We start from the raw sequence: 144,179 nt of genomic DNA on the forward strand, positions 1-144,179 counted from the left end.
CCATTTTTTTCCCCAAAAAGATCAGAGCAAATGAGGGCTTCTGATAGTCTTTTTCCTCAGTCTATTTGTTAATGTTTGAAATCAAGCTATAGCATTGCATAATTATTAGATGACATTCCATCCTCATTTTAGGTAAATGTTACAAGAAATGTCCTTGTGATTCTTAAGCTAATAAAGGTGGTTTTTAAACTACTATGTTATCATTACTAATGTTAAATATTACTATTGCTATTATTCATCACATAGAAAAGCAGCATTGCACACGTTACTGTGACCAGAAAGGAACCTGGAGCTGTCCAGGCAGCGTCTGTTTGCCCACATAGGGATGAGCCAGTGTGTCTGGAACAAGGGTAACAGTTTCTTATTGGAGCAGCCAGCTGGATAGGAGGTAATGTTCAGCTGAATATTTGCTTTCAGCCAGTCTGTTTGACCATATTGCAAAGGGTACATTTGCTATCAATGGTGGAAGATGATAGGAACTGTGGAGTAACTTTCCTTGGAACCAGGCAGAAGGCTTTGTATCCCAACTTGGCAACTCACTTAGCTGTGTGATAGCTGAGCAAGTTCTTTCTCCTCTGAGAGCCTCCTTTCCTTTTTTAAAAATGAGGCTGATGAATTCCCACCCAACAGGGATACTGGAAGGGATGTGAGATGTCATGGCAATTGACCGAAGACACGGTCAGGAATGGATGCTGGGTTCCACTTGTCTAGGTGGGGCTGCCTGGGAGTCAGTCCTCAATAGTTCCAACTGTATCTTTAGGTGACAGTTGGAGCCACTTACCGCAGTTGAAATGTTTTCTAGTTACATCTTTGATTTATTTGTTTGTGCATTTATTTATGTCATTGTTTAGTCACTAAGTTGTATCTGACTCTTTTGCAGCCCCATGGACTGTAGCCCATCAGGCTTCTCTGTCCATGGGATTTCCCAGGCAAGAGTACTGGAGTAGGTTGCCATTTCCTTCCCCAGGGGATCTTTACGACCTAGGAATTGAATCTCCTACACATCTCTCCTGCGTTGCAGGCATATTCTTTACCACTGAGCCACCAAGGAAGATTCTTTTTTTTTTTTTACCATTCATTCATTCAAACATTTGTTGGTTGTTCGTCAGGTTCTCTTGGAGCAGACACTGAGGTGGAGTTTGAGCAGCTAAGTATATTAGGGACCAATATTTATTGGATAGAGGGAGGAGCCACACCATGACATGTCTGTTGGGGTTGTCCTGTGAGCACATTTGGTCAGAACGGCTGTGCCTCTGTCCTTTCACCTTGCTCATTCATGGAATGAGGGCTGTCCTGGGAAGACCACGACCTCAGGCAAGAGAAGGCACAGCTGAAGCAGTTTCTGAAGGTGTCAATGACCGAAGGCTGTGTGCAGAGGACAGCAGGTTCTTCCTTGCAGGGGGTCCGGGTGACATGTCCTCTCCACTGCTGGTGACTGCCATGGGCAGACCCTGCACCCAGACCTGGGCTCACAATGCCAAATAGGAAAGACAAGTCCCCTCACCCAACTTAGCTTACAGCATAGGCTGCTTTTGAGAACTTTTCGTTGGCTCCATATTTCAAAGAAACCATCTTCTTTAGATAGATTGCCCATGAAGCTGGAAGCAGAGTCTAATGTTCCTAGGAAGAAAGCAACAGAAGTCTCTAATTATGGTAACACAGACTCTGGGCTACTGGAATCCTTTTCCATTAGTTTTCTGCTGATTTTAACAGTCCCACGAATACTGATTTTCTGTCTTGTGCCAGGCACAGTGTCAGGTGTTAGGGGTACAGTGGTGAACAGTGTACAGTCTTTAAGAGAGACAGGTAAAGATAACCTCAACATAAAACAAGAAGTTATGCGGACTTACCTGGTGGTCCAGTGGTCAGGAATCCACCTTCTAATGAACAGGACGCGAGTTTGTTCCCTGGTCCGAGAGCTAAGATTCTACATGCCTCAGGGCAGCTAAGCCCGTGTGCCACAACTATAGCGCCCATGCACCTCAGTAAAAGATTCCACGTGATGCAACCAAGACCCAATATTTTTAGAAAATAATAATAAACTAAAAAAATAAGAAGTTATAAGGTAGTGATGTGAGGACACTGCTGAAGATAGTCAGAAGTAAGACAACTTCCTCCAGCCAGGTGGAGGGGCGGGTGTGTGTCAGGGAAGCTTCTCCAAAGGATAAAATGCTTGAGCTGAGACTAGAGGAAAGAATATGAGTCAGCCAGATGAATAAGTTCTCGGCTCTTAAGTAATTTTCCTCTATTTCATGGAAAAAGAGGACACATTAGGAGCCTTAAACGTTTATAAAAGGTAATCATTCTAGTAGAGTCAGGGATATTTAATGGGACAAATGAACTTTGATGGTCTCTCTCAAGGAGGTTTCCTTCATTTTAAGCTTTGAAAGCTTAAAAGATTTTCCTGAGGGGTCAGAAAGCTGAACATTGGATGATACTGGTTCTTTGGAACTGATTTCACTCTTTGTGTTAACGGCCATCACTCCTCTAAGAGGCCATCTAAAAAAGAGAAAATCTGTGCGCTTCTAAATGTTGTGGGATGCAGTCACTTGGTTTAATTTGAGTTCTCTCTAGTTTCTCCTGACGGATAGCTCTGTGGAATCCTGCAAGGGTCTGGAAGGAGTCATTAATACGTGCACATGTGTGAGCCTTAAGCTCACACCTCCAGGCTACCCCTGCGCCCACAATCTTCTTCAGTCCCTTGACTCTTGGGTCACACATATTAGGATTCTGAAAATTGGGGGTTTTAATAGAATCATGTTAGATAGAGGCCATGTTTTTTCTTTTATATTTTAGAAATGCTCTTCAAGACCCATGAGCTGAGGCCTCTTTGTAATGTAAAAGCTGGAAATCCTCTAAGGCAAAGGTCTGTTTGCAAACCTGGTGGGCATCAGACTGCCACTTGGCTTCTCTGAAATTTCCCCATTGTTGGTGGGGCTTCCACTCCGAAGGCTCCACCACGGGGGAAGAGTAGACATGTGGTTGGGGTTGAGATGCCAGCCTGTCAGGGCTAATAATAATCTCACCACGTACTGAATGTGCACCCTGAAACCAACTGAGTTCACCTTTGCTCTGAGACTCTGGAGAAAATAGGCCCCCATCCTTATTTCTCATGGGTTAGAAGGGGGTCCCCAATTCCTGGGCCACAAACGGGTACTGTTTTGTGGCCTACTAGGAACTGGACCGCACAGCAGGAGATGAGCGGTGGGCACATGAGCGAAGCTTCATCTGTATTGACAGCTGCTCCCCATCACTGGCATTACCACCCAGGCTCCACCTCCTGTCTGATCAACAGCAGCATTAGATTCTCATAGGAGCCCGAACCCAACTGTGAACGGTGTGTGCGAGGGATCTAGGTTGCAAGCTCCTTCTAAGAATCGAATGCCTGATGATTTGAGGTGGAGCTGAAGTGGTGAGGCTAGCATGGGGAGTGGCTGCAAACACAGATTATGATTAACATAATAAATGCCATGCTTTTGGATCATCCCCAAACCACCCCCTCCCACTATCCATGGAAAAATTCAGCCACCAAACTGGTCCTTGGTGCCAAAAAGACTGGGGACTGCTGGTTTAGGAAGTCCATGTTCTCCCCAAGATTTCTACCATTTCCAACAGCTTTGCATTTCTCCCGGTCATCTCTGATTTTGATTTCTGGCTTTTACTGAATCTTTATTCTCTGCTTATATTCTTTTTCTATCTATATCAGTATCCACCCAAATGAGAGTTGATGGCTCTTTCTCTTTGAGTGTCTTTCTCTCTGTTATTTCCCTAGATATCCCCCATATGAACTGTGTGATTGCTTTAAGCAGAGATTTGTCATGGGATAGACAACACCAATAATACTGAATTTCTGTATTCTTGAATGAGACACCTAATCATTTATGCTGCTTGAGCTTCAGATATTCTACCACAGTGTAAGGTGCTTCTTTCTCTCTCATCAGTCTCCAGATCTCTTTTCTTTCTCTTCTGCTAATCTGCTTTGCCACTCGAGATGATGTATTGCATGGTAGTGGTTTAGTCACTTAGTCGTGTCCGATTCTTGCAACCCCGTGGACTGTAGTCCACCAGGCTCCTCTGTCCCTGGAATTTTCCAGGCAGGAATACTGGAGTGTATTTCCATTTCCTTCTCCAAGGTATCTTCCCAACCCAGGAATCAAACCGAGGTCTCCGGCATTGCAGGCATCCATGGGCAGTTTCTTTATGGACTGAGCTACGAGGAAAGCCCCATCCGTTGCATATGGGGCTGAAAAATACACAGAGGCTGTGTAACTTGGCTAAGATCATATGGTTAGTAAGAGCAGAGCTACAGTGCAAACCTAGATGCGCTAGGCAAGCCCAAATGAGTACAAAAATCACCTGGGAATCTCACCGCAATGCAGATTCAGAGTCTGCTGCTTTGGGCGAGGGACTGGAATGGGGACAAGCCCCCAGGTGACGCCCACACCACACCATGGTCCATACTCTCAATAACAGAACCTAGAGAGTTCTCCTTATGTTTCTGTTTTTCCTATTCAAACCAGCGGGGGCTTTGCCTTGTGGCTCAATGTCTCACAAAATCTCTGAATTTTTCTTCTTGAGCCAAAAGGGCTGGTGGCGAGGGGGCCCTTCCCTTCAAAGATCCAGAACTCCTACCAGGTCAGAGATTCCACCTCACATTAATGAAATTAATTAATTTAAAAGCTACCATTACTCAGATCTAAGAAATAAGGTTCCCTTCAGAACGGGCAGGATTGATATAGGCAAGGTGATTTAGTGTTGAAAGGTAGGACGTTTGATGTTGGATGGTGACAGTGGATGTTTTAAATTCTGCCCTTCTGTCCCTCTGTAGTCAACTTGGTGAGAAATCGACTTTGCCCATCCTCAAGCTTCTGTGAAATGCAAACTGCTAGGGGAGCTTGAAAGAGCTTCTAACAGTTACACATCATTCCACAGATGTTCTGTTACTGAAGGCAATTTCTTCCATGATGCTTTTTATTTTTTTAATTTTTGAATTTTTTTAAAAAAATTGCTGTTCTTCATTTTGATGTTGAAATTTGCGGAGGCCCTGTGACTGAAGCGAAGGGTGATTAGTGACTGGGAAAGCCACTGTCACTGAAGCCTGCTACTGCTGGGGAAGAGGGAAATGGCACAGTCGGACAGGGTGGGCACGAGTGTTTCCCTAGCCATGGCAACGCTCTCATTACAGGAATGGCCAGGGTTGTGATCGCCTCATGAAAGCAACCAGTATTGAGTGTGTCATACACTACCATGGAATACTTAATTACAGAGGAAAGTTATGGGTTCCAGTTGACAGAACCGTCTAATCAATATGGCTTACTCCAAACTCTAATTTACTTGTCTTACAACTCATTAAATTTGAAATATTATTGATTTTCAAGTAGATGGCTTAGAGGATAAATAAGTACATTTTATCTTGGGGACCTTCATTTGAGTTTGATCAGTGGACCTGCAGAAGAGAAAGCTCAAATGCCTTCATTAGGCAGTATCTGTAAAATCATCACCCCAGACATACTCCACTGATGCAGGTAATTTGCCAGGACCCCATATTTCCCAATAGCTGGTGGCGGATGAGCTACTTCCCTGTTTCTGAGGGGGGCATCCCTTAACAGCAGGGAACAGTGCATTGTATGTCTTGGAGACACCCTTCTTAGGAGCATGGATATATCTGAAATGTAATTTCTCTGGATTCTACAAATCAAAGGATGCTATGAATCTTCTTTTTCTTTTGTGCTAGAAACCATCTTCTTGGTTTTCAGCAACGTATTTTGCCTTTTAACCTCAACTCTCTGGAGCAGATTCTGTTCCCATGGTAGACAAGCCATCCTCCAGTGAAAAGTCTCTGCATACCCTGGACTATTTAAAAAAAAACAACATTTTTTTATTTCGCTGCGCCAGTTCTTAGCTGATGCACATAAGATGTTCGATCTTCATTGTGGCATGCTGGATGTTTTAGTTGTGGCATTCAAACTCTCCACTGTGGCATGTGGGATCTAGTTCTCTGACCCAGGATGGAACTCTGGCCCCCTGCATCGGGAGTGAGAAGTCTTAGCTACTGGACCACCAGGGGAAGTCACTAACTGGAATCTGACAAGCCCACAGGCACTGTTTACCAGTGTGCTTCGTCCACATGCTGAGGGTGACGGGTGGGCTGGTGTGAAGGCAGGGACAGTCAAATGAGTCCTTTGTCTGCTGAATTTCACTCTCTGGGGTGGCCTTTTTAAAAGTAGCTTTTTGAATAGATGCCTATTGACATGACTAAAAGCTTAACATTATAAAAAGGCACCCAGTGAAAAATATCCAACCCCCCCACCCTGTTTTGTTTTCATATTTGCCTCCCTCCCCTCCCAATAGGAAACTACTGTTTTTAGTTTCTTTTGTTTTCTTCTGGAGTTTCCTTATGTGTATGGAAGCAAGAACAAATATAGATTCTTATTTTTTCCCTACTATTATAAAAGATATCATATTATGTACACTGTTATGAATCTTTTTTTAACTTACTGGCTTATTAGGGGGATTTTTCATATCAGCTCATAAAAAATATCCCATTAAAAAAAGAGCTGGGCAGCTTTCCATCCTGTGTATATACCATCATTTATCTAATCAGTCTGCTAGAAATGGACCTCCAGGTTCTTTCAAATATTTTGCTATTACAAATGCTACCACAGTGACTAATCCCGCTCACAGGTACACAAGTGCAAAACAACTTCGTAAGTAGCTTTGCAATTGTGTAAGTACTCATGCAGACTCCCCACTGGTTCAGTGGATAAGGAATCTGCCTGCAGTGCAGGAGGCACGGGAGATGCAGGTTCAGTTCCTGAGTTGGGAAGATCCTCTGGAGGAGGAAACGACAACTCACTCCAGTATTCTCGCCTGAAAAATTCCGTGAACGTGACTAAGCTTGCGCACACACAAGTTGGATAAATTCTCCAAGGTGGAGAGCTGGGTCAAGGAATCTGTGACAGCTTTGCCAAGTTGCCCTCCCTGGTATTATTGCCCATTGGTCCTTCCACCAGCAATGTATGGGATCTGCAACTGGCAGTTCTCATACACTTGGCAAGCGCTTACATTTCCAGGTGAAAAACTATAGCCAGGGTTTCAAATAACAGAAAGAGGGTCCAGTTAACTTGAGGCAGGAAAGTCTATTGGAATTGATTGGAAAATGAGCACAGGCTTTGGGAAGATGAGGGAGGTGAAACATGGCCCTGCTCTGCAAAGACTTGCCCTGGGGACAGTCTCATGAGGCCTGTCACCACCAGGCACCTCTGCGGAGTCAGGGCCCCCAGCCCCCAGCTTTGCTCTCCCAGTATTACACACTGGCTCTAATTAAGCTTCTTTTGGGCTTCCCAGGTGTAAGTAATAGTAAAGAACCCTCCTGCCAATGCAGGAGACAGACGTAAGAGACCCCGGCTCGATCCCTTGGTTGGGAAGATCTCCTGAAGGAGGGCATGGCAACCCACTCCAGTATTCTTGCCTGGAGAATCCCATGGACAGAGGAGCCTGGTGGCTACAGTTCATAGGGTTGCAAAGAACCGGACAAGACTGAGGTGACAGCCTGCACATGCTGGGGTACGGTAGCCTGGGGAGGTGGGGAAAGGAGGGAGCCCTGCCAACCTCTCTTGGCCTCTGAACAAGAAGCTATTCAGATGTTAGGCAGTCAAAACGATGTCCACTCTGAGGACACACCTACCTCTTTGTCTTCCAAACGAAGCAGTGCATTTGAAGGTATTTTCTTGGATTATTCAGGTTTTAGGATCTGTGTTTAAAAGCTCTCCCAGCTTTGGGATCTAAATTGAACCTAGCATCTGCCACTGCATGCGGGAGGTGGTTCATGCATCATTTTAGAGCGCAGTCATTGTAAGTCTCCTTCATTTACTGATCAGCTCACTGAAGAAGCACACACTTGGCCAAGGACTTGGAGTCAGGAACTCCTCCATCTAATGCTGCATCAGCTCTTCTGATGGATGACTTAGCCTTGGGCGAGCCATTCTTTTGAAGCCTGCTTTCTCATCCACAAAGCAGGGATAATAATTATTGACCTACTTTCCAGGTTGTTGCCGGGGCTCTTTAATTGACAGCTGCAAAGAACTCTGAAAATATCAGTCCTTTAGACCCCGGCCCCCTGTACCTTTGTCCCCTTCAGCACTGCAGCCGTGTAGTTTGGGAACAGATGACGGACTGGGAGACAGACATGACTTGCTTGACATATTAAGAGACAGTGAGACTGAGCCAAAGGAAGTTCGTTAGCAGTTAGCAGCCTCTGTGAAGGTTTCTGCAGCACCACTGCTTCAGCTCCCTCCAGCCATCAGGATCCCCAAAGGGCAGATGCCCAAGTCCTAATTGCTTTCCCTGGTTGTCATCCTCAGATGAAAGTAAATTAGCAGCCCAGTCCTCGACACGGATGATCTGAATGGCTCACCCCAAGCAGCTGTTACAGACTCTGATATTAATCATACGGTCCTCTCATGGCATTGCCCTTAATATGAAATGCCTGCTCTGGTCCTAGCAGGGTGCATTTGTGCCCCTGATGATGAGGGAGAAGGTTGGATCCTTATCATGAACATCATCACCACAACAACATTATTATATGCATTGGGATTCACAGAGCATCCTTACATCTGGGAACTCTGTGGAGTCTTGGCAGTATTTCGAGCTGGGCAAACGTGATGATCTCTATTAATGATAGAAAAATCTGAATTTGGAGAGGGTCCTAGACCTAAGATTATACAGCAGGGAAATGAAATCTTTTGCCTGGCCAGCCCAGTACTCTCTGTATTACGTTACGCTCTGTCCTTAAATGATAAATAACTGTCTCTGTTTCTCCACTTTGATAGTGAATTGAAACAACTCAAAATACACTCTTGCCCTTCCATCCTTGATGAAACGCTCCCTACACACGACATACTGTGCCGGGTGAGGGCCAGGCCGGGTAACATCTCAGCCTCACTCTGCTCCACTGCGCAGGCATTCGTGTCCTTCTCTTGAGATGAAACAAACCGAGGTCCAGAGAAGTTAATAACTTGCCCAAAGACACAGAGAAGGTCCAAGCACTCCACTGCAGTTCTCCACAGCCAGACACCACGAGCCCAGTGACAGACCTGCCCAGGGCAGAGGGCTGGCTTTTCACGGGTGGAATAGAGTAAAGGAGATGCTGCCTCTGACCTCTTGCATCATGGGCTGTTCCACTCCAGTTTACCTTATCCATCAACTGAGAATTTGTTTCTATCGTTGCAGCGGGAGAGCTGTGAGCTCCAGGTGAGGGAGGTGGCTGGGGAAGCATGGAAAGTTTTGCAGGTGTTCGGTGGGTCACACAGGGTGCGGGCGCTCAGTCGCTTGTCTGGGTCCTGCTGATTGCTGTCTGAAGTGTTCCCTCCCACCTCCTGTGCCCTGGAAGGCAAGCACACCTGGGACCTGGACTCACATCCTCATGGCATCACCTGGGATTTTATTGTGATAAGATAGCTGTGACCAGACAGCTCAGAACCTGTTTTCTGTTCACTTGTGCCCATGGAATCTGCATTCACCCACGTCTTCTGTCTTCTGTCTGTACTTTCTGCCCCTGGGCTCCCCTGGGGTTGCGACCGTGGCTGAGGGCACCCAGCAGGCCCACACACCTAGGACAGGGAGCAGGGGCAGGTTTCTCCCTCCCTCGAAGAGGAAAAGTTAAAATTTTCCTTAACCTCCTGCTCTTTCTGCCTCTGTAACTCAGCTTGCTCCTTGGCAAAGTCTGGATCACGTAGGTCACGTAGTCTCAGAAAGTGGGGACTCAACAATACTAGGAACTGGAGCTTATCTCATTCAACTTTGTCCTGCTCTTTCTGCAAACCTGCTTAATTCTGCCTGTCCCTGTAAAGGTCAGGCATCTCCCTCCCCACCTTGACTGCAGTTCCCGTGTGTGTGAAACCCCTTAGTTTAAACCAGCCTATTAACAGTGTTGCCCACTATAGTCTGTCTATAAAACTCTGTAACCCCTTTGTTCAGGGCTTAGAGCTTAGAGTGTTAACTCCTCTGGGCCCACCAGTGTGATAAACCTGAGTTCTCCAACTCTCTGAGTGTGGTGCTTGGTTTCTTGATTACTGGCTTCTGCAACACCCTTCCCAGGGGAGCTCTGGAAGTAATCTCCAGAAATTCTGTGTACTTGAGCCCTGCTGTCCACAGCCAATTAGAAACCTTTTTTTTTTTTTTTTGCTTCTACAAGCACAAGCTGGAATCAAGATTGCTGGGAGAAATATCAATAATCTCAGATATGCAGATGACACTACCTTTATGGCAGAAAGTGAAGAGGAACTCAAAAGCCTCTTGTTGAAAGTGAACGAGGAGAGTGAAAAGGTTGGCTTGAAGCTCAACATTCAGAAAACAAAGATCATGGCATCTGGTCCCATCACTTCATGGGAAATAGATGGAAAAACAGTGGAAACAGTGTCAGACTTTAATTTTTTGGGCTCCAAAATCACTGCAGATGCTGATTGCAGCCATGAAATTAAAAGACGCTTACTCCTTGGAAGGAAAGTTATGACCAACCTTGATAATATATTGAAAAGCAGAGACATTACTTTGCCAACAAAGGTCCATCTAGTCAAGGGTATGGTTTTTCCCGTGGTCATGTATGGATGTGAGAGTTGGACTGTGAAGAAAGCTGATCGCCGAAGAATCGATGCTTTTGAACTGTGGTGTTGGAGAAGACTCTTGAGAGTCCCTTGTACCGCCAGGAGATACAACCAGTCCATTCTAAGGGAGATCAATCCTGGGTGTTCATTGGAAGGACTGATGCTAAAGCTGAAGCCTCAATACTTTGGCCACCTCATGCGACGAGTTGACTCACTGGAAAAGACTCTGATGCTGGGAAAGGTTGGGGGCGGGAGGAGAAGGGGACGACCGAGAGTGAGATGGCTGGATGGCATCACCGACTCGATGGTTTGAGTGAACTCTGGGATTTGGTGATGGACAGGGAGGCCTGGCGTGCTGTGATTCATGGGGTCGCGGAGAGTCGGACACGACTGAACGACTGAACTGAACTGAACTGAACCTCTTTTCCCATACAACCCTCCTCTGTTCCTGGGGATCACCTTAGAAAGAAACCTACCTACACCCACCTTCCTGTCTTAGGTTATATATTTGGGAAGAACCCATACTAGGAAAATCTATTCCCTTTCTAACAGCCTTGAGGGCATTATTCACCTTTTTTTTCTTCCAAAATCATTCCTTGATGTCGAGGAGCCTTCATCAAGGTCCTCTTACCTTTGTCCACCTTGGTCTCCCTGTGTACACAGCAAGGCTAAGAAGACTGCCTACCTCCTGAGTGGTAAGAGTTAATAATTATGGGAGAGCCAGGTGTGTATAATTTCAGTGAAATAGAGCCCGATTGCTGAATGCTCCTGGTCACCAGCTGGGTTTATTGACATCTCCCTCTGAATTCTTTTGATCCCTCCATGGACACTCTCTCATGGGAGAACTGTGCACGTCTCTGGCCTCTCTCCCAAGGCTACATCCTTCTTGTGCATGCTAAGTTGCTTCCATCGTGTCCGACTCTTTGAGACCCCATAGACTGTAGCTCACCAGGCTCCTGCCCATGGAATTCTCCAGGCAAGAATCCTGGAGTGGGTTGCCATGTCCTCTCCAGGGGACCTTCCCGACCCAGGGATGGAACCCGGGTCTCTCACATCTCCTGCATTGGCAGGTGGTTCTTTACCACTAGCGCTACCTGGGAAGCCCACGTTCTTCTTAAGAAGCTTAAAAGGAGTCATTCCTCCCGAATCATCTGCTCGTGAACCATCACATTCAGGCGAGGTCATCAGAGAGGGTCCCTTATGAGAGGCAGAAGGACTTCGGGAAGCAAACTGGTTCAGCCTCCTCAATGGACAGGGGAAGCGTGGCCCCCATGCTCAGCAGATGTTCACTGAAGACTGTCCACTGGAAACTGACAGAGCAGGAGGAGGGCTTCTGGGAAGCAGGAACAGGGCCTCAGTGAAAACAGCTTTTCTTGGAGAGAGTCACAGGGTTGAATGGTGGAAGCTTTATCCAGCAGTTTTGGTGAAAGTCAGGTGCTCCTTCTAGGAGGCACTACTTGGCGGTGGGACTGTCAGTCCAGCCATGGCTTTCCCTGAAAACAATTCGGGGCCTGCTGGGGGACAGGATGGGGGCCTCCCTGTGGCACCTGGATAGGGGATCATCCTGGCTTGGCCTTCTTTCCCTTTAACTCTACGTGTCACTATATCCTCAACATCAAGTCAGTGAGGATGAGCATGCCCGGCAGAGAAGGTCTGGGGGGGTGACCATTGCTGGACAAAGAGCGAAGGGAGGTCTGGAGAAGAGTGGAGGCATCTCCTCGGGGCTGGTGGGGGAGCTGGCTGCTTCACTTGGAGGACCTTCCTGAGTCAGAGATGCATATTCAGCCTGTGCACCTTTTCATCCCTGTCTCTGATGTGTCAGGTGGCAAAACTTTCCCTACTGGCAACAAACACGCTTTGTCTTGTTACATCCATTGTTGGTCTCACAGGCTGGCATTTTCAAAGAGGAAGCTTGTTAAACTAAGCTGTTATGCTTGTGGTTTCAGAGGTTGGCAACTGTAGACAGTTCTAGGGAAGGAAGATGTGCACATGAATGGATAGAAAAGCATTTCTACCAACAACATACACACTTCTAGGAAAAAAAAAAAATCCCCACTAGCACTAAGTCTCTCTGAGTGCCTTCTGCAATAGCAAAGCCCTGGTCTTGCCAGTGCTCTGGCTGGCAATGGAAGGTTTGAAATTATTTCTTTGCCTGGGAGAAGGGGGTTTGGTGCAGGTTCTTGGCTCATCTCCATGGTGTATTTGGGACCCCCAGATGTGGTCTAATTTCATTCTATTCCCCACAATTTTGGGACAAGTCAAGTCAATTATGGTCCTATTTCCTGTCTACACCTGCATACTCAGCTTGGATAACTGAAAACAGGAATCCAAGTGTAAAAGAAAAGTTAAAAATAGTGATAATGAGGATAATACTAGCTATGCTGAAGCTAAAGTTCCAATACTTTGGCCACCTGATGCAAAGATGTGACTTACTGGAAAAGACCCTGATGCTGAGAAAAATTGAGGGTGAGAGGAGAAGGGGATGACAGAGGATGAGATGGTTGGATGGCATCACCAACTCAATGGATATAAGTTTGACAAGCTCTGCGAGATGGTGAAGGACAGGGAAGCCTGGCGTGCTGCAGTCCACAGGATCGCGAAGAGTCGGACAAGACCGAGTGACTGAGCAACAACAGCTGCCAGGCATAGGACATCCTCAGCTCTAATGGCTAATACGCAAGCCAGGCGCCACGCTCACTTTCCAGGGGAGCTGCTCATGTGCTTGTTAGCTCTCATACCCACATCCTGACCTTTCCTTCTCTTCCTTGGCTTTCAGGGAACTACATTTCCCAAGACCCTGAGTTAACAGCCCTGCAGGTAGCTTTAGGCAGCCGAAAGTACTGCTGTGAAATGACAAGTAGAATCCAAGTCTTCTCCCTCACCCTCTGCCCTACCTTGGGCAGCACCCTTGGCGCAGCTGTGTCCCCTCGGGCCCTTCGGGGACGCCTCCAGCTCCCGGCTCCTCCCTGGCCCCGCCCCCGGTCCCGCCCCTGCAGAGTATGGCCGCTTCTGGCTGTTGGGAATCTCTGCATCGCTTCACTGTGTCCTTGTCCCCTCAGCTCTTACAGCTTCTTCAACAACCATTTCTCTGCATTAATCCCCCTTCTCCTATACCTCTTCCATCATTTGAATGGCCTAGGCTAGTTTCTGGTTTCCTGACTGGCAGAAACTAGCAAACTTTTTCTATAAAGGGCCAGATAGTAACTATTTTAGGCCTTGTGAGACAAGAGACAACAATCAAGGTACTTGTATGTAGGTATTTATGTAATAACAAAAAACAAATTTCTGCAGATGAATGCCATACAAAAGCAGGTGCTGGGAGGATTCAGCCAGAGACACATAGGTTGCCAACCCTGCAGTGTGGTGAGGAGACGGAAACTTATTTTAAGTGATGTGGAAAACCACTGAGCAATTCTCAGGAAGAGAGTGACAGGATGGGGTAACTTTTAAGAAAATTACTCTGGGACCTCCCCGATGGTCCAGCGGTTAAGAATATGCCTGCCAATGCAAGGGACATGGGTTCAATCCCTGATCAGGGAACTGGATCCCACATGCTGCAGGGCAGCTCAGCTTGTGTACCACAGCTGCTGAGCCCGCCCACCCTAAAGCCTGTGCTCAACAAGAAGAGAAGCCCCTGCAATGAGAAGCCCGTGCACCACAGCTGGAGAGGAGCCCTTGCTCACCCCAACGTGAGAAAGCCCAAATGCAGCAATGAAGACACAGAGCAGCCAAAATATAAATTAAACAAAGAAAACACTCGGGCTACTGCGCTGAGAATAACAGCTGGAGGGAGCAAGAAAAGACGGAGCAGGTGGTGGCCTGGGCAAGGGCGGTGGCTGTGGCAAGAGCACAGCAGGTGGACGGAAGCGGTGGTCTCAGTTCTGAAGGCCAAGTTACTACCGTGAAATACCAATCTGACCACATCTCGGAGAGAAGCCGTGCCAAAGCCACAGGGTGTCCACAGTCCAGCTGGGGAGCCCCATGGACTTAGTGACCATCTCTTTCCGACCCCTAAATGGGGACATTGCTAGAAAGCTCAGGAATCGAAGGTAGAAAGTCGTGTGGTCTGGGTTTCTGTGCAGCATCCGGCAAAGGGTGAATGACCATTGTTTGGATGGATTTTTGGATGGCGGTTGTTGTTGTCACTACCTGATGCCTTTCCTGTAACTTCATTCCAGATAGGGCCAGGGTCTAGGGGGTTTTTATAGGACATTTAAATTAGAAGATGAATGCACGCTTTCTTTTAGCACTCACAGTGACTGGAGAGGGTCATGGTCATTTTAAATTCTCACTTACAGCAGCAGTTCTTAACCTAAGGCACATGGAGAGAATGCAGCCATCTATAAACTTGGGTGAAAAAAACATTATTTTCACTAACATAGAAATGAAGCTTTGCTCTTCTTTTGGTGATAAATGTAGGTCAGAAAACCACAATAGAATTAACCATGCCACTAGATAGTACATTTTCATATCATCTAGATATTGTTGTAGACATCTTAAAATATTCATTACTTCCATAACTCTAAGTTCTCACACCCACCACTGGATCTTATTTAATGTTTAATAAAGATGAACTACTGTTACTACTCTGTCACCAATTTGTTTCTTTAAAAAAATATGTTGGTAATGGTATTTCAGCATAACTGGCTTCTTCTGTAATCCTGCATATTTATTTTCTGCCCTTAAAAACATTCTTTGGAGGAGGGGTTGTAAGTTTCAGCAGCCTGCCAAAGCCAAAAGCAGAGCCCCGCTCACCCAGTCGGGACTTCTGCTTACAAGCAGCATGAATGGATGGTGCTGGTCCTGGTTTGGGGTCAGGTACAGAGCAGACTTCCCGAAACTTCTCTTTTCTTCCGCACTTTTATACTTAACAGCGAGCCGCTGCCTGCCTTCCCAGGCTTCTCCACACTTCTAGAATCACTTAGCTAATTGTGCTGAACTCGGGGCCAGACATCAGGGGGAAAGAAGCAGCCTGTCTGGTCCCCTATGGCAATCACTTATTCCCCGAAGCAGAAAGATTGATGGCCTCGGCACATGTTGATGCAGCTAATAATACTGCCGATGCTGTTTTCCAAAGCACATTCCAAAGCACGGAGCCATCCCCAGTCTTCCTTTTCAGCCTCTTTGCCTCAAATGGTGGTTAGAGTTCCTGGAGACAAAGCAAAGGTGCTTTAAGGAAGTGATTTGAACCCTAATGCATCCTGTCTGTTTCCACAGCTCATCTGCTTTCTGGCCACCAATCAGCATTTCCTCTCATCCTCTGATTCCCACATTTCCTTTTTGGGTCACACGTGTAATCTCCTTCCCTGCATGTTCTCTATATTTTATTTTTAATGGGAGTATAATTGCTTTACAATGTTATGTTAGCTTCTTTTGTACAACAATGTGAATCAGCTGTATGTATACATATATTTCTTCCCTCTTGAGTCTCCCTCTCCCTGCATGTTCTGAAATGACCTTTTCTCCTACTAAAACCCCCTTGAAATCCCTTGTCCTTCTCAGGACCTCAGCAGTGTTTGATGGGGCCCCAGTTGAAGACCTGGGACTCTGAGGAATGAATTGGGAGTGGGAACACAGGAGTTGTTGACCGTCAATCCCCCAGCGAGTTGTTCAGAGACCCTGCATCGACTCCAGGGCCCTGGGAATACCTTTCAAAAAAGTAACGTTTCTCCCATGACATTGCCAATAACTCATTCCTGAGACTGCAACCAGTTTTCAGCCCAACCTGAAAGCTCAGGAGTTGAAATAACAGTTTCTATTGGGTTATCTTGTGATTTAAAAATGTTGAACTCTCAGCATTTACCTGGTGGTCCAGTGGTCAAGCTTTCCTTGTAACTCAGTTGGTAAAGAATCTGCCAGAAATGCAGGAGACCTGGGTTTGGTTCCTGGGTCGGAAAGATCCCCTGGAGAAGGAAATGAAAACTCACTCCAGTATTCTTGCCTGGAGAATCCCATGGACAGAGGAGCTATAGTCCATGGGGTCGCAGGAGTCGGATACGACTTAGCAACTAAACCACCACCAGTGGTTAAGTGTCATGGAGCCACTAAGCCCGCGTGCCACAACTGCTGAGCCCCTCGTGCCCTGGAGCCTATGCAACCCAACTGGAGTCTGGGTGCCGGAATGAAGACCCTGTGTGACTCAACAAAGATCCTGCGTGCTGCAGCTAAGACCGTTCCGTTCCGTTCTGTTCGTCGCTCAGTCGTGTCCGACTCTTTGCGACCCCATGGACTGTAGCCTACCAGGCTTCTCCGTCCATGGGATTCTCCAGGCAAGAATACTGGAGTGGGTTACCCACCAGATGCAGCCAAATACAAATATGTTAAAAATGAATAAAGTGTTGAAATTTCCCACTATGCTTGCTGAGAGTGGAGTTGCCTTCCCTTCGCTCATCACTGACTTATTCCCTACCTCTGCCTTCAGTACCTTCAGGATCTGCCCTCCCATCATGGATCAGAGAATACTGTTCAAGTCCTTTGCCTGTTTTTCCGGGGAAGGAAGGGTTTCACTGTTTCATTTTTCTTAATTCTTAATATAAAGGAAAATCAGCCAACATTAGGGTCAGAACTCTACCCTTTTGGCAATGGAAGGGGTGGGGGGCGGTGGTAAGCAACTTCTTGGCCAAAGGGGATAGAAATGAAGCATTTATCTGTGGTATGACTTTGTGACACTACCGTGATAGAATGATCAAAACCCATACTGAATTTTGCAAGGCGCACCGAGGGTACAGCTGCATGAAATTTACAATGAACAGCTGTGAGCCGTCGTCCCTACACACACACACGTCACTGGGCGGGCTGCTGAGCCAGGTCTTGGGTACCTGTGGACCTCGGTCTGAGCAGGGCGAGAACTGACGGCGGGGAGCCCCCATTCCCAGAGCCGCCGCCAGGGGGCGCGCGCGGGAGCGTCGCGGTTTGGGCCCGGCGCCCGGCAGCGAGGCGGGAAAAGCCGACCCGAGCCTCGCGGCCCTCACGCGCCTGCCGGGGTCTGCCTGCCGCGAGGCGCGGGGAGAGGAGGACGAGGCGGCCCGGGAGCAGCCGCGAGCCTCTCGCCATGTAAAAGGACTCGGGCCGGCCGCGCTGGGGGCGACGGCGCTGTTTCTGGGGAGAAAAGGCCTCGCCTCGGCCCGGCTGCCCTTCCTGCGCCGCGCCCACCGGGCCCCTTTGCCCCTTGATGAGACCGAGCTGTCTCCTTGTCTGGGGCTTGCGGGGTTTCCTTTCGTATTCTGGCCGTCAGCCTCTTGTCAGACAACTTGCAAATATTCTCTTATTCCGTAGATCGGCTTTTCACTTTGTCGATTTTTCGAGGACAGTTAACAGGTTTGGTCTCACTTTCCCAAGCCTGAGAATCGTTGGACTTTTGTTGAAAGTACATATTCCCAAGTCCTTACTGAAAATTCTCATTCAGGAGATAATGAATCTGTGTGTGTGTGTGTTTTTGCCTAGTGGTGCTGCTTGCGGGATCTTAGTTCCCCCCGCTCCACCCGCTTACAGTGGAAGCTCAGCATCTTAATCACTGGACTGCCAAGGAAGTCCCCGAATCTGTATTTTTACTGGGAACCTCAGGGGATTCTCGAATCTAGCAAGTTTGGAACATTCTAGATTCTGCTCTAATAGTGTTTTTCAGCTGGGGCTGAACAGGAGAATCAGAGCTTTAGCAAGACTAAGGCCTCCTTCCTATTTGCAGAGTTTTGGAATTAATTGGCAATAATTAGCTCTCGACAGAGACCTGCTGGGATATGCCGAGACCTGGGAGGACCTCGTCCATCTGCGCCTGGCCAAGGGACCCCAACTCCTGGCACAGAGACTGGCTCAGGGTGGGTCTCCTGTAGCCTCACTGCCTTATTTTGAAAGTGATGCTTCCGTTTCTGATACTGGACAGTGGTTCTTTTCCAGGGAGGTCGAGAGCTTTACAGAGAAATCTGACATTTGTGGTCAGAATTCCCCGTGATCGCATGGGGAAGTTGGAAAAAACCGGATTGTAGGTTTACTTCGCAGGGGATCCAGTCAAGATCTGCCTTTACTAGCCAGCTCTGAATGCTTCCTTCTGCAGAGAAAAGTGGCGCCACAGATGGGAGTATTTGCTGCCATAATTGCTCCGAAGAAGGAGACTTTATCACTGTGTGGTCTTTTGTCTATGGTGGTCCTAACACAGCCTCACTTGCCATTGCCCTGGGCCCTGGGAAGCAGACTCTATTCACAAGGAATTTTCTCAAAGGTCATTAAACCAATATTTATGTATTTATTTATTTTTAACCTTGCTGGGTGGCTTGCAGGGTCTTAGTTCCCCAACCAGAAATTGAACCTGAGCCCCGACAGTGAAAGGGCCGAGTCCTAACCACTGGACCACCAGGGAATTCCCTAGACACTGTTGTTTTTAAGCTCTTTCTACAGCACCCTGTTTGTGATTTGGATGTGTGTGCTTGTTGGTCTAAAAGCCAATACAGGGCAAGAAAAGCTAACTGGAGAATTTATAAATTAGTTTCCATTTATCCCTCAAACAAGCTAATAGAGGGAAGCTGGTAAGAGACAAGAATGTGAGGTTAAGAGTTTGGATCTGATTCTATCACTTGTTATTCATGGGCTTCTTGGGCATGACATCTAACCTGTCTGGGTCTCAGTTGGCTCATCTGTGGAATGGAGTTAATGGTACCCGCTCAGGCTGTAAGAAGGTCAAAGGAGGTAAGGCAGAAAAGCTATTTGGTAACCTTGGTATGCGAGTAAATGTTAGCCCTTAAGAAGTGGTAGTTATTACTGTTGCTGTTGTGGTTATGAGCTGTTGTGTGTATCAGTGGGCGTTAGTACTTCAGAGCAGTAAACTTTTTGCCTTCACCATGCCTGCCAAAGGGCAGGAGAGCATACAACCGTAAGGATGTGGAATGTTTTTGTGGACACTTTCCAACCATATGTATTAGCTAAATTATTCCAAAACACTACCAGCCTCTCAGTTCAGTTCAGTTCAGTCGCTCAGTCGTGTCCGACTCCTTGCGACCCCATGAACCGCAGCACGCCAGGCCTCCCTGTCCATCACCAACTCCTGGAGTCCACCCAAACCCATGTCCATCGAGTTGATGATACCATCCAACCATCTCATCCTCTGTCGTCCCTCTTCTCCCGCCCTCAATCTTTCCCAGCATCAGGATCTTTTCCATTGAGTCAGTTCTTCACATCAGGTGGCCAAAGGATTGGGGTTTCAGCTTCAACATCAATCCTTCCAATGAACACCCAGGACTGATTTTTAGGATGGACTGATTGGATCTCCTTGCTGTCCAAGGGACTACCACGAGTCTTCTCCAACACCACAGTTCAAAAGGATCAATTCTTCGTCGTTCAGCTGTCTTTATAGTCCAACTCTCACATACGTACATGACCACTGGAAAAACCATAGCCTTGACTAGACGGACCTTTGTTGGCAAAGTAATGACTCTGCTTTTTAATATGCTGTCCTGGTTGGTCATAACTTTCCTTCCAAGGAGTAAGCATCTTTTAATTTCATGGCTGCAATCACCATCTGCAGTGATTTTGGAGCCCAAAAAAATAAAGTCAGCCACTGTTTCCACTGTTTCCCCATCTATCTGCCGTGAAGTATGGGGTGCATATTGGGTTCCACGTGTTGTTTATTTTTTTTCCTTTAGGTCTTTCAGTTGACTTACTACCTTCCGGTTTCTCACCAGCTATACCCAAACCAAATAGAGACCTTACCATCATTTGTCTGTAAGTAGAAATTATTCATGCTGAAGTGCTGACACTCTTGCTCCTAGCTAAATTTTAAACCTGTCTATTTCTATTAATGATCTCAAAGCCAATTTTCCTGATTACTTTGGTAGTATTCCTTCAGTAAATAGGAAGTCTTTTGGGGAATTTTAGTGTGAAACCATGTGACTTGGAGATTGAAGGCAGGTGCTTTGGGGAATGGGATCCAGGGAAGAAGAAAATAAGTCATGGGGAGAAGACTGAGAACCTCTGACATTAATGTATGAGGCAGTAATGTTGATATAAGAGACAGGAAGAAGACTTTATTGAGTGGCTACTGCATATTAACACTGTGCTAGAAGCGTCATTCAGTTTCTCAATTGATTCTCCTATCTGTCCTGAGGGAGGGGCCTCATTTCCATCTTATACAGAAGTCCAGAGACATAAGGCACCTTTATCAAGGTCACCCAGCCTGCATGACTGGTTTGGTTCCAAGGCCCACATGGGTTCTCTTCTGTCATTTAGGCTCAGTGTTGCAGTGACACCATGTAGAGCTAGGGTATTGGAAAACTAATAGAAAAAAAAAAACACAGGGGTTATTGTTTAATAGAAAAATGGTGCTATCAAGAGTCATTTGTGTCCCATTTATGCCTAATTATCACATAGCGCAATAATGATTATGATTAAATGTCTGACAGCTGAAGTTGGCTGTACATTTTATTTGATCAGAACAGAAAGCATAGCACATATAGGTTTCCTCTTCATTGTTTCTTGCCCACGCAGCATGTCACTTGTTCATGACTTCAGTAAATCACAAGTAACGTTGGTCAGCAGTTTTAGACCAGCCCTGTATCTCAGACGTAAGAACAGAGAGAGTCATATCCAGCCTTTGCATCAGTCTCAACAAAGAACAGCCCATTAATTTGCTAATTATTTCTCCGGGCCATGTATAGGTAACATTAGGAGAAATAAATACACTGAAACTTCAGTGACTCGAAGTTCCTGCTTTTGTTGTTGAATTTGCTTAGTTTTTTTTTTTTTTTTTTACATTTTGTGATTATGGTGGGTGCTTTTGTCCACAGTGAATGAGAAAATTAACTTATTGTTCTTGGGGTGGAAGGAGAGATTGCTTAACAGCAAAGAGGATTGGGGTTGGAGGGGTACAGCTTTGAAGAAGGAGAGGGAGGTGAATTAGGATTCAGGGAATCTCATTCTGTCACTGCCTGCTGTGTACCTCTAACCTTTGTGTGTTTTCTCGTCCTTAAAATGAGGATAATAATAATATTTGCCTTATAAGGGATGTCTGAGACACCAGAGGCAAACGTGAAGACAGGTATTCTGAGTACAGGTCGTTGAATTTGGAGGTGATATAAGGGAGCACAGTGAGGGAGTTGGTGAGTAGGTTACAGCTGTGGGCACTGGCGTCAATGCCGCTAGGACTGCTGTGTAACAAATTAGTCCAAAATTTAATGGCCTAAACAAGAACTACTTATTATACTTACATTTCCTGTAGATGAGGGAATCAGAACTGGCTTATCTGGACAGCTCTGGCTCAAGACCGCTCGTAAGATTATAGTCAAGATGGTGGTTGGAGCAGCAGCATCTGAAGGCTGGAGTGGGCTGCAGGATCCCTCTCCAGGGTGGCTCCACCACGTGGCTGGTGAGCAGGTGCTGGTGGTTGGTGGGATGCCTCAGCCCCTCGCTGTGCGGACCTCCCAGTGAGCTGCTTGGGTGTTCTCACAACATGGCTCTGGCTTTCCCTAGAGGCTGCATTTTCACCGCCTCAGCTTGGAAGCCACAGAGCGTCAGTCTCATCATATTCTAGTCATTAGAAGTGTCACTTAATGTCGCTTGCATTTGAGGGCAGGGGAATTAGGCTTCACCTTTTTAAGGACTGAAGTTTACAGAATTTGTTGACATATTTTAGGACTGCCACTTACTCCGTGTGACTCTTATGGAATACACTTTAGAATTTTCCTTTTTCCCGAGAATGGAAGAAGCTGGGCTGTTTATCTTCCAACTCCCACCCCGATGGGTTGAAGATCTGGTTGGTGATCTGAGGGCAGGATTGGGTGAGAATAGGGAGGAAGGTAGTTCTCCTGTTCTGAATGGTGCTTGATAAGACATTCCCTGGGGCTCCAGGGGGTGCTGAGGGGTACCACTGACAAGATGTACCACCCCAGACTGCTGCCCCCAGGCAGAGCCCCTGGTGCCCCCTTAGCACAGTCCAGTGCAAGGCCCTGAGCTCAGTGTAAAGCTCAGTCAGAACCTAGCCCCTACCCAATTATTTCCACTTATCATGGCTAGAAAAACCTGCCTTTTTTGCCTTTGTCGTTTTCAACTGAAAACGAGACTGAAGTTCTTATTCTTTTTCTTAAGCTGCCCTTGCTTGGACTAGCAAAGGATTTCCAAATACCACGTGTATTGGAGTGTTTTCATAAACTATGCACCTGCATTTGCATCCACAGAGACAAATAGCACCCCTCTCTGCTCTGCTATTTCCAGCACTAACCTTCATTTGTGATGCTGTATTTATGTAATTACAGTGCTGCAGTGGTAGATCATGATTTCACAACACAATCATAATCACCATCAGAAGAAATGGGGAAGATGAAAAACACGCACAAAGCAATTAACAAGTCCTTGTGAGTGAACTTTCCCAGGGCCTCCTATTCTCGGGTCATGGGATGCTCTGCCTCCAGATGCATAGGTGTGTATGTGTACATGTTTACATTTTCTATGTGTGTATGTTTACATTTCTGCTCTTAGTATATACCTGGGCCAGGGACTAGAGTGTGAATACCCAGTGAAATGGTTTATCCCTTGGAGATTGCCATCTGTCTGCTTGATTAGATTTTTCTGTTCATTTATCTGTGGTCTTTAAAAAAAATTATTTATTTGGCTGTGCCAGGTCTTAGTTGTGGCAAGCGAGATCTAGTTCCTTGACCAGGGATCGAACCCTGCCCCCTGCGTCGGGAGTGCGATGTCTTAGCCACTGGACCACCAGATACATCCCAGTCATCTGTGGTCTTAATGGTTAGGGGATCTTGGTCATGGTGTATTTTTTATGACACAGGTATCCCTGCTTCCCCAGTGGCTCAGTGGTAAAGAATCTGCCTGCCAATGCAGGAGACGGGGGTTTGATCCTTGGGTCAGGAAGATCCTCTGGAGAAGGAAATGGCAATCCACTCCAGTGTTCTTGCCTGGGGGATCCCATGGACAGAGGAGCCTGGCGGACTACAGTCTATAGGGTTGCAAAAAGTTGGACACAACTGAGCAATTAAACAACAATCCCTGCTTTATACTCCTTCCTGCTGATGACACTTTTTATATGTTCAGTTCAGTTGCTCAGTTGTGTCTGACTCTTTGCAACCCAGTGGACTTCAGCACTCTAGGCTTCCCTGTCCATCACCAACTCCCAGAGCTTGCTCAGACTCATGTCCCTCAAGTCGGTGATGCCATTCAACCATCTCATACGTTAATTCCTTAGTGATATTTTAAAGTTGTTTCTCTATGCTTGAAAAATAATTTCCCACTTCCAGAATCCACGTGTCCCTCTATGCCTGTTTTCCCAGTCCCCCTCCCCACTTTATCCTTCTACCACAGCCCTCCATCCGCATCGGTGCTGCTGCTGCTAAGTTGCTTCAGTCGTGTCCGACTCTGTGCGACCCCATAGATGGCAGCCCACCAGGCTCTGCCGTCCTTGGGATTCTCTAGGCAAGAACACTGGAGTGGGTTGCCATTTCCTTCTCCAATGTGTGAAAGTGAAGTTTCTCAGTCATGTCCAACTCTTCACGACCCCATGGACTGCGGCCTACCAGGCTCCTCCATCCATGGGATTCTCTAGGCAAGAGTACTGGAGTGGGGTGCCATTACCTTCTCCAGGCCCTATCGGTGAGATGCCAGCTAATTCAAAAGCATCCTCTTTTCTCTGCGGGGGCCCCTTGCCAGCTGGAAGCTCAGGGCTCCGTGTTGCTTTGTGTTGAGGACACTGCCTGTCCGGCTTGCTGTGTTCTGTGAACCCTACTGAAACACTAGGCAAGTCCCTTTGCAGTGCCTAGAAAACCCAGTTCTTTTCTCTGCCATTTCTGGCTTATGTGTAGCGAAAGCACAGTATGCTCTGCCAAATCTTAAAACCTTAAAGCAGTTTATATATCCCATTCAGGGACTGCCTTTTCCTTCTATGGCTATATCACACGAAATCTCACCCTGAATTATGTATTTGGACACATAAATGAAAGTGTTCCTTTAGTACATTACAACATGCAGGATTGGGGAAGAAGAGTTTGGGGGAAAGTGACTATTTAAATTATTATTAATTTTTTATGGCTGGGACTTCAAACAGTAGTTACTCATTACTTTGAATCAAAAGCTCTCACCGACTCCATAAGATGAAGTGTTTTTTCCATCTGTCTACCTTCAACACCCCCGGCTTGTTTGTCCCTGACGACTGTATTCTTTTGTGAGGGATAAGGAGGAGACTTTAGGAAGGAGTGGTGGTGGGAGAGTAAACCTGTGTGTCCAGTCCTTTCTGTTTCTTCATTAAAATGCTGCCTGAGCAAGTCCACAGGCATCACAGCAGAAGTGTCTCCTACAGCCAGCACTTCCTTTGGGTCAGCACGGAGGGAGGAGGGTATGTCACCTTTAGCCAGCTTTCATTCTGCCACCTTTAACATTTCATTCTTGATAGCTACTTTATAGCTCTAGGATGCCTTTTAATGGTCACTGGAGGGAGATCTGTTGTTTAAAAGACGGGTTGGGAGAGGGAGTGTCTGGGTGTACCTTTTGGTCTGCCTCATTCATGACTGATTTCAAAGCCAGAAAACAAATTAATTCTAGGAAATTAATTCAGTCTCTTAATTGAAGCAATAGCCTATTTTCAAGTAATTTAAAAAATGAGATATGATTTTTTTTTATGTAATGGCTTTTACTGACCTAAGGCAAGGAGACCTGCTTTCCTAGGAATTCCTTTCCTCCTGCTGTACCTTCGTTGGCTTCTGAAACCTTCCTCTTGTTTAACTGCTGGCTGTCTCCTGTTTCCTCCGTCATTGATAGAATTTTCTCTCATCTGTGACTGACTGCGCACACTCTAATAAATTAAGTACACCGATTGCTGTGTTAAAGGTATGGGGGTGGGATCCAGCGAAGTGTAGCAAATTATTTTTATCTCCTGCTCCCTGTTGAGCAGCGGTTGTTACTCTATTATCTATGTTTTGAATCTAGTTGTTTGATCCTCAAAGCCTAAAAGTAGCTTCTGTGCACAGTTTTCTGGTCTTGGGGATGCCAGCAACAGCTATAAATTCTTTGGTTGAGCCATATCTACTTTCCACATCCTGAAGTGCGTTCAGCTTTGTATCCCCCTCCCCGCACACGTATATATCGTGACCGATAGTGACTTTCTTCCACATCCTTTTCTGTTTCCCTTCTTTACAAACCCACTGCGGAACTGACAGCCTGAACGAACAGCAAAGGAAGCATTGCCTCGCGCCCACACTGTGCCGACCTTCTTTCTTCTTTAGCTGGTGATGGCTTAGTGTTGGCATCCTGGGAGGTCTGCAAGAGCCAGTCTCTCTTTTTCTGAGGCTACAGATAGATTCTATGGGGAAAGAGTGCCATGGTGGAAATCTTAAGTGTTCAGGTGTTCTTTCTGGGTACTTTGAGACCACAAGGAAAGGCCTTGGTGTCTATGATTTCGTTCTGGAGTGGGAGAAACCAGGGAACTGGAACCATGCATTTCCATCAGCCATAATGGCCGCTCTAACCATTCGACTTTGGTGGGTTTACGCGCAGAAGGGAGGAGATGGGAGGAGAAAGGGAATTGGCGGAGGTGGGTGAAGGTGCGGCTTGCGCTCAGAACAGGCGGGCAAATACGAAGCAGCTGCTTTTCTTCCGTCTGCTTCCTTCTCCTACCGTTGGCTTGCTTTTTCTTCATTCTGGTTCTGTCTGATTCCTCGGGCCTCTAGAGCGATCTCATGACCTCTCTTGACCTACACTTTCTGCATTGTCTTACCCACATCCCGTTTCAAACTCCCAAGGAAGAGAGCCCAGTGGGCCGAGCTTGTCTTTTTGCCTGTGTCCACCCCAGCGGCAGGGATTTGGCTGCTCTGGTGTTTGGTCTGCAGCCCTGGCCGTGGCTGGAATGGAATGGCCACGAGCTGGAGGACAGACTCAAGTTCTGCAGAGGCTGTGGTTATGGGCTGGAGGCCTTCCACATGGCAGGCACACCCTGCTCATGTCTGTGACGGATTGTGTACCCTGCAAAGTTTGTGACCAAACAGCCCACAGATAAAGCATTGCAGCAAATGGCCATAAAAGGATGATGGTTTTCCATACTTTTGGCTCAAAAGATAAAGGCTTCCATGTGAAAATCTGCATGCAGCAGGAAGCCACCACACCCACGACAAACAAAAAGGCCTGGAGAGTGATTTTTATATGGAAACATGTATCAGTTCAGTTCAGTTGCTCAGTCGTGTCCAACTCTTTGTGACCCCATGGAGTGCAGGAGGCCAGGTCTCCCTGTCCATCACCAACTCCCGGAGTTTACCCAAACCCACGTCCATTGAGTTGGTGATGCCATCCAACCATCTCATCCTCTGTTGTCCCCTTCTCCTGCCTTCAATCTTTCCCAGCATCAGGGTCTTTTCCAATGAGTCAGTTCTTCACATTAGGTGGCCAAAGGATTGGGGTTTCAGCTTCAACATCAATCCTTCCAATGAACACCCAGGACTGATCTCCTTTAGGATGGACTGGTTGGATCTCCTTACAGTCCAAGGAACTCTCAAGAGTCTTCTCCAACACCACAGTTCAAAAGCATCAATTCTTCGGTGATCATCTTTCTTTCCTTTTTTTTCTTCTGGGTTTTTTTTTTTATTGGAGGGTAACTATTTTACAATATTATATTGGTTGGTTTTGCCATACATTGACATGAATCCGCCCCGGGTGTACATGAGTTCCCCTTCCTGAACCTCCCTCCCACCTCCCTCCTCCCCTTATCCTCCAACTGGGTCATCCCTGTGCAACAGCCCCGAGCATCCTGTATCATGCGTCAAACCTGGACTGGTGATATGTTTCACATATGATAATATACATGTTTCAATGCCATTCTCCCAAATCGTCACACCCATGCCCTCTCCCACAGAGTCCCAAAGACTGTTCTATACATCTGTGTCTCTTTTGCTGTCTCGTATACAGGGTTATCATTTGCTTCTCTCTAAATTCCATATATATGCGTTAGTATACTGTATTGGTGTTTTTCTTTCTGGCTTACTTCACTCTGTATAATAGGCTCCAGTTTCATCCACCTTATTAGAACTGATTCAAATGCATTCTTTATAATGGCTGAGTAATACTCCATTGGGTATATGTACCAAAGCTTTCTTATCCATTCGTCTGCTGATGGACATCTAGGTTGCTTCCATGTCCTCGCTATTATAAACAGTGCTGCAATGAACATTGGAGTACATGTGTCTCTTTCAATTCTAGTTTCCTCTGTGTGTATGCCCAAGAGTGTGATTGCTGGATCATATGGCAGTTCTATTTCCAGTTTTTTGAGGAATCTCCACACTGTTCTCCATAGTGGCTGTACTAGTTTGCATTCCCACCAACAGTGTAAGAGGATTCCCTTCTCTCCACACCCTCTCCAGCATTTATTGCATGTAGACTTTTGGATAGCAGCCATTCTGACTGGTGTGAAATGGTATCTCATTGTGGTTTTGATTTGCATTTCTCTGATTATGAGGATGTTGAGCATTTTTTCATGTGTTTGTTAGCCATCTGTATGTCTTCTTTGGAGAAATGTCTGTTTAGTTCTTTGGCCCATTTTTTGATTGGGTCATTTATTTTTCTGGAATTGAGCTGAAGGAGCTGCTTGTATATTTTGGAGATTAATTCTTTGTCAGTTGTTTCATTTGCTATTATTTTCTCCCATTCTGAAGGCTGTCTTTTCACCTTGCGTATAGTTTCCTTTGCTGTGCAGAAGCTTTTGATTTTAATTAGGTCCCATTTGTTTATTTTTGCTTTTATTTCCAATATTCTGGGAGGTGGGTCTTGGAGGAGTCTGCTGTGATTTATGTCGGAGAGTGTTTTGCCTATGTTCTCCTCTAGGAGCTTTATAGTTTCTGGTCTTACATTTAGATCTTTAATCCATTTTGAGTTTATTTTGGTGTATGGTGTTAGGAAGTGTTCTAGTTTCATTCTTTTACAAGTGGCTGACCAGTTTTCACAGCACCACTTGCTAAAGAGACTGTCTTTTCTCCATTTTATATTCTTGCCTCCTTTGTCAAAGATAAGGTGTCCATAGGTGCGTGGATTTATCTCTGGGCTTTCTATTTTGTTTCATTGATCTATATTTCTGTCTTTATGCCAGTACCATACTGTCTTGATGACTGTGGCTTTGTAGTAAAGCCTGAAGTCCGGCAGGTTGATTCTTCTTTCTCAAGATTGCTTTGGCTGTTCGAGGTTTTTTGTATTTCCATATAAATTGTGAGAGTATTTGTTCTAGCTCTGTGAAAAATATAGTTGGTAGCTTGATAGGGATTGCATTGAATGTATAAATTACTTTGGGTAGTATACTCATTTTGACAATATTTATTCTTCCAATCCACGAACACGGTATATTTCTCCACCTATTAGTGTCCTCTTTCATTACTTTCACCAGTGTTTTATAGTTTTCTATGTACAAGTCTTTTGTTTCCTTAGGTAGATATATTCCTAAGTATTTTATTCTTTTCGTTGCAATGGTGAATGGAATAGTTTCCTTAATTTCTTTCTATTTTCTAATTATTAGTGTATAGGAATGCAAGTGTGTTGATTTTACATCCTGCAACTTTACTGTATTCATTGATTAGCTCTAGTAGTTTTCTGGTAGAGTCTTTAGGGTTTTCTGTGTATAGGATCATGTCATCAGCAAACAGTGAAAGTTTTACTTCTTCTTATCCAATTTATATTCCTTTTATGTCTTTTTCTGCTCTGACTGCTGTGGCTAAAACTTCCAGAACTATGTTGAATAGTAGTGGTGAGAGTGGGCACCCTTGTCTTGTTCCTGACTTTAGGGGGAATGCTTTCAGTTTTTCACCATTGGGGATAATGTTTGCTGTGGGTTTGTCATATATAGCTTTTATTATGTTGAGGTATGTCCCTTCTATTCTCACCTTCTGGAGGGTTTTATCATAAATGAATGTTGAATTTTGTCGAAGGCTTTCTCTGCATCTATTGAGATAATCATATGATTTTTATTTTTCAGTTTGTAAATGTGGTGTATTACGTTGATTGTTTTGCGGATATTGAAGAATCCTTGCATTCCTGGGATAAAACCCACTTGGTCATGATGTATGATCTTCTTAATGTGTTGTTGGATTCTGATTGCTACGATTTTGTTAAGGATTTTTGCATCTATGTTCATCAGTGATATTGGCCTATAGTTTTCTTTTTTTGTGGGGTCTTTACCAGGTTTTGGGATTAGGGTGAGGGTGGCCTCATAGAATGAGTTTGGAAGTTTCCCTTCCTCAGCAATTTTCTGGAAGAGTTTGAGTAGAATAGGTGTTAGCTCTTCTCTAAATTTTTGGTAGAATTCAGCTGTGAAGCTGTCTGGACCTGGGCTTTTGTTTGCTGGAAGATTTCTGATTACAGCTTCTATTTCTGTGCTTGTGATGGGTCTGTTAGATTTTCTATTTCTTCCTGGTTCAGTTTTGGAAAGTTGTACTTTTCTAAGAATTTGTCCATTTCTTCCAAATTGTCCATTTTATTGCCATATAATTGCTGATAGTATTCTCTAATGATCCTTTGTATTTCTGTGTTGTTAGTTGTGATCTCTCCATTTTCATTTCTAATTTTATTGATTTGGTTCTTCTCCCTTTGTTTTTTGATGAGTCTGGCTAGTGGTTTGTCAATTTTATTTACCCTCTCAAAGAACCAGCTTTTGGCTTTGTTGATTTTTGCTATGGTCTCTTTTGTTTCTTTTGCATTTATTTCTGCCCTAATTTTTACGATTTCTTTCCTTCTACTAACCCTGGGGTTCTTCATTTCTTCCTTTTCTAGTTTCTTTAGGTGTAGAGTTAGGTTATTTAGTTGACTTTTTTCTTGTTTCTTGAGGTGTGCCTTTATTGCTATGAACCTTCCCCTTAGCACTGCTTTTACAGTGTCCCAGAGGTTTTGGGTTGTCGTGTTTTCATTTTCACTCATTTCTATGCATATTTTGATTTCTCTTTTGATTTCTTCTATGATTTGTTCGTTATTCAGCAGTGTGTTGTTCAGCCTCCATTTGTTGGCATTTTTAATAGTTTTTCTCCTGTAATTGAGATCTAATCTTACTGCATTGTGGTCAGAAAAGATGCTTGGAATGATTTCAATTTTTTTGAATTTACCAAGGCTAGATTTATGGCCCAGGATGTGATCTATCCTGGAAAATGTTCCATGTGTGCTTGAGAAAAAGGTGAAATTCATTGTTTTAGGGTGAAATGTCCTATAGAGATCTATTAGATCTAACTGGTCTATTGTATCTTTAAACTTTGTGTTTCCTTGTTAGTCTTCTGTTTAGTTGATCTTTCCATAGGTGTGAGTGGGGTATTAAAGTCTCCCACTATTACTGCGTTGTTGTTAATTTCCCCTTTCATACTTGTTAGTAATTGTCTTACATATTGCAGTGCTCCTATGTTGGGTGCATAAATATTTATAATTGTTATATCTTCTTCTTGGATTGATCCTTTGATCATTATGTAGTTTCCTTGTCTCTTTTCACAACCTTTGTTTTAAAGTCTATTTTATCTGATATGAGTATTGCTACTCCTGCTTTCTTTTGGTCTCTGTTTGCATGGAATATCTTTTTCCAACCCTTCACTTTCAGTCTGTATGTGTCCCTCGTTTTGAGGTGGGTCTCTTGTAGACAACATATATGGGGGTCTTGTTTTTGTATCCATTCAGCCAGCCTTTGTCTTTTGGTTGGGGGATTCAACCCATTTACGTTTAAGGTAATTATTGATAAGTATGATCTTTTTGCCATTTTCTTTATTGTTTTGGGTTTGAGTTTATATACTCTTTCTGTGTTTCCTGTCTAGAGAAGATCCTTTAGCATTTGTTGGAGAGCTGGTTTGGTGATGCTGAATTCTTTCAGCTTTTGCTTGTTTGTAAAGCTTTTGATTTCTCCTTCATATTTGAATGAGATCCTTGCTGGGTACAGTAATCTGGGCTGTAGGTTATTTTCTTTCATCACTTTAAGTATGTCTTGCCATTCCCTCCTGGCCTGAAGAGTTTCTGTTGAAAGTTCGGCTGTTATCATTATGGGAATCCCCTTGTGTGTTATTTGTTGCTTTTCCCTTGCTGCTTTTAATATTTGTTCTTTGTGTTCGATCTTTGTTAATTTGATAACATGTGCCTTGGAGTATTTCGCCTTGGGTTTATCCTGTTGGGGACTCTCTGGGTTTCTTGGACTTGGGTGATTATTTCCTTCCCCATTCTAGGGAAGTTTTCAACTGTTATCTCCTCAAGTATTCTCTCATGGTCTTTCTTTTTGTCTTCTTCTTCTGGGACTCCTATGATTTGAATGTTGGAGCGTTTAACATTGTCCCAGAGGTCTCTAATATTGTCCTCTTTTCTTTTAATTTGTTTTTCTTTTTTCCTCTCTGTTTCATTTATTTCTACAATTCTATCTTCCAGCTTGCTTATCCTGTCTTCTGCCTCCATTATTCTACTGTTTGTTCCCTCCAGAGTGTTTCTGATCTCATCTATTGCATTATTCATTGTATATTGACTCTTTTTTATTTCCTCTAAATCCTTAGTAAACCTTTCTTGCATCATCTCAATCCTTTTCTCCAGTTTTTTAACTGTAACTCCATTTTGCTTTCCAGATTTTGAATCATTTTCACCATCAAAATTCAAAATTCTTTATCAGGTATATTCCCTATATCTTCCTCTTTTGTTTGGATTGATGGGCATTTATCTTGTTCCTTTACTTGCTGGGTATTTCTCTGCCTCTTCATCTTGCTTATATTGCTTTGCTTGGGGTGGCCTTTCCCTCTTCTGGCAGTTTGTGGAGTTCTCTTTATTATGTAGTTTCCTCCCTGTGTGTGGGGTTGGACGGGTGACTTGTCAAGTTTCCCTGGTTAGGGAAGCTTGTGTCGGTGTTCTGGTGGGTGGAGCTGGATTTCTTCTCTCTGGAGTGCAATGAAGTGTCCAGTAATGAGTTATGAGATGTCAATGGGTTTGGAGTGACTTTGGGCAGCCTATATATTGAAGCTCAGGGCTATTTTCCTGTGTTGCTGGAGAATTTGCATGGTATGTGTTGCTCTGGAACTTGTTGACCCTTGGGTGGTGCTTGGTTTTAGTGTAGGTATGGAGATGTTTGATGAGCTCCTATCGATTAATGTTCCCTGGAGTCAGGAGTTCTCTGGTGTTCTCAGCATTTGGGTTTAAGCCTCTTACCTCTGGTTTTTGGTCTTATTCTTGGAGTAACCTCTAGTCTCCTCTATCTGTCATTTCCAAGGTGGTACCCTCTGTTTTAGCTTCTATTTACTAGTCTCTTGAGTGTCTAATTTCTGCCCTGAGAGTAGGGGGTGGTGGTGGACACTTTTTAAGGCTCACTTGTTCAGTCCTGTTCTGGGAAGGGAGGAACGCTGCAGACAAGTATCACTGGCATCTGTGGGGAGTGCTCGCAGTGTCTCGGCCACACTGGGTTTGCCCCCACTCACGGTGCATGTGCTGTCCCAGTCTACACTGCACAGGCTCTAGGTTGCTCTGCCGGGAATTGTCCAAGGCCGGCGCTGGGTTGCATGCACTTCCCAGGTCTGAGCGGATCAGGTTCAGGTACTCGGGTACTCCACAAAGGCGCAGACTCTGTTGGGCCTGCGTTTTGTGCCTTCCCCGGTCCGAGCAGTTCAGGTGACCAGGTGTTTGGCGAGCAGGGTCGCTGCAACTTATCACCTCCCTGGTCCCTCCCACTCGGTTTTCTGGGTGTACAGCCAGCGCACCTTCTCAGGTGGATGTTGACCGGTCAGAAACCCATGAAGTCTTGGTTAGCAATGAAGCCTGCCTGCAGTTTGGTATTGGATGCCTCTCTGGGGCCGTGGTTGCCCCCTTCCAGCTCTGGCTGCCCTCCCCTGCCTGTCTCGGTGGAGGATGGGGGATGGGCTGACTGCAGCTGACTCGCCCTGCTCAGTCCTTTGTTCTGTGAACGGGGCTGGCAGAGTCTTAGGTTAGGGCTTTTTGCCTTTTTGCGGGGTAGCTATCCCACAGTCTGCTTTGCTATCCCCAGTAATTTCTCTCAGATTGCCCTCGCAGCATTCAGGCCCAGTCCTTTCTCTAAGCAGTTCAGCTGGCTCCCGGCGATCAGCTTTCTTCACAGTCCAACTCTCACATCCATACATGACCACTGGAAAAACTATAGCCTTGACTGGATGGACCTTTGTTGGCAAAGTAATGTCTCTGCTTTTTAATATGCTGTCTAGGTTGGTCATAGCTTTTCTTCCAAGGAGCAAATGTCTTTTAATTTCATGCATGCAGTCACTATCTGCAGTGATTTTGGAGCCCCCAAAATTAAAGTCTGACACTATTTCCACTGTTTACCCATCTATTTGCCATGAAGTGATGGGACTGAATGCCATGATCTTAGTTTTCTGAATGTTGAGCTTTAAGCCAAATTTTTCACTTTCCTCTTTCACTTTCATCAAAAGACTCTTTAATTCTTCTTAACTTTCTGCCATAAGGGTGGTGTCATCTGCATATCTGAGGTTATTGATATTTCTCCTGGTAATCTTGATTCTAGCTTGTGCTTCCTCCAGCCCAGCATTTCGCATGATGTACTCTGCATATAAGTTAAATAAGCAGGGTGACAATATACAGCCTTGACGGACTTCTTTTCCTATTTGGATCCAGTCTGTTGTTCCATGTCCAGTTCTAACTGTTGCTTCCTGACCTGCATACAGATTTCTCAGGAGGCAGGTCAGGTGGTCTGGTATTCCCATCTCTTTCAGAATTTTCCACAGTTTATTGTGATCCAGAAAGTCAAAGGCTTTGGCATAGTCAATAAAGCAGAAATAGATGTTTTTCTGGAACTCTCTTGCTTTTTTAATGATCCAGCAGATGTTGGCAGTTTGATCTCTGGTGCCTCTGCCTTTTCTAAAACCAGCTTGAACATCTGGAAGTTCATGGTTCATGTATTGCTACAGCCTGGCTTAGAGAATTTTGAGCCTTACTTTACTAGCGTGTGAGATGAGTGCAATTGTGCAATAGTTTGAGCATTCTTCAGCATTTTCTTTCTTTGGGATTGTAATGAAAACTGAACTTTTCCAGTCCTGTGGCCATTGCTGAGTTTTCCAAATTTGCCAGCATATTGAGTGCAGCACTTTCACAGCATCATCTTTTAGGATTTGAAATAGCTCAACTGGAATTCCATCACCTCCACTAGCTTTGTTCATAGTGAGGCTTCCTAAGGCCAACTTTACTTCACATTCCAGGATGTATGGCTCAAGGTGAGTGATCACACCATTGTGATTATCTGGGTTGTGAAGATCTTTTTTGTACAGTTCTTCTGTGTATTCTTGCCACCTCTTCTTAATATCTTCTGCTTCTGTTAGGTCCATACCATTTCTGTCCTTTATTGTGCCCATCTTTGCATGAAATTTTCCCTTGGTATCTCTAATTTTCTTGAAGAGATATCTAGTCTTTCCCATTCTATTGTTTTCCTCTATTTCTTTACACTGATCATTGAGGAAGACTATCTTAACTAACTCCTTGCTGTTCTTTGGAACTCTGAATTCAAATGGGTATATCTTTCCTTTTCTCCTTTGTTTTTTGCTTCTCTTCTTTTCACAGCTATTTGTAAGGCCTCCTCAGACAGCCATTTTGCTTTTTTGCATTTCTTTTCCATGGGGATGGTCTTGATCCCTGTCTCCTGTACAATGTCGTGAACCTCTGTCCATAGTTTGTCAGTCACTCCATCAGATCTAATCCCTTAAATCTATTTCTCACTTCCACTGTATAATCATAAGGGATTTGATTTAGGTCATACCTGAATGGTCTAATGGTTTTCCCTACTTTCTTCAATTTAAATCTGAATTTGGCAATAAAGAATTCATGATCTGAGCCAGTCAGCTCCTGGTCTTGTTTTTGGTGACTATATAGAGCTTCTCCATCTTTGGCTGCAAGGAATATAATCAGTCTGATTTTGGTGTTGACCATCTGGTGATGTCCATGTGTAGGGTCTTCTCTTGTGTTGTTGGAAGAGGGTGTCTGCTCTGATCAGTGTGTTCTCTTGGCAAAACTCTATGAGTCTTTGCCCTGCTTCATTCTGTACTCCAAGGCCAAATTTGCCTGTTACTTCATGTATTTCTTGACTTCTTGCTTTTGCATTCCAGTCCCATATAATGAAAAGGACATCTTTTTTGAGTGTTAGTTCTAAAAGGTCTTGTAGGTCTTCATATAACTATTCAACTTTAGCTTCTTCAGCATTACTGGTTGGGGCATAGCCTTGGATTACCGTGATATTGAATGGTTTGCCTTGGAAACGAACAGAGATCATTCTGTCGTTTTTGAGATTGCATCGAAGTACTGCATTTCAGACTCTTGTTGACTATGATGGCTATTCATAGTATAATTTTTATATGGAAACATATATGAACAGTCATTTATGCCCTTAGAGAATGGAGGGAAGATCAAAGATGGAATAAAGGTGCAAAGAACCCTTCTTTTCCTTTCTCTGCCTGAGAAAACTCACCCAAGGGTTAGGGATTTTAATTTTCTGTTTGTTCTGAGATATGAAGGCCAATGTATGTAATCCAGAAGGTGACTCTGGAGGTCCCTGTGTGTTTGTTTTTAGCCCCTAAATTCCATGTTGCATGGCACTTTAAATCCCAGATTTCTGCTACTTCATAGGGTGGGGATCCAAGTGGGATGGATTTTCTTTGCTACATAGGTTCTAATTCCTCGCAACTTCCCTTACCCTGTAGGATGTCCACTGGAACATGAAACTGCCTGTTTGGGGAGGGTTTCCAGGGGGCCATGGAAGGGGTATCACTGTAAAGCATGATGTCATTGCCATTGCCACCTCTTGGGCCTTCCTCCCTTTCTCCCCGCCCTGCTCCTCACCGCTCCCTCCCAGATTTCCTCAAATGGCAGGAGGTCTTCCATTTCTCTTTTTTCCTGTCTTGCAGAATAAGTCAACAGTCTGTTGGTATTTCCTCTCTCTGGTTTGTTTCCTCAATCCTATTTTAAAAATCTAAACAAAATTGAGGGATCTCCACCTGGTGGTCTCTGCTTATAAAAAAGGCATTTGGGGTTATAACTACCATACAGGTAACAATAAGGTATATTGTACTTTGTAGTTTAATAAACCCCAACGAAGTGTGAGATTAGAACCATTATCTCTCTTTTGTCAATGAGAAAACTTGAGCACTGAGGTTAAGAGACTTGAGTTCACTCCAGAGTCAGCTTGGCAGCTTCAATTCCAACATGAGGGCTGTAAATCCAGTAGATTCATGAAATGTCCTAGGCTTCACACACCTGCTTTTCAGCAAGACTGTCTATTTTTTAACACATCCTTGGTGGAGCAGGTGGATCTATATTCCTGCACAACTGGGGGGATCTCTTTCTGGATGAATAGTCATTGCCAGACACTGCTAATTAGTGAATCATGATCCAATGAAAAAATTTCATATAAACTTTTGACATTTTGTGGTATGTAAGTTTTCACATCCCCTCCTGAGAGTACCGTGACTCCATCTGGGACATAGCCTGTCCTCCACTGTGAGCAGCTTGGGTGGGATCTTTCTGTGACAGATGCTGAAGGGGCTTGTCAGCCAGGTCCTTCCTCCTCCATTCTGGTCCAGCCAGGAGCCAGTCACAGTGCCTGAGCTCAGCCAAGAGGACCTTTCATTAGTTCTTCACATCTTGAGTAGAGTGACATAAAGAAATGATGGTTAGAGCCTCCTGGGCAAGACAGCCATGTTCCTGACTTTGGCACTGCCTGCTTCCATTGCTCCCAGACATGACTCTCCGGTTTCCTTTCAGCCCATGGTGGTGATGGTTGAGTTACCACGTTGTGTCTGACTCTTGCGGCCCCATCAGGCTCCTCTGTCCATAGGGTTTCCCTGGAAGAAATAAAGAACACTGGAGTGGACTGCCATTTCCTTCTCCAGGGTGTCTTCCCAACCCAGGAATTGAACCCAGGTCTCCTGCATTGCAGGCGGTCTCTTTACAAACTGAGCCACTGGGGAACCCATTTTAAAATCCATCTCTTTTGCCTTATTTCCAAGAATGTCTTTCTGTTCACTGAGCCAAACGACCCACACCAGAACAGATTTCTCTAGTGTGTGTCACACTCCGTCCATGTCTCTTTGCCTTCTTTTTATTATTTTTCAATGATGAAGATAAAAATACAGATAATACTAGGGTCCAGAATGATCACAACAAATAGAAATGACAAATTAATAGGTGAAGTTTTACTAATAAGGATGCTTGCAATTTGGCATTTTAGATGCTAAAATCTAGTTACACACCAGCTTAGGTAAGTGGGAGGTTCATGTGTTAGAGAAATAATAAGAATCTGTTTTTAAGACCTAGCTATTGAGATGCTCCAAGGCAGGTATTGTTATCCCATAGCGAAGGAAATCAAGGCTGTGGTTTCTCAGCTGACATGTGATGGCTGTAGAATTCAAGTTCAAATTCTGACTTTTCCTGTAGTGTTACAGTTAGTAGCCAAAGCTGTAATCAGAGGGGATTGTGCCAGAGACCAGGACCAGTGAGGGCAGCTCTGGGTCCAAAGGCTGTGGTAGTTTCAGCAGATGTGGGCCCCAGGGATGTTTTAACCCAGGAGCTGAGGCAGAGAAGCCTATAGGGGACAATTAAAATCAAGATGGTGTTCATGCATTGCAAGACTAAACATAGCAAAGATGTCAGTTTTCCCAGAATTGATTTATAGGTTGAATGCAAATCTTATCAAAATCCCAGCATGGTTTTTAATAGACACAGATAGGCTTATTTAAAAATTTACATGGAAATGCACAGGACTTAGAATAACTAAAATATTTTGGAAAAAAAGAATACAGTGGGAGCAGTCATGCTACCCCCTTCATGGATCCCAACTTTGTCATGGCAAAGGGGCTTGTGTAACTCAATGAAGTTATCAGCCATGCTGTCAGGGCCACCCTAGATGGATGGGTCATAGTGGAGAGTTCTGACAGAATGTGGTCCACCAGAGGAGGGAACGGCAACCCGCTACAGTATTCTTACCTTGAGACCCCCATGAATGTACGAAAAGGCGAAAAGATATGACACAAGAAGACGAGCCCCCCAGGTCGGAAGGTGTCTGGTATGCTAGTGGGGAAGAGCAGAGGGCAATTACTGATAGCTCCAGAAAGTGACTGGGCCAAAGCAGAAATGATGCTCAGTTGTGGATGTGACTGGTAGTGAAAGTAACGTCTGATGCTGTGAAGAACCATATTGCATAGGAACCTGGAATGTCAGGTCCATGAGTCAAGATTAATTGGAAGTGGTCAAGCAGGAGATGGCAAGAGTGAAGGTCAATATCTTAGGAATCAGTGAACTAAAATGGACAGGATTGGGCGAATTTAATTCAGATGACTATTATATCCACCACTGAGGGCAAGAATCCCTTAGAAGAGATGGAGTAGCCATCATAGTCAATGAGGGTCCAAAATACAGTGCTGGGGTGCAACCTCCAAAACGACAAAATGATCTCAGTTTCTGTCCAAGGCAAACCACTCATCATCACAGTAATCCAAGTCTGTGTCCCAACCACTGATGCCAAAGAAGCTGAAGTTGAATGGTTCTATGAAGACCTACAACACCTTCTTACTAACACCAAAAAAAAAAAAAAGATATCCTTTTCATCATGGGGGATTGGAATGCAAAATTAGGAAGTCAACAGGCAAGGTTGGCCTTGGAGTACAAGATAAAGCAGCAAAGTTTTGTCAAGCAAACATATTGGTCATAGCAAACACCCTTTTCCAACATTGCAAGAGGTGACTTTACATATGAATATCACCAAATAGTCAGTATAGAAATCAGATTGATTATAGTCTTTGTCCTCGAAGATGGAGAAGCTCTGTACAGACAGCAAAAACAAGACCGGGAGCTGACTGTGGCTCAGATCATCAGCTCCTTATTGCAAAATTCAGGCTTAAATTGAAGAAAGTAGGGAAAACCACTAGGCCGTTCAGGTATGACCTAAATAAAATCCCTTATGATTATTCAGTGGAGGTGATGGGTAGATTCAAGGGATTAGGTCTGGTAGACAAAGTGCCTGAAGAACTATGCACAGAGATTTGTACCACTGTACAAGAGGCAGTGACCAAAACCATCTCAAATGAAAAGGAAACACAAGAAGTCAAAGTGGTTGTCTGACGAGGTGTTACAAATAGCTGAGGAAAGAAGAGAAGCAACAGGCAAGGGGAAAAGGCAGATACACCCAACTGAATGCAGAGTTCCAGAGAACAGCAAGGAGAGATAAGGCCTTCTTAAATGAACAATGCAAAGAAATAGAGGAAAATAATAGAATGGGAAAGACTAGAGATCTCTTAAAGAAAGTTGAAGATATCAAGGGAGAATTTCATGCAAGGAAGGGCATGATAAAGGACAGAAACAGTCAGGACCTAACAGAAGCAGAAGATATTAAGAAGAGGTGGCAAGAATACACAGAAGAACTATACAAAAAAGAGCTTCACGACCCAGATAATCAGGATGGTGTGATCACTCACCTAGAGCCAGACACCCTGGAAAGCGAAGTCAAGTGGGCCTTAGGAAGCATTACTATGAACAAAACTAGTTTAGGTGATGGAATTCTCGTTGAGCTATTTCAAATCCTAAAAGATGATGCTGTGAAAGTGCTGTACTCAATATGCCGGCAAATTTGGAAAACTCAGCAGTGGCCACAGGACTAGAAAAGGTCAGTTCTAATCCCAAAGAAGGACAATGCCAAAGAATGTTCAAACTACTGTACTTTTGCACTCATTTCACACACTAGCAAGGTTGTCCTCAAAATTCTTTAAGCTAGGCTTCAGAACTATGTGAATTGAGAACTTCCAGATGTACAAGGTGGGTTTTGAAGAGGCAGAAGAACCAGGGATCAAATTGCCAACATTTGTTGGATCATGGACAAAGCAAGGAAGTTATAGAAATACATCTACTTCTGCTTCATTGACTATGCTAAAGCCTTTGACTGTGTGGATCACAGCAAAGTGGAAAATTCTTCAAGAGATGGGAGTACTAGATCACCTTACCTGACTCCTGAGAAACCTGTATCTGGGTTAAGAAGCAACAGTTAGATCTGGACATGAAACAACTGACTGGTTCCAAATTGGGAAAGGAGTATGACAAGGCTGTATATTGTCTCTGTGTTTATCTAATTTATATGTAGAGTACATCATATGAAATGCCTGGCTGGATGAATCACAAGCTGAAACAAGATTGCCAGGAAACATGTCAACAACCTCATATATGCAGATGATACCACCCTAATGGCAGAAAGTTAAAAGGACCTTCTTTAGGTCTCTTGATGAGGGTGAAAAAGCTGGCTTGAAATTCAACATTCAGAAAACTAAAATCATGGCATCTTGTCCCATCACTTCATGGCAAATAAAGGGGGAAAGTAGAAGCAGTGACAGATTCTTTTTTCTTGGGCTCCAAAATCACTGCGGTCAGTGACTGCGGCCATGAAATTAAAAAAGACTCTTGCTCCTTGGAAGGAATGCTGTGACAAACCCAGATAGCATATTCGAAAGCAGAGGCATCACTTTGCCAACAAAAGTCTGTATAGTCAAAGCTATGGTTTTTCCAGTAGTCATGTGGAGATGTGAGAATTGGACCCTAAAGAAGACTGAGCGCCGAAGGATTGATGCTTTCAAATTGTGGTGCTGGAGAAGACTCTTGGTAGTCTCTTTTACTGCAAGATCAAGCCAGTCAATCCTAAATGAAATTAGACCTGAATGTTCACTGGAAGGACTGATGCTGAAGCTGAAACTCAAATCATTTGGCCATCTGATGGGAAGAGCCAAGTCATTGGAAAAGACCCTGATGCTGGGAGAGATAGAAGGCAAAAGGTAAAGGGGGCGGCAAAGGATGACATGGTTAGAGATTAATAGTGTCACTGACTCAATGGACGTGAATTTGAGCAATCTCCGGGAGACAGTGGAAGACAGGGGTGCCTGAGGTGTTGCAGTCTATGGGGCCGCCAAGGGTTGGACATGACTTAGTGACTCATCAACAACAATCTTGCTACCTGATGTTAAAGCTTGTTGTTTAGTTGCTAAGTCGTGTCCGATTCTTTTGAGATCTCATGGACTATAGCCCGCCAGACTCCCTTTTGTATGGGGTTTTCCAGGCAAGAATACTGGAGTGGGTTGCCATTTCCTTTTCTAGGGGATCTTCTTATACAGGGATTGAACCTGCATCTCCTAGTTAGTAGGCAGATTGTTTACCACTGAGCCACCTGGGAAGCTGATGTTAAAACTTACTGTGTAGCTATAGTAGTCATCATACAGTGTGGTGTCTGATGGACAGGATTGAATGGACAGTTTAATCAATTGAGCAGAACAGAGAAATCCTAGTTATAGGCCCACACAATTATGCCCAGCTGATTTTTGACAAAGTTGCAAAAGCAATCCAATGGGGAAAAATGGTCTTTTCAACAAATGATGCTATAACAGTTGGACATCCATAGGCAGAATAAACAAAGCTCCAAATTAAATCTCATATCTGCTACAAAAATTAACTCAAAGTATGCATACTTATTTGCTCAGTTGTGTCCAACTCTTTGCAACCCCATGAACTGTAGCCCACCAGGCTCCTCTGTCCTTGGGGATTCTCCAGGCAAGAATACTGGAGTGGGTTGCCATGCCCTCCTCCAGGGGATCTTCCCAACCCAGGGACTGAACCCAGGTCTCCCACATTGCAGGCAGATTCTTTACCACCTGAGCCATCAGGAAAGCAACTCAAAGTGTGTCATGATTTAAATGTAAAACTACAAAATCTTTATGAAGAGAACATAAAAAGCATTCAGGACATGGGGCTAGTGAAGAGTTCTCTTGCTGTCATGAGGGGATTGACACCAAAAGTGTGATCCATAAAAGTTGATAAACTGGGTATCATTAAAATAAAAAACTTTTGCTTTGCTCAGCTGTTCAGGATAAAAACACAAGCTACTGACTGAGAGAAAATATTTGCAAGCACATGTTTAGCAAAGACCTTATATCTAAAATATATAAAGAACTCTTAAAAACTCCACAGTAAAAATTAAACAAACAGTCCGGTTAGAAAACGAACAGCAGATGTGAACAGACATTTCACTGAGAAGAGTATGCAGATGGAAAATGAGCATATGAAAAGATAGTAAATATCATTAGCTACTGGGGAAGTGCAAATTAAATCTTCCATGAGATACAACTGCACACCTATCAGAATGAGAAAAACAATAGCGATAACATCGAACGCTGGCAAGGGTGTGGAGAAACTGGATCACTCGTGTATTGCTGTGGAAATGTATAATGGTATAGCCATTCTAGAAAAACACTTGGAAATTTCTTGTAAAACTATAGTACAACCCAGAAGTGCACTCCTGGGTATTTATCACAGAGAAGGAAAAACTAATACTCACACAGAACCTATTGGTGAACGTTCATAGCAACTTTATTGGCTATAAAGCTGAAAACAACCCAAATGTATTTCAGTGGGTACCTGGTTAAACTAATGGTGGCCCATCTACACCATGATGCTGCTCAGTAATAAAAAGGAACCCATTGTTTATACAACAATGTGGTTGTTTTGTACGTTATGCTGAGTGAAAAGAGCCAGTCTCAGAATGTTGTGCTCTCTGATTCCATCTATCTCAATCCTGGAGATGGAGATTGGGTTAGTGGCTGCCAGAGGGTTGGAGGGAGGGAGTTGACTGTGGCTATAAAAGGGTAGCATGAGGGGTCCTCTGTACCTTGACTGCTTTTGGCGGCACAGATCCACATATGTGACAAACTGTACAAAAATACAGGTATATATGCACCCACACTGAGTGTGTGTAAAACTGGTAAAAGCTGCATGGTGGGTAGATCGTATCAATGTCACTTTCCTAGTTGTGATATTTACTATAGTTATGTAGGATGTTCCAGCTGGGGAAACTGAGTTAAGGCTGTACAGGTTATCTCTTTATTTTTTCTCATGTATGTAGTATTAAGTACCTCAAAAGATAACGTTAAAAATTCAGGTGAGTAAACTCTGTAATTCAGAGAGAACCAGTCAGAGGCTGGTAGAAAGCTGACTATTTCCTCTTCCCCCAGGATAGGCCCAGGCCAGCTCCACCTGCCTGCAAGTCTCAGGTTCTCACCATGTGATTCTGGCTCCAGCTCACCTCCAGCTCCTCTGTGCTCAGGACTGGGCCTCACAGTGTCTGGCACACAGGGTCCATGAAGGCTTCCCAAATGAATGAGAGCTTTTTCTGATGTCCATTTTCTCTAAAGTCTCTCCAGTGGATGGCTTTACTCTGTTTCAAGTCTTTTTCACTGCTATTATTTTAGTATCACTATTACTTTATCATATCACATGACTCAGTTACAAAGACGGATCACAAATGGAGGGAAAAAAGGGAGTGCGGTTTGCTAGTGAATTAACAGCTGAATTCCACACTTTTAATTACTGGTTAAAAGGTGCAGACTCAGAGTTGATAGTATGCACAGACAAGAATAATGGTGAAGAAAGCAATTAACGTATAACATGAATTAATATTGTCCTCAAGCAGAATTCTGAGTATCTCTTCAGAGGAGAAGAAAAAAGTTTTGTTTTGGTTTATTTACTTTCTGAAACAGAATGGAGACTTCTGAGGTCAGGACAATATAATTCTCTGAGTCACTACAGTAAAACAAAGCTTGGCAATTGTTTGGTGTAAAAGTTTAAGAATTTCTTTTCCCATTTGTCATTCGGAATAGAAGTTAATCATAAAAATAACTTTTTGAGAATAGCACACCCACACAATCAAGGATTCTTTGCTGTCCTTCCAAGGTCTTAGAGTGGTTCCTAGGTAGTAGGCTAGATTTTCTTACCCAGCATCCAAGAGAACAGATCAGTTTATTTTGTCAGCCTTTCCTCATTGTGTGTTGCAAGGGCACAGAGTTTGGAAGTCTTCACTCCTAGTGTTAATCTGCCCTCTTAGATGGCTACATAGATATACACCAAGACCAAACAAAAAGAACTAGTGGAGGGAAAATTAAACCAAAGATTGTGTTCACACTGTGCGTTGCACATGAGGCTAGAGAGTTGAATGCTGCTTCTATAACACGGCAAGGGTTTTGCATCCTGAGGAAGTTCTGGAGGAGAAAGATCTCCAGGGAGATTAGGCCAAGCCATGAGTAATTTCCTTAATGACCCACCCTACGTTATGGGGTTGTGTTAGTATTACAGCACAGTCCCCAGCATAGAGAAGGTACTTATTCATTGGTAACTCTGGTTTTTGGTATTATAACCATGATTATTACTGTGACCATCTGTGTTTGGGAATGAGGAATGCATCTTTGGCTAGCCTCATCCCCCCTGTGTATTCTGCTTCTAGGACAGTGGGGCTGGAATGAGGTCCCATGGTGTGGAGTTTTGTCATCATCCCCTGCCCTTTTCTCTTGCTGTGGGAAGAACAAACGTAGCTTTGATGACCTCTGACCTGGGGGCAGATAAAGCATAATCACTTGCCCTTGCAGAGTCTGGGTCTTCAGCAGTCTGTGGCTATAGCGTTAGGACCCCCATGTCTGGCTGTATCAGCAGGCGTGCCAGCCTGTACTTGCGTCCTTGATATATTCTGTTGTAGTAAAGTGGCTAACGGCATATCCTGACCCTTTGGCATCTCTCAGAATTTTACATAGCTAATATGATGGCTGTTTGACTTACAACAACATGGCTCACTTTGCTTAACAGTGAACTGTATGTCAACGTTTCTGACTCTCCAATCTGCAGTGGGTAATGCTGACTTTGGCCCAGTAGCCAAAGAAATTGCTCTAAACGATTTATGCCCAGGCAGAGCAGATGCTACGATTCCATTATTTTGGACCACTCTCAGCTCTACCCAGAACCCAGTGCAGCTACCATCGCTTGCCAGCAATGTCTCCATCTCACAGTGTCAAATTGGAGGCCAGGCACAGCTTTATTGACAGTGCCTTCTGGAAAGTTCCCACTTAACAATATGTTTGATTCTTGGAAACATGATTTAGTGTATCCCAACAAAAACCTACAGCATCAAATGTGAGCTGAGGGCTTAAGATTACATTATAAATGGCTTATTTCTATTGCTAAATGGTAATTCTGAAAAACTATTGAAATCCACATAATTTTTTGACAAGACACTTGGGTTGTTATAACTACCACACTCCCTTGTCTGTCTTATCCAAAACCATTATTTCAAGGACTACACCCAGGCTACAAGTTCCCAAGACTATATCTCAAGCTCAGATTTCAAACTAAACCCAAACCAGAATATTCAGTGTATGAACTGGTCAGTAAAAAAAGAAGAAGTGTAAATGTCTGATAAATATGAAGATATTCAGCATCTAGTGGTCAGAGAAATACACGTGAAAATGAGATGTGATTTAAAAGAATTCATGCGGTGATGAAAATCTGTGAATGGGCCAAGACTGAAGTCTTGTGTTCCTTAGTTGCTCTGTGGGGTTTGTCCACATGGCAGCACTGTGCTTGGCGGGGTTGGGGGGGGCGGGGTACAAGGGACATTTATTGCAATCTTTGACTTTCAGGGCCTTGGAACTGAGACAACTGAACCAACACCCAAACAGCAGACATTGAAAATGAAATCTGTGTTAAGCTCTAACTTGTAAAATGAGAGTTTGGAACAGGGGTAACGTCAGATAAAATAATCAAAGAAATCTTCTCAAGAAGTAGACAACTTGACTTAGATCTTACGTAATATTTGTGTAAAATTCCAGAAGCGGCGGTGAAGCACTGTTGAATGGGTTCCTGCATTAGCTCGAGGAGAGGGGCAGACTGAGCAAAGTACGTTGGGAAACCATGAGAACAAAAAACTTAATAAACGTGGAGGTTCTTGAGAGGAAATGGAAAATGAGGTTATTCAGCTGGGGCTTGGTTATGAAAGCTCACAAAAGCCAAGAGAATTCTGGAATCAATGTAGAAGGCCATGGGCAAACATTTGATTTCGATGAACATTTATTGAAGGTCTTCTGTGTGTTCTCAGGACTCAGGGGAAGCAGATATAAATAGGAAAACCTAGTCCCACCCTGAAGGAGTTTGCAGGTTATAAGTGACGATAAATGTGAAAGGGGAGGGGGTCATAGATGAGGTGGGCCAGAGTGTCCAGAAGAGGAGAAATAAAGAACTTCAAGCACAAAGGCTGAGGCAGAGTCAACTCAAAGGCAGGGGACTATTTAGCAGCTCATTTTAGGGATACTGATGTGTTTTTAACCCAGCGGTTTCAGCTTTGACACTTCAGTTGAATATTTGAGACAAGAAATATTGAAGTTGCTACATTTAGCAAATAAATTTTTTCAATATAAATATGTCCTATACAGAATTCATTGTTTACCTGAAATTCAGTTCAACCGGGCATCCTGTGTTTTGTCTGGCCACCCTAGGAAAAGTTCGATTTAACATCCTGTTACAGCTTTAATGGCTCACTTCCTATGGAAAAGTAAGAACCAGTTGGGAATTGCAGCTGAGGCTTCTTCAAGGGACATGGCCACCTTGGGTTTCGTGTATGTGTATAAGTCCTTGAAAAAGGCCCTCCATACCACAAGAACCCGTCTGCCAATGCAGGAGACATAAGAGATGTGGTCTCTAGGTTGGGAAGACCCCTGGAGGAGGGCATGGCAACCCATTCCAGTACTCTTGCCTGGAGAATCCCATGGACAGAGGAACCTGGCTGGCTACAGTCCATGGGGTCACAAAGAGTCGGACATGACTGAAGTGACTTAGCATGCATGCATACCACAACAGTTGACTGTCACATGAGAAAAAAATCGGCAAATACCCTTACATAGAAGAACACTGTACAATGAAACTTTTGAGTTCTAAATCTTAGGGTTCTTAGCAGTCGGGTTATTTTTTTGAACCAAACATCAAGAACTAAGCATAGTAAAAATAATCTTTGCCACCTTTGCTTACTGTTGTCATTGTTCAGAAGTGTCATTTATCTTCGACAGTTGGGGTACTTGATTGTGTACTGTTCTCAGGAAAGCAGTTGAGGGAAGTGAGTTCTTCACAATTTTATTGTTCTGGCATCAGAGATTCCAGCTGATTACTGTATCCTGTCTCCAACATCTAGCTACATCTACATAGCTCCCCAACCGCTTACCAAAGCAAAACAAAATAAAACAAAGTCATTAGAAATTCCAGAAGATTAAGAAAGCTGTGGATGATAAAGATTACAGGGTAGCTGTGAGAGGCCTTTGACATCAATTTCATTCTCCCAGTGGGTTCAAGGTTTATTTTTCTGCTTCTTTTACTACAAAGACTTTAGGTCTATTTTGTTACTAACTCTTAAAATCTGAGGATATAATTTCTAGCTTGGTAATTTATATAATAAAATTCCATAATTTTATTTGGAATAAAAAGCCATTTTGATCCTGGGGCATTTTAAGAACTTTTGTTTGAAATACATAAGTGCCCAAAGACATAGTTTAACTCAGGAAAAAGCAAATCATAATACAAGGACGCTTGGAGGATATGTGGCATGGACAGGTATCTCCTGGTGGCAAGCAACAGAAATCCTTTAAGAAAGCTCAAGGGAAAGGGGGATTTCGGGGGTGTTTTGCAGAAGGTTATCTTTGAGATGCTCCTCTTCCTCCTTCTCTCCCTACCCTCTTCTCTGTCACTGGGAAGTGGACACGTACACACACATACATGAGCACGTACCCTGTATGACTGCTATTTGTTGCTGTATAGTCGCTAAGTCCGGAGAAGGCAATGGCAACCCACTCCAGTGCTCTTGCCTGGAGAATCCCAGGGACGGGGGAGCCTGGTGGGCTGCCGTCTATGGGGTCACACAGAGTCAGACATGACTGAAGCGACTTAGCAGCAGCAGCAGCAGTGACTAAGTCGTGCCTGGTTCTTTGGCCACCCCATGGACTGTAACCTGCCAGGCTTATCTGTCAATGAAATTCTCTAGGCAAGAATACTGGAGTGGGTTACCATTTCCTTCTCCAGGGGATCTTGCTAATCCAGCAAACAAACCTGCATCTCCTGCTTGGCAGGTGAATTCTTTACCACTGAGCCACCTGGGAAGTCCAGCCATTTCAAAATGAAGTCAACACCTTAGTTTGTTTACATGACCTTCTGAGTCTGCACTTACAGCTAAATGTTGGTGTCTAACTAGAATGTTGGTATCTGAGTTTAACCTTCTGTGAAGGAGACTTCAGGTGCTTGCTTTTAATGAAATGTCTGTCACTGGGGTGTGGGTAGAGTCCTCTGGCTCCCTGTCTCTTCAGCAGAGTTCTGGACAGAGATTTGGACAGAACAGCCAAATCAAGTGACATGATGATTTAGGTATTTTTTGTCTCTCTCCTTTTCTCTGTTTGCTCCTAACCTGAATAAGGGGCTAATGTTGTGGCCTGATTTTTATGAACTTTCATATATTTTTTTCAGGATCTAAATTCACTGAAAAAATCCTTCAGAACATTGGGCTTTGTATGATGGATTTTATAGTTTAGATTCCTGCTGCAGCGGATTCATACTGCAGATAATACTGGGATGGAAATATTGTCCCTAAACCGTGACTAAGTCTGTCTTGGATTTTCAAATTCATTTGTTCCATCTAAACTGAAGACCCAAATTTTCTGCAGCTGACCACTTGCTGAAGGCAGGGAAGGAGGGAAATACATATTCTTTGATTATTCCTGCTCTGCCCCAGCCACAAAGGACAGTGTCATTGTTATGAAGGTGATGGGGGAACCTTCAGGGGGACCTTAGACCAGGCATGGGACAGTCATTCTGATTGCCTCTCGTTTTTTTTTAAAGCAGATCTGACTTAGCAGCAATTCCATTACACATCCGAGACCTGCTTTCGCCTATAAATGCTCCGTATCACCATGATAAGGATCCGTGCAGCTCAGCCTTAGATGGGAGAAGGAGGAATCCCTTTAAATTAAACTTACTAATCAGAGGCTTGAGGCTTAATAAAGGGCATTTCGCTCGGTAATTGGTTATAGCAATTGCATTTTCCAGAAGTAATGTTTTGGGCCTTCTCTCCAGTTGTGGGTTGTGTGAGGAGGGGAGTAGGCAGGAGGGAGTGGAGATGGCCTCTAATGGGCTCCCACTTAAGCTCTTAATTTACATTGGTTGTCTCTGCCTCTGGACGCTCCCACGTCGTCATCTGTGAGAGAGTGGAGAGAAAAAAATGGCCCTCTATTTTCTACATCCTGTTCTCCTTGAGATCTTGAATCTTCATTTAAAAGCAATCAGGCTGGCAGGTGAAGGAATTGGATAAAAGGATGGCTTTTAATGGTTTTTCAGAACAAGATTCCAACTTCCTCCTCAAGGCTAGCCAGCACTTCTGTGATACTCAGTTTGGTATTTTTGGTTGCATCTCGTGTGTTTTAAGAATTTTGGCACTTTTCAGATTAAAAATGCCTTCACGAAAGTCAGCAGAGTATCTGAAGGTGGCATAAAGAGGATGGAACATTCTTCAAGACCCACGCAGGTCACGCTGTCTGTTGTAAGAAGGCGCCTCCGACACCAGTCCTGGGTCTCTGTCCTCAGAGTCTCTGTAAGTAGCGTTTGTACAAAGTGTGCTGCTCCCTGGGAAATGCTGGGTGGCTATTTGTTTGACTCTGACCATCCCTCCCCTACTTCCCCTTCCAGAAGACCTTGGGTCAGGAAGATCCCCTGGAGGGACGACATGAACCCACTCCAGTATTCCTGCCTGCAGAATCCCATAGACAGAGGAGCCTGATGGGCTACAGTCCATGGGGTCACAAAGAGTCAGACACAACTGAAGCGATGGATCACAGCAGCTGTCCCTCAGAAGACCTCAGTTTGGGGGATGCCTTGGTGCTGGAATCTTAGTCTGGAGGGGAGTCACTTGGAGTGGAAGGCAGCTAAATGTTTTCCCCTGGGAAGTCTGTGTAGACTCCACATCCGGAGGGGCAGAGGGTGGCGCCTAGAAAGGTAGGTGGCAGGGGCCTCAGCAGCTGGTGTCAGGACTCAGCATTTGAGTGCTGTGTGAGAACGAGCTAGGCTGGTGGTGCTCGGTGGCCGTGTCCTGGGTGTGTTAACCTGTCACTCCGGGCTGGGGCCAGGTGGTGGGTGGGGCTGTCACACCTGCCCTGCAGAGTGTTGGGAGGCTGCTGGGGTCCCCTCTGCAGGGAGAGCACAGCGCTTCTCCATGTTGTTCTGCAGTGGCTGGTTTATAGGACCAATGCCCCAGGATTGTGGAGAAGGCAATGACATCCTGCTCTGGTACTCTCGCCTGGAAAATCCCACAGACGGAGAAGCCTGGTGGGCTGCAGTCCGTGGGGTCGCTAACAGTTGGACATGACTGAACGACTTCACTTTCACTTTTCACTTTCATGCATTGGAGAAGGAAATGGCAACCCACTCCAGTGTTCTTGCCTGGAGAATCCCAGGGACGTGGGGGCCTGGTGGGCTGCCGTCTATGGGGTCGCACAGAGTCAGACACGACTGATGCGACTTAGCAGCAGCGGCAGCCCCAGGGTTGTCAGCGCTGGGTGTCAGTGAATTTCTGCAGCTCTGTGATGAATCCATAGAACTGGCTGATGATGTGTGAAGGGCTACTCGAGCAGCTGTGGTGGGAAAGTGAGTGAGTCTCTGTCTTGACCACCATTTCTTTATTTTAATGTAAATTTATTTAATTGGAGGGTAATCACTTTATTGTGTTGGTTTCTGCCATACATCAACATGAATCAGCCTAGATACACATATGTCCCCTCCCTGGTGAACCTACTTCCCACTCCATCCCACCCCTCTAGGTTGTCACAGAGCCTCGAATTTGAGCTCCCTGATTGACCACCGTTTCTTGCCCTAACAAAGCGCATGTCCCACCAGGCTGTGTGTCCTGCCGCTACATCATAGTCATGATTTAAGGGGACAAAAATAGTATGATTTCACTTGAGACTCCAGGAACAGTGGGTGTGTATTAAAATGACTTGACTCCTCACTTTGTGGGTGAGTCGGGGTGGGGGGTAGTGACTGGCCCAGATATAAGCCAGCTGAGTGACTGGGACTATAAATTAGATTCTGTGAGGCTGGTCCTACCCACTGGGAGATGGGGAGCAAACGATGCCATGGGAATGCCAGGGGTCAGACAGACAGCAGGGACATCACATGTACACACCCATCTGAGGTCTGAGGATGGACTGACTAGGTTGGTCAGAGAGGGATCAAATCAGCGCATGTATCAGAGACAAGGAAGAGGGTGGGGAAGGGTAGTGGGAAGCAAAAGGTGTGGTACCAGCTGTTCAAATAATCAAGAGAATAGCTTATTAATCTGGGCTTCACTGGTGGCTCAGTGGTAAAGAATCTGCCTGCCCATGCAGGAGACCCAGGTTTGATCCCTGGGTTGGGAAGATCCTCTGGAGAAGGAAACCTGTTCCAATATTCTTGCTTAGGAAATCTCATGGACAGCGGAGTCTGGCTGGCTACAGTCCATGGGTTGGCAAAAGAGTCAGACATGACTTAGCAATTAAACAGCAACAGTTTATTAATTCAGTGATCACTCAGTCACTCAGGAAGTGCTCATTCATTCTGAAAGGAGGGTTGGGATTTGGAGGGTGAACAGTGGGTTCAGGTGTGGGTGCGCTGGGGTTGGGGTGCAGTGCTGTCCAGTTGCATGGGTCTGGGTGCTCACGGGATCAAGCAAAGGCTCACTGTTATTCACAGATTTATTTTTCTCCCTATTGGAAATGGGGATCTGCATTGGGAAAATAAGGAATTCGAGCTGAAATATACCAGAGGGATAAACCTCAAGTTAGAATCTAGATGTACCGTAACAAGATTTAGCTTCTGAGAGATGAAAAACAAAACAAAAAAACCCAAGGCCTATATCTCTCAGCGTTTTAAAAATTTGAGTCATGTGAATTTATTTGCACCAATGGTTCTTGTTTTATAAATTCCTTGACACGGTTCTGTAATAAGGCAATTGCTCTATGCTGTGTTTCAGGGAAACCCCTGCAGGGCATGCCCAGAGAATGGTGTGCTTCCAAAGATGCGCCATCCCCCCCGTGCCTCCAACTTTCTCCTTTTCGGGTCAGCAGCTCACTGTTATCAGGATGCTGCCTGACGCCTGCCTGTCTTAAACCCCAGAAGAGAGCCATCTGTTGAGCTGTGGAATGTTCTCAGCCGTGAGTTGTGCATCGTTATTCTAGCCAGGGCGTGCTGTTGCTTGTAGAATTTTTTATAGGTGGGAGCCCAGCTTATGTTCTGAATTAAAGGCTCTCATCTGCCTGTGGCGAATTGCAGCATATGCTGGTGGAAGTTCCCTCCTGGGTGAGACTTGAACTGTTTGGGATGTTATCTGTTCAGACATCCAACCATCCCTTTCAAACCTCTCTCTTTCTGTCGCCACTCAGTCTTCAGATGCAGAAACGTAGGCATGCGTATCTATCTCTTTCTTTTGCATTGTCTTATTCCAAAAGCATTTTCCACTTTCTCATTAGGAATTGTCTGTCCAGAAGGAGAAAAAAAATCTGTGGAAGATACACTTTGTATTTAAGGTTTATTAAAAATGAGTGTTAATTATGCTGAGAAGGTTGTATTCTGGCATAATATATCTGTAATTTAAAATTTTTAAAGAGAGAATAGTTTGGAATTTAACCCAACATCAGTCATAGAGGTGGCTATCACTGGTGGCTCAGATGGTAAAGAAACCGCCTGCGATGTGGGAGACTTGGGTTCGGTCCCCGGGTTGGGAAGATCACCTGGAGAAGGGCACGGCTACCCACTCCAGTATTCTTGCCTGGAAAATTCCATGGACAGAGGAGCTTCCCTCACAGCTCAGTTGGTAAAGAATCTGCCTGGAATGCAGGAGACCTGGGTTCGATTCCTGGATTGGGAAGACCCCCTGGAGGAGGAAGTGGCAAACCAATCCAGTGTTCTTGCCTGTAGAGTCCCATGGACAGAGGAGCCTGGCAAACCCCAGTTCATGGGGTCGCAAGAGTCAGACACTACTTAGCAACTAAACCACCACCATCAATGATAGCTGCTGCTAAGGAAGAGTCCCATTTAATGGCTTCAAGCCACATAAAAGTTCTAGCATCAAGAGAAAAGTAGCTAAAGGTAAGGTGGATGGTAGGTGTAGGAGACAAATGCATCGCAGGAGGCAAATGAGTTACGTGGGTTCCTGCTGTAGGTGTGAGCAGTTAACGCCTTTCCTTCTACCCCTGCATGGAACAGAAGGACCTCTGTTCTTTGAGCCGGGAGACATGGAACATTGTAACAGTGAACAAGTGGGGAGGGCTGAGCATGCTGACTTGGATGGGAAAGTCCTAGACCATAGGAGCTTCTTTTTCTGCAGTAATTAAAGCCCACTGCAGAAGAAAAGTCACTTTCACTTTTTACTTTCACACATTGGAGAGGGAAATGGCAACCCACTCCAGTGTTCTTGCCTGGAGAATCCCAGGGATGGGGGAGCCTGGTGGGCTTCCGTCTATGGGGTCACACAGAGTCGGACACAACTGAAGTGACTTAGCAGCAGCAGAAGAAGAAGAAGAAAAACTTTAAATAATTTATCACGTGGTGAGGCTAAACATTCTGGGGGGGTTTTGCCATAGGATAATGGGTGGAGCTGTACTCTGTCCTAGAGACAGGAGTGGAGTTGAAACAGTAGCTACTGATAAAAGTCCTTCAGAGCTGCCCCATCACACTTTGGATTGAACCCAGCCTCCTTAAAATGGCACATGAAGCTATCACGGTTTGTCTCAGGACTTTGTTTGTTTGTGTTTGTCATCCTTGCCCACCCCTTTCTCTGACCGCTTGCACTGTCTTCCTCGCCCCCGTCCCCAGCTCTGTGCTCCCACCACATCATGGCACTTGTTTTAAGAGTGACTTGAACATATGGTGTTCTCAAACTGCGGACCTGACAGAAGTGTTATCTTCCCATGGCCAACTCTGCCTCAGCGTCTACATCTCAGCACAGATGTCATTTTCCTCTCAGAATCCTTCTTTACCTTTGTAGATGCTCCTGTGATCTCTGGATTCTCTCCTTCTGTAGCACTTGTAACACTGTATTGAAATTTATTGTTTAATCATCTGTTTCCTCAAGTGTATGACACTATTGGAAGTTCTGTGAGAGTCAAGGGCAGTGTCTTCCAACTTGATATTATATTTCCTATATCTGGCACATAGTGAGTACTAGGGTAATAGTAACTCATTTCAGACACTCAGTGGTGTCCAACTCTTTGTGACCCCATGGACTGCAGCACACCAGGCTTCCCTGTCCATCACCAACTTCCAAAGTTTGCTCAAACTCATGTCCATCAAGTTGGTGATGCCATCCAACCATCTCATCCTCTGTCGTCCCCTTCTCCTCCTTCCTTCAGTCTTTCCCAGCATCAGGGTCTTTTCCAATAAGTCAGCTCTTCTCATCAGGTGGCCAGAGGATTGGAGCTTCAGCTTCAGCATCAGTCCTTCCAGTGAATAATCAGGGCTGATTTCCTTTGGGATGGACTGGTTGGATCTCCTTGCAGTCCAAGGGACTCTCAAGAGTCTTCTCCAGCACCACAGTTCAAAAGCACCAATTCTTCTGTGCTCAGCTTTCTTTATAGTCCAGCTCTCACTGGAAAAACCAAAGCTTTGACTAGTTGGACCTTTGTTGGCAAAGTAATGTCTCTGCTTTTTAATATGCTGTCTAGGCTGGTCATAACTTTTTTTCCAAGGAGAAAGCATCTTTTAACTTCATGACTGCAGTCACCATCTGCAGTGATTTTGGAGTCCAAAAAAATAAAGTCTGTCACTGTTTCCATTGTTTCCCCATCTATTTGCCATGAAATGATGGGACTGGATGCCATGATCTTCGTTTTTTGAGTGTTGAGTTTTAAGCTTGGTTTTTCACTCTGCTCTTTATTTATGTGTATTTTTTGGTGGCAGCGGTGTGATATACACCCCTATGTATCAGCTGTTGGATTGATGAACCTGAGAGAGGGGGGCTAGTTGTATAGAAGCATTGGTATTTCTTCAGTACTTGCTCTGTGTATTCTATTAAAATAAACTTTCCTCAGAATATTAGGCAATATGCTTCCGTCTATGGGGTCACACAGAGTCGGACACGACTGAAGTGACTTAGCAGCAGCAGCAGCAGCAGCAGCTTTTTAATTAATTTTTATTGGAGTAGAGTTGCTTTACATATCCTTAGCTTTTAAAGTAAAATATACTGTTACAAAAGAAAGAATATAATTAAATAAAAATGTTATTTTCTATGTTTCGATCATAAATTCCTTGGAATAAATTAACAAATCTAATGTAAACCCAAATTTGATTCCTACTGGCATTGGGAAGCTTGCCTTTAAGAAACAAGTGTGATGTGGAAATAAATGACCTTGCTGCCTTTTTCAAGGTCATGTGGTAGTCTGGTGATAAAACATACCTCTGTTTCCTTATCTGTAAAATGGTACTGTAACTTACTGAATATGGTTGTCGGAAGAATAAAATGAGATCATGATTGTGAGGGACTGGCTGTGACAGCCGGCACATAGTCAACAGGGAACGGACAGTGACTGCTGCCCTGGTGGCCGTGACTAGCTCTCGGGGACTGGCTGATCCCTTCGAGCAGGTGATGTTTCCAGAGACTAGCATGAGTTCACGTGACTGCCTGCTGTGCCTCTGAAACAGTCCTCTGTGTGCATGCCTGAGTGCATGCACGTGTCTGTGCGTGTGCACGTGTATGTCTGTGTGTGTAATGCTCACACACGAGCTCTCGCTGCCTGGTCCATGTGTCATGGAGTTTTTGAATTTTCCAAAAACTTTTCCCATGTAATCTGCATTTTCATCAACGTTCTCTTGAGTCTACCTTGTAGTTCAAAGCATCACTTAGGTGTTACCACACATCAGCTCAGAAGTGTGCTTGGAAGATTGACAGTTTTGAGGGTGTATGCATAATGATATAAAGTTCTAAATAATACATTAAAAGATAGTTTAGAGCTCTTGTTACAAGTTGACTTCCCATTACAAATTAAAATATCCATCTTGACACATGTTTAATTTTTCCAAAATACTTGTTCCAAAAGGCGATGTACCTTTTACAGTTGCAAAGGCAACACTTTGAAAATATTTTTACTTTACTGGAAAGTCAGTTATGTTCCAGAATAAATTCTCTTTATGGACAGGGGAGGTTGGTTTCTTGTATGTAAAATCAATACCCAGGTAACTTATACACAGATCACACACAGATTTCCTTTCCTTTCCCTTTCATAATTATTTTTTAAAAAATTTAGCAATGAGTCCCTTTGGTTTTCTTCTGACATTTTACAGAAGTCATTGTAGAAGCAGTGTGATCAGTTAACAACTGTTGAATTATGAAAAAAATAACAGCAAAGCTACTGTCTTCAGTCATCCACAGAAATCAGAGCAATTTCCATCGCAACCCTGAGGATTTAGGCAGCTTATTTGTTCAATTCATTTTCCTCCCCACTGGCTGCTCCTTTCATAAGTAATTCTGATAGTGTGGTTGCACGTATTAGTATTTCACTAATTTTTCTACCAAGTCAAATGGCATCAGGCATTTAATGATGTAGATGTGTTTGAAGACAGACTTCAGGGCAGACTAAAAAAAGAATTTCAGTTTACAATGCCTGTGCCATTTTCCAGGCATCATTTACTGTAACTGGGGAGGACAAGAAATAGCAGTGTTTCCTTAAAGTAAGAATATTTCAAGGCCTGTCACAGAAGTGGAAAGATTTCTCTTCCTTCCTGGTTTCCTTTTAACTATCTTCATAAAACAAAGGAATTGCCCCAAACCTTTGGACATTTCCTCTCTCTTCATGAAAAGAACTGCCTAGTAGAAGTTACTGACCTTCTTTCCTTTTTCATTCAAAGATCACCTCTGCCCCCTGGGAAGGGTGTCAGGGGAAAGATGTCTGCCTTCCAGGAGCCTTGGAGAATTATATACATATGTCTCCATGTATTATGTACTGTCCGTTAAGTTCATTAAAAAGCCATAAGATGCAAAGCAAAGTATATGTACTTTATTGCCTTTCCAATAGAGGTTCTTTGAAGGCATGATGGGTATGGCAGGGGAGGCTGGATTTAGCTAAATTTCCAAGCAACTCTTTAAGATTCTGTGATGCTGTCACTTTTACCATTTAAGATATTTGTCTGAATATCGCTTTCTTGGGCTGACTGCCAAATACCTCCCAATGTTTGTTTCTGCTTCTGTCCCATACTCAAGCAGTTTGTCATCCTTTCATGCCTTCCTCCTCAAAGATGGAAAGACCTGGAGGGCAGGAGGAGTTTGGCATTTTGGAGCAACCAAAAATAGTTTTCTGTGGTCTGGGTTTCAGATCGGTAACAGGGGAGGTGTGGGTGAGAAGAGGCTGGGAGTCATGGAGAGTCATTTCAACCTTGCAACTGCGTTTGAATTTGCTCCTAAGGCTAAGTAGACGCCATTGAGCATTTTATGAACTAGTGATGTGGTAAGATTTTCATTGTAAAAATATTATAGTTAATTCTGGGTAATGTGAATGTGGTGTTCGTTGTACAACTTCATTCTTTGTACTTCTGTATGTTTCTGAAAGTCTAGCTCGGATGATGTATATCATGTATAATAGATATTCACTTTGGCTGTAGTGTAGAGAAGATATCAGAAGAGATGCAGTGCCTGTGTCAGTTGGAAATCTGTGATAATGACACTGTCAGGGGACAGTGGTGTGTTATCAGTGACAGAGCCTCAGTAGGAGTAAAGGTGCAGGGACGGAGTGAGGCGTATGTAGGAGGCGGAACTGGAGCTGGAAGTGAAGGGGCGTGAGGGAAGCAGCTGTCATTAATTAGAGCTGATGGACGTGTTAACTGGGTGAGTGGTGGTCCACACGGGAAGATGGGTGGGCAATACTATGTCCCCTGGGAACCGATTGAAGTGTCTAGGAGTCGTCTTAGTTGAGATATCTTATAAGCAGTTGGATTTTTGAGTCTGGAGCTTGGGAGAAGGTTCTAGGTTACTGACATCACTTTGGGATTTACTACTAATAACTACAATTTTGAGAACATACTCTGCCCGAAACTCTTTACCAGTATTGCCATAGTTTATATTAACAACACCTTAATAAGTAGAACTAATGTTAATTCCTTTTTGCTGAGGAAACTGAGACAGAGAGAGGTTAACTACTATGCCCACGATCACACAGATGGGAGACAGCTGGACTCAGTGTGCTTTAATCCAAAGCTCCTAAGTTTGTTGGGAAGAGAGAGTCTAGGCACTGAGTGGGGGCTTTGCTTTCAGCAAGCTGAGCTGTGACGTGGAGGAGAGAGAGAAGAGAAAGGGTCATTCCACGGAGAAGGGGGGTTTGTATGCCTGTTTGCTTTCACGATGGGATAACTTGCGGTCTCCTTAGACCCTGATGGGGAAGAAACTGGTAGAAAGGGATCGGGTGACGATCTGGAGAGAAGGGGCTTGCTCTGCAGGCGGGTGTCTCAAGAGGCGGTAGGCCAGGGGCATCCAGAGTGTTCCACCATCACTGCCACTTCTGGAGTGGGCGGGACCCCAGGCGGAGAGCTTGGGAGTAGACGGCTGAAGTGGGTTTTGCCTGATGGCTCTGTTTTCTCTGAGAAGGAAGAGGTGAGGGGCTTTCCTGAGTGAGGAGGTTGGTGATTGGGCAGAACCTTGAGGATTGTGACATTTGCTAGCGTGGACAGTGGGAGAGAGTGCGGACCAAAGAGCTGTAGAAAGACTGTGAGCAGCACGGAGGCCCCGTGGAGTCTGCAGGCCGTGGGTTTGTGGTTAAACTGTGGGCAGAGAAGAGGAGAGAGGGTGTAGTCCTCACTGGTACATAGGAAGTATTTGTCGAATTACACAAACTGAATAGAGAGACAGATAGATGATGTCAAATTTACGTTGACTTTGTGTCTTACCTGATAGTAACATATTCAGAAGTTTAAGCTTCGTATCAGTTAGCCATTTTCTCATAAAAGGAAAGAAAACAAATCCACGCATGTGAATTTTGTGGAAGTACAGATGTCAGATAAACAGACTAAAAAGTTTATGTTCTGTATTGTTTTTCTCTGTACATCTCTCAGAACTAGGGAAGGAGATGAAAGGTGATAGGAAGGAGCGGAACGTGGGAGGCAGGGGGAGAGGGGCCCTGACGTGGCTTTGGAGCCCTGGTATGAAGAAGTATTCCAGCATTCCTTGAGCTCAGTGGTGTTTTTTAGATCTGGCTTTTCACTTTGTGGAAATCCTCCTGGGTCCTGGCCGGTTCATGCGGTGACTTTGTAGTTCATGGTGGTGACTGATAGCCTCACAAACCAGGGCTGACATGTGACAGACAACTGTGTCTCTGCTAAGTGCCTAATATGAACTTATGCAGAGCTTCGCAAACCCCAGTGCAAGAACACCTTTCAGGCCCTTCAATTTTGGCCCAACTCTCTCTTCCTGCTCTTATCTGAGTTCTGTGTGGCATTTTCTGCATCATTTCCTTGACAGAAAGCAGTGGAGCGCTGTTGAAAATCCAGGCTTAGTGAGTGGCTTTGATTTGAACGAACTGTGCTCTGAAATCAGGGCCAGATTGCTTTGAGGATGGCCACCTCAAACATACCTTCTGTCGATATGTGCCTGCTCGTCTCCTGGGGGAAACAGTCACTTTGGTGACTGTGGAGATGTTACTTTTGGGATTTTTGATCTAACACCTAGTGGACCATGTCACCACTCACAGTTGGCCTTAATTTATGGGCTCTTTAAGTTGAGAAGGAGCTATAGGATGAGCAAAAATTTTAGCCTTGATTTAGTTCCTGGTGAATTTTATGGATTAGGGTTAATGTCATGAATTGAAATTCTGAGATAACAAGCCAGATTTCAGGATACAAACCTTTTCCCTCTTGATTAGTTGCAGACAAATACCCATTTTATTCATTCACCTAGTAGTTATTGAGTGCCTACTATGTTCCAGGAAGTTTTGTAAAGGGACATTTCATCTTTCAAGCTTTTATGAAAATTCAAATCTTGAATTTTCTCCCAGATATGCCTGATTCAAAAGTCTTTGCTTTTACCCTTCTTCTCCAGTAATAAAACTGGGATTTAGAGCATTGTTAGGGTTAGATGTCACTGGAGGTTGACGCTCCCGGGCTCTGCTCTTTTCTCTTTAATATCAAAAGGATGCTTATGTGAACCTCAGAAGCTGACCATAGTGTCATCCAACCTGCGTGAATTTCCTTATTGGATGTTAAAGCCTCTTCAGGCTTTTCCCCAGAAATGGCAACATCCCGGCAGTGGTACAGGGTGGAAGGAGCTGCATCTGGAGGCGGGAGGCTCACTTGGAGACCAGGGTCTCCTGAGGAACTGTGCATCCTTGGACAAGACCCTCAGTTTCTTTTGGGAAAAGTCCTGAAACTCTTTATTTTCTTTTCATTTTAAGTGGAAACAGGAGCACCTACTGTGTTCATTCACTAGTTTAATCATTCACTCACTCATTCACTTGTTCCTCGGCCGGCAACGTCCTAGCTTAGGGAGTTCTCAGAGCGAATAAGACACTCCTGTTCTTAAAGAGCTTACCTTCTAGGGGGGAAACTGACCATGAACAATACACCAATACATGAAAAGTTTGGATTGTTAAACCATGGCCATGGAGAGAGGGGGATGGCCTGGGGTCAGAGAGGAGAACATTCTAGATTGGGTGGCCAGGAAGGCCCCCTGAGGGAATCACACGTAAACTGTGGTCATAATAGGGGAAGTGCACGCAGGGGAAGGGGACAGAGGAAAGAGGGCATGTGCTGGGAGTGTTTGTGGAGGAAGACCTTGGGTCAGTGAGGTTAGGGCCCAGTGATGTAACGTGTGCGGAAATACTTTGTGTATTGTAAATAATCATACAGAGACTGTTTTAAATTCCCTCCTTCCTACTCACCTTTTCTTTCTTCCCTGCCCCCCCCCTCTAGTGTGTCTCTTATCCCAGTGCATCCCAAACACTGATTTAAAAAAGAAGTAGTTTTACTTTTTCGTCTCCTTCTGTCATGCTCTGGCCCTTTGGTAAAATGTCCCAGCACCTGTCAAGTAACTGCAGAGTTTCCCAAATGCCAAGGTTGACTTCGGCAGGCTGGCAATGCTGAGTTCATGAACCACACCTTGAAGAGCACTTTTCTACACCACAGGGCCCACCCCCAACTCCCAGGCTTGTTTCTTGGGGGTCACCAGCTCGTCATTCCCCATGCTGTAATGACCAGTGTCAATGTGGTGATGTTGCAAAGAGCACAGAGGGAGCATGGTGCCAGCCAAGTCAGGCTCAGGGAAGGCCTCCCGAGGGAGGGGTGGCTTCAGAATGGAGCAGGTTTGAAGGCTGGACTCGAGTTTGCCATGTAGACAGCGCGGAGAGCAGAGCAAGGGGATCTGTAACCTTCTGCATCTATTTAGTTTTGCCGTTAGTCAGTGTATCATGTGAATAGCAGCACTTTATTTCAATGGGACCTGGGGTTCAAAAGCACACCCCATGTACCTGTGCACGAAAATAACACTCTGGGCCTCGGTGTGTTCTCTGTTTTCCACAGACCCTCCAGACTCCCAGAGATGGGGGCCCGGAGACTGGTGTAAAAAGTCACCCTTAGTTTTTCCTGGTACTGTTGTAGAATCAAAACAGACCAATTAGCCCAGGGCCAGGGCAGCTCTGTGGGAGATTTCATACAGACTCTAGACAGGCAAGCATTTCCCACTTGGTCTCAATTCCTTTCACAGAATTTGAAAAGCCAGGGGGAAGCGTCCAAGAAGGGCAGGGTCCTTGCCAAGGTGAATTTCAAGCTGACTCGAAGAGGTTTGAGCAGTAATGGCCACCTCCTGAGTGGGGAATGGACAAGCTTATTAAAACCATCAAAGCCAACCTGGGGGTATTGTGACAGTCTGGGGCCTGTTCTCCTGCCCTGTGACTCTTACATGCTGGAGAGTGGGGGGCCTGCACTGTCTGGGTGTGGGATCAATAAATCCGAATGTCGTGTTTCCAAGGGCAGTCATGTCTGTTAAGGATGACCCAGGTGTTTTCCTGACACCCCAGAGAAATTTCAGCATCTTGGGAGGTCTCAGTTCTGCTGAAAAGCAAAGACAAAAGTCGTAGACTCTTGGCTTTCCAACACCAGAAAACAAGAGTTCTCTCATTTTATCTTTATTTTTTTAAACAGCTGAAAATGAAGCAGAAATTGTTTGGAAGATTTAACCGCTGGAGTGTTCCTCTAGGCAGGGAGATGGAATCGCTCTGGGCTCTCTTTTGAATAGGTACTTTCGGTTTGGCAGACATAAGCTCATTATCCTTCTCTTGGATACTTTTCCTGCCCTGTGATAGAAAACAACAACAACAACAACTTGGGAAAGTAAAGATTTGAAAAGAGCCCAACAGTCAATGAAGGGGATTATATCTTATCATTCAGTTTCAGGCTCCATGGGCACCATTAGTGTTTCCACCAGCTAGAACTGTTTACAGCAGAGGGTTGCCATGTTCATGGCAGTTTGAAGCAGAGTGACTCAAGGCTTTGGACTCTGGAGTCACCGAGACCCAGCGTTGAGTTTTGACCCGGCCACTTCCCCGCTGGCATAAGTCATCTCATCTCTCTGAATCTCTGCTCCTCATGTGTAAAATTCGGTGTCGATGGCACCTATGAAACAGCTTCACCAGGACTCCCTCAGCACAGTGCCTGGTCCACAGGATACTTGCAGTCAATGCTGGATGCTAACATCGTGCCGTTTATTATTACTTTCTCCGCCGACTCAACATCTGGGCGAACCACTACTAAATCTGTCCTCTGTGGACACCGTTGCTGCTTGTGATCATTGGGTCACTTCTCTGCCATCGGTTGCCCCGCCAATGTATGGATTTTTTTTCTTGTTTGTTTGATTCGAGGCAGCAATGAGCTTATAGCACAGTTGTGCCAGCTGCTCTGGTGGACGCAGACAATAGACTAAACATGGCAGAAGGGAATTGATACTCGGTGAGGCTTCCCAGAGAGCGTTATCTGCTGCATCCAGTTTAATCATCGCAGCAGCTCTGCATGGTAGGGGTGTGATTGCCCCGTCATGAATGAGTCCTGCGAGTTTAAGTGACGTGCCTGTGCTCACGCAGCATACAGGGGAATGCCCGGGACTCCATCCGTGTCTTTGCCCCATGGGATAGTGCTGTGTCCCTGCAGCAGACCGCCCTTTGATGGGCTCAGCAGTGGGTTAGGCGAGAGGAAACGCACACACCGTAAGGCAGGTCTGGACAGATAGACTGCTGCACCATCTGAGTGGGAAGGGCAGTAGCGGAACATGGCAGGCAGGTTGCCAGCCTCATCCACATCCTCTTGCCCGAGACTCTTTGTCCACAGCTGCCGCTGTGGGGGGAAACACGCCCAGCCCTGGTGCCACAGTGGTCTTGTCCAGTGGTGGACGGTGACCCAGCTGGGAACGAGCTGATTCTCTCTACTCTGTTAGGACGTGTAGACTATATAGTTGGTTAGAGCTGGGTGTTCGAGTCAGGAGGTAGTGCAGTGCCAGGGATGGTGTGCTCCTGTCCTGTGACTGCGTAACCAGTGATGGAACGTTTACCAGACTAAAACAGCTCCGACTCAGTAGCCTGCAGCTCTGGGGTCAGAGGCCCAGGCCCTAGCGGCGGGGTTCTTCCACAGCTCATAGTCTCACAGGCTGGAGTTGCTGGAATGTACTCCTAGCTCTTTTGGGGCGGTCGGCCACGTTCAGTATTTTCTGTAGTTGTAGAGTTCTTGTTTCCTTGCTGACTGGGGACTGGGTCTCTTCTTCGTCCCTCAGTGCTGCCTGCAGTCTGTGCCCTGTGGCCCGCTTCGTCCCCGAGGCCAACACTGGAGACCCGCCCTCATACTTAATTCTTCTCCTTCTTGTTGTTTAGTCATTAAGTCATGTCTGACTCCTTGCGACCCCATGGACTATAGCCTGCCAGCCTCCTCTGTCTGTGGGATTTCCCAGGCAAGAATACTGGAGTGGGTTCCATTTCCTTTTCCAGGGCATCTTCCCAACTCAGGGATCTAACCCATGTCTCCTTCATTGGCAGGTGGATTCTTTGCCACTGAGCCACCAGGGAAACAATCCCTTTCCTGCTTCTCTTTTTCTCAGGAAGAGCTCAGACAGTCAGGCTCGCTCAATACCCCTTTTTCCTTAAACTCCACTGTGCCATTTAATGTCACCTAATCATAAAGAGCAGGGACATTACCTTGCCAACCAAGGTCTAGTCAAGGCTATGGTTTTTCCTGTGGTCATGTATGGATGTGAGAGTTGGACTGTGAGGAAGGCTGATCGCCGAAGAATTGATGCTTTTGAACTGTGGTGCTGGAGAAGACTCTTGAGAGTCCCTTGGACTGCAAGGAGATCCAACCAGTCCATTCTAGAGGAGATCAATCCTGGGTGTTCATTGGAAGGACTTATGCTAAAGCTGAAGCTCCAATACTTTGGCCACCTCATGTGACGAGTTGACTCACTGTAAAAGACTCTGATGCTGGGAGCGATTGGGGGTAGGAGGAGATGCGGAAGACAGAGAATGAGATGGCTGGATGGCATCACTGACTCGATGGACATGAGTTTGTGAACTCCGGGAGTTGGTGATGGACAGGGAGGCCTGGCGTGCTGTGGTTCATGGAGTCGCTAAGAGTCGGACGCGACTGAGCGACTGAACTGAACTGAACTGAACTGAATCGTGGGAGTGAAATCCATCACACTCAGGATCCTGCAGGTTACGTGGGTATGTCCAGCGGGGAGTGGGACCTCGTAGGGGCATCTTAGGATTTTGCCTGATAGAGATGAGGTTGCCCTTTGGGGGCCACACACAAACCAAATGAAGAAGCCTGGAGGGGGACAGAGAGCGGGAGGCAGTGTGAGGGCAGGACTGAGGCTGGGCAGCCCTGGTGGTGGGGTCCACACGTGTCCGTGTGCAGAGAGGTCAGCTGCCCTTTCTTCCTGGGGCACTTCTGGTTTCCATCAGGCCCCGGTGCAGTTCAGCCTCTGGCTCTTGGGTTCCGTGATCTGGGGTGAATTTTCCTTTGTGCTGGGCTATCTTGAGAGGGTGTGTTTTCTGTTACATCCTTGAGTGGATGTGAATCTCTATCCGTAAACTCAGATGCAGGCAGATTTTCTTTTGTCTATAAATCAGACTAATTTCTCTCTTGAGCCACTTTCCACTTAGAAACAGTCTCAATCAATTCAGAACTTCTTCTGGTTTTGCGTATATGCTGTCTGGGCCCCCCGCCCCTTGGGCTTCCCTGTAGCCACGCGCACCCACAGACTTTCACACCGTGTATCCATCTCTTTGCCTGGGCTCTGGGCTCTGCCCTGCCTGCCAGGGCTTCTCTCTGCCCTCCTCGCTCCTTCCTGGGTGGAGGTGTTCATGCTCCCTGGGAGCATCCCTCAACCAGTGGGGCCCTCAATGGGTTTCTTTTGCTGGTGTATTTGCCCCCTCATCTCTGCAGTGGGGAAATCCCGAAGGCCAGGCTCTTCATTTGTTTCCAGAGTGACAGGCACAAGGCGGTCACCCTCCCCTCCGTTGAGTAATTGCCCCCTCTCCCTACTGATGGGCCCATGGATTAGCTCGGCAATAAAGAATCAGCCTGCAATGCAGGAGATGCAGGTTTGATCTCTGGTTTGGGAAGATCCCCTGGAGAAGGGGATGACAACCCACTCCAGTATTCTTGCCCAGAGAATCCCATGAACTGAGGAGCCTGGCGGGCTGCAGTCCAGTGGGTCACAAAGAGTTGGATGCGCCCAAGCACACATGCATAGAAAATGCTTATACCCGCAGGACTTGCTTCCAGAGGAATGCCCCCAAGACACACACACAGCCAAGTCTTTGCAGGGGCAGGGGACTGGGGCTGGTCCTTGATGTCCCCTGGTCAGAGAAGTACAGCTGAGGTGTCCGTCTCCCTGTGGTTCCTTAAGTCAACAGATTGTTTCACAGATTAGATCCCCTGCTTCCATCCAGCCTTGCTCCTTCTGGCTGCCCGCATCTCTAACTTCCTGACCCCATCATACAGCTGAGTCAGTGGGGGTCCTGGCAGGAGACAGATGGTACACTCCAGCTGGATATTTTGAGAAGAGTGTGCAAGGTATGAGAAGGATGTAAGAAAACCGTAAGAGATGGTGCAGGGAAATATCCCACTCCAGTCTTGGGGTGCAGGGAGTGCTGCCCTCTGAGGGCTGAAGGGGCCAGGGAAGGAGCCCTCCCAGGAAGCTGAAAAGGTGCCGTTGTAAGGAGAGCGCTCCTGTGCAGGAGCTGTGGGCTTTGGTCATCGTGGAGCCAGACTTCAGTCAGACCGGAGGCTGAGGGAGTATTTTCTCAAGCATGACTCTCCATCCTGTCCATTTACTGCTGGTGCACCCCTGGGGACCCCAGCTGAAGGCTGCAGGGCGCAGGGACCGCCTTGCACTGCCCACGCACATCAGCCCGCTGAGGAGAGAGGAGGGTGGAGACAGCTCAGCCTGGGCCTGAAGCAGCAGATGGAGGCCATGCCGCTATCGCTGTGTTCTCTCCGCTTCCCTTGGGCTCTCTGCAGGAAATGGACTCGGGCACAGACCTCGGGTACCCTTAGCTCTGGAGCGGTGTTACGGGGGCATGTGTCTGTGTGTGTGTTTGTGTGTATGGAAATGGTTTGGTAACTGCACTAGTTTCCTGTGACTGCTGTAACAAATGACAGCTTCAGTGGCTTAAGGCGAGAGTTTGTTCTCTTACAGCTGGAGGTCAGAAGTGTGTATAGAGTCATACTTGGCCCACTGGGCCAAAGTGAAGAAATCAGTAGAGCTGGCCCCTTTTGGGGGCTTCCCTGGTGGCTCAGAGGTTAAAGCGTCTGCCTCCAATGCGGGAGACCCGGGTTCAATCCCTGGGTCGGGAAGATCCCCTGGAGAAGGAAACGGTAACCCACTCTAGTATTCTTGCCTGGAGAATCCCATGGACGGAGAAGCCTGGTAGGCTACAGTCCACGGGGTCGCAAAGAGTCGGACACGACTGAGCGACAGAACGGAACGGAACGGCCCCTTTTGGAGACTCCAGAGGAGAATGTTCTCTTGCCTTTTCCAGCTACTAGAAGCCACCTGCCCTCTTTGGGTCCTGGCCTCTTCCTTCATTTTCGGAGTGCGTCACTCCAGTCTTTGCTTCCTTCCTCATGTCGCTTTCTCCTCTCTGCAGTCAATCTCCCTCTGTCTCCCTCTTCTAAAGACCATTGTGATTACGTGTTAAGCCCATTAGGGTAATTCAGGGTAGTCTCCCCATCTCAAGATACTTAATCACATCTGTGAAGTCCGTTTTGCCATGAAAAGTGAAAGTCGCTAAGTTATGTCCGACTCTGCGACTCCATGGGTCATAGTCCACCAGGCTCCTCTGTCTATGGGTTTCTCCAGGCAAGAATACTAGAGTGGGTAGCCATTCCCTTCTCCAGGGGAATCTTCCTGACCCAGGGATTGAACCCGGGTCTCCTGCCTTGTAGGCAGATTCCTTACTGTCTGAGCCACCATAGAAGGTAACATGCTCACAAATTGCAGGGATTAGGATCTGGACATCTTTATTCAGTTCACCAGAGTAGGAATGAACTCTTTCTAAAATTAAAAAAATATTTTAATTTTTTTCTGGTATAGTTGATTTATAATGTTTCAGGTATACAGAAAGTGATTCAGTTACACACACACACACACACACACATATATTCTTTTTCAGGTTCTTTTCCCTACAGTTTATTGCAGTATATTAAATATAGTTGCTTGTGCTACACAGTGGGACCTGTGTATCTATTTTATATGTACTAGTGTGTATCTGTTAATCTCAAACTGCTTATTTATCGCTTCCACACCTTGCCCTTTCGGTAACCATAAGTTGGTTTTCTATGTCTGTGAGTCTATTTCTGTTTTGCAAATAAGTTCTTTAGAGTTCCCGAATAAGTGATATCATATGGCATTTGTCTTTCTATTTCTGACTTGCTTCACTTAGTGTGATCATCTGTAGGTCCGTCCATGTTGCTGCAAATGGCATTGTTTCATTCTTTATTATGGCTGGGTGATATCCCATTGTATATATGTACCACATCTTCTTTATCCATGCATCTCTTGACGGGTACTTGCATAGCTCCATGTCTTGGCTGTTGTAAATAGTGCTTCTGTGAACATTGGACTGCATGTATCTTTTCGAGGAATGGACTCTTGAGTCAGTGGCTTGAGTTCACATCTCAACCCTGACATTTATTAGAGTCATGACCTCAGACAAATTACTGAGTCTCTGTGAGTCTCACTTTCATCATCTGTTAAATGGGGAAAGCAATAATACACACATTGTGTCATTATTATAAGGATGGAATGAGGAAGCACAGGAAAAGTGCTTATCCCAGGACACAGTCAACATTCAGTAAATGTTGGTGTCATTATTTCTCTGATGCTATTTAGGGCCTGGGCCATGTATCTGGTGCTTTTGTCTGCAGCATCCATTTTCTTCTTCAGTTAATAGCACTTCGGTTTTTCTTAGGGGACTTCCTCTACCTCATTCTCTGTCCAAAGGGTTTATGTGGGGCTGTATTTATTCCCAGCCCCAGGGATGGGTGTGGGGCCCAGGCCTAAACTCACCAGTATGGTTTCCTTGCTTTGGTCTTGGATTGGTTTAAGGATGAGCATGGGAGCCAAACTGTCCCAAGCAGCATGAATCCCTACTTGTCCAGGAGTGACCAAAGAATAGAGTTGCAGAGGACAGATGTGTGAAGCTGTAACAATGAGCAGAGGTTTTTTTTATTTTTCTCTTTTAAAGTGTTACCACACTGTTAAACCACCTGGAGGGTGGGAGCAAGACTCAAGGTTAAGGAGAGAGAACCCTGAAATCTGTGATGAAGCCTCAAATCCAGCTCATCCTGAAACCATCGCTTCTGTGGTCTTTCCAGTTACATGAGCCAACATAGTCCCCTTCTTGCTTAAGCCAATTTTAATTGGGTTTTTGGTCATTTTGGGGCTTCCCTGGTGGCTCAGATGGTAAAGAATCTGCCTGCAGTGGGGTAGACCCAGGTTTGATCCCCGGGTTGGAAAGATCCCCTGGAGAAGGGAATGGCAACCCATCCAGTATTCTTACCTGGAGAATTCCATGGACAAAGGAGCCTGGTGTGCTACAGTCCATAGGGTCACAAAGAGTTGGACATGACTGAGTGACTTAACACTTTCTCTTGGTCATTTTTAATCTGAAAGATTTCTCAATGAAGCCATGGGGAATGGGGATCCTTTCTTTCTCTTTGAGAGAGAATAGAGATTTCCTGGCCATTCCTGGCCTGAGAAGCCTCAGCCATGTGTCTGAGGCTGTGGAATATTCCTGGGGAACAGGGAGGCCCATGACCTTCCCTATGGTTCACAGTGATAGCGATGACAGTGATAGTAACTTAACTGCTTCTGTGTGCCACCCATGAGGCTAAGTCATTTCTAATTCTTGCAGCAGTGCTTCAAGGAAAGGATTAGTTTACAGACAAGGAAATGCATGAGAGTGCAGGGAGGTAAAGTGAACTTTCCAAGGTCGAATCACTCACAGCGGACAGAAGTAAGAGGCACACCCGGGTCTTTCTAGGTCCTGTCTCTCTGCTGCAGTGAGTCCCAGAGGCCTCCAAGGGCCAGTCCCGTGACCAGGCTTTAGATGAGTCTGTCTGCCGTGGGCGCACCCAGGTGGCTCTCCTGGGGACTGGGGCTCCCCTTCTCTTGGGCTGTGCTCTACTCGTCAGAAGGTGCACTGACCCCTGGACTCCAAGACTCTTCCCACTTTGCCTGCGTCCACCTCCCCTCCCTCCACATTTCCCCGTGTTTTACTGAAATCTCCGTATGTGTTGTGTTTGTACCCAGAGGATTTCCCTCAGTGTTCAAATGAGGCATTGTATGCTGTTGCCACTCATTCATCCACAGATTTATTCCTTTTAAAGGTGTACATCTAAACTGAGACAAGTATACAATGTAAAACCATAGAAAATAGTTACTGCCTTTTGAGCATTTGTATCCTAAGGTAGATAATAATGACTATGGACCAGTGAATAGCAAACATCAAACAAACACATCCACACATGTCAAGATAGACCAGCGCATTGTAATGATAAATCCAGGTATACCTGAATCTCAGCTTTACACCCACCACTTTGTAATCTGGGCAGGTTACTTAATCATCTACCTCTCGGGATACTCAACTAAAAATTGGAAATGGTAGTAATATCTCATAGGGTCGCTGTGGGGATTATAGTTTTTATGTGGGAGGACTGTAAGTGTGGAGTGGCGATTGTAAATGTTAAGCACATAGCCCAGTGCCTGACTCATAATGAGAACTCAATAATATTAACTATTTTTATTAGTATATGTATATATAAGGAAAAATAAAACAGTCATTTTATATATATATATATACACATGCTGTGTAATATGCACAAGTGTGGAATCAGATTTGTAAAAGAATAATGCAGGCTGAAATATAGGCTGAAATGGAGACCAGACAGCTCTTTAGAGAGGATGCTTTTCATGAGAAAAATGGAGTCTTTTATCCATTCAGACTATAGTCAGGGACTAAGAGCCATAGCTTTTGACACACGGTCTCTGATGTAGTCAGACATAGTCTGGATATAGAAGTGTCTCATCGGGACATATCAGGACCAATCACCAACTATCAGGGGCACCCGTGAGACAACGGATCCGTCTTGAAGAGTGATACCCATGATTCAAGAGTCATTGTCAGTTTCCAGGGGCCCCCAGGTCTCAGCAGAGAGAACAAGACAGGAAGTACTGTCAGGTGTTAATAGGGCAAATCTCTCGCGACTCTCACACCCACTCATTTAGCAAATCTTATGTCTTCTCCGTCTTCATGTGCTGTTGGCACAGCTCCGATTCCCCTTTTCTGAGAGCTGCCTCCAAAGTAGCGCACCCTGGAAGCCCTGTCTCTATTGGTCTGACGCCGTCATCTAGCATCACTGATTAAACGGTTAGACCTATCAGTCCCTACTCCAGGAGTCTGGAATTTGCAATGTGTCGTTTCTAGTGAGCTTTCTGAACTGAGGGCTTAACAACTTGGCGCTTGGGAGAGGGAGGGCCAGGCGAAGATGGAGAGGAGTAGGGATTTTGAGAGCGAGAGAGCGAGAGAAAGAGGGAGAAAGAGAGAAGGGACGATGCCGCCGTTCCCGACTGCTCTCCAGGTCTTGGTTCTGCCACCTGCCTCTGCCCACCATCCCCCCAAAACCATCACTCTTGAATATTTTTGAGTCCTAATAAATGCCACTCACTTATTTGGGCTTCCCTGGTTGCTCAGCTGGTAAAGAATCCGCCTGCAATGCGGGAGACCCCGGTTCGATTTCTGGGTCGGGAAGATCCCCTGCAGGAGGGCGTGGCAACCCACTCCAGTATTCTGTTCTGGAGAATTTCATGGACTGTGTAGTCCATGGGGTTGCAAAGCATCGGATGCGACTGAGTGACTTTCACTTCACTTCACTTTTGTGCTAATAGTAGCTTGAGACATGTCCTGTGTTAACTTTAAAAAGTCTGCAAACAGATTATATCCCAGTTTCCCGATGTTTTCTTTTAATCTCTTTTTAAGTTTAAATTTATTAATTTAAGATTTCTTTTTAATTAAGGGTACCATGTATATAGTTAAGTGACACATATCATATTGAGAGAAAACATTTGCAATGTCTAAACGGACAAGTTATAATTTCTAGACTATATGAAAAACTTAAAAAAATTAACAAGAAAAACCCAACACTCCAATAGAAAAACAGACAAAAGATATGAGTGGGTAGAGTATAAAAAGATGGACTCCCAAATGGCTAAGAAGCATACAGAGAATACTCTAACTCATTAATAGTCAAGAATTAATAGTAAAGCAATGATGAGTTACTAATATCATTTGACACCCATTCCCAGGTTGCTCACATGGTAAAGAATCAGCCTGTAATTCAAGAGACCCAGATATGATCCCTGGGTCAGGAAGATCCCCTGGAGAAGGGAATGGCTACCCACTCCAGTATTCTTGCCTGGAGAATTCCATAGACAGAAAAACCTAGTGGGCTACATATTCCACGGGGTCACAAATAGTCGGACACCACTGAGCAACTAACAGTTTCACTTTTCAGGCTGGCAAAATATAGAAACTCTGGACAGGGGAGATATGTGGGGATCATGTAGCTGTGCACAGCCACCCTGGAGAGTTTTGCATTCTTGGTTGTGTGACATCTACTTGTAGTCTGCTCTTGTTTGTATAGCTCAAAAAATACCCACCCTGGTCTACAGGAGGCAGGTAGAGATCTCATCATCCCAGCTTGTTGGTGGAGGTGAGGAGTTGGAAGTGAGTCCGCCATCCGAGGAATGCATAGGCAAAATGTGGTTTTGCATACGTGAGTAGCAGAAATGGACTTGAGCTGTCTATGACAATGAGGACATTTAAGAAATTAGTGCTAATAGCCAAAGTATATGAAAGACTCATACAACTCAAAAGTAGAAAACCCGCAATCTGAATTAAAAAAATGGATAGAAGATCTGAAAAGACATTTTTCCAAGGAAGACTTATAGATGGCCAACAGGCACATGAAAAAATGATCAGCGCAACTAATCATCAGGGAAAAGAAGATCAAAACAACAATGAGGTAGTGTTGCTATTGTGCTGAGGTGAATCATCTCACCCCTTTCAAGATGACTCGTCAAAAAGACGAGAAATTACAAGTGTTGGCAAGGATGTGGAGAAAAGGGAGCCCTCCAACATTGTTGGTGGGACCGGAAATTGGTGCCACCACTACAGAAACAGTATGAAGGTTCCTCAAAAAAACAAACCTAGAACTGCCATATGATTCAGAAGTCCCACTTCTGGGTATTTATCTGAGGAAAACAAAAACACTAATTCGAAAAGATACCTGCACCCCATTCATTGTAGCATGATTTACAACAGCCAAGATACAGACACAACTAAGTGTCCATTGATGGATGAATAAACAAGGAAATTGTGATACACACACACTCACACAAACAATGAAATACTCTTCAGACGTAGAAAAGGGTGAAATCTTGCCGCTCATGATATCATGAAGGCACCTTGAGGGCACTATGCTAAAAAAATAAATCAGAGAAAGACAAATGCTGTATCATCTCTCATGTGTGTAATCTAGAAAAAAACCAATAAATACAAAAAGTAAAACTAAGCTCACAGATACAGCAAACAGAATGATGGTTTAAGGTGGGAAATGGGGCAGGGGTAATGGATGAACTGTATTTTTTTACTTTAAATAAATAAAAAATTTTGAAAAGCCAGTGCTTAGCAGAGGTTGGAAGGAAGCATAATGAGGTGTGTCACATTACATCTATGAGAAATGCTGCAGAGCAAATAGCAGCGTGTATTTATTGCATGGACCTTAAAAACAGGAAAATGGCTGCTGATGGGGAGGGAAACAGGAAAAAGAGAAGTCATAAGAAGTGTGGGTAAATAAAACCTGTATGCAGGTCAGGAAGCAACAGTTAGAACTGGACATGGAACAACAGACTGGTTCCAAATAGGAAAAGGTGTACATCAAGGCTGTATATTGTCACCTTGCTTATTTAACTTATATGCAGAGTACATCATGAGGAACGCTGGGCTGGAAGAAGCACAAGCTGGAATCAAGATTGCCGGGAGAAATATCAATAAACTCAGATATGCAGATGACACCACCCTTATGGCAGAAAGTGAAGAGGAACTCAAAAGCCTCTTGATGAAAGTGAAAGAGGAGAGTGAAAAGGTTGGCTTGAAGTTCAACATTCAGAAAACAAAGATCATGGCATCTGGTCCCATCACTTCATGGGAAATAGATGGAAAAACAGTGGAAACAGTGTCAGACTTTATTGTTTTGGGCTCCAAAATCACTGCAGATGCTGATTGCAGCCAGGAAATTAAAAGACACTTGCTCCTTGGAAGGAAAGTTATGACCAACCTTGATAGTATATTAAAAAGCAGAGACATTGCTTTGCCAACCAAGGTCTGTCTAGTCAAGGCAATGGTTTTTCCCGTGGTCATGTATGGATGTGAGAGTTGGACTGTGAAGAAAGCTGATCACCGAAGAATCGATGCTTTTGAACTGTGGTGTTGGAGAAGACTCCTGAGAGTCCCTTATACTGCAAGGAGATCCAACCAGTCCATTCTAAAGGAGATCAATCCTGGGTGTTCATTGGAAGGACTGATGCTAAAGCTGAAACTCCAATACTTTGGCCACCTCATGCGACGAGTTGACTCACTGGAAAAGACTGTGATGCTGGGAAAGGTTGGGGGCGGGAGGAGAAGGGGACGACGGCGAATGAGATGGCTGGATGGCATCACCGACTCTGTGGACATGAGTTTGAGTGAACTCCGGGAGTTGGTGATGGACAGGGAGGCCTGGCGTGCTGTAATTCATGGGGTCGCGGAGAGTCGGACACGACTGAGCGACTGAACTGAACTGAACTGAGGCTCTTGTCCAGACTGATCATGGTAATGTCCCATGGACCAAGGGATATGATCAGGTCCACGCTTTCCGTGGAGGTCCGCGTTTTGGTCATGTGGGGTGGCTTGCGTAGCCCTGGCTTTCCCTGAAAGCCTCGGGCGGTGGGAGTGGGGAGGCGAGTGGCATAGGGGCCCTGCGGCAGCATCCTCTGTGTTGTTTACAGCCTGTTTCCTACCGGGTGAGTGTGGGTGACTCAGATGCACGTGGAGGTTTTGTTTCCAGCTTCTCCCATCCACTATTTCTTGCCCTTGAATTGGAAGGATTTATTACAGATACAAGGCTTTATCGTCTCCTTTTCTCTGTTCTGTTCAGTTCTGTTTAATTTAAACCTTGCTTTCTCCTTCTCCAGATTGCTTTGGATTCAAACTTGCTGCCAAAGCATTGCCAGATCCCTTCCCATTGCCAATCAGGCTTGGCACAGTCGCAGCCTCCTTGTGTGGAAATGTTTTTCGTGGTAGTGTCTCTCAGCTGACTGTGGTGATGTCATAGGTGGCCTCAGCACACAGGACAGACGTGCCATGTAACAGGGGTCATGAAGCTGCCATGAAAATCAGACCGTGTGCATTGGGCTTAGGATACTGGCAGCAATTGTGTGTAGGGGTCCACGCTTAGGGATTCAGCTGGTCCATAGGACTATTCATCCTTCTCAAGTAGGTTGGGCCATTCCCTTGGTTGATTACACACCCAAAATTCTATTTTATGCAGAGCTTACATGATTCCTTCCATGATTTTATAAAAGGAACAGCCTCCTTAAATTGTGAGCTAGTTTAACCCAATCTCACTGATGGAAGTAATAAGCAACTATATATTTCGTGTCCTTTCTGGACTGCCCGACTGAAATGCTTAATATTTACCAAAGAAACATGTTGAAATCAGTTGTCCTTTTTCTGTTGGCTTCTGTTTGCAAATCATGACTTTGATGATTGAATTTTACAGTCTTCCATGTGGTAGATTTATTTTTTTGGGCTCCAAAATCACTGCAGATGGTGATTGCAGCCGTGAAATTAAAAGACACTTACTCCTTGGAAGGAAAGTTATGACCAACCTAGACAGCATATTAAAAAGCAGAGACATTACTTTGTCAACAAAGGTCCATCTAGTCAAGGCTATGGTTTTTCCAGTGGTCATGTGTGGATGTGAGAGTTGGACTGTGAAGAAAACTGATCGCCGAATAATTGATGCTTTTGAACTATGGTGTTTGAGAAGACTCTTGAGAGTCCCTTGGACTGCAAGGAGATCCAACTGTTCCATCCTAAAGGAGATCAGTCCTGAATATTCATGGGAAGGACTGATGCTGAGGCTGAAACTCCAGTACTTTGGCCACCTTATGCAATGAGTTGACTCACTGGAAGAGACCCTGATGCTGGGAAAGATTGCAGGCAGGAGGAGAAGGGGACGACAGAGAATGAGATGGCTGGATGGCATCACTGACTCGATGGACATGAGTTTGGGTGAACTCCGGGAGTTGGTGATGGACAGGGAGGCCTGGCGTGCTGCAGTTCATGGGGTCGCAAAGAGTCGGACACGACTGAGCAACTGAACTGAAACTGAAATGTGGTAAGATAATTTTTCTGGTCTTGGCCTGTAGTCCTATTTGGATAAGATCCCATCTCACTGAAGTTCCAAAATTCTGAGTGAACAAGTTGGAGAACCAGTAAAGGGGGCGGGACACACACACACACACACTCTCACACTCACTCACACATACTCACACACACACTCACTCTGTTTCTGTTTACACACACACGCATACTCGCACACACACACACTCACTCACACTCACAGTCACGCACACTCAATACACACACTCACACACTCACACTCACACACACACTCACACTCACTCACACTCACACTCACTCACTCACTCACTCTGTGTCTCCGTCTGTTTCCATGAGAGAGTGAGTGAAACAGAGAGAGACGCATACAGGGAGGAAGTCAGCATCAGAGTAGCCCGAGAAGCTCGTCCTCTGTGGTCAGGGAAGTACGTGATGGTCACCATATTCCCAGAGGAGAGGTGATGACTCCGATACGTTCTGTGGTGGCTGGAGGAGTCCATCTTGGCCAGTGTGAGGAGGGATGTGGAAGTGGAGAACAGATCTCCCTTCTACTTCAATCAGTGTGTTCTCCATTTCTTGTAGGCACCAGCCTTCCTGGGCCTGATTGCTGAAGAAACTAAAGTTATAAATATGTGTAATGTTCTAATTCTACTTTTGTTGGGCAGCAGTGAGATTGGAAAAGGAAACTAATTTCCTTAAAAAACAAAATGCATCAATGCATCATGCTAAAACATGGATGAACCTCAGAAACATGCTGAGTGAAAGAACCAAACGCAAAAGACCACATTATTATATGATTCTGTTTATATGAAATTGCCAATAAAGGCCATAGGTTGAGACAGAAAGTGGACTGATAGCGGCCCAAAGCCAGGAATGGGAACCAGAAGTGACTGCAGATGGATAGCGCAGATCTTTATTGGGCTGATGGAAGTGTTCTAGTGTTAAATTCTGGCCCTGGTTGCATAACTGAATTCACAAAACATTGTTGAATTTATATTTAACATAGGTGAAGTTTATGGTGAGTAACGTATATCTCAATATGTATATTTGTTAAAAAAGAAGATAATTATGTAAATGATGTTATAGGTTACTGCTGTTTGGTGCTGTACAAGCTGACAGTGTAAGCCAATTCTTGTTTCCTAGTCTGGAGGAAGTGGATTCCTAGTGTCAGGAGACAGTCACTTCCTGTTGGTTTATATGGAGCTACCCCACATGCCGTCGAGCTGCTGTCTGAGGACTGGAGGGACCTGTCACTGGGCTGCTCACTCTGTGCTGTCGTGGCCCCGTGCCTGCCTCCCGGCCCACCACGGGCTCTGCGCCTCCTCAGCGTGTGGCCTTCTCTCTCTGAAAGCTGGTCTCTCTTGGACAGTGGAGTTATCACTCATCACCCCTGGGCTGGGAAGGCAGTCCAGGTCCCATCTTAGAAGCCTACGATTTTTTAGGTGTGGTTTTTTGGGTGTCCACGTCCCACCCAGGACATGAGCTCTTCCAGGATGAGAGCCTCTGATAGTTGTCCTGGTGTTCCCAGTGCTTGACACATTGTGGCTGCACAGTCATTTTTCACTGGTCTGAGAGGACTCTGTTTGCCCAAGAGTTGCTGCTGACCTTGTGGGAGGGGATGGTAAAGTTGACTTTCACTGGGGGCAGTAGGAGAGCACCAAGTCATAAGGAGACTAATTTTTGCTGTGTCAGTTTTATTTTTCCACTAAACTCCTGACTGAAAAACCACCCAAACTCAGTGGTGGAAAACAGAGTTGGTCTTCTGACTCACGCACCTGTGTGTTGGTTGAGGGTTGAGGTTGACTGGTCCAGGCCTTGCTTGTTGGAGCTTGCCTTGAAGCTGCGGGTTGGGTCCAGGTGTTTTCCATGTCTCTTGTCCTCCTTGCACCAGTGAGCTCCCTGACACGTGCTCTTCTCATGGCTGCACAGTGTGAGCAGGAGAAGAAAAACGCGATGCCTCCTAAGGTCTATGCCTGCAGGTGTTACGATGCCACCCACACCCCGCTGAGTCCCACACCAGTGCTTGAGAAATGGACTCTACCTTTATCAGAAACTGCAGACTCAGTTGCAGTTTCTCTAATGGAGAATTGGAAATAATAATACAAGTACAGTATGCTTACTTGTAAATGCTTTCACCAATAAAGCCATGTGGATCATAGGAAGCAGATGAGTGTTTGTGGAATGCTCTATATGCCCTCTGATTTCCCATCAGACGACTCATACCAGTCATAAAAATCATTGCCTTCTCATTTCAGCTGGATTTGCTGACCCATCCCTTCCACAGGCACAAGTTGTCAAGAAGGCCAGGTCAACAGGCAGTTCTGCTAAGGTGAAGCCATCACACAGCTCTCTGCAGCTTACAAAGGAGGGCTCAGTGAAAGCCACACAAACTCAAGGCATTGTTTCATTTTCAGAAACCTTGCTCTCACCTGCCGAGAACCCTGGAGTCAGAAAGGGACACCCTAGTAGGAAAGGAAAATTGTCCCAGTGCCTGTGGAGGATACAGGGATATTCTACCTGACAAGAGTAATGGTGAGTTTTCTGAAGGGCTTCCATTTCCTGAGGACACCAGCAGAGCACGATCATTTAAGTGCAGTGTTTTGACCAGCGTGTTTGCAGGCAGTGCCTATTACTTTGTCTTTCATTAGGTCTCTTTCCAGGCAGGGAAAAAGCCTGTGGAGAGAGTTACCCACCAATCAACCACAGAAGCAACTTTGAAAGCCTGAGATGCATTGCGAGGTTGCAGCAGTATCTAATCACTCCTAGCAAGCACATCACAGAGGCCCTGCTGGAGACAGGTGCCCTCCAGCCTGACCTCGCTTCCTTTCTTTCTGTGCCAGTTTGGGAAAATCAGTGTTATGTGTCTGCTCCTTTTTTTTGTTCACCTGGACAACACTTTTTTTAAGATTCGTTTGTTCAAAGGTGTGATAGGTGCTGTGAAAGGAGGAGACAGAGGCTTGCGGTAGAAAATAGCAGATGGAGACCTGCTTGTGTGGTCACCAGGAAGAGGAGGCACCCAAGCTTAGGTGCCCGGGAGAACGCGAACCAGCCGGTGAAGGGTGAGGGGAGACCACCCAGTGAGGGAGCAGGATGAACAGGGTCCTGAAGTGGCAATGAGCTGGTGTATTTGAGAGGCTGAAGAGAAGCCCTGGGTGGGAGCTGGTGAAGCTGGGGAGAAGGACTTTGGGGTGAGCTTGGAGACATTCAGAAAACAAAGATCGTGGCATCTGGTCCCATCACTTCATGGGAAATAGATGGAAAAACAGTGGAAACAGTGTCAGACTTTATTTTTTGGGCTCCAAAATCACTGCGGATGCTGATTGCAGCCATGAAATTAAAAGACGCTTGCTCCTTGGAAGGAAAGTTATGACCAACCTTGATAGTATATTAAAAAGCAGAGACATTACTTTGCCAACCAAGGTCCATCTAGTCAAGGCAATGGTTTTTCCCGTGGTCATGTATGGATGTGAGAGTTGGACTGTGAAGAAAGCTGATCGCCGAAGAATCGATGCTTTTGAACTGTGGTGTTGGAGAAGACTCTTGAGAGTCCCTTATACTGCAAGGAAATCCAACCAGTCCATTCTAAAGGAGATCAATCCTGGATGTTCATTGGAGGGACTGATGCTAAAGCTGAAACTGCAATACTTTGGCCACCTCATGCGACAAGTTGACTCACTGGAAAAGACTCTGATGCTGGGAAAGGTTGGGGGCGGGAGGAGAAGGGGACGACGGAGAATGAGATGGCTGGATGGCATCACCAACTCTGTGGACATGAGTTTGAGTGTACTCCGGGAGTTGGTGATGGACAGGGAGGCGTGGCGTGCTGTGATTCATGGGGTCGCGGAGAGTCGGACATGACTGAGCAACTGAACTGAACTGAACTGAACTGGAGACAGGCTTGGGACTTGGGCTGTGATTGGAAATGTGAATTTTTAAAAACTTTTATTAAAGTTTGAGGTCCGTCTAGTCAAGGCTATGGTTTTTCCCGTGGTCATGTATGGATGTGAGAGTTGGACTGTGAAGAAAGCTGATCGCTGAAGAATTGATGCTTTTGAACTGTGGTGCTGGAGAAGACTCTTGAGAGTCCCTTGGACTGCAAGGAGATCCAACCAGGCCATTCTAAAGGAGATCAATCCTGGGTGTTCATTGGAAGGACTGATGCTAAAGCTGAAACTGCAATACTTTGGCCACCTCATGCGACGAGTGGACTCACTGGAAAAGAGTCTGATGCTGGGAGGGATTGGGGGTAGGAGGAGACGGGGACGACAGAGAATGAGATGGCTGGATGGCATTACCGACTCTGTGGACATGAGTTTGAGTGAACTCCGGGAGTTGGTGATGGACAGGGAGGCCTGGCGTGCTGTGGTTCATGGGGTCGCGGAGAGTCGGACACGACTGAGTGACTGAACTGAACTGAACTGAACATGGAGAAAAGTACATAAACCATAGTACAATTTCTATAAATTTTGTCACACAAAGCATAGCTGTGTAACCAACATTCAAATCAGGAAATGGAACTCAGCCCGTGGCCAGAGCAGCCCTTGTCCTCTTTCCAGTCACCATGGACTCCCTTCTGCCCAGAGAAGCACTTACCAGACTTCTGATTGCCCTCGTCAGTTTTGCCTCTTTTGAATGTAGCACAAACAAGTCATGCAGTAAGCACTCTTTTGCTGTCTCTTGTTCAGTATGACCTTGAAATTCAACCATGTATTTCCTGTAATTTAAATCATTTTCATTGCTGTTGAATAACCCATTTTATGACTAAACCAAGATTTATTTATCCATCTACCATTAATGAGCCTTTGGTTAATTTCCATTTGGGGCTTATTTATGAGTAGTGCTGCTGACAGCGGTCTTGTAGGTGACTTCAGGAGTATGTATGTATGCATAGACCTGGCAAGCCTTATATATGTATACACACAGAGGAGTCTGGGGGTTGCAAACAGTTGGACACGACTGAAGCAATTTAGCACGTTCACATGCATACGTAGATTTTCGGGGGTGTGTGTGTATGTATGTACCTGAGGGTAGGATTGATGGAGCATAGGGTATGCATATGCTCAGCTTTAGTAGAAACTTCCAGATAGTTTTCCTGCCATTTTGTACCAAGTTATGCTGTCCCCAGAAGTGGGTGAGCATTCCAGTTGCTCCACACCTGCTCTAATGCTGAATGTTATTCCACACGCCCTGTTCACTTCAGCCATCCTGACGGATGCAGTGGTCTTGCATTGAGACTTGATGAGTGAGCTGAGCCCTTTTCATATGTATGTTGACCATGTGGATGTTCTCTTTTGTCAAATATTCGGCTCATTTTTCTACAGAGTAGTTTCTAATTTTCTTATTTGAGTTCTTTTATATTTAAATGTGAGTCCTTTATCAGGTATATGTTGTGTAAATACCATCTGTCTCTCAGTGGGTTGCCTTTTCAATTAATTCTCTTTGATGATTGAAAGTTGTTAATTTCAACATAATTCAATTTATCTTATTTCCCTTCATTGTGCGTGCCAAGTCACTTTAGTCATGTATGAATCTTTGCAACCCTATGGACTGTAGCTTGCCAGGCTCCTCTGTCTATGGGATTCTCCAGGCAAGAATACTGGAGTGGGTTGCTGTGTCCTCCTCCAGGGGATCTTCCCAACCTAGGGATCGAACCCATGTCTCTTAACGTCTCCTGCACTGGCAGGCAGGTTCTTTACCACTAGCGGTTTTTGTGTCCTGTTTAAGACATCTTTACAGATTCTAAGATAAGTGTTTGGAATTTTATCTTGCAGTAAAGATCCACTGATAGGCATGACCAGGTAAGTGACAAGCCCTGATTTATGTCTGTAGGAATTTGTGTATGTTGCTGCCTAGAGCTTAGAATTTAAGGGAAAGGTGTGGAGGAAGTGAGTGCGTATAGGGTCAGCCGCCTTAACCCTGGGTGAGAGATGACAATGAACTGACAGAATCCCCAGGTGGACTGGTTGAGTGGTATGGAGGAAAAGCGAGGAACCAAGAGTGACCCACAGATGGAGGTTTAGAACTGAATTGTTAGTGATGCCATTCATCAAGATGGGGAAACTGAAGGGACTGTGGATGTGAAATACATATTATAAGTATTATACATATTATAAGTATAAAGTGAAATACATATTATATATGTTATGTTTGAGATGTTCTGAGGCATGCAAGTGGAAATGTCTGGAGGCATTTATATATGCTAATTTGGATCTCACTCTTGGGGGAAGAGCGTGTGTGTGTGTGTGTGTGTGTGTGTGTTGGAGCAGGGGAGAGTCTGAACTCAAAGACCCTTAGAACCTTTTCTTATCTCTCCAGAGGAAAACTGGTCACTCCTTCCCTTACACACTTCCTTGTTCTGTATAGATTTCTCTCGTGGTGTCTGTAATTTTTTAAACACGAGTCTGTCCCACTCAATTAGCCTGGGAGTTCACTGAGGGCATGAAAACGTGCTTGTGCTTTGCATGAGTCATTCATTTTTGTTAGCCAGATGGATGGGTTTTCTTCAAGAAGTAAAACACAACTGAAAAAAAAGAGATCTTTTAAAATCAAAACCCACTAATCAACCAGAATTCACAAAATGTTCTGCAAATCCCAGTAATAAGTCAATAGGATAAAGAAAAACCTCAGTACTTGAGTAAATAGAACAAACTTGGCTTCCAGGATATTCAGATTGCCTCTCGACTGTGAGTAATGAAATGATTTTGAGCTGGTGCCTCAATGCAGAGGGGAGGCTGCTGGCACACCCGATGGCCGCCTTATTGAAATAGACCACTGGGCCGAGCCAGGGCAGCAAGAAGATGCAAATTTCCATGACCCAGTGGAGCTCAAACAAAAGCTGACAAAACTGGGGCAGAGAAGGGAACTGACACCTTTTCCTGCTTCCTGCTTCCTGTGTTGTCAGCACCCCCAAAGGTGATTTTTTTCTGGAGGCAAAAGGAAGAGTTAATGCATGAAATGAGCCACACTTGTGCTTCTGGCTGGCAGGCAGGCCCAAACCCTCCTGCCTGATAGCCTTGCTGAGGCTGGTGCCAGTGCTTCTCATGGGAGTATGACGCTCTGGGGTCCAGAGGAGGAGGGCACATTTCCACAGATGACCTTACCCACCCAGAGTTGTGAAATTCTGTACCCCTTTGTCCGAATGTACTGAAACCAAATTCAGCTGCTCACCGCTGGAAAGACCTGTACTCAGGAGATGAGTGTTGGTGGAAAGGAGAAGTTGTTTCATTTGGGAGACCGGCAACCTGGGAAGATGGTGGAGAACGTCCTCAGGCCATCTCCAGGGTACTGGTTAGGAGACAAAGGTTATTTCGGTTTGTTTGTTTGGCTGCACTGGGTCGTCATTGTGGTGCAGAGGCTTAGCTGCCCCGAGGGATATGGGATCTTTGTTCCCTGACCAGGGCTGGAACCCGCATCCCCGGCATTAGAAGGCGGATTCTTAACCACCGGGCCACCAGGGAAATCCCCAGGAGACAAAGGTTTTAAAGGCAATATGAGGGAGGGGCTGCAGTGTGCTTGATCAGCTTGTGCACAATTCTCCCATTGGTTGGCATCAAAGTAAAGTTTTGAGCATCATCAATCTTTGGTTTTAAACAGTCTGGTGTCTGAGTGCTTGTGGTCAGCAGTTTTCATCTGGTGGGGGTCTTCCTCCTGTAAAAACAGCTTAGGAGTGTGACCTTTATGCATATATTCAGGGAACTGAGAGTTTGGTGATGTTGCTATGTGGCTGGTTTATAGTCTGAATTGTTGCCTGCTTCCTGTCCCATGTCCTGGAGGTTTTGGTCTGGAATTACGCAAGCAAGATTAGTTCTCTTCTAGTCAATTAGTCATTGTCTAAAACAGCTCTCAGACATGCTTGAGTCAATGGGAATGGAAAATATGTGTTTCCAGTCTTGTGCTGCTCAAAGTGGGGCAGCTTTTGCTCTTGCTGCACAGACAAGTAGTGTTCAGTAGATAGAGATACGGACTGCATATGTGTAAAATGGGTGAAAAGAAACAAGGGGGATTCATTTTAATAATGTTTTATTTAACCTAGTATATTACAGTTGTGGTCATTTCAGCAAGCAGTATAAAAAACTAATGAGCAACAAATATATATATATATGTCTCCAAAATTGAATATATATCTCAATTCTGAGCCGCCACATTTCAAGAGTTCAGTAGTGACATGGCGAGTGGTCACCGTATTGGATGGTATAGATCTAGACTTAAAAACTCATGCAACTCCTATTGACACGGTGCTTCCTAGAGTCCTGGCTTTGGTCTGACTTCCATAGACCTGTCTGAGGTCAAGGACATCTTCCACTTGCCTTTTCTTTCTGAAATCCCCCAATTTGACTTTGTCTCTTCCTAAAGCTACTGTTACTTACTATGTTCATTGGTTTCTGTTCCTCCTGAAACCAGCTGTTGGTGGGACCCAGATCTTCTGCTCTGTCTCACTCCATTTCCTGATTTGGGACCACAAGTGTCTTCTGTATTGGGCTTTCCTATTCAGTTCAGTTCAGTTGCTCAGTCGTGTCCGACTCTCCGCGACCCCTTGAATCACAGCACGCCAGGCCTCCCTGTCCATCACCAACTCCCGGAGTACACTCAAACCCATGTCCACAGAGTCGGTGATGCCATCCAGCCATCTCCTTCTCTGTCGTCCCCTTCTCCTCCCGCCCCCAACCTTTCCCAGCGTCAGAGTCTTTTCCAGTGAGTCAACTCGTCACTTTCCTATTACTATCATGCAAAAACAGGGAGATAAAATAGCAAATGTAGGCTAATACAGCACTGAGAATAAGCTTCAAAATCCTTTCAGTCTTTCTCTGTGCAGTGCCTGCCTCTTCAGTGAGACAGAAACTGGAAGCTTCCACTGCTTCTTTTTCCTTTGTGGAGGGCCTTCTGCATTTTTTCCCAAGGATGGGGCTCACCATGCCTCCCACTTCTGTAGCACCCACCATTAGTGAAGGTCAAAAGATGGCTTCCTGCTAATGGCCCGTCTTCCTGGATGTCAGCCCAAAGGCCAAGATTGGCAAGCAGTCTCTGAAGGACTTAGCTACCTGACATCCACCCTGAATCTCTGTCTCAAGCAGCAACTGTCAGATGCCTTTGAATCTTTCCTCCCACAGGACAGACTTAACATGAATGATTGCTTGGCTTGGAAAGGGACACAGGTTACGATGAAAAGCAGGGTGGGGGTTAATGGACTTGGATTGGGGTGGCAAAAGAAATTGGCTCCATTAGCTTGTGAGAATTTAAAGGACTTTTACAGAGGAAATAAAAAGTGGAACCAATTTATTTCCATGCCAACAGAGATAAAAGCCCCAACTGAAGACAAGCTCCTTCACTCTCTGTGCTCATGGCTGACAGCACCGGCATCTGGCCTCAGGCCCACACTGAAGGGACAGCTCCGGGTCCCAAACACTCTCCTTTCTCTTCCCCTGTCTGCTGTGAGGCGTTTGACAGTCCCACCCGGGGGAGCTCTCTCTCTCTGACCTCCTCAGAAGGGTTTCCCCTTTGGGAGATAATCTTGGTAAACCATTCTGTTGCCTGGGATCTAGGAAAAGTTAGGGAGCAAAATGGCAGCCAGGGACCCACAATGAGGCAAAAGGTGTGCCTGGAACCAGCTCCTGGCTGTGAAGAGAAGGCTGGTGAGGAAACTTTCATACAAAACAAGGATAAACTCTAGATTCTGTTGCCAAAGACCTTTTGTGGCCCAAGTTATTGATCATTAGGTGTCTTGGCTGCAAAGACTGGATAAGAATAAGTGCTTTCTAGGCAACCGTTCTACACCTGTGTTAGGTGTGAAACTGTGGATGTGTGTGGGAATATTCGATACTTTGCTGTATAATCAAGGGCTGGCGTGGGGCACAGCTACTCCTAAGTGGTTCTAATGTAGGTCTGAGCACTCAGATCAATGAAGGGAAAAGTGGGATGAATACCTAATCATTATGGAAAATGTTATTCCTAATATGGGCGCTGAAGATACATTAAGCCCGCTGCAGTGGAAGTGCGCACATCAGACTCATGGTAGGTTCTTCACAGAGTTGAAGGCTAACGCTTCTTATTTCTCTGAAGGAAGATGAAAAGCACAGAACTCACTGGGTGATAAATCCAGTCCAGGATTCCGATGTAGGTTTTCTTTGCCAGGGCAGTGAGACAGTGACGGCGGCAGCGGACACTGTCATTGCTCGTGCCCACTTAGGAGAGACGCCTCTCCCAGGAAGACTGTGGCTCTCACCAGAGGCGTGCTTCCTCGGTCGCCTGACCCTGGTGGTACTCACGTGTCTGCTGTGTGGTGCCCATCGTGTTCATCGCATCCTCTGTGGTGCAGGGACATGTGACCCCGTTGTGGGGCAGTGACATGTGTGGAGAAGGCTTGCGGGCCTTCTGAAAAGTATTTTCTTCTCTATTAAGTTGATAAGAATGTCTTTTGAAGTCTAAATATACAGTCTTCTCAAGAAGACCATTCTGAGATAAATATTTAAGTTCAAGAAGTTTGTTTGGGAGTGATCTCAGGCAGTGTCCGTGGGGAAGTGAGGAATGGCAGGGGGAGGAAGGCAGTCAGCATGCTATGCCTTAGTGAGCAGGCTTCACTGCTGATCACTGAGCCTCAGTCCTGCTGGGGCCTTGGGGATGAAGTGTGGGCCGTATCTCAGAGTTGTCCTGCCTAGGAGGTGAGTAAGCCCAAATTCTGTCCATCAACCTCCTGAGGCATTGCGGAGCACTGTCCCTGGGAGTCACCTCCCTCCACATGGGAGGAGACAGCCCCAGGGACAGAGAGAGGCCCCCTTAGGTCCAGGGGTGCAGAAGGGCAGGCTCTGAGGGATGTGAGTGGGCACTGGGATTTTGACTAGTGGCGCAATTAACCAACTCTGGAAGCATCTTCCTTTTATGTGAGTTAATAGCACTTTCAGGAGTGGACTCTCTTACTCAGGGGTACGGCTCCCATTCAGCTCGTATGCTCTGGTGCAGAGGTAAGGATTGTGTACAGCCAACATCTCTTGTGAAGACTTAGATGCCTCTTTTCCTGGTCAGTGCCAATGCTGTTTCCCTTAAGATATCTCAGTGGCTGCCGTGTAGAAGAAACTTCTAACTGATATACCTCCTACCCGGTCTTTTGGCGGTTAGCCTCTTCATTGCCTCGTTTATCTGCAGATTAATGACTGACCAGAAAATCTTCCTTAAGCACCATTTTCATCATATTATTATCTGCAGGGAACCCATAGTCTAAAGATGAAATTTCTTAATGAGATCTTCAAGTTCTCCATTCTGGCCCTAACCTGCCAGTCTAATCTTATTAATGTTACCTACTACTTTCATATATAAAAACTGGCATCAACTTGTATACTTTTCACAACAGTCACAAGGGTAGGTAGTATCATCAAAACCACTTTTTAGATAAGAAAACTGAGGTTTCAAGGAGTCACACATTATAAGGAAGCAGGTTCTAGTCCTTTCTAAACAGAGATATTGGGCTACAGTTTGTCCCCATCTGGAGAGTGTGCTTCTGTGGGCATATTTATATATCTTAAAATTTTACCATTGCCTTGCACAGTTTTTGCACATAGAGTTACTGTTTATCATTTAGTGACTAAGTCGTGTCCGATTCTTTGTGACCCCATAGACTGCAGCACACTAGGCTTTCCTGTCCTTCACTGTCTCCTGGAGTTTGCTCAAACTCCTATCCATTGAGTTGGTGATGCCATCCAACAGTCTTATCCTCTGTCACCCCCTTCTCCTCCTGACTTCAATCTTTCCCAGCATCAGGGTCTTTTCCAATAAGTCAGTTCTTTGCACCAGGTGGCCAGAGAATTGGAGCTTCAGCATCAGTCCTTCCAATGATATTCAGGGTTGATTTCCTTTAGTATGGACTAGTTTGATCTCCTTTAAGTCCAAAGGGCTCTTCAGCATCTTCTCTAGCAGCACAGTTCAAAAGCATCAATTCTTTGGCACGTTGTCTTCTTTATGGTCCAGCTTTCACATCTGTACATGACTACTGGAAAAACCATAACCTTGATTACAGACCTTTGTCAGCAAAGTGATGTCTCTGCTTTTCAATATACTGTCTAGGTTTGTCATAGTTTTTCTTCCAAGGAGCAAGCATCTTTTAATTTCATGTCTGCAGTCACCATCTGCAGTGATTTTGGGTTCCAAGAAAATAAAATCTGTCACTGTTTTCACTTTTTCCCCATCTATTTGCCATGAAGTGATAGGACCGGATGCCATGATTTTCGATTTTTGAATGTTTTTCAGAGCTTTTTCACTCTCCTCTTTCACCCTCATCAAGAGGCTCTTAAATTCCTCTTCACTTTCTCCTGTGAAAGTGGTATCATCTGTATATTTGAGGTTGTTGATATTTCTCCTGGTAATCTTGATTCCAGCTTGTGAGTCATCCAGCCCTAGCATTTCACATGTTGTACTCTGTATATATATTAAGTACCTGAAAAAGTATTTTCTGAGCAAATGTTCCCACAACTCCATATGGAAAGTCATCTGATACTATAACTTTTGTTTCTGACTCTCTGCCCATGTCTTCATGACATCATTTTGCAAAAAAGGAAATTATCTCAAGACTGAAAAGGGAAATATACATCAGAACTTACTGATATAAATATCTATTGAGAGTATGTAAAGAAAAAGGCTTTTCATACATTGTCCTCAAAAGTGAAAAGGTGAATGAAAAATGTAAACACAAACTCCAGTTTTAGCAAAACTAAAGGACAGCAAAAATTCTAAATTGAAAAGCTGATGGAGGGGCTGCCAAAAGCAGTGGGTCCAGCAAAGGGATGCTTAAGAAGCACAGGGAAATGTCACAGCTCAAAAGAGCCAGAAACAAGTCACCTCCAGGTGAGAGCACCTTCAGGTCAGAAACCTACATCTCGACGGTTGCCAGAGCTCCCAAGACCTGGACTAGACTTTTTCCAGATGACAGAGGAGCTAAGGTTACATGCAGAATCACATAGGTGAGTCTTGTTTGCAAGAAGCTGTGGCGGAGGAGGAGGGAAAAGTCTTTGCACTGCAAAAACCCCTATAGTTGCCTGTCTCCATTTGGGGTGAGGGACACACACACACACACACACACAGTATTCAAATACACCTGGAACAGGAAATCTAAACAACACAGGCCTCCCACCCATAATTGTTAGAGAAAATGCCATCTTCCATGGTGAGTAATGAAACACATACAACACAGGATCAGTACAAAGAATAATACAGAAAAAGTGATGGGAAACAATAGAAAATAGTGTCAGAAAGATACTTGCTCAGAAAAAATAAGTTACTATAAGACAAAAATCACAACCAATTTTTCTAACAGAAATTAATTCAATTTAAGTGTATTACCACTATGTAACTGGAACATAAAACAGAAATGTATAAACTCAGAGAAAAAATAATAATAAAAAAGAAGATATCAACTAGGACTTCAGCACAAAAATTGGAAGAAAATATTAAATAGTTAATATTAAGCCATCACATAAATGAATATTATAAAGGTATCTGTTAACTTACTTGGTTGAGTAATTGGATGATGGAAGTGAAGGGAGGAGAAAGGATAATATATGAAATTCATCACTGTTTACAGTACAGATTTGGCAGATACAGTGTAAATTGTGATCATAAAAGTAACCCACTTGGTAAACTATGTATGCTACTAGGATAAGAAGAAGCAGACAATATAAAGCAAAACATGAGATGGTGAAGGAAGTTTTGAAACCAGGAAAGAAAGTATAATATGAAATAAGATGACAGACTTATCACATCAATAATTATAAAGGAGCTAAAATCTCTTGTGGAAAACAAAGCCTTTTATGTTGGGATCACTAAGCCATATCCTAATAAGATTCCTGGACTTCAAGGATGAAGAGTCAACTGACTGAAAACACCCCAGCCACAGCCAGTGCTCACAGACAGTGGAATAGCAGCTCCAAACACTCCAGGAGCTAAGTGGGATCCAGAGATTCCACATCCAGATAAAAGTTGTTCAGGGATGAAGCTAGCACGCAGATCTAAACATGAAATAACACAGAAGTTGTTTTTTCCCCATAAGCCGTTCTTCAGGTGTCTAGGTACAAGAGTTTGCACACTGTGGTCTGAGGCTCAAATATAGCCAGCTACTTTTTTTTTTTTTAATAACAGTTTCATTGTGATGCAGCTGCGTCCATTCATTTACATACTATCTATTGCTGTTTTGCTTGGGCTTCCCTTGTGGCTCAGCTGGTGAAGAATCTGCCTGCAGTGTGGGAGACCTGGGTTCCATCCCTGGGTTGGGAAGATCCCCTGGAGAAGGGAAAGGCTACCCACTCCAGTATTCTGGCCTGAAGAATTCCATCGACTGTATAGTTTATGGGGTTGCAGAGTTGGACACTGAGTTGGACACTGAGTGACTTACTTTCACTTTCGTGGCTGCTTTCACGCTGCAAGGCAGAGTTAAGTAGTTGGGACAGAGCTTTTATGACCTGCATAGCCTAAAAGAGGTAGAAGTTTGCAGACCCCTGCTCTAGGCAATAAGCTCCTAAGGCTAGGGGTTCTCCTGCATCCCCAGCACTTATTCCTGGGAGGAGGGGGTGTTCCACACATGTGCCAGATACAGGAGGAAGCATCCTTGTTCTCATTCTGTTAACTGGAGTGTGCTCTCTGCATCTGTCTCCTGGACCTCAATTAGACCCTTGCTGATAGTGACACGTGGGGCTCCCCAGGTGACTCAGTGGTAAAGAATCCACCTGCCGATTCAGGAGATGCAGGAGACTTGGTTCCATCCCTGAGTTGGGAAGATCTCCTGGAGAAGGGAATGCAACTTGCTCTAGTATTCTTGCCTGGGAAATGCCATGGACAAAGGAGCCTGGTGGGCTCTAGTCTACGGGATCGTGTAAGAATTGGACATGACTTAGTGATTAAGCAACAGCAATAGTGGCACATGAAGGTTCAATACTTTGTGGTAAAAGTGCCAGAAGCTGCACAGAGTTAACAGACTTTCAGCGAGCTAGTCTTTGTGCAAGATTTCTTGCACGGAATTTCTTACGGCTTCAAACACTGTGAAAATACCTTCCACTTGTGCACTGCTCTGCAGATGACAATTTACTTGCTCTTGTCCTTCTCTGCTCAACTGCCAGTCAAATGTATTCTGTTCTCCTGTAAAAAAGTTTTGAAGAAGGAAGGGCTATATTTAGCAGATACAGAAATTAAACAACAGGCTTGCTTGTTAAATCAGTCATGCTTCTCTCTCCTCACAGCTTCCTGGCCCTTGTTCTCCTCTTTCCCTTTTATTTATGCCAGGCAAGCTTAGAACCCTGAGAAGGTCTGGGAACAGGGGAAATTGGCCACAAGCCAGTACACGTCACTTTTCCAAGAGGCAGTAAGAGTGGTGGTTGAGAAAGTGAGCTCTAGGGTAAGATAGCTTAATTTAAAATCTGTGCTGTGTCCCTCACCAGTCTGCGGCTCTGGCTGTGTTATTTAACAGGCCGGTGTCCCAGTGCCCACATCTGTAGGACAGGTATCCTGACTGCCTACTTGCAGGCTTGTGGGGAAATGGAACGCTTTAGTATGGACTGAAGCAGTCACACTAGTGCTTGGTGCATAATCAGCCCTCCCACATGTCTGCTGGTGGCCCTGTTACCATCCTCGTCGTTCACTCTTCACTCTGAAGGGAGTGATCAGTGGGGGATTGGCATCCACAGCGCTGTCTGCAGCGCAGCCTCCAGGAGGGTTCAGATAAGAGCGCCTGGGACGTCGTGGTGCACAGGCTTCTCTTGGGGTGGAGCACAGGCTCTAGGGCTCCAGCTTCAGTAGCTGCGCCACCTGGGCTCAGTAGTTGCGTCCCCAGGCTCTAGAGCGCAGGCTCAATAGTTGTGGTGTTCAGGCTTGGTTGCGCTGAAGCACGTGGTATCTTCCCAGGTCAGGGATTGAACCTCTGTCTCCTGCAGGGCTTCCCTGGTGGCTCAGATGGTAAAGGGTCTGCCTACAATGTGGAAGACCCGGGTTCAATCCCTGGGTCAGGAAGGTCCTCTGGAGAAGGAAATGGCAACCCACTCCAGTACTCTTGCCTGCAAGATCCCATGGATGGAGGAGCCTGGTGGGCTACAGTCCACGGGGTTGCAAAGAGTCGGACATGACTGAGCGACCTCACTTTCTTTCTCTTGCATTGGCAGGTGGATTCTTTATCACTGAGCCTCCAGGAAAGCCCCTACCTCATTACTTGTTAAAGGGATAAGACTTCTGCTTGCTAGGAGATTTCTTTGTGCTTGGGGGGCTTCCAGGAAGTGATATGTAGCCCTGCTTTAAATATCCTGTTTCTGAAGGAGTTACTGAAGTTAATCTGATTGTCACAAATAGGATTCACCTGATTTCAGAGCTGAATAAAGCAGTTCGCGTCATAGTAACGTGCATTGCCTCAGAACATGAACAAAGTAGTGTTCCTGGTTTTGCCCACTCTGGGATGACAGAAGACCTCTAGTTCATCAGGTCTGAATTGTTTATCTGTAACTATACTCAGATTTTTTTTCTTTAGTCTTGGGATGTTCTTATAAGAAAAAAATGAAGACTGACCTAATCTGTCTCTAAAATTAGAACTATATGACAGTGACTGTATATGAACTTTAAAGCATTACAACAACACACTGCAGAAGCTACGCAGTAAATTCTGACAGAAACCTGTAGTGTCTCTTCTTTAAGAAGGGGGTAGTGACCCTGAGCCCAAGCAAGTGACTTTTATTCTATTTTGGCCTGGTTTCTTCTGTAGGAGAGAAGGCTTTCCTTTACCCTTTTAGGGTCCCTGGTTGAGTGTGAAAATAGAAGTGACAAGAACAGTAACAAGAGAAAAGCACGCACATTTATTTGATAGATGTTTTGCCTGAGGTGGAGCTTTAATGAGGAAATGAAGACCAGAAGAAGCAGACCTGCATATTTCTGTGCTTGATGTGGTGCCGGGTGGGCCGTGGTGGAGGAACATCACAGCTTGAGGGTGTGAGGTCAGTGCGGTGACCTGGGCACTGAGAACGACCTGTCTGCTGCAGTTCTCCTCTGTCTCCCTGTGTCTTGGGAGAGGAGGCTGCTCCTCTGCTCCACGTGTAGGGAGGGCACCTCTCACAGGAAGGTTTTACGACGTGTTTCAGGGAGGAAGGGTGAGGGCAGGAGAGCAGAGTGAGCTTCCTGCTTCTCCTGTTTTCTCAGACTCCTCTGCTGGGCTGCACGTATTCAGCCGTGTTTGGGGGAGCGTGTCCTGAACCTCTGGGGTTCTTTCCTCTTACACTGCCCACGGTCAGAGCCCTGTGCAGCTCCGCTGCCACTGCTGCCTCTTCTCCCCCAGCCTCCTGCTGCTCACCGTAAGCTCGCAGACTGGGATGAGGGCCGCTCGTGTTCCTCCCCTTTCAGCACAGCCCCACCCTGGTGGGCCTATCGGAGTCTGGGCCCCGCGAAATACTGACCTTTGCCAAATGCTATTTTGAATGGCCCTTGTGTGTTTCCTTGGGGTTGGGCTCTTTTTATTCCAAGGAAAAGAAGACTTTTCTCTGTTTTCCGCAGTGACTCATAATGGCGCTCTTAGTGGATACAGTAACCGGGGTGATGGTGTTGATGTAAGCAGTGACTGCACTTTCTCCTGTAATCCTCACTACAACCCTATGAGGTCTTTAATATTTAATTCTTCAATAATTAATATTTAATTGTAATTTATTTACATAAATAAATTATATTAGATAAATTATATAAAATGAAATTTATTAATAATAAATATTATTTAATATTTAATGTTATTATATTCCTTTTATAGACAAGGAAATTGGAGTTAAGAGAATATAAGTATCTTGCCCAACATCACATCACTAATATATCTTGGGGCTGGAACTGAAGCTCAAATCCAACTGTCTACAGAACCCTAAATTTTAACCTCCAGCATGATAAAAAATAAACATTTGCAAATATAATTTTAAAAGAAGAGGTCATCTGGGCCATGGTCTAATGATACAAATTATAATTGCTTGGAAGTGGCTACAGATTGGAAAAAACTAAAGTCATTTAGTCCATACCATGAAACCACTGTCTCCTACAACCAGCCCATGAGTTCTCTAACAGCTACTTAGAATTCTCAAATATTTGTAAGATTCAGGAACTTCATAGCCTACATTTTGTTTTCTATTTTTTATAATTGGAAACATTATACAAAACTTTAATTTCGTTTGACTAAATTAAGGTGTTTTATTTGAGTTCACTCAAATAAATGACAGATAACGCTTCCCAGCTGGCACTAGTGGTAAAGAACCCACCTGCCAATGCAGGAGATGTTAAGAGACGCATGTTCGATCCCTGGGTTGTGAGGAGCCCCTGGAGGAGAGCTTGGCAGTCCACTCCAGTATTCTTGCCTGGAGAATCCCATGGACAGAGGAGCCTGGCGGGCTATGGTCAATGGTTTCACAGAGCCGGACACTACTGAAATGACTTAGTGCCATGACTCCACTATAATTTCTGCTACTCTTAAGTTGTGTAAGTTAGTGGTAAGCAATGTTTTTGACCCCTCGGATAGTTTCTAGGATACTGGTCATATATGGAGGACTTGGCAGAATAAGTAAAATGAGAATATTTAAAATGTGCATTTCCTGATTTCTGTGTTGTCAGCTTTTGGAATAGTGGTTTATATCCCACCACTCACTTTTAATATAGTTTGTATTCTGTGTATCAGTTTGTAGACAGAGTAGAGGCCCCATATGGCAGCTTGATGGGTATGATGCAGGCTCCCGCTGTGTCCTGAGGCTGCTGAGCTAGTGTGTATTGATTATTGAGTCCTCTGACCTCCAGGATCACACTAGTGGTAGGCTTGTAAGGGAGGGTCTCTAGCTTCTTGAACCTTTAAACTAGAAGAAATCTCAGAGTGATCTCTAGCTCAGTGATCTCATTTTATTTATTAAGAGAGACTTGTGCTTGTTATCCATGGTAACTTTAGTATCTCCAGCCCAGGCCAGTCATCTCCCTGTCAGAAACACTGAGTGCCTTCCAGGGCTCATCCATCCTGGCCTTGTGGGAGATGAGACTCCCTCCTGGCAGGTGAATGAGGAAAAGCTAAGCCTATCGGAGAGCCAATGTCTGGGAGAAAATGGACTGAAATGGTACACCAGCTATCTCAGTAGAGGGTCAGTGGGCCGAGAAGCAAAGTCCAAGTCAGAGGCAACTGCCCAGAACTAGAGACCTCACCGTAGCACTGCGAGATCTCAGAGTGGAGCTGAGGGAGAGCCTGGGGCCAGTTTGGGAGCTGAGGAACCCTGAAGCCAGGGTCTTGTTATGCAAGGACAGTTGTCATGATCATGAATGGGGAGAAAGGCACTGTGTCCTGCATCCGGTTATTTTTTTGTGTGTGTGTTAGTAAATGTTACTTGTTTGCTATGAGGGTAGCTAGAACTTAGCCATGGTGTTCCAAAAGAGTACCAGACTAGATTAAATCAGTACATGGTATAGCAGCTGAAACCAAGAACCGTAAGGAGCTGTCAGGACTCCACGTTGCAAAGGACAGAATATCTAATTTCACTCAGCCCTTTCAAAGAAAGGATTTATCTTTTCACGTAGGCTCTGAGCTTTCAGAGCCTATGCAGGCTCCGTGATTGGCTGATCCAGAAGGTCGCAGTTTCTTTCCATCTCCCTGCTTCAGCTTCCACGGCATCATTCAAACCTGTTTCTTCTCATGGTTTAAAGATGGCTGCCATAGGCCTGGGATTCTGGGGTTCCTGTTCAGCTTAGGTGAGATGCTGGGAGTTTCTGCCCCAGCATTCTGATCAACTCCTGAAATCAGCTCTGATTACATAGGTCACGTGCTCACCCCTGAACCCAGGCCTGATTTAAACCAACCAGGGACTACTAGTGGAATGAGAGAAGGAATGAGTTTATTCTGAAAAAATATGGGATGCGGAGAGAGAGGTAGCTACTGAAATAAAATCTGGGTGCTGTTAAGCAGAGAAAGACAGGAAATGTATTGGACATTCAACTCGATTCACATAGACAAGAGGCCTGGACTTCTGAACTTGTGAGCTGAGACACACTTACCCAGGTTCTCGACCCCAGCCCTAGGGAGTCTGATTCAGTAGGTCTGCATTTGAACACATCTTCCCTGTTGATTCTGTTAACGAACCACCTATGAGAATCATGGGAGTACATGACTTTGGAAAAAAAATGTTAAAAATATTTATAAATTCTTTTTCCTATAATAATAGAACATGTCCATAACCTAAAACTTAGAAAATACAAAATTGATAAGACAATTTGTAAAGTTTTTTTTTTTGTCCCTAGCAGGGAAATGCCTGTAGTGTTTCTGAAAGAGGGATAGTGGTTGTTCAGTTAAAGGACTGAGCATGAGCTTTGAAAAATCTATTGTGTTCCTGTTTGATGAATGCTTTGCATCTCATTAGGATTCTTGCACAGCCTCAGAGCAGTCAGGATACTTGCCAAAAGCTGATGGCCCTGCTACACTGCTAACACACAGGGCCAGAGGATCTCTGTCAGTGTCATCCCCAAGACTGGCTTTATGGGGAGTCATTCATCAAGGCGAGCAGGGCACTCTGCACCCATCCAGGCGTGGAGGAGGTGGCCATGGCCACTGGGAGCCCTCATACCTGGGAGAATCCAGCGTGGTCCAGCTTTCCCTCAACGACTGGGCTTCAGCGCTGGCCTTACATGCATGTGGGGCTCCCCTGTGGCCAGCTTTGACCTTGCCGTTTGCAGGCTTGTTTGGAGGTGAGCTGTGACCCTCACTTGTGTGTCCACAGCAATTTCAGTCACTTTGGCTTATTTCTGGGGGGGTTAATGGAGCCCTCATAGAGAAGTGCAGTGCCTTGAATGGATGGCTAGAAATGTGGACTCTTGAGGTAGGCTGCTCTACTTATTGATTTGCCGGCTCTGCTACTTCCGTATCTTCAGCAGACTTCTTCACCTCTCTGTCCCTTTGTTTCATTGCCAGTGAGAGGGGCCACTACAAGGACCCGCTTCCTGAAGCAGTGTGGGTGGTAAGGGGGACAGGACCTAACTTGCCAAGGGCCTGGTGCTGGAGACACCGGGTTAAGGAGGACACTGGATCTGATCCGTTCCACTCTGATTAGTGATCTCATTCGTTGACTTAAATGAAGTTGTTGCAGGCACTGTCCACTGGAGCACACAGCAGCTTCTGTAGACAACGTGTAGTTTAAGTAAGGGAGGTGCTGTGATCTGATGTTTAGATTTCCTTTTCTTTGCCTTAGGTGTGCAGATGATGCACACAGTGGAAGCAGAGAGACCAGATGGGGGAAGAGAGCGTTTACCTAGGACGATGCTTTGGGTGTACACGCGGGGACACCACAGGGACAGGGGCTGGGGGTCATGGGGAGAGCTGTGTCCCTGGCTGCTGCGGCAGGTGGAGAGAGCCGGGGAGGAGCCCCGAGGCTTCTGCCTCAGGTGGCTGTGCGGTGCCATCCCTGAGCACCACTTAGCAGAGAGCAGCTGGCTTCTGTTTGTTTTTATGCCAAGGTGGGTCAGGTAATAACAGCAATCCACTTTGGTTTGAGTGCTTGAGTTGGAGAGACCTGTGGTTGACTTAGGATGCCTGGGGAAGTCAGCTATCTCCAGGTGGCTGGGTGGATTTACCCCTGTGAGTCTTCCACGCAGAGGCAGTGTGTACTCTAAGTCCTCTGGAACCTGCAATAGCAAAAGAATAGAACCCGAAGAGAGGCCAGAAACACATCAGCATTCCTTTGTCAAAACAGAGGGACCAGTAAAAGGAACGGAATTAAGCCAGAGGAAAGGAGAAAAACTGTGATTTGGGTCACAGACTCTTAAAGGAGAGAAGAAAGGAGCGTAGCTTTGAATGATCATGTGGGATTAGGGTGGAAAGGTACCTGATGTTGGCCTGGAATGCTGGGGACAGGCTGTCAGTAAGCTGACAGAGAGGGGGGCTTGGGAAGTGACCAGCATGGCTGCACATGACTTCCTCAGCCTGTGGGTTTAGGAGCCGAGGTGGTAAGGAGTCCAGAGAAGAACTGGGGAGAGGGGTGTGCAGGGATGAGGGAAATTGCCGTGGGGTGAGATCCAGGACTTTCCTGAGGATATGGCCTGGGGATTTTGAGGAAGGCTGTCCTATTCCCAACTCTCAAAAGACTTTCAGTCCGAGCCTTGCCTTTTCTCCCAGGGGTCCACAACGTCTACTTGTATTGACTGACTCTCTAGGACCTACTTCTCAGAGACACAGGAGTGCTGCCCCTGGAGTTGTGCACGCCTGCTCTTTGGCCAGGCTTTCTGCTAGGCTTCCGCCCATCCACATGTCCCAGGCTCCCAGCCGCAGGGACAGTTAGAGGGTGGACACGCATCCCAAGTCAGGCTACTCAGAACAGAAGACACAATTTCAGGGATGTCATTTAAACTGTTAGGGTTGCAGCCCTAGTTTCTTCAAGGTTTCTTCCATCTGTGTGATGGCCCTGGGTGCTGTCGGCATCATGGGACCGTGAAGGTGGGAATCAGCGGACCTGGGGCTGAAAACTGAGGGAGGGGAGGTGGGCACTGCCTCCCCATCTAGCTCCTCCAGAGGTTCAGCTAATGCATTCCTCTTACTGCTTGAGTAACAAAACACATCTTAGTTAATACACCCTTCCACTTCTTCAGACACAGTTTTAGAAATAAAAAAATAAAATGTTCAGTTTTTAGAAATTCTTTGAAGTTTACAGGTCTGTTTTGCATCCATTATCCCATTTGATCGACAGATATATGCATCATTTTATAGATGAAGGTCATTAATGGGCTATCGGAAACTAGAATTCACATTTCTGGTTCTTACTCATGACATCACCATGTAAATTCCTTTTAAACACAGTCAGTTGAATATTGAATGAGCAGTTTCATATTCCACTGCTAGTTCCATCTCCATGTTATGCTTATATTTTTATGTATTGTTCTAAATCACAGAAGCTCTGCAAAAGCTGTATCCTTTAGTGAGTAATCAATGTCTTAGTATGAAGATGCAGCAAGTATTAATGAGTTTGCAAAGAAATCACAAAGCTGCTTTAAATGCATTTACCCCAACAAGCACAGACAGGTTACATTCCAGAGTTCTGAAAACACTCACAGGTTTTATCTCATTTATTATTTTAAGATTGTTATTATTGTTCATATTTGAAAATTTTTGCAGAATGGGAGAGACACCAGAAGGGTAAAGCTGGGAAAAATATGACCTGCTTTTCAAAAGGTAGTTACTAGGAATTACAGACTTAACGCTATGCATTGTCCCTCAGCCATATCCGACTCTGTGACCCCATGGACTGGAGCCGGCTAAGCTTCTTTGTTCATGAGGATTCTCCAGACAAGAATCCTGGAATGGGTTGCCCTGCCCTCCTCCAGGGGATCTTCCCAACCCAGGGATCGAACCCAGGTCTCCCTTATTACAGGTGGATTCTTTACCATCTGAGCCACCAGGGAAGCCCATGAATATTGGAGAGGGTAGCCTATCCCTTCTCCAGGAGAACTTCCTGACCCAGGAATCAAACCAGAGTCTCCTGCATTGCAGGCCGATTCTTTACCAGCTGAGCTACAGGGAAAGCCCACATACCTAAGAGTTGATGGAAAAAATTGAAAACAATTCTAGAAGATAACCAAGCAATGTTCTATCTGTGGGAATTTGGAGAAGAATTTGACAATTACTGGTGTAAGTCCTGTCGAACTAGCCTGGTCTCTGATAACAAGTCAATTGTTATGATGAAGACTGTAAGATCTGAGGGTTCAGTAGATTTATAGGCAGATTTAAAACCTCCCTGAAAATGAATGACTGTGTGTGTGTGCATGCGTTTGTGAGAGACTCAACTGCACAGAGAGGAGTTTGAGTGTACACTGCAGTTGATGGCTTGCTGCCCGCTTTGGTCTGTGCAGGCATCTTCTTCTGTTTTATACTAACATTTTCATTTTTAGAAACATTAATGTATTTATCTTGGCTGTGTTGGGTCTCAGTTGCAGTGCCCGGGCTCCTCTCTAGTTGTGACGTGCAGGCTGCGTTGTTGGGGCACTCAGGTTTGGTTGGCCATTGGCATATGGGGTCTCAGTTCCCTGACCGGGGGTCAGACTCATCCCCTGCATTGGAAGGCAGGTTCTTAACCACTGGACCACTAGAGAAATCCCCCTCTTTTATTCTCTTCCATCCCCACTTCTAATGCTATTTTGCCTCTTAGACACTCAGTCTGCTGCTGCTGAAACTCCAATACTTTGGCCACCTGATATGAAGAGCTGACTCATTTGAAAAGTCCCTGATACTGGGAAAGATTGAGGGCAGGAGGATAAAGGGATGGCAGAGGATGAGATGGTTGGATGGCATCACTGACTCAATGGACATGAGTTTGGGTGGACTGTAGGAGCTGGTGATAGACAGGGAGGCCTGGCGTGCTGCAGTTCATGGGGTCGCAATGAGTTGGACATGACTGAGCAACTGAACTGAACTGAACTGCTGTATTTAAGAGGTGAACTTCCTCTACTTCGATTGTATTTAGATGTTGGTGTACTTTGAGAATATTTGGTGTTGTGTATGTTTATTTAAATTTACATAAGTATAGCTGAGATACTAATCAAATACTCTTTCTCCCACTCGATGTTATGTTTTAAAGAACTCTTTATGTGCACTTGGTGAGTCTGGTTTCTTTTCCTGCCTGTTACAGTTTCCACAGTGTTCCATCACATACAATTGTCACATTCTACTTGTCCCTTTGTCTGGTGGTGAACCTTGCTTTCACAAACGGTGCTGAAATGAGCACCCTCGCACATGCCTCGTCATGGACCCACTTGAGAGGCTCTCTGGGCTTTCCCAATGGCTCAGCAGTAAAGAATCTGCCTGTTGTGCAGGAGATACAGGAGATGAGGGTTCGATTCCTGGGCTGGAAAAATCCGCTGGAGGAGAGAACGGCAACCCACTCCAGTATTCTTGCCTGGAAAATCCCATGGACAGAGGAGCCTGGCAGGTTACAGTCCAAAGGGTCAGAAAGATTCAGACATGAGTGAGCACACATGCATACTGGAAATAAATGATGACAAAATGTGTGTGTATATATATATATATAGAAAATAAATAATACCAAATCGTTCAATGTATTGTCTGAACAGGTTAGTAACTCCCATCAACTCTCCTTGAGGGTTCCTTTTCTCATAATATCTGTGTTCCATTGACAGTGCTATAAAATAGTCCCTAGTGTGAATATTCCACAGTTTATTTACCCCATCTCCTACTGATGGACATTTTAAACTAGTCACTTATCTGCAACAATCCCGTTATGATCATTCTAGTAATGGTACATATGTGCAAGTTTCTCTAAGATGTTACTCAAGCAAGGGGTGGTGGTGTCTTAGGATATGTGAATGCTTGAATTTATAAGGAAAAGCAAATTGCTTGCCACAGTTGTTCTAACAAGTTACCTTCCAATCAGAAGTGCAGAAGAGTTCTCACTGACTTGCGTCCTTTGGGCATAGCATTGTCAAATTTCTTAATTTTTGCCATGGATTCTATTTAAATGTACCTTCTTATGGTCTTAATTTGCATTTCCTTCACTGATAATGCAGTTGATCATCTTTTCTTATGTTTATTTGCTATTTGTAATTCTTTTCCATGTGAAATACCAGTTCATGTCTTTGTCCATTTTTTGTTTGTTTTTCTGATTTAAAGAATTCTTTCAATACTCTAGATATTAATCCTTTCTCTATTATATATGTTTTGAAATTTCCCCTTATTTTGTGATATCTTTATGCCCTGGATGGTGGTCCTCAATGAATATATATTAATTTTAATGTAGAAGTTTTCAGTTCTTTCTGTTCAGTGATTTTTATTTGTTTAAGAAATTCTTCCCTACCTTTGGGTCCATAAAAATATTCTATCAATAAAAAAGCTGGTCATTTTCATATTCTTTTCTAGTTTTGGATCAGAGTTATTCTGCCTTCTTAGAATGGGCTGAGAATATTTTATCTTTTATTCTTTGGAAGAGTTTGTGTACTTTAAATATAGTCTTTGAAAATTTGATATAATCCTCCTGAAAAAAGATCTTGCCTCTGGGAAGATTTTTAAATTACTGATCTGTTTTTTAAATGCTTCTAGCACTGTGTAGACTCTATTTCTTCTTGAATCAATCTTATTAAATTATTTTTTTTCTAGGAAATTGTCCATTTTCGTGGTTGTCAAATCATTAGCATAGAAATTGTCTATAATACTGCTTTATTCTTGCTTTAATCTGCTGAGTCTATCTATAGGGCCAATTTTTCATTCCTAATATTATTTACTTTTGTCCCCCTCCCCTGCTTTTCCCCTTGCTGAATATTACTAGACTGCCTATTGCCAGTCTTTTTGAAGAACCAACTTCTGGCTTTTTGATCCTGTTCTTTGATCTGCTCTGGTTTTTTCTCTTCTTCCCTTTAATTTTGGATTTATTTTGTTGTCTTTTCTAAATTCTTAAGTTGGATACCTAGCAAATTAACTTCTAGCCTTTTTCCTCAAATACAGGCATTTAGAATTGTTCTCTTCCAAGTAACAATTTTGTTTCAACCTACAAGTGTTGGTGAATAGAATTCTCATTATAATTCAGCTATAAATATTTTTACATTTCCATTATGATTTTTAATCCTCTATATTTTATTTTTGATTTGTTTTATAAGCTTTTGCTCTTTTCTTCATCTTTGTCTCCCTTTCTTTGGAGTTTTTCTGCAAACTCTTTTTTAAAAAATTAATTTATTTTAATTGGAGGCTAATTACTTTACAATATTGTGAAGGTTTTTGCCATACATTGACATGAATCAGCCATGGGTGTACATGTGTCCCCCATCCTGAACCCACCTCCCTCCTCCCTCCCTATCCCATCCCTCAGGGTCGTCCCAGTGTATCAGTTTTGAGTGCCCTGTTTCATGCACCAAACTTGGACTGGTGATCTATTTCACATATGATAATATACATGTTTCAGTGCTATTCTCTCAAATCATCCCACCCTCGCCTTTTCCCACAGAGTCTAAAAGTATGTTCTTTGTATCTGTGTCTCTTTTGCTGTCTCGCATATAGGGTCATCATTACCATCTTTCTAAATTTCATATATATGTGTTAATATACTGTATTGGTGTTTTTCTTTCTGACTTACTTCACTTTGTATAATAGGCTCCAGTTTCATCCACCTCATTAGAACTGATTCAAATGCATTCTTTTTAATGGCTGAGTAGTACTCCACTGTGTAAATGTACCACAGCTTTCTTATCCATTCGTCTGCAGATGGACATCTAGGTTGCTTCCATGTCCTGGCTATTGTAAACAGTGCTGAGATGAACATTGGGATACACGTGTCTCTTTCAATTCTGGTTTCCTCGGTATGTATGCCCAGGAGTGCAATTGCTGGGTCGTATGGCAGTTCTATTTCCAGTGCTTTAAGGAATCCCCACACTGTTCTCCATAGTGGCTGCACTAGTTTGCATTCCCACCAACAGTGTAAGAGGGTTCCCTTCTCTCCACACCCTCTCCAGCATTTATTGCTTGTAGACTTTTGGATAGCAGCCATTCTGACTGGCGTGAAATGGTGCCTCACTGTGGTTTCGATTCACATTTCTCTGATAACGAGGGATGTTGAGCATCTTTCCATGTGTTTGTTAGCCATCTGTATGTCTTCTTTTTCTTCATCTTTGTCTTGATTTCTTTGAAGTTTTTCAGCAAACCCTTTCTTTCTTTTGACTGGAGGATAATTGCTGTACAATGTTGTGCTGGTTTCTGCCATACAAAGCATGAATGAGTCATAATTATATGTATATACCCTCCCTCTGGAGCCTCCGTCCCTCCTCCCATCCCACCCCCCCAAGTCATCACAGAACACTAGGCTGAGCTCCTTGTGGCATATAGCAGCTTCCCACTAGTTACTTATTTTAAATATGATAGAGTATATCTGTCAGTGATACTTTCTTAATTCATTCTACCTTCTCCTTCCCCTGCTGTGTCTACATGTCACTTCTCTACATCTGTGTTTGCATGCCTTCTTTGCAAATAAGTTCATCAGTACCGCTTTTCTAAATTTCATATATATATGCATTAATATATATTTGTCTTTCTCTTTCTGACTTACTTCACTCTGTATAATAGGCTCTGTGTTCGTCCACCTCATTAGAACTGACTCTTATTTGTTACTCCTTCTGGTTGAGTACTATTGCATTGTATTTATGTACCACGTCTGATTTATCCATTCATCTGTCAGTGGACATCTTTTTTGCTTCCATGTTCTGGCTATTGTAAATAGTGCTGTTGGGACAGATCCCAAATAGTAAATTGGGATACATGTGTGTTTTTGAATTGTGGTTTTCTCAGGGTATATGCCCAGTAGTGGCATTCCTGGGTTACATGGTAGTTTTATTCCTAGTTTGTTAAGAAATCTCCATATTGTCTTCCATAGTGGCTGTATCAGTTTGCATCCCACCAACAGTGCAGTAGGGTCCCCTTTTCTATATATCCTCTCCAGCACTTATTGTTTGTCATGTTTTTGATGATGGCCATTCTGGTTAGTGTGAGGTGATACCTCATTATAGTTTTGATTTGCATTTCTTTAATAATGAGTGATGTTGAACATCTTTCATGTAATCTATTGGCCATCTGTATGTCTTTGGAGAAATGTCTGTTTGCGTCTTCTGCCTGTTTTTTGATTGGGTTGTTTGTTTTTCTGATATTGAGGTGTATGAGCTGCTTATATAGTTTGGAGAGTATTCCTTTGTCATTTGCTTTGTTTGCAATTGTTTTTTTCCCATTCTGAAGGTTGTCTTTTTATCTTGTTTATTGTTTCCCTTGCTGTGCAAAAGCTTTTAATTTTAATTAGGTCCTACCTGTTTATTTTTGCTTTTATTTCCATTTCTCTAGGAGGTGGGTCAAGGAGAATTTTGCTGTGATTTCAAACTGCCTGTGTTTTCCTCTAAGAGTTTTATAGTTTCTGACCTTAAATATTTAAATCTTAAATCCATTTCAAATTTATTTTTGTGTATGGTGTTAGGAAGTGTTCTGATTTTATTATTTTACATGTAGCTGCTCCATTATCCCAGTACCACTTACTGAAGAGGCTGTCTTCTCTTGCCTCCTTTGTCAAAAATAAGGTGCCTATAGGCATATGGGTTTATTTCTTGGCTTTATTCTTGTTCCATTGATCTATATTTCTGTTTTTGTGCCAGTACCATACAGTCTTGATGACTGTAGCTTTGTAATATAGTCTGGAAGGTTGATTCCTCTAGCTCCATTTTTCTTTCTCAAGATTACTTTGGCTATTCAGAGTCTTTTGTGTTTCCATACAAATTGTGAAACTTTTTATTCTAATTCTGTGGAAAATGCCATTGGTGTTTTAATAGGGATTGCATTATATCTGTAGATAGCTTTGGGTAGTATAGTCATTTTCACAATGTTGATTCTTCCAATCCAAGAACATGACATAGCTCTCCATCTGTTTGTGTCATCTTTGATTTTTTTTCATCACTGTCTTAGTTTTCTGCATACAGGTTTTTATTTTCTCTTTAGGTAGGGTTATTTCTAGATATTTTATATTTTTTGATGTGAATGAGATTGTTTCTTAATTTAAAATTTTCTCTTTCTGATTTCTCATAAATTTTACTAAATTCATTAATTAGCTCTAGTTATTTTCTGGTGTCATCTTTATGGCTTTCTATGTTTATTATCATGTTGTCTGCAAACAGTGAGAGTTTTACTTCTTCTTTTCCAATCTGGATTCTTTTTATTTCTTTTTCTTTTATCATTGCTGTGGCTAGGACTTCCAAAAACTATATTGAATAATAGTGGCAAGAATGGACATACTTTTCTTGCTCCCGATATTAGAGGAAATGTCCTTGTGTTTTTCATCATTGAGAATAATGTTTGCCATGGGTTTGTTGCATATGGCCTTTATTGTGTTGAGGTAGGTTTCTTCTAGCTGCTTTTTCTGAAGCGATTTCTTTAATCATAAATGGGTGTTGAATTTTATCAAAAAGTCTCTCTGCGTCTATTGAGATGATCATATGGTTTTTGTCTTTCAGTTTGTTGATGTGGTGTATCACATTGGTCATTTTGCATATATTAAAGCATCCTTGCATCCCTGGGATAAGCCCCACTCGATCATAGTGGTGCTGGTGGTGTTCTGCTTAGTCATGGCCAACTCTTTGCGACCTCATGGACTGCAGTACGCCAGGCTTCTCTGTCCCTCACCGTCTCCCAGAGGCTGCTCAAACTCCTGTCTGTTGAGCCGGTGATGCCATTCAACCATCTCATCCTCTGTCATCCTCTTCTGCCTTCAGTCTTTCCCAGCATCAGGGTCTTTTCTAACGAGTCAACTCTTCACATCAGGTGGCCAAAGTATTAGAGCTTCAGCATCAGTCCTTCCAATGAACATTCAGGATTGATTTCTTTTAGAATTGACTGGTCAGATCTCCTTGCAGGCCAAGGGACTCTCAAGAGTCTTCTCCAACACCACAGTTCAAAAGCATCAATTCTTCGGCGCTCAGGCTTCTTTATGGTCCAACTCTCACATCCATACATGACCACTGGGAGAACTGTAGTTTTGAGTTCAGTTCAGTTCAGTTGCTCAGTCGTGTCCGACTCTCCGCGACCCCATGAATCACAGCACGCCAGGCCTCCCTGTCCATCACCAACTCCCGGAGTACACTCAAACTCATGTCCACAGAGTCGGTGATGCCATCCAGCCATCTCATTCTCTGTCGTCCCCTTCTCCTCCCGCCCCCAACCTTTCCCAGCATCAGAGTCTTTTCCAGTGAGTCAACTCGTCGCATGAGGTGGCCAAAGTATTGCAGTGTCAGCTTTAGCATCAGTCCCTCCAATGAACATCCAGGATTGATCTCCTTTAGAATGGACTGGTTGGATCTCCTTGCAGTATAAGGGACTCTCAAGAGTCTTCTCCAACACCACAGTTCAAAAGCATCGATTCTTCGGCGATCAGCCTTCTTCACAGTCCAACTCTCACATCCATACATGACCACTGGAAAAACCATAGCCTTGACTAGACGGACCTTGGTTGGCAAAGTAATGTCTCTGCTTTTTAATATACTATCAAGGTTGGTCATAACTTTCCTTCCAAGGAGCAAGCGTCTTTTAATTTCATGGCTGCAATCAGCATCTGCAGTGATTTTGGAGCCCAAAAAAACAAAGTCTGACACTGTTTCCACTGTTTTTCCATCTATTTCCCATGAAGTGATGGGACCAGATGCCATGATCTTTGTTTTCTGAATGTTGAGCTTCAAACCAACCTTTTCACTCTCCTCTTTCACTTTCATCAAGAGGCTTTTGAGTTCCTCTTCACTTTCTGCCATAAGGGTAGTGTCATCTGCATATCTGAGGTTATTGATATTTCTCCCAGCAATCTTGATTCCAGCTTGTGCTTCTTCCAGCCCAGCGTTCCTCATGATGTACTCTGCATATAAGTTAAATAAGCAAGGTGACAATATACAACCTTGACGTATACCTTTTCCTATTTGGAACCAGTCTGTTATTCCATGTCCAGTTCTAACTGTTGCTTCCTGACCTGCATACAGGTTTCTCAAGAGGCAGGTCAGGTGGTCTGGGATTCCCATCTCTTTCAGAATGTTCCACAGTTTATTGTGATCCACACAGTCAAAGGCTTTGGCATAGTCAATGAAGCAGAAATAGATGTTTTTCTGAAACTCTCTTGCTTTCTCCATGATCCAGCGGATGTTGGCAATTTGATCTCTGGTGCCTCTGCCTTTTCTAAAACCTGCTTGAACATCTGGGAGTTCACGGTTTACATATTGCTGAAGCCTGGCTTGGAGAATTTTGAGCATGACTTTGCTAGCGTGTGAGATGAGGGCAATTGTCCGGTAGTTTGAGCATTCTTTGGCATTGCCTTTCTTTGGGATTGGAATGAAGACTGACCTCTTCCAGTCCTGTGGCCACTACTGAGTTTTCCAAATCTGCTGGCATATTGAGTGCAGCACTTTCACAGCATCATCTTTCAAGACTTGAAATAGCTCAACTGGAATTCCATCACCTCCACTAGCTTTGTTAGTAGTGATGCTTTCTAAGGCCCACTTGACTTCACATTCCAAGATGTCTGGCTCTAGGTCAGTGATCACGTTATCGTGACTATCTTGGTCGGGAAGATCTTTTTTGTACAGTTCTTCTGTGTATTCTTGCCACCTCTTCTTAATATCTTCTGCTTCTGTCAGGTCCATACCATTTCTGTCCTTTATCGAGCCCATCTTTGCATGAAATGTTCCCTTGGAATCTCTAATTTTCTTGAAGAGGTCTCTTGTTTTTCCTATTCTGTTGTTTTCCTCTATTTCTTTGCATTGATCACTGAGGAAGTCTTTCTTATCTCTCCTTGCTATTCTTTGGAACTCTGCATTCAGATGCTTATATCTTTCCTTTTCTCCTTTGCTTTTCGCTTCTCTTCTTTTCACAGCTATTTGTAAGGCCTCCTCAGACAGCCATTTCGCTCTTTTGCATTTCTTTTCCATGGGGATGGTCTTGGTCCCTGTCTCCTGTACAATGTCACGAACCTCCGTCCAGAGTTCATCAGGCACTCTATCTATCAGATCTAGTCCCTTAAATCTATTTCTCACTTCCACTGTATAATCATAAGGGATTTGATTGAGGTCATATCTGAATGGTCTAGTGGTTTTCCCTACTTTCTTCAATTTAAGTCTGAACTTCGCAATAAGGAGTTCATGATCTGAGCCACAGTCAGCTCCTGGTCTTGTTTTTGCTAACTGTATACAGCTTCTCCATCATTGGCTGCAAAGAATATAATCAATCTGATTTCGGTGTTGACCATCTGGTGATGTCCATGTGTAGAGTCTTCTCTTGTGTTGTTGGAAGAGGGTGTTTGCTATGACCAGTGCATTCTCTTGACAAAATTCTATTAGCCTTTGCCCTGCTTCATTCCGTGCTCCAAGGCCAAATTTGCCAGTTACTCCAGGTGTTTCTTGACTTCCTACTTTTGCATTCCAGTCCCCGATAATGAAAAGGACATCTTTTTTGGGTGTTAGTTCTAAAAGGTCTTGTAGGTCTTCATAGAACCGATTAACTTCAGCTTCTTCAGCATTACTGGTTGGGGCATAGGCCTGGATTACTGTAATATTGAATTGTTTGCCTTGGAAACGAACAGAAATCATCCTGTCATTTTTAAGATTGCATCCAAGTACTGCATTTCGGACTCTTTTGTTGACCATGATGGCCACTCCATTTCTTCTAAGGGATTCCTGCCCACAGTAGTAAATATAATGGTCATCTGAGTTAAATTCACCCATTCCAGTCCATTTTAATTCCCTGATTCCTAGAATGTCGACGTTCACTCTTGCCATCTCCTGTTTGACCACTTCCAATTTGCCTTGATTCATGGACCTAACATTCCAGGTTCCTATGCAATATTGCTCTTTACAGCACGGGACCTTGCTTCTATCACTGGTCACATCCACAACTGGGTATTGGTTTTGCTTTTGCTCCATCCCTTTATTCCTTCTATAGTTATTTCTCCACTGAGCTCCAGTAGCATACTGGGCACCTACCGACCTGGGGAATTCCTCATTCATTATCCTATCATTTTGCCCTTTGTCACTGTTCATGGGGTTCTCAAGGCAAGTATACTGAAGTGGTTTGCCATTCCCTTCTCCAGTGGACCACATTCGGCTGTGGTCCATGTGATCAGATCGGCTAGTTTCCTGTGATTATGATTTCAGTTTGTCTGCCCTCTGGTGCCCCCTTGCAATACCTACCGTCTTATTTGGGTTTCTCTTACCTTGGTCGTGGAAAATCTCTTCACAGCCGCTCCAGCAAAGTGCAGCTGCTGTACCTTACCTTGGACGAGGGGTATCTCCTCAAGGCCGCCCCTCCTGACCTTGAACGCGGAGTAGCTCCTCTCGGCCCTCCTGCGCCCGCGCAGCCACCGCCTGTTGGACGTGGGGTAACTCCTCTCGGCCTCCGGCCCTGGCCTCAGGCGTGGGGTAGCTCCTCACGGCCGCACCTCTTTGTGTGGTTCGTTGCGCCGGGGCCGGCGTCTCTCGCGTCGCGTCTGCGCCGCCGGGGCCGGCGTCTCTCGCGTCGCGTCTGCGCCGCCGGGGCCGGCGTCTCTCGCGTCGCGTCTGCGCCGCCGGGGCCGGCGTCTCTCGCGTCGCGTCTGCGCCGCCGGGGCCGGCGTCTCTCGCGTCGCGTCTGCGCCGCCGGGGCCGGCGTCTCTCGCGTCGCGTCTGCGCCGCCGGGGCCGGCGTCTCTCGCGTCGCGTCTGCGCCGCCGGGGCCGGCGTCTCTCGCGTCGCGTCTGCGCCGCCGGGGCCGGCGTCTCTCGCGTCGCGTCTGCGCCGCCGGGGCCGGCGTCTCTCGCGTCGCGTCTGCGCCGCCGGGGCCGGCGTCTCTCGCGTCGCGTCTGCGCCGCCGGGGCCGGCGTCTCTCGCGTCGCGTCTGCGCCGCCGGGGCCGGCGTCTCTCGCGTCGCGTCTGCGCCGCCGGGGCCGGCGTCTCTCGCGTCGCGTCTGCGCCGCCGGGGCCGGCGTCTCTCGCGTCGCGTCTGCGCCGCCGGGGCCGGCGTCTCTCGCGTCGCGTAGTTTTGAGTAGATGGACCTTTGTCAGCAAAGTAATGTTTCTGCTTTGCAATACACTGTCTAGGTTTGTCATAGCTTTTCTTCCAAGAGCAAGTGTCTTTTAATTTCATGGCTGCAGTCACCATCTGCAGTGACTTTGGAGCCCAAGAAAATTAAGTCTCTCACTGTTTCCATTGTTTCCCCATCTATTTACCATGAAGTGATGGGACTGGATGCCATGATCTTCGTTTTTTGAATGTTCAGTTTTAAGGCAGCTTTTTCACACTCCTGTTTCACCTTCATCAAAAGGCTCTTTAGTTCCTCTTCACTTTCTACCATAAGGGTTGTTTCATCTGCTTATCTGAGGTTAATGCTATTTCTCCTGGCAATCTTGATTCCAGCTTGTGCTTCATCCAGCCTGGCATTTTGCAAGATGTACTCATATTCATATAAGTTGAATAAGCAGGGTGACTGTATACAGCCTTGGTGTATTCCTTTCCCAATATGCCAGCAAATTTGGAAAGCTCAGCAGTGGCCACAGTACTGGTGAAGGTCAGTTTTCATTCTAATCCCAAAGAAAGGCAAAGCTAAACAATATTAAAACTACCACACAGTTGCAATCATTTCACATGCTAGCAAAGTAATGCTCAAAATTCTCCAAGCTATGCTTCAACAGTAGGTGAACCAACAACTTCAGGATGTTCAAGGTGGATTTAGAAAAGGCAGAGGACTTAAAGATCAAATTGTCAGTATCCGTTGGATCATGGAAAAAGCAAGAGAATTCCAGAAAAACATCTGCTTCATTGACTACACTAAATCCTTTGATCATGGTGTATGATCCCTTTAATATGCTTTTGGATTCTGCTAGAACTCTGTTGAGGATTTTGTATCTGTGTTAATCAATGATATTGTCCTAAAACGTGTGTGTGTGTGTGTGTGTGTGTGTGTGTGTGTGTGTGTGTGATATTCTTGTCTGATTTTGGCATCGGGGTGATGATGGCCTTGTCAAATGAGTCTGGGAGTGTTCCTTCCTCTGAAATTTTTTGAAAGAGTTTGAGCAGGGTTGGCAATAGCTCGTCTGTAAACTTTGGGTAGAATCTGCATGTGAAGCCATCTGGCCCTGGACTTTTGTTTGTTGGAAGGTTTTTGATCATAGTTTTGATTTCAGTGCTTACGATTGGTCTGTCAGTATTGTCTGTTTCTTCCTGGTTCAGTCTTGGAAGATTGTACTTTTTAAAGACTTTCCATTTCTTCCAGGTTGTCCATTTTATTGGCATATAGTTGCTTATAGTAGTCTCTTATGATCCTCGATATTTCTGCATTGTCAGTTGTAATTTCTCCTTTTTCATTTCTAATTTTATTGATTTGAGTTTTCTTTTTTTTCCTTGATGAGTCTGGCTAATGGTTTGTCAGTTTTGTTTGTCTTCTCAAAGAACCAGTGTTTTGGTTTTATTGATCTTTGCTGTTGTTTCCTTCATTTCTTTTTGTTTCTGCTCTCATTTTGATTTATTATCCAAAGTCTACTAATTTTGGGGGCTTTTTGTTCTTTCTCTTGTTGCTTCAGGTATAAGCCTAGGTTGTTTATTTGATGCTTCTCTCGTTTCTTGAAGTAAGCCTGTATTGCTATAAACTTCCCTTTAGCACCACGTTTACTGCGTTCCTTAGGTGTTCAGTTGTCGTGTTTTTATTGTAATTTATTTCTAGTTATTTTTTTTATTTCCTCTCTTATTTCTTCAGTGACCTCTTAGTTATATAGAAGCATAGTGTTTAGTCTTCATGTGTTTATGCTTTTTACCATTTTTTCCTGTGATTGATATCTGATCTTACAGTTCTGTGGCCAGAAAAAATGCTTACTACAATTTCAGTTTTCTTAAATACACCAAGACTTAATTTGTGACCCCAGATGTGATATATCCTGGAAAATGTTCCATGTGAGCTTGAGAAGAAACTGAATTCTACTGCTTTTCAATGGAATATTCTGTAGATATCAATTAGGAATATCGACTGAAGTGACTTAGCAGCAGCAGCAGCAGCAGCAGTCCAGTGTATCGCTTGAGGCTTGTATTTCATTGTTAATTTTCTGGCTGGGTGATCTGTCCACTGATGTGAGTGGTGTCCAAGTCCTCCACTATTACTGTGTTGCTGTTCTTATAGTTGCTAGCATTGGCCTTATGTATTGAGGTGCTCCTTTGTTGGATACATATATAATTGTTATATCTTCTTTGAGGGAACGCTTGATCACTATGTAGTGTCCTTCCTTGTCTCTTATAATGGTCTTTATTTTAAAGTCTGTTTTATCTGACTATTGCTACTCCTGCTTTCAATTTCCATTTGCATGGAATCCCTTTTCAGCCCTTCACTTTTAGTCTGTATGTGTCCCTAAGTCTGAAGTGGGTCTCTTGTAGACAGCTGATGCATAGGTCATGGTTTTGTATCCATTCAGCCACTCTGTGTCTTTTGGTTGGAGCATAAAATTCATTTACATTTAAGGTAATTATTGATATGTATGATCCTGTTACCATTTACTTGTTTGGGGTGTGTTTTTGTAGGACTTTTCTTTCTTTTGTGTTTCCTGCCTAGAGAAATTTCTTTGTCATTTTTTGTAAATACAAGCTGGTTTGCTGCTGCTGTTACTGCTAAGTCACTTCAGTCGTGTCCGACTCAGTGCGACCCCATAGACAGCAGCCCACCAGGTTCCCCCATCCCTGGGATTCTCCAGGCAAGAACACTGGAGTGGATTTCCATTTCCTTCTCCAATGCATGAAAGTGAAAAGTGAAAGTTAAGTCGCTCAGTTGTGTCCGACTCTTAGTGACCCCATGGACTGCAGCCTACCAGGCTCCTCCGTCCATGGGATTTTCCAGGCAAGAGTACTGGAGTGGGGTGCCATTACCTTCTCCGAGAGCTGGTTTGGTGATGCTAAATTCCCATAATTTTTGCATATCTGTGAAGATTTTGATTTCTCTATTGAATCTGGATGAGATCCTTGCTGGATAGAGTAATGTTGGTGGTAGGTTTTTTCTGTTCATCACTTTAAGTATATCCTGCCACTCCTTTCTGGTGTGCAGTTTCTGCTGATTAATCAGTGGTTAACCTTATGGGAAAGACTAAAGGAAGGAGGAGAAGGGACGACAGAGGATGAGATGGTTGGATGGCATCACTGACTTGATGGACATGAGTTTGAGCAAGCTCCAGGAGCTGGTGATGGACAGGGAGGCCTGGTGTGCTGAAGTCCATGGGGTTACAAAGAGTTGGACATGATTGAGCAACTGAACTGAACCTTATGAAGGTTCAGACCCAGGTATCCTGCATTGTAGGCAGATTCTTTATCATCTGAGCCACCAGGGAAGCCCCATTTTGACTATAATCTCTTCAGATATTCTCAGATCCTTTCTTTTTCTCTTCTGGAACTCTTATAATTCAAATGTTGGTGTGCGTAATGTTGTTTCAAAGGTCTCTAAGACTATTTTCATTTCCTTTCATGGTTTTCTTTATTCTGCTCTGCTTTAGTTGTCTCCACCATTCTATCTTCCAGCTCACTGATCCATTTTTCTGCCTCAGTTTTTCTACTGGGCCCCTCTAGTGTATTTTTATTTCAGTTCTTGTGTTGTTCATTGCTGGTTGTCTATTCTTTATTTTTTCTAGGTGCTTCTTAAACATTTCTTGTATTTGCTCGATCTGTGCCTTCATTTGATTCATCTGTGCCTCCATTTTATTTCTGAGATTTTGGATCATATTTAATGTCATTACTATGATTTCTTTTCCTGGTAGACTGCCCGTTTCCCCTTCATTTGTTTGGTCTTGTGGGTTTTTACCATGCTCCTTCAGCCTGTCTGCTAGGTAGGATCGTGTTCCTGATTTGCTGATTGTTTAGTGTGAGGCATCCTGCCCTGGAGCTTGCTGCCCTTTGAGTGGGGCCAGGTCTTAGTGTTGAGATGGAGGCCTTTGGGAGAGCTGTTCTCGATTAGTATTCCATGAGGTTGGGACTCCTCTGGTGGCCCAGTGAACCTGGATTCGGGTCTCCCACCTCTGAGATTCAGGGCCAACCCCTTGGTAGAGCACCAAGACTCCGCAAGCTACACAGCACAGGAGAGAAAGAAAGAGATAGAAAATCAGAGGAGGGGAGAAAAGAAGAAAAAATCAAACAGAAAAGAAGAGAAAGACAAAACCCCAAGACAAACGGTAAAAGCAGCATCAAATAGACAAGAACTCACAAAGAGCTTCATGCACTCCCCAAAAGAAAAGATGAGAAGCAGGTACAAAAGGGAGATAATAAAAACGGGAACCAAAAGAGAAGCGAGCAACCAAACCAATAAATAAACCCTTAAATAAAAACAAACACTGTTGAAACTATACTAGCAAAAATAGAAAACTAAAAACATGGAAAAAGTGCAATGTAAGAAAAAAGTACTTTAGAAACAGGAAAAAAGTAAAGTAAAATAAATTTACGTGAAAGCATTATAAAAGGAAAATGTAAGTAAAAAAAGAAATTGAAAAGAAATAATGAAAACGACCAATAATAGAATAATATGAAAAAGAAGAAAGATGAAAACCTACATAGAGAGGGTGGTAATAAGAATTTCTCCCATGGTCTCACTTGTCAGTGTCCTTGCCACACAATTAGCTCCAACCAGTCTTCCTACTCGGGAATTCCCTCAGGATTTCTGGGTGGGCCTCTGGAACTCCTGTGGGCACTGTGTGGTCAGGTTAGCCTGGTCTTACTCCAGCTGTCGTTGCCCCCGAAGTCCACAGTCTCAAGCTAATTGTGGGCATTTAATATGCTGATCCTATGACTGCAAGCAAATCCCCTTCCTGGTCTCTGATCACACAGCCCCTGGGGCTCAGTTTTGGTTTTGCTCCTGTCTCTGTTAGTAGGCCTTCCTCTGGCATCTGTTCCCCACCCAGACAGGAGAGGGGCGAAAGCATTGGCTTATCAGGCTCGCTTGCTCAGTTGGTCTGCGGGCAGTGAGGGGTACTGCAGACACAACTGGGCCACGTGGGGAGTGCCTGCAGCAGTAGAGGCCCACGGGAAGCTCCCACAGCTTGAGTCCCGTCACGCCCCGCTCTGAGGTCAGGGATGCAGCAGCGTCTTACCTCCTGCCTCTAGTACTTGGGTATGCCTAGGCAGCAGCCAGCCAGCCTACTCATCTTTGGAGTTCCAGGTCACAGCTACAGTCCCCCACCTCTGCTCTCGCGTGGATTTTTGTGGTGGTTGGTGGCCGGCAGGATTGGCTGCCTCTGGGGTCGCAAACCACTGCCACATCCCACCCTGCGCCGCCTTGTGAAGGTGGTGTTCTGCAGATTGTGAGCGAAGGGAGTTAGAGGGTCCCTACAAGAAGACTCCTTGGCTCTCTGACTGGCCCAGGCATTTCTCTGTCTCCCTCAGCTGTGCTGCACTAGCCCCTCCAGGGTATCCTCCCAGCAGTCTGCCCCACTCCTCTCCCTGAGGTCCGCCTGTGAAGTCTGAGCCTCAGCGCCCAGCGGCCGCTTGCTGCGGCAGGCATGCAAACACACGCCCCCCTGGGGAGTGCTGGTTGGCACTGATCTCTGTGGCGGATCCTCTCCACTTTGTCTTCCACGCACTTGCTGCTGCGCTCCCCGCCTCTGAGGTTCCGAAGGGCCCTTCTGTCCCCTCCTGTAAGGGGGTTTCCCTGTGTGCAGAAACGTTTCCTCTTTCGCAGCTCCTTCCCTAAATTGCAGGCCTCATCCCATTTTCTTTGTCCATTTTTTCCTTTTTTCTCTGGCCTTACCCCATTTTGTGGAGATCAGCTTCCCTTTTTTGAAGTCTGTAGTCTTCTTACAGCGTTCAGTAGATGTTCTGTAGGAGTTGTTCCATGTGTAAATGTATTCTGATGTATTTGTCGGAAGGAAGATGGTTTCCGTGTCTTACTTCTCCACCATCTTGAAAATGCCTCTGTATATTCAGTCCCTTTCTTAATTCTTGCACTGGTGATTAGCTCAATAAATTTCAGTCTCTACTTCTGTAAGCATCCAAGACTATCTGTCCTCTCTAAAGACAACTTTTGTAGTTTTTCCCAAATTCAATTCAGGAATTCCTCATGTTCCAAATTCTTGCCATGTGAATTCTTGTTACATGAATGCAAAAAGCAAATATATTCAATAAATATTTTTTAAAGATAGATTTAGAGATCTTCAAATATCACCAACGCAATAGACATGGGTTTGGGTGGACTCTGGGAGTTGGTGATGGACAGGGAGGCCTGGCATACTGCGGTTCATGGGGTCACAAAGAGTTGGACATGACTGAGTGACTGAACTGGACTGAACTGAAATTACTTTGTATGCAATATGCAGTTTGTATCAATTAAGATTCTTTCAGTTCTAAAAGACAAGAAACTTAAGACCATTATCTATTTATTAAAAAGATAATTAAAAAAACACAGGTGCATATATTTTAAGAGTGTTTTCAGAATTTCCTTAACCTAGGTGAATAAAAAACTAAGATCATGGAATCTGGTCCCATCACTTCATAGGAAATAGATGGAGAAACAGTGGAAACAGTGTCAGACTTTATTTTTTGGGGCTCCAAAATCACTGTGGATGCTGACTGCAGCCATGAAATTAAGACACTTACTCCTTGGAAGGAAAGTTATGACCAACCTAGATAGCATATTAAAAAGCACAGACATTACTTTGCCAACAAAGGTCCGTCTAGTCAAGGCTATGGTTTTTCCAGTGGTCATGTATGGATGTGAGAGTTGGACTGTGAAGAAAGCTGATCGCCGAAGAACTGATGCTTTTGAACTGTGGTGCTAGAGAAGACTCTTGAGAGTCCCTTGGACTGCAAGGAGATCCAACAAGTCCATTCTAAGGGAGATCAATCCTGGGTGTTCATTGGAAGGACTGATACTAAAGCTGAAACTCCAATACTTTGGCCACCTGATGCGTTGAGTTGACTCACTGGAAAAGAGTCTGATGCTAGGAAGGATTGGGGGTGGGAGGAGAGGGGACGACAGAGAATGAGATGGCTGGATGGCATCTCCGACTCAATGGACATGAGTTTGAGTGAACTCCGGGAGTTGGTGATAGACAGGGAGGCCTGGCGTGCTTTGATTCATGGGGTCGCAAAGAGTCAGACATGACTGAGCGACTGAACTGAACTGAAAGTTGGAGGAGACGGGGACGACAGAGAATGAGATGGCTGGATGGCATCACTGACTCGATGGACATGAGTCTGAGTGAACTCCGGGAGTTGGTGATGGACAGGGAGGCCTGGCGTGCTGTGATTCATGGGGTCGCGGAGAGTCGGACACGACTGAGCGACTGAACTGAACTGACTGAGGTGAATAAAGGCTCTGGGCTCTTCATGTTTCTTGGCTGTGATTCCTCTCTACTGTCTACAGCCTCAAACATTCCTGCTAGGAAGATCATCATAGTAACTTCAATGCAAAATTTTGGAAAGTTGATTAGTAACATTGTGGTTACAAACATGAGGATAAAAACCACAGAATAAGAAAATCCGAACAGCAGCATAAGTACCTGATTGCATCATGAGGTGGCCAAAATTTTATACTTCTTGGTGCATTAAAAGAAGCAAAAACAAACTATAGAAATGATCCCCGAAACCTATCATATAAAAATATATAGACAAAAAGGACCTACTGTATAGCACAGGGAACTGTATTCAGTATCTTATGATAACGTATAATGGAAATAACCTGAAAAAGGATATATGTTAATATACAATAATCACCTTGCTATATACCTGAAACTGGTACAACACTGTAAATCAACTGTACTTCAATAAATGAATAAATAAGTCAACATTAACATAAAAGGGAAACAAGAACAACTCAGTTTTTCAAAAGCTATTGTATGTAAAGTTTTCCATCATTTGTTGCCAAACACAGTCCTTAACTGAGAGCAGCTGAAAAGCCATAATGCAAAGACTGACTCAGATCATCTCAGTGGACAGAGCTAGCGCCACCTCAGTGCTCCCCAGGAGGTGGAATTGGCGTGGAGCTGTTGGACAAAGCTGATCAAACCATACTAGGTAGACATGGCACATGCTTTATTTTTAGGACTTCTGGGAGGTCAGATCTTCTTACTGAAACTAAGTTTCTGTCTGGGAAAGGAAAGTAGGGATTTGGGAATGTAATTGAGGCATGAAGTTCAGAGTGTCCTCCCTGAAGGAGTGGCTCTGTCCCGTGGGGTCACGTGTGAAGATTATAAAGGAGAATGGAGAGGGTCAGTGACTGATTCTGTTTGGCTGGCCTCTCAGTCATTTCAGCTGTGGCTCATACAGCACAGAGAAGACAGCCTAAAGAAAATCCAAGGTGGCTGCAGCTTACGAAGTTCCCTGCCCATATCTAATTAATGACTCTGCAGTTCATATCAATGAGAGATTTTACACTGACCACACAGCTGTAATTGAGCATTTCACTGTCTTTTCTGTGCAAAAATGGCTATGTTCATCCTGTGGAGTGGAATAAGATGATTACCCTCACTCTTGTTGCATAATAGTTATCCCATCAATAAAACATGGTTTCACGTCTTTCAAGGGGAGCTAAAGTACTAACATTTACTTTGAAATAAAAAGGAGGCACTTTAAAGCCTTTCTATATAAAATCCTCTGAGCCATTTAAATAATGAGTAGGGTTTCTAAATTTGCCTCTTGATAAGTTATAGTTAATATAAGGCTGAGATGAGTAAATACTAGCTTTGTAAAAGGAGAATATTGAACCAGAAATCTCTCCCCCTTCATGCTCACATTGATTGTGAAAACAGCTATGACTCTTTCCCTCTTCCAGTATCCATGCCCTTTACAAGGTGGCATTGTCACTTCTCTCATAAAGTTGGGGCCTAGAGCCCACTTATGGCAGTTTTAAGATATAGTCTCAAGTCTCTCTTCTCCTGAATAAGGACATGATAAAAGGAGTTGGCAGAAGTGATGCTATACTAGTTTCCGGACCAAGCCTTAAGAAACTAGCAACTTTCCATTTCCAGTCTCTTAGGATCCATCTCCCATGATTCAAAAAGTGTAACCTGCCCGCTGAGAGTCTCACCTGGAGAGGAATTTGCCAGCCATGGGACGGGGCCATCTTGGAAGTGGATCCTTCAGCCTTAGTCCAGCTGACATCTAGTGGAGCAGAGGTGAATTGTCCCCACTGGGCTCTGGCCAAATGATAGATTGGTGAGTAAAATAATGAATTGTGTTTTAAACTGGTTAGTTTTGAAGTGATTTGTTATATAGAAATATAGATAGCTGAAATATTTCCCTTGAATAGGAGCTGGCCGGCCAATAAAATGTGGAAGAGTTGATGTCTAGCTTACACAGATACTTAACAGGCCTTAGGGGCATCTAGTTCCATCTGGTATCCTGCCTGCTGGAGGATAAGAGACTTCTGCCCAGCTGCTCTTTGCCCCAGTCAACAGGCCAGTAACCACCTTGCCTCTAGAAATGTGAAACCTTCCAGGTCCAGTCCACCTCCCTGTGACCAACTGCAGGTGTATGAGCAAGCTAGTTAGGATCCACCAAGCCTGGCCCAGTGCAGAGCGTCTTGGATGTTTCTCTTACCTGAGTAATCTTGGCCTCAACCATGAATGGAGTAGAGGAGAGGCAGCACATCCCCCAGCAGGCCCTCCTTCACATACTTAGAACTAGTTAGTGCCAAACTCCAGCCATGGCGTGTGTCTGCTAGGCAGTGACATGAGCATCTGTGGAAGGACAAGTGATAAGGAAAAGAATATTTTGGGATGCCAAACTGAAGTAATAACTTTAAATAACTATCAGTATAAGAATGAATTTGAAAACAGGATAGACAGACAATGAGATGCAATATAACACTGAAAATGAGTATACTAAAACCACATGTATAAGAGAAAAATCTCACGAACATATTATTGAGTGAAAAAATCAACTTGGGTAGCAAACTGAAGAACTCTTCTATCAGGCATCTAATTTTTTTTTTAAGCCTGTGGTCCTGTAATCGGACACTGATAAGCTACATAGAAAAGGCAGTGATCATACCTTATTTGATAGCTGGGGTACAGACTTTATCTGTTCAGTTCACTCACTCAGTCGTGTCCCATGAACTGCAGCACGCCAGGCCTCCCTGTCCATCACCAACTCCCGGAGTCTACCCACACCCATGTCCATCAAGCTGGTGATGCCATCCTCTGTCGTCCCCTTCTCCTCCTGCCCTCAATCTTTCCCAGCATCAGGGTCTTTTCCAGTGAGTCAGCTCTTCACATCAGGTGGCCAAAGTTTTGGAGTTTCAGCTTTAGCATCAGTCCCTCCAATGAACACCCAGGACTGATCTCCTTTAGGATGGACTTGTTGGATCTCCTTGCAGTCCAAGGGACTCTCAAGAGTCTTCTCCAGCACCATAGTTCAAATGCACCAATTCTTCGGCGCTCAGCTTTCTTTATAGTCCAACTCTCACATCCATACATGACCACTGGAAAAACCAGAGCCTTGACTAGACGGACCTTTGTGGACAAAGTAATGTCTCTGCTTTTCAATATGCTGTCAAGGTTGGTCATAACTTTCCTTCCAAGGAGCAAGCGTCTTTTAATTTCATGGCTTTATCTATCATGTTATGTAAGAACAGTTACAACATTTCATCAAATTTATTCATATAAAAATAAAGCTTACACCTAACTAAACATCTGTCACAATCAATGAGCTGTTGATATTTTAAGAGAGAATAGTTAGTGACCAACTTGGGATGTATACAAATAGGCATATCAGTGATGTTAGACTTTAGTTTTTATTTCATCAATTTTATGAACATTACTCAGGATTAGAGTGTAATAAGATTTTCAGAAATTTTATGCAGTGTATTTATTTCAAGTGTTCAGAATGTATTTGTCTTCTATTCCCAAGGCCTCAGGCTCTGCATAGTTTACTTCCAGCCCAGTCAGTGCCTCTGGGAACTGAAGCACACCAGGGCGAACGCCAGATTATTCCTGAGATTCTCATCACAGAGCTGGCACGGGCTTTTTAAAGCTTGACTCATACTTCTCTGTAGGTTGCTTCTGGAATTGTGACCTTCACGCTGCAGAAGCTCTCTGAGATCTCCAAGAGCTGTGATTACACCAGCGCAGGGCACATCACTCAGGGAGGTGAGTGCTGTTCCCACCTGCCGTCCTCCACATCTGGTCTGTGGCTACGTGTAGCCCCTCTGAAAGCTGGTCAGTGGGGTTCTTCCTTCCTGCATGGGTTTGCTTTTACTGCAGGTTCAGTGAGGTTACTGCCTCTCTATGGGGGTGTATACATCTGTGACCTTTGACCTGACACTTTTCAGTGCCTCCTGCTGTGGGAGGAGTGTATATCCTGCTCTCACCCTGAACATGGGCTCCGCTGGGTGACTAGGATGCCATGAGGTGAGGTGGCTGGCCTGGCAGAGCTTGTTCTCTTGTTCTTTTGTCATCACTATGGGAAGAATTTGTCTTAAATAGCCTCTGGTTCAAAGGTAGAGCAGATCTGAACCTGCTCATGTTGAGGCAGAGCCACTCTAGCTGACTTGCACAGCTTCGAGTATGAAAAATAAATGTTGCTGAAAGTAGGATTTGGCGGGGTAGGGGGGATTGTTACACAGCAAAAACTGACTAATGTCACTCAGAGCCAAGTAATTCCAGGTAGTCCATGAGCTGAGTAACTTTGGTATATCTCTTCAACAAATATCTTAGATAGCTATTTCACAATATTAAAGTAAATTGAAGATATACTATATATTCTATAGATGTAATAAGTATGCTATTTTGTCTTTTAATATAATATGTATTTGAATTTCTCCTTAGATGTTTATAGGCATTTTGTTTCTTTTCTGTTGTCAATGTGTAATTTTCAAAAATTTAAAAACATGATTCCCATACAAATATAGAGTGAACACATGTCACCAGTTTAATTAACTCATTAATGAGGGAACAATTGAGATGGTAAAACTGGTTCCAAGAGCGTATAAGGGGCAGTTATTTCTGGGCATTCAGAAAAAGATTGTTAAAAGAAAGTTGCTAGGCTACATACACAACTGGTTAATTCTCTACAGAATGAGGAAACATTAACCTTTGTGGTTTTCTTTTATACTGGACTATGGAATGAATGAAGATCAACCACACAGACAAAGGTTGTTATTCAGATCTTGGTATAGCAAGGGTGTCAGCCATAGCGCTCACATTTTGGAAGAAAGGCAATGGCAGGCCATAGAGGAAGAAGCCTTTATAGTGGAAATGAGGGGACGCTTTGGGTGTGCCCTGATGGAGGCTGTTGGCATAGAGCAGCCTAGGTGGGCTAAACAGAAGCAGGGCATCCTGTGTGATTGGTGGAGTGTATATTTGACAATTTCACTCATCTCACACACTAGCAAAGTAATGCTCAAAATTCTCCAAGCCAGGCTTCAACAGTATGTGAACCGTGAACTTCCAGATGTTCAAGCTGGATTTAGAAAAGGCAGAAAAACCAGAGATCAAATTGCCAACATCCATTGGATCATTTTCTGGAGAGTTCCAGAAAAACATCTGCTTCTGCTTTATTGACTATTCCAAAGTCTTTCACTTTGTGGATCACAACAAACTGTGGAAAATTCTGAAAGAGATGGGAATACCAGACCACCTGACCTGCCTCCTGAGAAACCTGTATGCAGGTCAAGAAGCAGCAGTTAAAACTGGACATGGAACAACAGACTGGTTCCAAATAGGAGGAGGAGTACGTCAAGGCTGTATATTGTCACCCTGCTCATTTAACTTATATGCAGAGTACATCATGAGGAACGCTGGGCTGGATGAAGCACAGGCTGGAATCAAGATTGCTGGGAGAAATATCAATAACCTCAGATATGCAGATGACAGCACCCTTATGGCAGAAAACGAAGAAGCATTAAAGAGCCTCTTGATGAAAGTGAAAGAGGAGAGTGAAAAAGTTGGCTTAAAACTCAACATTCAAAAAATGAAGATCATGGCATCAGGTCCCATTACTTCATGGCAAATAGATGGGGAAACAATGGAAACAGTGGCAGACTTTATTTGGGGGGGCTCCAAAATCACTGCAGATGGTGGCTGCAGCCATGAAATTAAAAGATGCTTGCTCCTTGGAAGAAAGCTATGAGCAACCTAGACAGCATATTAAGAAGCAGAAACATTACTTTGCTGACAAAGGTCCATTTAGTCATAGCTATGGTTTTTCCAGTAGTCATGTATGGATGTGAGAGTTGGACTATAAAGAAAGCTGAGCACCTAAGAATTGGTGCATTTGAACTGTGGTACTGGAAAAGACTCTTGAGAGTCCCTTGGACTTCAAGGAGATCCAACTAGTCCATCCTAAAGGAAATCAGTCCTGAATATTCACTGGAAGGACTGATGCTGAAGCTGAGACTCCAATCCTTTCCGCACCTGATGTGAAGAGCTGACTCATTTGAAAAGACCCTGATGCTAGGAAAGATTGAAGGCAGGAGGAGAAGGGGATGACAGAAGGTGAGATGGTTGGATGGCATTACCGACTTGATGAACATGAGTTTCAGTAGGCTCCAGGAGTTGGTGATGGACTGGGAAGCCTGGTATGCTACAGGCGATGGGGTCACAAAGAGTTGGACCCAACTGAGTGACTGAACTGAACTGAACTGATATTTGACTTTCTCTGGTTGGACTTCAGTTGGAAGCAGGCATACAAATTAGAAAGCTGTCAGTTATTGATCCAGTCTTAGCCATTTTGGACCGATCATTACAGAGCTTATTGTTTGGCTTCCTGAGTTGTTACTGGAGATAGAGATCTGGTGTCTTACAGGTCCAACCTACAGCCATCTGGCTTCCAGGACTGGTTACTAGAGATAATTCCTTCGAGTTCTGTCTCAGAATTCTGTTGTTTTTTTTTATCAGTGAATTTTTTTTTTAATTTATAGAAATTGAATCAAACTATATGCACTATTGTAGCCTTCCTTTTCTATACAATATGCTGGAAGAATTTTTCCATCTCAGTAAACATGTATCTGCCATTATTTCAAAGGATTACTATAGTGTTCAAATGCTTGCTTATCCCATACTCCATGTGAGTGCTTTGAAGAGAGGAACCATGTGTGCTTTGTTCACTGGTTGCTTTCATATCTTTTGTATTGTAAATAAGGCTGTAATATACATTGGAATTCATGTATCTTTTCAAATTAGTGTTCATTGTCTTCTGATATATATCTCAGAGTGGAATTGCTGGCTCAATTGGTAGTTCTTTTTTAGTTTTTTGAGAAACTTTCATGATGTTTTCCATAGCGACTGCACAAATTTACATTCCCACCAATTAAGTACAAGGGGTTCTCTTTCTCCACATCCTTGTCAACATTTGTTATTTCCAGACTTTTTGAATTGATGATAGCCATTCTGATGAGTATGAGGTGATATCTCCTTGTGATTTTGGTTTTAATTTCTTTGACAGTGATGTTCAGCATTTCTTCATGTGCCATCTGTATATCTTCTTTGGAGAAAATCAGATCTCCGCATTGTTTTCTTTTGTTTCTTTGTTTTTTAATATCGAGTTGAATAATCTGTTTATATAGTTTGGATATTAACCCCGTATAGACATATCATTTGCAAATACTTACTCCCATTCAGTAGGTTGTCTTTTCATTTGTCAGTGTTTTCATTTGCTGTGCAAAATCTTTCAAGTTTAATTAGATCTCATTTTTTTCCTTTTCTTCCTTTGCCTTAGGAGACAGGTGAAAAAATTGTTGCTATGAATTATGTCGGAGTGTTCTTCCTACATTTTCTTCTAGGAGTTTCATAGTTTCCAGTCTTTCATTTAGGGTTTTTTTTTTTTTATTGGAGGCTAATTATTTTACAATATTATATTGGTTGGTTTTGCCATACATTGACATGAATCCACACCGGTGTACATGAGTTCCCCCTCCTGAACCCCCCTCCCCCTCCCTCTTCCCCTTATCCTCCCTCTGGGTCATCCCCGCGCACCAGCCCCGAGCATCCTGTAACATGCATTGACCCTGAACTGGTGATTCGTTTCACATATGACAACATACATGTTTCAATGCCATTCTCCCAAATCATCCCACCCTCACCCTCTCCCACAGAGTCCCAAAGACTGTTCTATACATCTGTGTCTCTTTTGCTGTCTCGTATACAGGGTTATCATTTGCATCTTTCTAAATTCCATATATATGCGTTAGTATACTGTATTGGTGTTTTTCTTTCTGGCTTACTTCAGTCTGTATAATAGGCTCCAGTTTCATCCACCTCATTAGAACTGATTCAAATGCATTCTTTTTAATGGCTGAGTAATACTCCATTGTGTATATGTACCACAGCTTTCTTATCCATTTGTCTGCAGATGGACATCTAGGTTGCTTCCATGTCCTGGCTATTATAAACAGTGCTGCAATGAACACTGGAGTACATGTGTCTCTTTCAATTCTGGTTTCCTCGGTGTGTATGCCCAGGAGTGCGATTGCTGGATCAGATGGCAGTTCTGTTTCCAGTTTTTTGAGGAATCTCCACACTGTTCTCCATAGTGGCTGTACTAGTTTGCATTCCCACCACCAGTGTAAGAGGGTTCCCTTCTCTCCACACCTTCTCCAGCATTTATTGCATGTAGACTTTTGGATAGCAGCCATTCTGACTGGTGTGAAATGGTACCTCATTGTGGTTTTGATTTGCATTTCTCTGATTATGAGGGATGTTGAGCATTTTTTCATGTGTTTGTTAGCCATCTTTATGTCTTCTTTGGAGAAATGTCTGTTTAGTTCTTTGGCCCATTTTTTGATTGGGTCATTTATTTTTCTGGAATTGAGCTGCAGGAGCTGCTTGTATATTTTGGAGATTAATCCTTTATCAGTTGCTTCATTTGCTATTATTTTCTCCCATTCTGAAGGCTGTCTTTTCATCTTGCTTATAGTTTCTTTTGCTGTGCAGAAGCTTTTGATTTTGATTAGGTCCCATTTGTTTATTTTTGCTTTTATTTCCAATATTCTGGGAGGTGGGTCTTGGAGGATCCTGCTGTGATTTATGTCAGAGAGTGTTTTGCCTATGTTCTCCTCTAGGAGTTTTATAGTTTCTGGTTTTACATTTAGCTCTCTAATCCATTTTGGGTTTATTTTGGTGTATGGTGTTAGGAAGTGTTGTAGTTTCATTCTTTTACAAGTGGCTGACCAGTTTTCCCAGCACCACTTGTTAAAGAGACTGTCTTTTCTCCATTTTATATTCTTGCCTCCTTTGTCAAAGGTAAGGTGTCCATAGGTGCTTGGATTTATCTCTGGGCTTTCTATTTTGTTTCATTGATCTATATTTCTCTCTTTATGCCAGTACTATACTGTCTTGATGACTGTGGCTTTGTAGTAGAGCCTGAAGTCCAGCAGGTTAATTCCCCCAGTTCCATTCTTCTTCTTCAAGATTGCTTTGGCTATTCGAGGTTTTTTGTATTTCCATACAAATTGTGAGATTATTTGTTCTAGTTCTGTGAAAAATATCATTGGTAGCTTGATAGGGATTGCATTGAATGTATAAATTACTTTGGGTAGTATACTCATTTTTACAATATTTATTCTTCCAATCCACGAACACGGTATATTTCTCCATCTATTAGTGTCCTCTTTGATTACTTTCACTAGTGTTTTATAGTTTTCTATGTACAAGTCTTTTGTTTCCTTAGGTAGATATATTCCTAAGTATTTAATTCTTTTCATTGCAACAGTGAATGGAATAGTTTCCTTAATTTCTCTTTCTATTTTCTCATTATTAGTGTATAGGAATGCAAGGGATTTCTGTGTGTTGATTTTATATCCTGCAACTTTTCTGTATTCGTTGATTAGCTCTAGTAGTTTTCTGGTAGAGTCTTTAGGGTTTTCTGTGTATAGGATCATGTCATCAGAGAACAGTGAAAGTTTTACGTCTTCTTTTCCAATTTGTATTCCTTTTATGTCTTTTTCTGCTCTGATTACTATGGCCAAAACTTCCAGAACTATGTTGAACAGTAGTGGTGAGAGTGGGCACCCTTGTCTTGTTCCTGACTTTAGGGGAAATGCTTTCAGTTTTTCACCATTGAGGATAATGTTTGCTGTGGGTTTGTCATATATAGCTTTTATTATGTTGAGGTGTGTCCCTTCTATTCCCACCTTCTGGAGGGTTTTTATCATAAATGGATGTTGAATTTTGTCGAAGGCTTTCTCTGCATCTATTGAGATAATCATATGCTTTTTATTTTTCAGTTTGTTAATGTGGTGTATTACGTTGATTGATTTGTGGATATTGAAGAATCCTTGCATTCCTGGGATAAAGCCCATTTGGTCATGATGTATGATCTTCTTAATGTGTTGTTGGATTCTGACTGCTAGAATTTTGTTAAGGATTTTTGCATCTATGTTCATCAGTGATATTGGCCTGTAGTTTTCTTTTTTTGTGGGGTCGTTACCAGGTTTTGGGATTAGGGTGATGGTGGCCTCATAGAATGAGTTTGGAAGTTTCCCTTCCTCAGCAATTTTCTGGAAGAGTTTGAGTAGAATAGGTGTTAGCTCTTCTCTAAATTTTTGGTAGATTTCAGCTGTGAAGCCGTCTGGACCTGGGCTTTTGTTTGCTGGAAGATTTCTGATTTACAGCCTCTAGTTCCGTGCTTGTGATGGGTCTGTTCAGATTTTCTATTTCTTCCTGGTTCCGTTTTGGAAAGTTGTACTTTTCTAGGAATTTGTCCATTTCTTCCAGGTTATTCATTTTATTGCCATATAATTGCTGATAGTATTCTCTAATAATCCTTTGTATTTCTGTGTTGTTAGTTGTGATTTCTCCCTTTTCATTTCTAATTTTATTGATTTGGTTCTTCTCCCTTTGTTTCTTGATGAGTCTGGCTAGTGGTTTGTCAATTTTATTTATCTTCTCAAAGAACCAGCTTTTGGCTTTGTTGATTTTTGCTATGGTCTCTTTTGTTTCTTTTGCATTTATCTCTGCGCTAATTTTTACGATTTATTTCCTTCTACTGACCCTGGGGTTCTTCATTTCCTCCTTTTCTAGTTGCTTTAGATGTAGAGTTAGGTATCTAGTTGACTTTTTTCTTGTTTCTTGAGGTGTGCCTGTATTGCTATGAACTTCCCCCTTAGCACTGCTTTTACAGTGTCCCAGAGGTTTTGGGTTATTGTGTTTTCATTTTCATTCATTTCTATGCATATTTTGATTTCTCTTTTGATTTCTTCTATGAAGAAATTTGTTCATTATTCAGCAGGGTGTTGTTCAGCCTCCATATGTTGGCATTTTTCATAGTTTTTCTCCCATAATTGAGATCTAATCTTACTGCATTGTGGTCAGAAAAGATGCTTGGAATGATTTCAACTTTTTTGAATTTACCAAGGCTAGATTTATGGCCCAGGATGTGATCTATCCTGGAAAAGTTTCCGTGTGCACTTGAGAAAAAGGTGAAATTCATTGTTTTGGGGTGAAATGTCCTATAGAGATCTATTAGGTCTAACTGGTCTATTGTATCATTTAAAGTTTGTGTTTCCCTGTTAATTTTCTGTTTAGTTGATCTATCCATAGATCTAAGTGGGGTATTAAAATCTCCTACTATTATTGCATTGTTGTTAATTTCCCCTTTCATAGTTGTTAGTAATTGTCTTACATATTGCAGTGCTCCTATGTTGGGTGCATAAATATTTATAATTGTTATATCTTCTTCTTGGATTGATCCCTTGATCACCATGTAGTTTCCTTCTTTGTCTCTTTTCACAGCCTTTGTTTTAAAGTCTATTTTATCTGATATGAGTATTGCTACTCCTGCTTTCTTTGGTCTCTATTTGCATGGAATATCTTTTTCCAGCCCTTCACTTTCAGTCTGTATGTGTCCCTCGTTTTGAGGTGGGTCTCTTGTAGACGACATATATGGGGGTCTTGTTTTTGTATCCATTCAGCCAGCCTTTGTCTTTTGGTTGGGGCATTCAACCCATTTACGTTTAAGGTAATTGTTGATAAGTATGATCCTGTAGCCATTTTCTTTATTGCTTTGGGTTCGAGTTTATACACCCTTTCTGTGTTTCCTGTCTAGAGAAGATCCTTTAGCATTTGTTGGAGAGCTGGTTTGGTGATGCTGAATTCCCTCAGCTTTTGCTTGTCTGTAAAGCTTTTGATTTCGCCTTCATATTTGAATGATATCCTTGCTGGGTACAGTAATCTAGGCTGTAGGTTATTTTCTTTCATCACTTTAAGTATGTCTTGCCATTCTCTCCTGGCCTGAAGAGTTTCTGTTGAAAGATCAGCTGTTATTATGGGAATCCCCTTGTATGTTATTTGCTGCTTTTCCCTTGCTGCTTTTAATATTTGTTCTTTGTGTTTGATCTTTGTTAATTTGATTAATATGTGTCTTGGAGTATTTCGCCTTGGGTTTATTCTGTTGGGGACTCTCTGGGTTTCTTGGACTTGGGTGATTATTTCCTTCCCCATTTTAAGGAAGTTTTCAACTATTATCTCCTCAAGTATTCTCTCACGGTCTTTCTTTTTGTCTTCTTCTTCTGGGACTCCTATGATTCAAATGTTGGAGCATTTAATGTTGTCCCAGAGGTCTCTAATATTGTCCTCATTTCTTTTAATTCGTTTTTCTTGTTTCCTCTCTGTTTCATTTATTTCTACAATTCAATCTTCTAGCTCGCTTATCCTGTCTTCTGCCTCCGTTATTCTACTGTTTGTTCCCTCCAGAGTGTTCCTGATCTCATCTATTGCATTATTCATTGTATATTGACTCCTTTTTATTTCCTCTATGTCCTTATTAAACCTTTCTTCCATCTTCTCAATCCTTTTCTCCAGGTTATTTATCTGTAACTTCATTTTGCTTTCAAGATTTTGAATCATTTTCACCACCAAAATTCGAAACTCTTTATCAGGTAGATTCCCTATATCTTCCTCTTTTGTTTGGGTTGGTGGGCATTTATCTTGTTCCTTTACTTGCTTGGTATTTCTCTGCCTCTTCATCTTGCTTATATTGCTTTGCTTGGGGTGGCCTTTCCCTCTTCTGGCAGTTTGTGGAGTTCTCTTTATTATGTAGTTTCCTCGCTGTGTGTGGGGTTGGACGGGTGACTTGTCAGGGTTCCCTGGTTAGGGAAGCTTGTGTCGGTGTTCTGGTGGGTGGAGCTGGATTTCTTCTCTCTGGAGTGCAATGAAGTGTCCAGTAATGAGTTATGAGATGTCAGTGGGTTTGGAGTGACTTTGGGCAGCCTATAAATTGAAGCTCAGGGCTATTTTCCTGTGTTGCTGGAGAATTTGCGTGGTATGTCTTGCTCTGGAACTTGTTGACCCTTGGGTGGTGCTTGGTTTTAGTGTAGGTATGGAGGCGTTTGATGAGCTCCTATCAATTAATGTTCCCTGGAGTCAGGAGTTCTCTGGTGTTCTCAGGATTCGGGTTTAAGCCTCTTACCTCTGGTTTTTGGTCTTATTCTTGGAGTAGCCTCTAGACTACTCTATCTGTCATTTCCAATGTGGTTCCCTCTATTTTAGCTTCTTCTCTTTGCTGGTCTCTTCGGTGTCTAATTTCCGCCCTGACACTAGGGTGCGGGTGGACACTTTTTAAAGGCTCAGTTGTTCAGTCCTGTTCTGGGAAGGGAGGAACACTGCAGACAAATATCTCTGGCATCTGTGGGGAGTGCTCACAGCGTCTCGGCCACACTGGGTTTGCCCTCGCTCACAGTGCGTGTGCTGTCCCAGTCTACACTGCACAGGCTCTTGGTTGCTCTGCTGGGAACTGTCCGAGGCCGGCACTGGGTTGTATGCACTTCCCAGGTCTGAGAGGCTCAGATGACCAGGTGTTTGGCTAGCGCGGTCGCTGAGACTTATCACCTCCCCAGTCCCTGCCACTCGGTTTTCTGGGTATACAACAGGCGCACCTTCTCAGGCGGATATCGACTGGCCCGAACCCAAGAAATCTTGATTAGCAACAAGCCTGCCTGCAGTTTGTATCGGATGCCTTTCTGGGGCTGCGGTTGCCCCCTCCGGCTCTGGCTGCCCTCCCTGCCTGTCTCTGTGGGTAATGGGGGATGGGCCGACCGCAGCCGGCTCACTCTGCTCAGCCCTTTCTTTGTTCTGTGAGCGGAGCTGGCGGAGTCTTAGGTTAGAGCTTTCCGCCTTAAGCTGTCCCAGTCTGCTTTGCTCTCCCCAGTTCTCTCAGATTGTTCTCGCGGCGTTCAAGCCCAGTCCTCTCTCTAAGCAGTTCAGCCGGCTCCTCCCTGCCCAGCCCCCGCTGCTAATGGCGTATGCAGGTGTCTGCACTGCTTCTCCGCTGGGAGTTACTGTTTGGCGGGTAATCTGTGGGTTTTAAAAAAAATCTTAAAAAAAAAAGGGTTATTTGGCCCTCTGAGGTTCCAAGGCTCGCCACAAATTCGCCAGTGAGAGTATTTCCTGGTGTTTGGAAACTTCTCTCTTTTTAAAGCCTCCCTTCCTGGGACGGAGCTCTGCCCTTACTTCTTTTGTCTCTCTTATTATCTTTTATGTTTTTTCCTACCTCCTTTCCAAGACAATGGGCTGCTTTCTGGGTGCCTGATGTCCTCTGCCAGCATTCAGAAGTTGTTTTGTGGACTTTATGCCGCGTTCAAATGTTCTTTTGATGAATTTGTGGGGGAGAGAGTGGTATCGCCGTCCTATTCCTCCGCCATCTTGTTCCTTCCCTCCAGAATTCTGTTTTTATACACGGTCTGGCTACTGCCCATTTGTGTATTCAAATTCTTCATACAGAACTCTACAAATTAACATGTAACTTCACAGTGGTTGAGCTCTGTTCAAATAGTAAGCTGTAAGTCAAATACAGGTGCACTCTCTTAGAAAATTGCAAAGTCCTTTGTGTTGGCCTATTAAACAAAATTCTAGCATGACATTGAAAAGACACCCCATTGAAAAGTCATACTCTTTACCTTATTTCCAAATTTTGGATAATGCTTTTATCATTGTATGTTAGGGAAGAATAGATAAAAGAGATGGTAACACAGAGTTCTGGAAAAAGTAGAAACAAGACAGAAACTGGAAAGAAGCACTATAATCGTATCAGCATAAATTTAATCCCAAGAGTCAATGGTATTATTAGAAAAATCTATGTTGGGCACAGTTTGAACAGCATTCTTCAATCTGTTTTACCCAGAGTAGGACTTGCATTGTTAAATCTTTGTCTGGTTTACTCCATGAGTCCATTTACCAGTTGTTTCACAATCCAAGAGTCAATTTTTCTCCTCACATCTTAACACTAATTATGGCCCTAAATGTATCATTCAGTGAACTCAATACATAAGATTTATTTTGCAGACTCTCTCTATCAGTGATTCTAGGAAAACTAGACACACAGACTTCTTCTTTAGATTTGAAATGCCCTCTTCCCCATTCCAGAGTAGCATCCAGTATAATCATATTCAATTTGGCAGTTTTTTGACCAAGCTTCTAAAATTCTCAAATTCCTTACTGACAGGTGGCTAGAACCTAACAATTCAACTTGTATTTGATGATTAGATAAAATATTTATTTTCTAAAACCAAAATGGACAGCATTTCCTACCTTATTTGGGTATCTCTGGTGTTCCGTTCCCTGTCTTTACCTACTTGTAAGCTTGTTAATTCTGGTAGGCATCCAACCATACACCAGCATTTCAGAAGACCAGAGGGGTGGTACTGTTAGCAAGAAAAAGTCTTCACATGTTATATTAATTTCAATATGAGTTTAATTAATTGGCTTCAGCCATGAGCGAAAAGAAAATCTATATTTCTACTTTAGATTTTATTGAACTAAGTTTTTATCAGATACCATTACTGTATAGTTTACTGATTGCTACCTTGTCATTTGTGGCCAAAACATCAGTCACCTGCTCATCCACTAGATGTCAGTGCATCCCCACACTGAAGATATTGGTAAAGTATCCATCTGGGGACAAAAAAAAAAAATCTGCCTTCATGAGAGGTCATATCCTGCCTGCCTCTTATTGGCATGAGAGATGCCACGACAAGACCAGCTTTCCATTATTTTCCCTACAGGACAGGCTCAGATCACTTTTATCACTGGGGGGTTGACATCTGCAAACTCTGGTCTCAATAACCACTTGCTTTCTTCCTCCTTGTTAAGTATGGCCATCTGCAGTTGGATTTGGAGAGATAATCAATGCTTTGTTTTGCTGCCTGAAATGAATGACAGAGAATGAACCTGAATGCCAGGATCAGGTGACACACATATAAATGCGTCTATCAGTCTGATCACTCACCTAGAGCCAGACATGCTGGAATGCGAAGTCAAGTGGGCCTTAGGAAGTATCACTACGAACAAAGCTAGTGGAGGTGATGGAATTCCAGGTGAGCTTTTTCAAATCCTAAAAGATGATGCTGTGAAAGTGCTGCTCTCAATATGCCAGCAAAACTGAAAAACTCAGCAGTGGCCCCAGGACTGGAAACGGTCAGTTTTCATTCCAATCCTAAAGAAAGGCAATGTCAAAGAAGGCTCAAACTACCACACAGCTTCACTCATCTCACAGGCTAGCAAACTAATGCTCAAAATTCTCCAAGCCAGGCTTCAATAATACGTGAACCGTGAACTTCCAGACGTTCAAGCAGGTTTTAGAAAAGGCAGAAGAACCAGAAATCAGATTGCCAACATCCATTGGATTATCGAAAAAGCAAGAGAGTTCCAGAACAACATCTGCTTCTGCTTTATTGACTATTCCAAAGCCTTTCATTCTGTGGATCACAACAAACTGTGGAAAATTCTGAAAGAGATGGGAATACCAGACCACCTGACCTGCCTCCTGAAAAACCTGTATGCAGGTCAGGAAGCAGCAGTTAAAACTGGACATGGAACAACAGACTGGTTCCAAATAGGAGAAGGAGGACATCAAGGTTGTATATTGTCACCCTGCTTATTTAACTTATATGCAGAGTACATCTTGCAAAATGCTGGGCTGGATAAAGCACAATCTGGAATCAAGATTGCCGGGAGAAATATCAATAACCTCAGATATGCAGATGACACCACCTTATGGCAGAAAACGAAGAAACATTAAAGAGCTTCTTGATGAAAGTGAAAGAGGAGAGTGAAAAAGTTGGCTTAAAACTCAACATTCAAAAAATGAAGATCATGGCATCAGGTCCCATTACTTCATGGCAAATAGATGGGGAAACAATGGAAACAGTGGCAGACTTTATTTGGGGGGGCTCCAAAATCACTGCAGATGGTGGCTGCAGCCATGAAATTAAAAGACGCTCGCTCCCTGGAAGAAAGCTATGAGCTATAAGACAGCATATTAAGAAGCAGAGACATTACTTTGCCAGCCAAGGTTCATCTTGTCAAAGCTATGGTTTTTCTAGTCATCATGTATGGATGTGAGAGTTGGACTATAAAGAAAGCTGAGCACCTAAGAATTGGTGCATTTGAACTGTGGTGTTGGAAAAGACTCTTGAGAGTCCCTTGGACTGCAAGGAGATCCAACTAGTCCATCCTAAAGGAAATCAGTCCTAAATATTCACTGGAAGGACTGATGCTGAAGCTGAAACTCCAATCCTTTGGCCACCTGATACGAAGAACTGACTCATTGGAAAAGACCCTGATGCTGGGAAAGATTGAAGGCAGGAGGAGAAGGAGATGGCAGAGGGTGAGATGGTTGGATGGCATTACTGACTTGATGGACGTGAGTTTGAGCAGGCTCTAGGAGTTGGTGATGGACAGGGAAGGCTGGTATGCTGCAGTCCATGGGGCTGCAAAGAGTCTGACACAACTGAGTGACTGAACTGAACTGATAAAGTCATCTGAGTCATCTGTAATGAACCCCAGAGTGGACCTTTGCTCTCCCGATTGTCACAGCCATGCTACCTACTGTCACTTATATCTGACACCCCTGAGACTGAACAGGTTCCTTCCAGCTGTGTAGAAGGCACAGTGTGTGCAGTACGATATATATATATAGCAAGCCATATATCCTTGCTTCATACAAGCAGGTGTTTAATCAGAGTGTCTTAGGTGCAGTCTCTGGCATTCACAGTGGTGATAACTAAGGGTTCAGAAACTCTTTGCGTGGGAACAGTTGAGACAGACAGTCTTTGAATCCTATCTGTTTGAGTTAAAGGTGCATTTGCCAAAGCATCCTCTAAAGAACACTGGTCCTGTAGAATGTGACTGGATGATACTGAAAGATCTGATAGAGGACCTGAAAAGGATTCCATGAAACAGTCTGTAGAAACCCAAATCAGACATGTTTCTGTGATATCGAACTTCCAGCAGCTTTAGTGTCTTCTGTGCATTGTGAATATCCAAGAAGACGTTACAGTGTACAGAGTTTTACCACTTTTTTATAGAAACCTTAGAATATTTATTTGACAGCGTATTTTGCCAAACCAGTTGATTTTGAAGTGTGAAAAAAGAGTAAAAGGCTTCTGGACTATAACGAGGTGATCGTCTCACATTCCTCTTTCATCTTTCTTTCTCTTCGTATATTGAGGCCATATTATCATCCAGGCACTATTCAGGAACAATGTAATAAGGGAGGTGCCATACAAAGAACAAAGGGAAGTAGTAGGGCTTAGTTTATCCAGCAATGTATTAATATCATCTTTGATCTCAGTACATTTTACACTTAAAAGATTTTGAAGTCCACAAGCCACGTGGAAGAGGCCCCAGGCACTGCCACCGGACACATGGATCATGGGGAAGGGGTAGCTTCCTCTGTGTTCAGAGGAATCTTTTCCCCTTGCAGTGCCATCGTTTAGCGAGGGGTCCACAGGAAAGAGACAGCCATCAGGAATCTGACTGGCAAATTCGGACTTGTTAGACAAATGTCTGAAACAGAATTAAGTGCTCTAAAGAGACTGGCTTTAAAACAACCACACAAAGAGGGATGTTAGAGGTAAGAACCAGAGTTAAAATGCAGAGAATTGAAAGCTTGCTCAGAACTCACAGTGTCCAGTGGGAACAAAGCCTTAAAGCCGAGAGGATTCCTCGTTTGATGCTTCTCTCTGGTGTGCAACAACAGAAGGTCTCAGAATGCCTCCTGAGGCCTGAATGAGGCAGCCCCCAGGCTGCTAAACATAGATGCTGCAAGGTCGGAGCTGGGCCTGCCCTCTCCTGGGAATGTTTGCATGGTGGGCGCCCTCTGCCCTCAGAGCATCAGTTTACCCCCAGAGTCCTGTCCTGGGGGTCGAGAACTCTCCTCTCTTGGCTTAGCGCTGATTTCTAGCGTTTTCTAATAGAAGTGCAGAGAAGGTGGAGTAGGGGTATGGAGAAGCAGTCAGGTCACAGCGTTGTCTTTGGGAGGACACTTTGAAGATGGCTGGGTCATTAGAGTGGGCTGCTTAGTGGAGGGATGACAGTGTGTCTTGACCTTTAACCAGTGCCAAGGAATGTGAAGGTAAAGTTAAGGCTTTGATAGGTGTTCATGTTTAAGCCTCAGTCCATCAGATTGAAGTCAAATACCGCTTTTAAAAATCTTGCCTTGGAATGATGGTATACCTATAGAAAATTGGGCAAAAGTGTAAATCTTGATGAATTTTCACAAACTGAAAGGTACTGTTTTCACTAGTACCCAACTCAGGAAATAAAACAGCACCAGGGCCCCAGAAGTCCACCATTGGTCCCCTTCCACTCCTTAACCCATGCCAAGAGCAACTATAGTCCAACTTATAATAGTGCAGATTAATTTTTGCCTGTTTTTGAACCTCCTATAAATGGAACCTTGCAATTTGTGCTCCTTTGTATATGATCTCTTTGATTCAACGTTGTATTTGTGAGGCTCATCTTTACTGTGGAAACTGGTCATTCCCATGAGTGTAGAAATTTTTATTGTATGAATTGATAACCATGTGTCCACCTCCTTACTGTTGAAGGGCATGGCAGTAGTTACAGTTGAGGGCGATGGGAAGAGTGCTGTCACGACCGTCCTTGTACATGGCTTCCGGAGAATGTGCAGATGGGTCACGGTGCTTTAAGTGTTCAAATCTGTTGGCACAGAATCAGTGGGATCTGATGAGGGAAAGTCCATCCTTCACTCTCTCAGATCCCATTCCCTGGACAAGTCCGAGGGCAGCTGAAGCTCAGGACCACCACCTTGCAGAGGAACAGCCGAAGTTGTAGTACCTCTGCGTCTCGTGCTCCTCTCAGCTGCCCTTCGAGGTGATGTCTGCATCACCCGCCCTGTGTCTGGCCACAGGAGACGTGGTCTCCATGTTACAGAGTCACCACTGTCCAGGGCAATCAGGGTGTCTTGCTGGCAGGACTGGTTCTTGCCGGGTATGCACAGGCAGCCCCTCCTGCCCCAGCCTCTCCTTCTCCTGCCCATGAGCCAGGGCAGCCAGATGGGATGAAGCCTGGGCCCCACATCCTCACACAGTGTTCATAACCAGATATTCTCTAGTCTGTGCTTAGAAATAGGTTTGCTTTATAGTCTGAGTCTCATCCCCCACGATTAGGGGTACCCTAAGAATTCTCTGTTGATTTTTCCTGCCACCTAGCCTCCACCAGGGCCACATTAAATGTGTCTATAAAACCTGACACTTAAGAGGAAGTGGGCCTTGCAGTTGCTCTTGTTTCCCCCAGAATGCCCCTTGAGTCCTCTGACAATGAACAGATTCAAAAAGGCATATGAAAGGGAGGAACCTAAAGGACAGGATGGTGGTGGGTGGGAGGGGGACTCCAGAGGTAAGGGATATATGTATATTGCGGAGAGTTGGACACGACTGAGCGACTGAACTGAACTGAACAGCTGATTCACATTGTTGTATAGCAGTTGTAAAGCAATTATCCTCCAATTAAAAATAAATTTAAAAAAAGAAAATAAGTTACCATCTAACTGTCTGCCATCAGCTCTCAGCTCTGGGCCTTTGCAAAACTGAAACATTTTCTAACAGAACAATGGGTACCTGTTTTTCATTTGTATAATTAAATGGAAAAGAGATTATCTTTATGGAGATGACCTAATGTTGAATGGTAGAAAGCAAATTGCAAAAGGATAATTTTTGCAGCATATTACCATTTCAGTTCAGTTCAGTCCAGTCGCTTAGTCGTGTCCAACTCTCCGCAACCCCATGAATCACAGCATGCCAGGCCTCCCTGTCCATCACCAACTCCCGGAGTTCAACTCAAACTCATGTCCACAGAGTCGGTGATGCCATCCAGCCATCTCATTCTCTGTCGTCCCCTTCTCCTCCCACCCCCAACCTTTCCCAGCATCAGAGTCTTTTCCAGTGAGTCAACTCGTCACATGAGGTGGCCAAAGTATTGCAATTTAACTTATGTGCAGAGTACATCATGAGGAACGCTGGGCTGGAAGAAGCACAAGCTGGAATCAAGATTGCTGGGAGAAATATCAATAACCTCAGATATGCAGATGACACCACCCTTATGGCAGAAAGTGAAGAGGAACTAAAAAGCCTCTTGATGAAAGTGAAAGAGGAGAGTGAAAAGGTTGGCTTGAAGCTCAACATTCAGAAAACAAAGATCATGGCATCTGGTCCCATCACTTCATGGGAAATAGATGGAAAAACAGTGGAAACAGTGTCAGACTTTATTTTTTTGGGCTCCAAAATCACTGCGGATGCTGATTGCAGCCATGAAATTAAAAGACACTTACTCCTTGGAAGGAAAGTTATGACCAACCTTGATAGTATATTAAAAAACAGAGACATTACTTTGCCAACAAAGGTCCATCTAGTCAAGGCTATGGTTTTTCCCATGGTCATGTATGGATGTGAGAGTTGGACTGTGAAGAAGGCTGACCGCCGAAGAATTGATGCTTTTGAACTGTGGTGTTGGAGAAGACTCTTGAGAGTCCCTTGGACTGCAAGGAGATCCAACCAGTCCATTCTAAAGGAGATAAGTCCTGGGTGTTCATTGGAAGGATTGACGCTAAAGCTGAAACTGCAATACTTTGGCCACCTCATGCGAAGAGTTGACTCACTGGAAAAGACTCTAATGCTGGGAAAGGTTGGGGGCGGGAGATATAACACCCCAAGAAACATTGACATATTTCATTGGTAGCAGTTAAAAATAAGCCTGAGAGTGGAACATGCCAGTCTCCTCCAGGATGGTGGTGACCTCTGGAAAGGGGTGGTTGTGGTGGGGTTTGGGGGGACATATTAAGTGCATCTGTGACATTGTTTGCAGAGTTCATTTCAGTTCAGTTCAGTCGCTCAGTCGTGTCTGACTCTCCGTGACCCCATGAATCACAGCACGCCAGGCCTCCCTGTCCATCACCAACTCCCGGAGTTCACTCAAACTCATGTCCGTTGAGTCGGTGATGCCATCCAGCCATCTCATTCTCTGTCGTCCCCTTCTCCTCCTGCCCCCAACCCCTCCCAGCATCAGAGTCTTTTCCAGTTTGCAGAGTAATCTAGAGCAAGTATAGCAGAATAGTCGTGTCTCTTAAATCCTGGATAGTTGTTGTATTACTTTTTGAACTTTATGTTTGAAGGGTTTCATAATTTTTTAATTAAATTTTAAAAAATCTTCCTCATATACACTTCTCCAGTGCTAAGCCGAAAATGTTAAATTAGAAAAACCAAGGAACGAAACTGTATATATGGTGTGATCCCAAAGCTGTGCCAAGAAGTGGAAAGATTAAAAAACAAATCATAAAAAAACTGTTAACAGTCATTTCCAGTTGGTGTCAATAGTGGATGGTATGCGTGCGTGTGTGTATGTGTGTGCGCGCGCGCATCCCTGCATGTGATGCAAAGATAGCACTTGTATTTTTCTTTATATCCTCTTATTTTTCCAATTATTGAAGGAAATTACACCCAATGTGGCATAAAATTATTTTGAGCTGAACAGACATTTGAGAATCAACAGATGCAAAAAATGGGGGTCTGTCTGACCCCCATTCCCCTTTATTTGCCTGCAAGTAGAATCTTCCAAAAGAATTCAGTTGCTGGAAGTTCCCCTTCTGGGGACGGGGTTCCTATATTGGGGGAAGATGTACTGGGGAAATGAGAAGTTGACACTGGGGTGAGAAATTGCAGAAACAAACATTGTTACAAAACCATCATCCCTCCCTGTCTACTCGCTTAGAGTATGATTTACCTTTGCCCAAAGTCATTCATTTTCCCTGAAGTGTCCTTCCTTCCCCTCCTCTTCTCCTATTAAGATGCTGTATAAGCCCCCAATTCTGGCTGCTTCTTTGAGCCACATTTTCTGGAAGCGCCCCTGTACTTATGTGAATAAACTTTGTCTTTTCTTGGGTTAAGGTGTCTTTCTGGTTTACTTTTCATGCCCCTAATTATTAAACATGAGTGAGGAGAGGAGAATTGTGTTTTTTTTCTCACCGATATTATCTATCTGATCATTTGCCTAATTGTCAATTAGTACAAATGAGAAGTGAGGAAGAGTGGGATATAGTAAAAAGGGGACAGAAGTTGGTCCAGAATCAGTGGACATTTGCTAAACCTGGGGCTGTTTAGGCCCCAGCTCCTTGTGTTGCCTTAGTCCTGTGGGAAGTGAGGTCTACCTCCATTTCTTTCCGCCTCACCCTGACCCTCTCAGGCTCTAGAAAACTGGGGCTTGGGATCCTGCCTGCCAGTGCAGGGAACACGGGTTTGACCCTTGGTCCAGGAAGAAAGATCCCACCTGCTTCAGAGTATCTAAGCCTGTGTGCCACAACTACTGAATCCCACGCACCCTGGACCCTGTGCTCTGTAACGAGAGAAGCCACTGCAATGAGAAAAGAAGCCTGCGTGCCACGGCTAGAGAGTAGCCTCCACTCACTACAGCTAGCGAAAGTCTGCACAGAGCAGTGAAGACCCAGTGCAGCAGAAAAGGCTACCGTTGTGTTTAGACGTGGCAGAAAGAATCCAGCCATCTCACCTAGGGAATTTCATTTCACACTTCTCAGTTGCTGGCGGAGGCTGACTAAGCTTGTTTAGAGAAGGCCTGGCACTGCTGGAGCCTCTTGTTATTTGCATCTGAGTCGTGCTACCTAAATTGCAAGAAGATATTGTCAGAAGAGGAGCCAGGGTGAGAGTAGGACTGACGGTATGAGAACGGGCTACTTTGTGGAAGGGAATGTTGCTGAAGTGGAGGACGCATGGAAGTACCAACCGTCCCGGAGCACGGGTAGACCTGCCTCACAGGCTGCTGCAGCCACTGCATTTTTGAAGTTCTCTGCTTTCTGGAGTCTCCCTTTCATCTGTCAGTGCAATTAGTCCCTTCCTGTATCCCCTAGCTGCTGCTGCTGCTGCTAAGTCACTTCAGTCGTCTAAGTCACCATAGACGTAAGCCCACCAGGCTCCCCCGTCCCTGGGATTCTCCAGGCAAGAACACTGGAGTGGGTTGCCATTTCCTTCTCCAATGTGTGAAAGTGAAAGTGAAGTCGCTCAGTCGTGTCCGACCCTTAGCGACCCCATGGACTACAGCCTACCAGGCTCCTCCATCCATGGGATTTTCTAGGCAAGAGTACTGGAGTGGCTTGGCATTGCCTTCTCCGGTATCCCCTAGCAGTGCTTCCTAAACCTTTGTGTGCAGACAGAGCACCTGGGGATCTAGTTAAAAGGTAGATTCTGACACAGCAGGTCTGGGCTGGGAACCTCTCCCAGGTGAGAGCAAGGCTCCTGGTCCACAGGCAGAGGCTGGAGTGCTAAGCACCTATAGGACTTCTTTAATCTTTAAAATGAATCCCTGTGGCATCAGCTGGGTTATTGGTGGAGAAGAATGCAGAAAAGATGGAAGTGAAAATGTATTGAGCACCTACCCCTTGGAGGCAGTATTAGCTCATTTAGTGCTCATGTCTGCTGCGTCCGTCCGCCTTCGAAGCAGAGCCCTCCACAAGGGATGGCCTTCTACCCCAGCCAAGGTTAAGTGACAAAGGTTTGCAAATTGAACTTCCGAACGGCAGATTAGCAGGAGAAAAAACATTTTAGTTTTACGTGCACAGGGCTCCACAGGTAAATGCAGAGCCAAAGAAGCAGTTAGACTTGGAAGCTTATACACCATTTTAAGAAAAGGTGGTAAGAGAAGTGACAAGACAAGGGGAAGTTTGGGCTTCTCAGAGTAGGAAATTGTGGGGATGTATTTATGTGTGGGGAAACTAGTGGAAGATAAGGTTTACTTTAGTAAGATTTGTTTCATTCATCTTGCTGCTCAATTTCCCATTTTCTTTATGGTCATAAAACTCCCCGGGAGGAGTGATATAGGGCAGTTCTCATTTCTCAGAAGTTTTTCTGCTTTGAATCAGGCAAGAGAAGCGCTGAGAAGGTTTCTCTCTGCATCTGTTCTCAGTTGTCTTGGGCTCAAAATGATCCATGTGCCAATGTGACTTATTTTGGAGTGGCATATTCTGTAAGTCCCTTCACACTGAATTAATGTTTTTTAGCAAATCCCTGAGCAACAATCGTGAGAAATAGATATTGTCACCCAGATTTTATAGATGAGGAAACTGGGAATCAGAGTTTACGTGACTTATCCAAGATCACACAGTAAAGTTAGAGGCAGCATTCAACTTTGTAATTATGTTACTTCAAGCCTCAAAAATTTTTAAAAAAGACAAATTATTAAAAGTTGTGAGCAGTAGCTTAGAGAGAATATTCCTTGTTGCTGTGTTCCTCTCCCTTATCTATGCTGGTATTATATACAAAGCTCCTTTGAGACCAGAGCCTCAGTTTGAGTGTAATAATATACTTTACTGTTCATGGTATAAAGTATATCCCAGCAAAACTGGATTAAGGCAAACTTGGGAAGCAGCAGAATGTATCTCCGGGCACCTCTTTGCCCCTTTGATGTTTTCTCCTGTTTCTTTTATATAATAAACCCTGAACTGAGTGTCCAATTTCCTCATTATCACCTTATACCTATTAGGATGTCTTATCAAAGAGATAAGACATAAATGTTGATGAGAATGTGGAGAAATGGGAACCTTTGTTCACTGTTGATGGGAATATAAACTGGTGCAGCCACTATGGAAAACAGTTTATGGAGGAGTCTTAAAAAATAAAAAAATAGAACCACCATATGATCCAACAATCCTACTTCTGGTGTACATCCAAAGGAATTGAAATCACTATGTCAAAGGTCAGAAAAGCATCTGTACTCCCAGGTTCACTGCAACAACACGCGCGGTAGCCAAGGTGTTGAAACAACCTACATGTTTGTCATTGGATGGTTGAATAAAGGAACACTGGTAGATATATTCAGTCAGTAATATTCAGCCACGGTAGAGAAGGAACCCTGCCCCTGGCGACAGCATGGATGAACCTTGAGGGCACTGTGCTGAGTGAAATAGTCTAGACAGGGAAAGGCAAACACTGCATAATATCACTTATATATGGAGTGTAAAAAATTTAAAAAAAGTCAAACTCAGAGACAGAGTAGAAGGGCAGTTTCTAGGCCTGGAGGGAGAAGTTGGTAAAAAGACACAGACTTTTCTGTTTAAAGATGAATAAGGT

The sequence above is a fragment of the Moschus berezovskii genome, chromosome 24, assembly GCF_049115385.1.
Source record: "Moschus berezovskii isolate FMDL1 chromosome 24, NW_MosBer_1.0, whole genome shotgun sequence".
NCBI lineage: Eukaryota > Metazoa > Chordata > Mammalia > Artiodactyla > Moschidae > Moschus > Moschus berezovskii.